The 101,005-nt window shown below is 41.7% G+C and overlaps 1 protein-coding gene across 5 annotated transcripts; it reads left to right on the top strand.

The window, feature by feature from the left end:
- Window positions 1-29,504: 29,504 nt before the first annotated feature.
- LOC116311338 (DNA-binding protein SATB1) lies at window positions 29,505-88,015 on the top strand. Of its 5 annotated transcripts, none has more exons than XM_031728427.2 (13): window positions 29,505-29,930; window positions 43,459-43,697; window positions 46,516-46,692; window positions 47,578-47,704; window positions 51,952-52,075; window positions 57,546-57,657; window positions 58,760-58,837; window positions 61,737-62,236; window positions 64,460-64,672; window positions 67,859-67,930; window positions 68,373-68,528; window positions 83,523-83,729; window positions 85,556-88,015. In XM_031728427.2, exons 2-13 carry the CDS (start codon window positions 43,484-43,486, stop codon window positions 86,171-86,173), a joined length of 2,598 nt encoding a protein of 865 aa, XP_031584287.1. In that variant the 5' UTR covers window positions 29,505-29,930; window positions 43,459-43,483; the 3' UTR covers window positions 86,174-88,015. The 5 variants fall into 5 exon arrangements, with proteins under 5 accessions (XP_031584287.1, XP_031584290.1, XP_031584289.1 ...); XM_031728430.2 differs by having other exon boundaries at window positions 51,952-52,000; XM_039619805.1 differs by lacking the exon at window positions 29,505-29,930 and adding an exon at window positions 37,924-37,966.
- Window positions 88,016-101,005: the final 12,990 nt, after the last annotated feature.

Raw genomic sequence — 101,005 nt, forward strand, 5'->3', positions numbered from 1 at the left:
TTTTGGGCTTTTCCTTCAGTTGGTGAGGATGACTTTTTCACCTCAAACACATTCATGAATAAACTAAATGAAAAACATTTGGCAGTTAATTTATAAAAGGCTGCATGATTTTATTTAAATTACAGAAGAATCAGCAGGGGTTTTTTTTTTTTAATTTAAAGTTTAAAAAAAATGTTCAAATTTTTTGGGGACCCACTTGTCTCGTCCGTCCTCTTTCTTTGTAACAGAAGTGCTTCGGAGTGATTTGTCCCATCATCGCCCTCCTTCTGAATCCTGTTAGTTACACTTTGAAGGAGCTTCCTCCTGATAATTAAAATCTCCAAGAGTCCCAATAATTACCACTGGTTCGCACTGCACTTTTCAATTGCACTTGTGGTGACATAATTCATTAGTGTTTGTCCAAAGAAGTGATTTAGAGTCTTTAAAGTGCTCCTCCATGCAGAATAACTATTAAAGCAGCTATATGCACATATGCTTGGAGCGTTAAACGGTTTGTTGAAGTCAGTCGGGGTACAAGGGATGATAAACATAAATTATGACTAATACACTGCACCAGTGGCTTTTTGGAAAATAAAAAATTACTGACACAGGGAAACCACTTTGGATTCACTACTGCAGCGCTGTGCCCCCTCCCCCCGTCATCTGTGTGTGCTGAAGCGAAGATGTAGGAAGTACAACACAAATGGCTCGGGCATCACCTTGAATATTCAGATGGGTAAGCTAATTGTTTATGCCTGGATAACCCATTGTCATTACCTGGCTTCACTTCAGAGCTCTCTCAAGGCGATGCAGAGTGCCTTTTGTTTTCATGCGCTTCCATTAAAAAGTTTCAGAGCGCAAAATGAGACTTTATTACTGAAGTTCACGGCATGAATTCAGACCAATAAATGATTTTCTTTCTTTTGCTTTAGCAACTCGTGATTACTGTGTGAACAAGTCTTCATTTTTGTTTTATTTCTTGATTTTTTTTTTTTTGTGGCAAACACCCTAAATGAGGGGTGTGCCTTAAAAGATTGATTTTACCACCTAACAGCTGGTGCAAATTAGCAAAATTTCCGAGACTTTTACACCAATTTTGTCACTTGGTTCTTGTTACTCATACATAGCTGTTTGATTTATGGAGGACTTTATTTAAAAAACACACACACATTACTTTTCATAAATATTTTTATCTGTGATTTTCAAATTTTATTTCATTAGCCACAGCTCTGCAGAGCTCTTTGTTTTGCCAATTTCTGGCTCAAATTAGCCAGTTAATGCATTAATTGATCAACAGAAAATGAGCAAGTGTTTGATGATGTTTTGCCAAATCTTCTTATTCAGTGTAAAAAGGATTTTGGAAGGAGTTAAATACAACCCATGCAAATCATTTAAAGTTTAACTGAATATATTAGTCTGAAAGCGAAATATAAAATAATGTTTAAATTCTGCTGCCTACTTTTTAAACACATCCTGTTTCTGACTTTAGATTTCTGAGTAAACCTTTCCAGAATAACTACAAGTTAATCACCAATACTGATTAAATCTGATGAACAACAGTTATTGTCGTGGCTTATTCCAGATGAGTGGGAAGTTCTGAGATTATGACTGCAGAGCTGGGGTGTCAGACTCATTTTAGTCTATCTCAAGTGCACTGGACCAGTAAAACAGTTGCATAATGAGCTACCTGTTTTACTGGAAAGTATTACAAACACACACACACACAACACACACACACACACACACACACACACACACACACACACACACACACACACACACACACACACACACACAAATTTAATGCACATTCCATTTATAGAATACTCTGAAATTCATTAAATAACATACAGTTTCAATGCTATATTGTTACAAATAGCGTATTTGTAAAAATATAGCGTATTGTTACAAATATGCAAAGTGGCTCTGTTGTTATACAGGTTAGCTGTGTTGGTTATCGTACCCAGTAGTTTTTACTAACCTTCATTTACTTGAGTAAAGTAGGCACACAAATGTTACCAGCACTGATTGTGCGCCTCACTTCTTGGCCAACATGTCTGCACGTTTCCTGTCGGTCTTTATTCTGTCTAATAAAGGCAAAATGGCCAAATAATAATAATATTAATACTAAAGAAGCTATATTGCTCTAACATAGCACAGAATATACACAAATAAACTAAGATTTTAACACAAATTTTTGAGTAGATTCAAAACTCTTTTCCCTTATGAATGAAATTTAACTGGACATTTTGGTGTTGTGGACTCTTGGCCAAACAAAGCAACTGCCATTTAAGGCTCTGGGGTGTGAGTTAGACACAACTGACTGCTGCTACAGTTTGTGACATATTAATTATAAAAATAATATTTAATTTCAAACTTTGGAGATTATGACACTTTTGCTTATGCAGAGTTGCTTTTTATCATTTGCAGCACTTGCTTCAAGTGCATCAAAGTGCTGCTTAATATCTTTTTCATCGCTGCTTTTGTTGACCCATGTTACTGGCCTTTCCTCCTACTCAAAGCTTCCAGCTCATTGAGAACACCTCCTGATATATTAAGCTACAGCCTGCATTCATCACTTTGTTTCCCCTTTGTGTTTCTTCTTTTTTTTTTAAGGGAACTGCAGGAATTATTAGGGGCTTAGCCGCAAGAGGCCTCTAAGTAGATCTCAGGGTGTAAGCCTCTCTCCCAAGTCAAGGCCAACAGCACTCTGAGCCCTCAGTCCCATTCAGTGATAATGTACATGTCAGCAGGGACATGCAATGATCCCTCACTTCTCCATGCTAAATAATCATTTTCCTTTCTTGCACTCTTTCTTTCATTCACATAAATCCACTCCCCTAAAAAAAATTCCCAGAAAATATTAACACGCTGTCAAACAATAGTCCCCAGAAAGCATGAATCAGCAGATGATTCCCAATTCCATGCACACAACAGGGGATTGTATTGAGTCAATGTGTGTGTATGCGTGTGTATTTGGGTGGGTGGAGGGGAGCCTCTGTTTGCAGACACTCCCATCCAGAAAAATTCCAAACCCCCAGCATCAGTACAGAGCTTATGATCTGTGGGAAAGCCAAGGCGAGTTGCAGAGCGGCAGAGCACCTCGCCCGAGTCTCCAGACGGCCTGATTTGGGAACGCCGTGAAATCCATGGCACCTCTCCTGGCTTCCTGGCTGAACGGTTGCCATATCTTGTGATGGACTGAGGCAGGAGAGAGCGAAGCAGCCAGGGATGAATACGGCTTAATCTTTACCCAGGCCACATGTGTGTGCATGATAACATGGTTGCTTTCTTCCTGTGCTGGGTTATTCTCCGCCAGCTGCCAGGTTAGCTGCCTCGCACAGCCGTGTTTCGCTGCGATATTTGCCCGCTGTAAAAAGAACTATTGCACCTAAGGTGGGGGCTAATGCATGTTTTTGGAATTGGTGGTAATTCCTGACACATTTCGAGAGACAGATAGGGTGTCTTATAGCAAATGACAATATATGTAAAGACACCTAGCTTTCTCCCCCCTTTTAGTTCCTAATATTTTATTTGTGAGGAGCCTCCTTGCACCAAGGATAGGGGTTATTTTTATAATTAAATGGAGGCATTGTGATCAAGAGCAACTAGACATGTAGCAAAACACCTAAGCGCACATTTTAAGTGTGACTCTCGGTCTGCAACCATACGGAAAATGCTATTTTAGCAACATAACATTCAAATGTCCCTCCAATGAAAGATTCTAATTTTACAATTTCATTTTGCTAAATTTACACACAATAAAACAGCTTAAAATAGCTTTATCCTTATTCTTTACCATTCAGGTCCTTGAGTGTACAGAAGATTTGTATGTGTGTGTGTGTCGTGAGATGCAAGCAGGCGCTCGTTACGCCATACATTTTCTTCATCATCCACAAAAGCTTACTGGAGTCAATTTCCCTCCTTTCTCTCCATCTTGTATAAACTTTCTCCTCTGACACTCATCTGCCCGGCTGCACACAGCCCATTTATTATGACTGCATTACCATAAATTATTTTATAACATCTGCTTGTCAATAATTATCGTACAAATTCCCGTGCCCTCTGACCTGTGCTCTGAATGAACCCCAGGTGTAAGGCACTGTCTGGCTAATGAGTAGCTCTCCGTTAGCACATTGTCCTCACATCAGCGCACACAGCCACTTCAATTAGAGCCTGGCGCACTCCTTAATATTAGCCGAAAATTGAGGAATCGTGCACTGATTGAAAATACTGTATTCAAAGAGAGAGTGGCTGTAAGCAAATGGTGAAGCATATTTGATCTAATATCCAGAAGGATACGATAATCACTTATTCTCATATTAATATGTGCTGTAGTCTTTTAATTCTCCTTGAAAACCTGCTTTTCTGTGTGGATATGAAGTGGCAGTAATGTAAACAAAGACAGTTTCAGATCCTCAAAATTAATTGGACCAGTTGAGGCCTTAATGTGTTTAACTTGTATTTTTACTGTAATTTTAAATACATGGCCCAAAGAGGTGGAAATGAGGGCCTATCACATCAGAGGGACAGTAAACACTGTAGGAGTGGCAAAATCAACAAATCAGCAATGAAAAGAAGGGATGCAATGACCAGCTCAGCAACACCCAAAGGGCCTGAAAAACCACAGAAGACAACAAACGTGCATGATGACAGAATTATTTCCATGGCAAAGAAAAACAGCCTCACAACATTTAACCAAGTCTTTAACGCTCTCGAGGGGGTAGGCGTATCATCGTCAAGGTCTAAACTCAACAGCCGCCTTTGTGAATGGAAACAACAAGGTGTAAACCGCTGGTTTCACTTAACAACAAGAAGGTCAGATTCAGAACTGTGCATAAGAACCTGCGCAGTTCTGAAAAAAAAGAAATATTTGGACAGATGAAACCAAGATGAACGTGCACCAAAATGACGGGGAGAGAAAACGATGATTCGAAGCAAACCACGTTATCTGTCAAACATGTTGGAGGCAGTATTATGGCTTTAGCATGTGTGGCTGCCATCCACCATGACCGAAAGCAATCCAAGAGTTTCGCAAGGCAAAGAAACGGGAAATGCTTCAATGGCAAAGTCAGTCACCTGATGTCAACCCAATACAACATGCTTTTCAGTTACTGAAGACAAAGCTGAAGGCAGAGAGACACAAAGCAAGCAGCAGCTGCAGTAAAGAGCTGGCAGAGAATCTCAAAGGAGGAAACACAGTATTTAGTGATGTCCATGGGCTCTAGACTTCAGGCAGTCATTGACTGCAATTTCATTTGAATAGCTCTGTATCACAACATGGGATGGAGCCCACAGGAGGTTTTAAGCCTAATCTTAAACTAAGTAAGTAAAGAGGTCAATTTGCCCCCTGAACCCAAACTGGGACACGAGGGGACTAACAAAAAACTTCTTTAATATATTTTTGTTAAACAGGTTGTTGTGCGTAATCATAATTTTAATAATTTAATCATAGTAATAAAATATTTTAAAAGATTATTTACAGAATTTCAAGCACGTTGCTAATATTTTCGTGCACTGGATAACACAGGAAAAATGGATAATAGATCATGAACAACTTAACTGCATCAAGAATAATTCACTTCAACACAAATATTGATGGAGTAAAATTGAACTGCATGATATTTGAGCTCACACCATCTAAATCTTCCTCAAACACAACGATAGCACCGATCTAACGACAAAATTAAAACAAATCCAGAGTACAATCTCTTCACTTGCTCACATTACAAACCATTATTCGATCGCTCAAACAGTGAAGTGCATCAATCTATTACATTACACAAGCCTGTTTCTCCCTGAACAGCAGTCTAGTTGTTCTATAGTGAACAAAACTTGATGTCAGATGCAGACTTAATTGAAAAGTTAATTAACTTTTTGAAGTCATCAGCTGTCATTCTTGCAAATCAGACTCAAGTCCACCCCCATGAGACCAACTACAGCAGTCTTAATGCCTGGGGACCTCCACCGGGCTACATGGGAACATTTGGTCATTGAAAGTACCATTTATAGAGTATTGTTTAATTAAAGTCAAATTAAGAGAACTCTATGCAGAATTTAATTTCTGGTATGAATTACTGCTGAAAACAGAGTGCAACTCAGATAATCAAACTTTTCATTATCCTGTCCTCCCTCCTGAGGTGCCTCTGCTGCTTCGCTCTACATCTTTGTTTCTCAACTCCCAAAACATAAATGAGAGGAAGCTACCCACAATGCATTGCTTATTGATGCCACTAGTTTCTGTTTTTCAGCAAACGCCACACCACTAATAACAACATCACTGTTGCTATCAGTGATATATGTTAATATAACCATTAGAGCAGCAGTCCCCAATCTTTTTTGCGCCACGGACCGGATTATTCCCGACAATGTTTTCACGGACCGGCCTTTAAGGTGTCGCAGATAAATACAACAAAATAAACCCAGTACCGGTACCAAAAAAAAGACGATTTATTCATAACACACAGGAGAAGACCCCGGGAAACCAAATTAACGATAAAAAATAACGATAAAAACCCTGAAAACTATAAATTTCATATCTGAGCCTCAATTCTCGCAACCCGGTACCAAACGACTCATGGACTGGTACCGGACCGCTGCATTAGAGCACATCCAAGTCAAATAACAAAATCTGTTCTTTAAACTTTAAATAGGAATTAATTTTGTGAAAGTGAGGGTATTTTTGACCGTATTTAGACATGCTTTGAAAGAAACATTTTTGAAATGTAAAAGCAAATTTATAAGCAGTAACACTTAGAAAATGCAAACATTTTTAAAAATTTGAGGACACAAATTTAAGGGCATAAATGAAATGTAGAAACAGCTTTACGTTTGTATATTGAGAACTTGTTAAATTGTTTCCAGTATCAGACTGGTTAGTATCGCAGTATTGGTACCAGTGTGTATGTAACATTGATTTAGCTCACAGTTTCAAATTTTGAACAAACTAAATTCCTAAAAGTGAAGCTATAAGCTTCTATTCAAATTATTGTAAGCAAATTATTCATGGTATGCCGCATTTCCAACCTCGAGACACTACAAAGCAGTTTACAGTATCAGTTCCAGTTTAAAAAATCTCACTTGAATAGTCCGTACCTTTGAAAGTCCTGTTTTGTATTTCTTACATCTGGGAAATACAACAACTATAGCTAGCAACACACTGTGTGACAAACTTTGCAAACATTTGTTTCTTTGGTGATATTTTGCTGAGCTTTTTGAAAAACTAAAAAATCTTCTATTTCACTAGGACCTTTAACGCATCACTGAGAGGAGAAGGAAGAAAAAAGATGTGCTGACATGTAACCAGGTTGTGGGATGTCATCATTTCCTGATTACTGAGCAAGTGTCTCCATGTTGCCACTGGAAGCAACGACAGGTGGATTAAAATGAACTCAACAGTAATATGCGTTAACCTGCCTATTAGATTTAATTGCTCACTAACTGAAGGTGTCACTTTAACTCCTGGCTATATGTGAAAGGTTGTTACACGTTAACCATGTAGCACCACCAACTGCACCACCAACCCATACAGATACAACATTCATTTAAATGGAAGTAATGCAGCATGTTTGACTGCTTTAACAATGCAGCTGATGTGTCATGTTAATGGGATCTGGCAAACTGAAAATGCATTTGTTTCGAGTCAAATTAACACTTACAAATGTATTTGTGGTTTGGACTTTGGCAACAGCATCTGTTTTAAGTGTTTGTTTAAATGCAACTAGTGCTTATGTGAGGAGTGGCAACAAATTTGTCAGTGGACAGCTCTCAAAAATGACGCAGGAAAAAGTGCCACGGGCTGATAGCTAGCTTCGTAAGTCATAGCTAGCATGGCAGCAACTGCTAACTGCTAAATAGCGAGTCGCTGTATCCCTATTTATACTGTCAGCTGTCCTGAATGCCTTCATAACTATTTCACTTACTGACCTAGGTCAAATATATAAAATTTATTTATTTTTGTTATGTTAGGTTAACGTGATTCTAAATTTACTGGCAGCCTGTCTAACCTGTTAGAGATAGGCTGGGATTGTGAGTCTGTTCAAGTCCAGTTAGCATACATTTTGTGTTCAAAAGATGAGCGAGAATCAGTTCAGGTTCTGCTTGAATATCGTGATCCTAAGGACCTCTCTTCAATGAATTTACATGACAGTGCACCAACTACACATGAGCCCCAGGTGGGTAAATGTCCACTGGGGCGCATGTGGAGTTCTGTTATACTTCTATGAAGCAGACTTCATAGAAGTATAACAGGTGATCTCCAGCTGTCCATGTCCACAACAGAATATCATCGAGGTCCTAGAAGGAAACTGAGGTTGGAGATGGGATAAGGATCAGGCCTTCTTTCACACACAAGCCGTTTTCTCGTGTTCATTTCATTGCACCGCCTGTCCTCCACAAATAGGCCAGAGTGGTCAAATTCATCTGCAAGAGGCTTAAATTCCCGCCATCATATTGCTGTCTCATTTTAAAGGTTGTGTGGAGACGGATTCTCCCATGATGTTTCCAGGGGTCAGCGCAGGTTTAATTGATTCTCCTCCTCCCTCCGTCTCTTATTAGGGCCACAGTGCCTCTCCATGGGAACTGCTAATTAGCCCTCCCCTGTGGCCACTTGGATAAGCAGGCAGACGTGGCCCGATAGACACTTCTGCGGGTCCACAGAGGTACTGGTGGAAAAGAGATTCACGCCAGCTACCGGCTCTGTATATCGCTTCTTTAGGGACGACAGTATGATGTTTCCCTCCTTCACCATCTGGACACCAGATTTACTGACAAACGGATCGGGACCAGAGAGACTCATGAACATGATGAAACATGATTTTAGACGATAACACCTCTGTTCAAACTGGTGCGTGCATGTGCTCTTGTCTTTCTGAGGTCCAAATTGAGTCATAGACTTTTTGGAGTCATTTATGCAATGGATACTTGTGGGCGTTTTTTGTAAACTTCAGGAAGACAAGAGCATGTCAAATACTGTTGTTTCGTTAAAGACACGCACAAGGTTTCCTTTAACAGAAGTGACAGTTGTGGCAATAGTGACATCCCTCTCACATTCCCAATTTGTCTAACCCTTTAGCACTTCATTTAAACCAGGGGTGTCAAACATAAGGCCCAGAGGCCAGAATCAGACCAGTAAAGACTCCAACTTTCATTTACTACAAGAGCATTTCTTTATAATGTTGAAAAACTGAGACCTACTGTTAAAGCACTTCTTTTTTAAAAATTTGGCTATCTCAGGGATTACATTTGTGGTTAAACTTCTACATACTGGCAGAAAGGAAACTAAAATGACATCAAAATGAGATGTATGTGGTCCACAATGGAAAATGAGTTAAAGTCCCTGATTTAAACACAATAGGTAAGCATATTTTTTCAGCTATAGGGTTAACCCAAATTATCATGTAGATTAAAGCAGTCTTTAAGTAACTACTCTACTATAGTAGAATAAGAAAGTTTTGGTGTCCTAAGCTAAACTTGTTTTTGAGTTAAAAACAAACACAAATGATAAAAATCAGCAGGAGAAAATAAGGAGAAACAAAGCCTTAAACATGGCATGAACCATAGTGCCGTCCCTTCAACCTCTTTAAAAAAGGGCGATTATTTCTTTGCTGCTAATATTCACCAAGGCTGTGATGCCAAAAGATATCTTTGTGATGCCAGAACATCAGAGCATTTCACTATTTCCCTTTTACGTCTTAAAAACCTGTTAAAACAACTTGAAATCTTCTCAGCACAAATTGTTTCTGATGGTTCTGAGCAAGGCCCCCACAGGACTTTTTGTGCTTATCAGTGAGAAAAATATTTGCAAAATTAGAATATTTTTATTCAGATACATTTTGGAAGAGTGATAATAGGTTCTGCGCAATAAGACGGGGATATTTAAAACAAAAAAAGTGAAGGTATTTTTTTAGCACTTTTCAAAAATCAACACATTTTTGGGAAGTCGGGAAGCAATTTGAACGTGCAAATATTTCAGAAAGGGAGAACCCGCTGAAGCAGTTTTAGTTTGCAGGGCTCTTTTTGGGGGTGAAGCTGTTTTTTAAAACAGTGCACAATGTTGGAATATGCAGATCTATATTTGGGGGAGTGTCTACAGTTTTAGTTTAAGCTGATGGGGGTTTTGGGGGGGTTGTGGTATAAGTAATATATTATTTCAGTCTTAGACCTCAGAATTCAAGAAGTACAAGTGTGTGTGTGTGTGTGTGTGTGTGTGTGTGTGTGTGTGTGTGTGTGTGTGTGAACGTGTTTGAGTGACACAACTGTGAAGACAAAGCGATACTGAGAGAAAGTGTAGGATGATTTAAAGGTTGTTTCTGTTGTGGGCATAGCGGGTGCCCATGCACTGTATGTCTGGTGATGTGTAAAGTTCATGTAGGTGTGTAACTGCACTGTAGTAAGATTTGTTGACTCCTTGCATGCGTGTGCATTTTTTGAAGGTATGTACACAACTGCTTCCTTTGGAGGTTGGAGGGTCTGTGTGTGCAACACATGTAGCAGATGGAAAATGCCCTAAATTCTGTTTTGGACACGTGTGTCTGTAAGTGTGCTTATCTGCCCGTGTCTGGTGTTTATGTGTGTTTTTGCAACTGACCTTGATGTTTGTTACCCAGAAGTGAGGATGAGCAGACAAGCGGCAGACTGTCACCTCAGTCGTTCTTTCCTCGCTTCACTTCAACCACAAAGACACAGAAGAAGGTGCTCTGTTTATTCCATGTCAAACTGAAGTCTTTGCATCCTGTCTGCGCTCGATATAAAACCAGCACGTTTCCTCGAATATGACATTTCAGTGCTTTGTAAGAGACCTTGGAGTAGGATTTTTTTTTCCTGCCTGTGGACAAACTGATTTTCTTTTCAGTTTTTTAAATAAACCTGAGAAACAAACTGCGACACTGAGAGAAGAAAGAAAGTTTCATATGACATATTCTCACGGTGCTGAAAGGCTGAGGACACATAATTTTTACAGTAACATGAATAATATCAAAACATTCACTCCATTATGACTCAACAAGTGCCCGCGGCTAAAAGTTTGTCTTTCAGAGTCTTTGTTGTGGCACACGTTTTAATGAAATGCCCCAAATTTACCTGAAGTGCATTTTTTTTCTGTTTCTCGGTTTCATTTTTTATACATCAAACGGAAATCAGAGAATAAAGGTTTTCCACTGCCTGCTTTTACATCTTAAAAACATATTCATTAAAAGAAAATATATTTTTATGTCCACGTGAACACCTCTGGACCGAAAGAGTGCAAAAACATCTTCTCTGCACAAATTGTTTTAGAAGTTACTGAGCAAGTAATAAAAAAAATCATAACTAAACTGAGTAGTCATAATGGTTGTAAAACCACAGCGAAGTCACAACTGTGCAGGAAGATTGGAATTGAAAATGAATCAGGCGTGAAGTTTCTCAGCGTGAGTATAGAGAAATCACAGTGGATTCCAGAGAGAGCCTGCGAGTCAGGATTAGCGTCTGAAGGCTAAATGGTGTTATCGGTTCTGATTAAGGAGCATGTACGTGGCGCTCGCTCCACCTCTGAGACAGCCATGGATGTCAATAGGGCTAATTGGCTCATTAGACCAGGTATTTAACTGTGCTATAATCATTCTGTGTCATCACTTAAGCCCTGGTGGAGCATGAGGGGCTCTGGCGATTGAATACCCCCTTAACCTCTGTAATAATCTGTGGTACGTGACGGAGCGGCTCGTATGACAGGAGTGCTCAGCCGTGGCTCATGATATCGTCTGCTGTGGGGGTTTGAGTTTAGCTTTAATGCTTAAATTTTACTTTTCAGAAAACAAAAGATGAAAGAATTTACCTCCAAAATATTTTTTGAAAGCATTTTTTTCAACATTTGTTTGACATTGTAGATTTTTAAATATCTCAGATATTTCGCTCAACAACCCTGAATGATGTGGGTTGTTGATTGACTGTAATCAGAGAAATTTTATAGCCGAGGATGAAGCTACAAATAACTGAAACCCACAACCCATAGAAACCACTCATATAAAAATGGATTTCCCCAAAAACTCAAATGTTGTAATCATTAGACTCATTCATTTAGAAAAAAAAATCCAAAAACCAGCTCAGTGATTGCAGCTGATCTCAAACTTTGTATGGCTTATAAGGAGTTTGCACCAAACACTTTTAACACTGTTAACTGCAATCATCTCTAAATATATTCATTCAACATTTTAATGACTTTGTCTTTGGACTCAATCAGTCCCATCGAGATATCTTATAATCAGAAGGAATCTGCACATGAAACTTCACATGCAATGTCCAATTCAATGCCAATGCAAAATGCATTATCTGTGAGAGACAGAAAGGTTGCAGTGGATTTAATAGCTTTTCACGTGATTATAACTTGGACTGTATTAAAAAAATATGGGTGTAGCCACCATGATATTACCCCTTGGCCTGGGAAAACTTAAGCAAAAATTGGGACCTAGAAGTGACCATATTAGACGGAGAAAGTGGAAAAGTTATCAGCAAATCCTAAAAAACTTGACCAGCTGCTTCAACAAACTGCATGGCTGCACTGTTCAAAGACATATACCTGCTAATGAGTCCTCTGTAACATTTTAATAAAGAATTTTAATCAGTAATCAAATCAACTGCATCCAGATATATTGTTAGTCTGATAACTGGCACCAACCATAAAAACCTGGATAAAATGTCCAGTTTTTGCTGCTACACCTGTGGCCCAACCTACTTCTTACTCCAAGCGGCTGTATCCCTTATAAAGCAGTTACTCCCTGCACTATTGCCATGAAGGTGGAAATTAGCTATAGAGCCCAAAACTGTGTATAATTTTGTTGTTGCTGTTTTTTTGTTTGTTTGTTTTTTGTCTAGCTGTAAACATGTTTTATTTCTTTTATTTTCATATTCCATTTTAACATGAGAATCTCTGAGTTCTGATTTGCTTTAGACCGACCCAGGAAGTGCAGTTATTGGCACTTTCCCCCTGTTTGGTTTGCAGTGATGGCATAAATATTTATGGTAGGTATTACAGTTACAAAAGAATTAAATGTAAAAAAAAGCAAAGAAAAAGAAAAAAGATACATTGTACATTATCAGGCTTAAGATGGATCCTTTCCAGCAAGATCATTCATAACATGATAATATGTATATATGTAATAAAATAACATGAAATATAAAGTACTATTTCATTTTTATGTATTTGGATTTGGACACAGTGATTGAGGCCAGTTTGTGAGCATACACCGCCTTTACACATGCAAACTGAACGTAACGATTGTACGTTCATCTGCCTGTTACACATACGTTTTAAAGGTTTTATTTCGTAGCTTTTACCATTCTACACACAAGTCACAACAATGTGAGGGTTAAAGTCTCTTGTCCTGGTAAAACGTTGAAAGTCTTAACTTTTCCTCTTTCAGTGACCATATAAACATGCAGTTATAATCAGAATCAGAATACTTTATTAATCCCTAAGGAAATTTTGCATATACGTATGTATGTATAAACACTGCTCAAAATCATATTTAGTAGTATTTTAGTTTTTAGTGGGAGGATCAACTTTTACAATTAACAAAAAGTATACGTATAACAAACAACATAAACAATAATACATGCACCGCATTCAGGATGGAGCTGTTGCCACTCCGTCCTGTAGTTTGAGGTAGACTTTACAAAAAAGGTTTTGTTTCTGCTAGTACAGTGAAAACAAGAAGCCAGCAAATGTGCAACAAATATCTGGAAAGTTGAAGTGTCCTAATTAGTTTTGTCAAAAACTAAAGTTCACAAACGGATGCAAACGGATGCAATAAGATTCCTGAAACTCTAAGAGCGGACACTTTTTTTAATTGTATTTTTTTTTTTTTTTTTATCAAACATTCTTTTTAATCTTTGGTCCGCATGCCGTAAAATGTGTTTGACCAAAAGTGAATCAAAGTAAAACTGCAGCACAACAACAACAACAAAAAAAGGGAAGTTGAAACCAAGCACATCTTTTTAGTTTGTTTTCCCCTTTGCACGGTTCCACACATTCGTTGGAAGTTCATGCCATCACTGCCATGGTCTTTGCTTAAAGAAGAGGAGAGGGGAGGGGAGGGGCTGTCCTGAGGGCCCCTGGAAGCTGGCATGGTGCTGACCGCACTGCTGTTTCTTCTGAAAGGAATGTCTGGTGTGGCATCAGTCACTGCTGGCATTCAGGAGATGGTCTGCCAGTCCCTCATCATTGTGCCACTACTGCACACACACAAACACACATACACTGTCTAACACACAAAAACATAAACGCATCACACCCTGTGCAGGGTAGTGATAGGCAGAGGACGAAGAGCGCACATCCTTATCGACGCCAATCCAGATGAACCTACAGACATGCTTCCCCAACACCCCAGACCCTCTCGCTGCACAGTTGGCCACCATTAGCCTTCTTTTAGCTTTGACAGTCCTAAGGCTAAGGGGAAAGAAGGAGGGGGGGGTGTAGTATTGCCAAGGTGCACCCATGATTTGCTACGTTTCCCAGGGCTACGGGGCCTCTAGGCTTACTGGCCCATGGAGACATAAGCCCCGGCCTCCCTGGAGGCTCTCGGCCAACCCAGATGCTTGGCATGGGCCGAACCGCCCAATGGGAGCCATCCAAGAGCTGTGGATGGCTATGATATGTTTCCACCGAGGGCAATTTCAATCATGTGGAATTTCGATGGATGAAAAGAATGTGTCTCGCTGGGGGTGGACTGAACTGGAGAGAATCAGACTGCTGCCTTCACACATTACCTCATCTCATAGTCGAAAAAACAAGGCGTTCTTCGTCTTTAATGTACCTATAAAGAATACAAGGGTCATTCATAGAAATTATATTAAAACATTCTACTCCTTTGTAGAAAGTTCTGGGTTGTGCAAAAGTTCTTGGAAGAGTTAAAAACTTTTTCACTGTTTATTGTAAACCACCTAAGGTTTGTTTGTGGTGTTACTACCACAAGCTCTTTTCATTTTTGCTAAAATATTATTCGAGGTAGATATTTTCTCATTGGACATTCACTACACAAAACATCAGTGATATTCACAAAACTTCAGAATATTATAAATGATCCATTTTTGACTACATCCAGGCAGAAATGGTTTTAAGAATTATAAATGAAATAGTAATTATCCCATGAAGTTCACATGGTGGGAATGTGTTCTCCGAGAGTCAAGAAGGCTCCATACCTTTACTTTGAGACTTAACTTTGAGGAATTCTTGAGAGCTCATTACTATCTTCAAAAGAGTTAAAAGGCCTATTTCTCCAGAATCTTGGTCACTTGTACTTAGTTACCTGTAAAAACAAAAGACAAAAAAGCACACATTCTTTTTCTGTTTATTCAATTGCAACTAAGCAAAAAACTTTTCAAATATAAAAAGAAACAAAAAGTTTATGAGTCAAAACACTGGTTAAACTAGGCAAGCTAACTCTAGCTCACATTTAAGGATCCACAGTTTACAAATGCAGATACATTTGCAGACTAAAAAAGGTGACCAAAAACTAAATGGTAAATGGCCTGTATTTATATAGTGCCTTTCTAGTCCCTAAGGACCCCAAAGCGCTTTACATATCCAGTCATTCACCCATTCACACACACATTCACACACTGGTGATGGCAAGCTACGTTGTAGCCACAGCCACCCTGGGGCGCCCAAGGACACAACGACCGAGACTGTCCGAGCCGGGGCTCGAACCTGCAACCTTCCGATTACAAGGCGAACTCCCAACTCTTAAGCCACGATCTTGAAACAACAGCCAATCATTATCAAATATGTTTACGATGATGCAATATCTCATTTGCTATCAGACACACATGTTGGTCTTAAACTTAACTTGCAAGCTTACATTGCATCTCAGTAAACTATACAGACTGTGATGCAATGGAAGACCTCATTGTAGGCTTGTGTGCCCACATCATGAGTGAAACTAAACTGATCACGTGGAGTTGTTGCTAAAAGATCTTGATAAACAGTTACTTTTTCTGAAACACAAGAAGGAGAAACGATCTATACATCCACTGTCTGAGCTGGGAGGAAGTCTGCACATGTGTCTGTCTGCTATTTATTAGCAAAGTGAGCAAACTAAATACAATTGTAGCCAGTTACAGAGTATATTACTACCAGGAAGGAAGGTAGGTACACATTAGTCTACAGTGTAGGCTATGGTATAGAGCTATGAATTATTATGAATCAAGCCTTACATCACTGGCAATGGATGCAAGCTGGGCAGTGTAATTTAAAATGAACAGATATCAGAGATATATGGCTGCAAAAAGACACCAAAATTATGGCTGTATTACTCCTTCTACTCTTCAAGTGTCATCAGCCTCAAACATTGTCAACAATGCGAGTTTTACAATTCATAAAAACTGTCATGATGTCAAAGGCATTCATTATAGATGGCACACACCACAACACACCTCAAATCAGAGGGTTAAAAGCTTGCTGATGAAGGATTACGGTAATTTTTAATGTAGACATGTTGTTTTTTTAATTCGCTCTGACTACACTGCCTTGATGGTTTTGATTAATATGGCGAGGAAATGTTTGTGAGCAAGACATGTACAGCGATTCATCTGCAAAATAATCCAATCATTACCAACTAATGACGGGGGGGTGAAAAATGATGTGCGCCCGCCGCGGCTCCCCAACATGCATCAGGGCCCCACAGACGCAGAGGATTGGAGGCCCCACCTGTCACTGCGATGCAGTAATTGCATTGTGGGCTCTCTCCTCTCCTCAGCTCAGTTTCCTCTCTTCCCCATCCACCGCCGTTCAGCTGCGCAGACAATGCTTGTCTTAATGAAGCCGTCTGACGAGGTGGCAATTACAGACTTCTGTCACTGTCACCGGGGGCAACAGGGAAGGAGGTGGAGGGGGCGAGGGGGTGGCGTAGGATATCTCCCCCCTGAGGGCTTTTCCACACCCGCTGTGTTACGCTGGATGGCAGGGTGGCTAAGCTGCTGTCAAAGGCAACTGGAGAGCACAAGCTGGATTAGAGGTTTACTGTATGAGTGATTGTTAGGAGTGAAGTGATGCATTACAGCGTATGGAGATGTCTGTGGATTGATGGATGATCTGCTGACACTTTCATGTACACTTAAAAATGGAGAAGTGCTTCCATGTGCAGAGATTTTCTGGGTGATTCAAGTATTTTTTGCCCAAACGCACGTTGAATTTGCACAAATTTTACATATTAAAAATCTGTTTGCTTGGCATCATCAGGACTTCCCACCCTCATCTAATGACTTATGTCTTCTGAGGCTGTGGAAGAGCTTGTTAAAGAGATTAGCCAAGAAGTTAGCTAATGCTATTAAAAACTATCACAAGCAAACCGACACGAGTAACCTTAATTTGGCTAACGATAGACCTCATGTGATAATACTTTAATTTGTTACATTAAATAAATTAATAACGAAAAGGCCTTTTTTTCCCTCCAGCTGCGGCATCAAAACAACATGATCAATAAGTTGGAATGTTGATTCTGAACTAACATTTTTATGATAGCGCAGGAACAACACCAACACGATATCAGATGCACTGTTCATTTTGCCATCTCACTATGTACAATGATATAATAAACATAAAAACTATAACATGATAACTTTACATATATGTCTGTGTACAGATTGAGCTGGTAAAAACCATCCGTAGGATCCGTAGGATGGGTTTTTGCTGGGGGTTTTTAACAGTCAGGACAATAAGCAGGCCTACCGTATGACTCACTACTTCATGAGTGTGCAGTGTCCTTTGGTTTAGAGGTTAAAGCCAGCCCAAACTTCTAAAATTAACAACCACATTGTGGTTGAGGCTTCAAAAACTGATTCGTAGACTAGGCCCTTCTTTTGTATGCAGGCTAAACATTTACCGGGTATAAACAGCCTAATGAAAGTCACTATGTAGTATAAAAAAAGGACCAAGCTTGCTTTCCATGCTTTCATCTCATCACACTTTAAGTCTGCTGTGAACTTCTCTCCTTGAACCTCAGCCAGAAGTCCCTATCGGCCTTCATCTCATTTAAAAATCAGCTGTCAGACTTAACAAGTTGTCTCCACACTGGCTACCTCAAATTGATTTTAAACTTTTATTAATTACCTTTCAGGCTTTACGTGGCCTTACTCCCTACTTACTAACTACATTATAGATTTAGTCACTCTTTATGAACCGAGATGCAACCTGGGTCAGATTCTCCAAACTGCTCCCGGCACCATCTCATTACTGAAGGAAATTGGGCATTTTCTGTTAGCGGTTTAGCAGAGGAACTGAGGTTAGCAAACTCAGCATCCACCTTTAAATCACTACTCAAAAAGTAATATAAAGAAGTCAAGTCAGCTTTATTTATATAGCACATTTAAAAGACATCAAGTGTCGGCCAAAGTGCACTTTCTTAAGATTACTATTACTATTATTACAAGTATTATTTTTATGTTTAAAGCTGCAGCTAAATAATGGACTTAGAGGTGCAGTTTACGCCCAAACTTTCCCAGATTCAGCTCAGCATTTTCTTGAATTCAGCAAAACTTGGTGACCGTCAAATGCACGAAGAACACATTTGAAAAACTCAGCAACAATGTCCTGAAACCATAACTTCATTACTTCAAAAAGAAGAAAGAAAAAAAGCTCAAACCCAGTTAAGAGTAGTTTCATGTGAGTTTCATGTGAGTTTCATGCGAGATGTAGGTTTGTGGATTCCTTTTTGAGTAACAGCTTCATGATTTCTAGAAATGCTGCAGCTTTCTTTTTTTTCTGATGCTTTGAACATGAGACTTTCATAGAATTCATTTCAATTTGATTTGTCTAGTCTAATATCACATGTAAAGGTTCAAAGGGCTTCACTGGCATGAAAACATACCATTTACCTCGCTGTTATGGGGTGACATCAGTAGACACATTTGTGAAATTTGGGTCAATCGATCCTGCAGCTCAGTGCTCGTTTTGAACTGCTCTTTTGCATTAACTTTTATTGTAGGCTTTAAGCTTGTAAGCGGTTACATTTTTAGCATTTGTTCCACTGCATCCCGTCACATTCAGTGTAACAGTGCTGTAGGTTTGTTCACGGCCTTGCTAACAGAAATGAAGCGATTTCAACAGTGGGTATTAAATTGGACTTGAATTCCTGCACAGGTGCCATTACAACTCAGTCACAAAACAATAACTTACCATAAATTCTTAACCTCGCACAGCTGGCTGTGTCTTTACTTGAACAGCTCCAGACATTAAGAACACAATTAGGTTAGCCAAGCATTGCTGAAAAATTATGCAGAATTAGAGATTCCTCTGGTTGCAGTGGTATCAAAAAAGCCATGGTGGCTAAAATGGAAATGTGCATAAGAGGCTTAAAGGCATTCCAATTCTTAATGGTGATGTGATGGATGTAGTACAAAATGGCGTTGCAGGCCTGGATAAATGGTTGAGTACAGATATAGCCCCCTTAAAAGATAAACCTGCCTCTGTGTTCCATTTTAATGAAGACAACCGGAGAAAGTTTTGCCAGAGCTCATTCAAATCCTTTGAGGTCACCGAAACTTTGTTGAATCTCTTTATCTTTCTCTTAAAATCACTATATATAAATACCATCACATCATAAAGAAATCATGTATTGCTAATTTATTATTAGCGGCAGACCACCTTTCCTGTGCCCATATTTATGTGGTTGGTCAGAATAGATTTGTTTGGATAATTAATACATACAGTCCAGCTAACACATTCGCCGCACTGCAGTTTAACATCGCTGTGGCTTTAAAGTAACGCTCACTTGGACAAAAAGTTAATTGAATCATTCTTGCTACTTCATTGTTTTCATGTCTCCAGTGAAGCTTAAACTAACGCTGTGTTTGTAATGTTCTTTAAATCACACTCTCAAACGCACGCACACACACACACAAACACACACACACACACACACACACAAATGCTCCCTTTCACATCATTACAGGTGTTCCCTGGTGTCGACAAACTGTACATGTTGCCATGGATTCATCATGCCTACCTGCCCTATGTAATTATGTAGAGTACCATGACATTGTTCTTGAACAAAACAAAGTAGAGTAAATACTTCCTCCATCCCTCCTGTTTGCTTCTTTGTCGATATAGAAGGGAGCGTCTTCTCTTAATCTTTGTAAGAAAATGACTGTAGGCAGGAGAGTAACCAAACAAAATGTAATATTTATATAGTGTCACACAAACCATATCAGCTTAGAAAAATGTGTCTATAGTTTTACCTTTTAAAAAATAAAATTGCCTTAAATGAGCACAACATTTTAATAGAAGATGATGATCTTATAATAATAATAACTTTATTTATACAGCACTTTTCAAAGCACAGAGTTACAAAATGTGTTACAGTTTAAAAAAACAGCCACACACTGAAGATAAGTGTACATGTTAAAACATACAGACACATAAACACACACATATTCAGCCATACTGATGGACATTCACTCCAACATACACACATACCTGCATGTGTGGTTCCAAACTATGGCAACAAATGAAGGGCAACAGTTTAAGGAAAGGCTAACCTATAAAACTGAGTTTTCAGCATTGGCTTAAAAAAATAACAGAGTCAGCCAACCTGATTGACAGAGGAAGGCTGTTCCACAGTTTGGGCATTACAACCTCAAAAGCACAATAACCTCTGGTATTAAAATCAGAGTAAGGGGCAGTTCAAGATGACTGACTGACAGAGAAGGTTTGAGTTTTGCAGTATGTCTCAGATTAAAGAAACTAGACTGGGTAACCTTTGAGATATAAGTTCCAAAATTCAGATGCTGCTCAAAAGTGATACCAAGGTTTTTAGCAGATGATTCGAGGTTATTGCCGAGGGGGCTGATGTGCTGACTAACTTCCTTAGAGAAACTGGGCTGAGCACTAGAACCTCAGTTTTACTAGAATTAAGATAGAGGAAATTAGGATACATCCTATTAGTAATATCAGAGAAACACTTATTGAAGCAGGAGAGGCTGTTGGGCTTCACAGAAAAAATATAACTGTGTATCATCTGCATAGCAGTGGTAGGAGATTCCATTAAAACCATTAATTAGTTGGCCCAGAGGCAACATGTCTAAAGAAAACAGAACTGGTCCAAGGATTGAGCCCTGGGGCACTCCACATATGAGCGGTACAAGTGAGGACATTCATAGATTAATATGAATTCTGAAGTGTCTGTTTGATAAGTATGAAGAAAACCATTTGAGAGCAGTACCAGTGATGACAAAGCAGTTTTGTAGTCTGCTAATAGCAGCAGCATGATCAACAGTATCAAAGGCTGCAGATCAGTCGAGCAGGACTAAAGTGGAATGTTCACCCTTATCCAAGCTCATAAGGATATCATTAGTAATGTTCAATAACGCTGTTTCAGTGCTGTGGTTGTAACTGGGTTGGATGTTTCCTTCAACAAGAGCATCTCTGAGAATTCAAGAACTTTTCACTTGATGAGAAAGTTCTATGAGGGGACAACAGCTGCCAAGTTTGAGCCAGGTCTCGAATGTCGAACTTTTGAGAGGTGACAAAATTGTTAAGGCTGAATGATTTATTGGATAAGGATCTACTGTTAAAAAGGGCAACAACTGCAGGAGAGGGGCAAATAATTGAGGAACACATTGTATCTCTCCCTGTTGTGATATGATTGATGATTATCAATGGGTCCTCTCTCTTTAGTCCAGAGGGTGCAGCACCCATGTTTCCCATGTTGACGTCAGAACAGTTTCCCACTTTGCCTCATTCCCTTTTAAATGAGCTTTGGCTCAGCTGCAGCTCTAACCTGCATTTGTGGACGGCACAGTGAACACAGTGTTCACAGACAGTGATTTCTGGGAGGTTTCCTGAGTTCATGCAGTGCATGATTTCCATCACAGAATCATTCCTGTTTTTAATGCAGTGCTGCCTGAGGGCCCAAAGATCAGAGGGATCCAATACTGATTTTCAGTCTTGTCTCTTGCGCACAGAGATTTCTTCAGATTCTCCAAATGTTTAAATTATTAGATATTAAAAGACTTTGTAATTTTAAATTGAGGAAAATTATTCTGAAACTCTTCCACCATTTGTGGAGTAGTTGCAGCTCTATTTGTGTAACTTTGTTACAGATTAGTGAACCTCTGCCCGTTTTCTCCAGGTTTTCTTTGTACACCCCAATCGTTTTACAGACCTGTTGCCAGTTACCCTGATCAGTTGTAATATGCTCCTCCACCTTTGCTGCATCAAATTCAAAATGTGCTAATATTTTTCTTAAAATGGTACATTTGCTCAATTCAGACATTTGATGTTTTCTGTGTGTTATTGTGAATAACATTCTGCACAGCATCTCAACTTTTTCACAATTGGGTTTGTGAATATTAGTTCACACACATACCAACTGACACCACAATGGAGTGACAAAAAATAGAACTCCCACTTTTGTGTATTTATTTGTTGTTGTCCTTGTTTTTCTTCAGATAAAGAAATATAATGATGTCCAATATTTTTACTGCAGCAGGTAAACCAGGCTGACAGGTTGTTACAGTATAAGCCCCCATGCTCTTTTTGTTTAGGTTTGACCAGTATGGTTTCTGCAACCTGCAACATGAGGCTGCCAAAATTCCACCCAGACATCAGATTTACTTTTGTCATGATGCAAATAATTCCTCATCAGCTTTTACCCCCTCGGCTGATACTAAACTCTCCACATCGAGCTCTTGGCGTTTCGTGTTTTCCACTGGTGTTGTGTGTTCTGCAGGGTGCCACTGCGGAGGCTACCGTACCTGTAACATATGCTAAATTGCTACTATCCACCTACTCTGATTTTATTGCATATTGAAGAAGCTGAGATAGAGGAAAGCAGTATGTTGTTTTTGATATAAAGACCATTTCATATCTACAGTTAGCAAGTTTTAAAAACTAACCAAGTCATGAAGATACTGAGGTTAAACTTTGGTAAGTAACCTTACCAAAGGCCACTTCTGCCAGAAAGCATTTTATATTATAATAATTATAAATCTGAGTTTAGCAAGATACAAAAATATTGGTACTGAGTCACCAATCCAGCCCAAACACAGTTCCTCTGGGTGTCAAATATTCCTCCAAGAACACCACTTCAGGTCAGAGAAACACTATTCAGGAGGAGGAGGAGTTTAGCACCTTGATGCTTCCTGAATGTACCGAATTGGTTGTTCTCAGATGCTTTGAGTGACAAAATGTAGTGCACGACACAAATAATAAATGATAGGAAATATATGACACAGTTGTTGTTTTAAGGACGGTGTGTAGATGAATTTATACCATTTTGAAACTGCCTGACCCGAGAAGCCTGTGGAAAAAACTCGACTACGGGAACTCGGCTATTTTTGAAAGACGAGGGTTTTAAAGGAGTCATTTAATTGAACTAAACTTGGTGAACTTTTTAAGAAACTACCGGCCTCATTATTTGAACTGGCATCCACCCAGTTAGATATCAGAGCCATATTACCTGCAGTGGCTCATTAGAAGCCCTCAGTTCACTCAGACATAGACAGACCATTGTTTTAAGCAGCGCTGCCCTGCATGTCTAGGTTGTCTGTGATTGACTAATGAGTGCACAATCAAATTGAGGAGATGCAAGGGCAGAGAGAGTTCAAACTTTAACTGAGTTTCTGCAACTCTGCATCTTTCTGCTACTTCTTTCCTCAACTAAAAACCTACTGAGTAGCAAATAATATTTCTTGACAGAAACAGCTTACGCTTGACGGTGAATTGAAATGACTCACAGTTAAAATCCCCCTAAAATATTAGCACATGGAGTTACCTTGGTTTCTCTCTCATCTCTCTGTCTCTGTCAATGATTCATCTTTTTCAAGTTAGTGAAAATTTCCCTGTTGCTTTCCACCCAGTTACAGCAGACAGCCGTGGCTAAATCCCTCCCACGTATTTTGCACTAAATTACCAGTAATCAATCTCTTATTAGTTATCGCCTTATCCTGATACTCCGACTTTCGTTTTCTCTTTGTACGTCAGCACTAAACTCTGATTGACAAACTTCAGAAGTGGACCCGAAAAAGTCGCTGCCCGCACACATTATTCACACGTTAACTCTGCAGCTTGCAGGGCTGTGCGTTAGTGTGTAATAGGCGCTATTAATAAAGCCAAGCCATGCGTGACTTGACTTTCTCTCTGCAGCCTCCTCTCATGGTTGACTTCTTACCGGGGATTCAGTTGTGTGAGTTTGGATCAGTCTAATCACATTTGTTTAATTAAGCACAGCTAATAGACTCTCCAGGAGATAGGGTGTCTCACTGTGACGGCAGCGCTGCTCTGAGATGCATGTCAAACACAGAGGCCTAGACGCTGTAGTTCCCCTAGCTCTGTGCTGGTTGACATGCCCGACATCCAGCCGTGTTTGCAGACTTGACACGACCAAGCTACGGGTTAAATGTTGCGTGGATGGATGCCAGAGGAATGTGTAACTTTTTAACAACATACATGCTCTTTAGCCTCCTTTCTATGTAAGAAAATTCAGCTGTTTGCGGGTGGTATCATCCTAAATAATGTGTAATATTAAGATATATAAATACACGACTGCTTTTTTGCAACATATAGACACTTTAACGGACCCTTTACCAGATGTTCTTAACACCTGGTGTTTCTTCGTTCCTTTGACAGAGACAATATGGTCATTTTATATATTCCAGCTGCATTAAAAACATCTTTTATAAAACTGTGAATTCACATGAAAGGCATGATGTCGTCTACACACAAGTGATAATAAACCAGATCTCAGAGCAACAATACTACACTGTAGAAATATTCCATTCAAAGTGCTCATTTCACTTTTACATTGTTTTCTACATATATGAACACACACAAATATTTGAATGATTCATACTTACGGTCCCAGGTGAACTGCATGACACTGATAACACTGTGTTGTGTCATTGTGTTGACTCTAATTTGTTAGTTGTCACTCATTTAAACATTGCACACTGCAGACACACATGCCTCGTGGTAATGGCACTTCCCAACGACGTTAGCCTCCCTCAGTGGGTCAACTGCTCATAAAATCCAATCTGATCAACATCTGCAGCCCCACCCAAAGGCTCTGATGTTCTAGAGACAAATGCTACAGGACACTCCAGAGGTCCTGTGTTCATACCTGGGGAGGGTTACACACTATTAGGTAAGTGAGTTTAATGTTTAGTCCTTTTTAAACAGTTAGTTCAGAGCAGTGATATGTATCAGAGTGAAAGACTGATATCTGATTTTCTACTTTCCTTTAATCTTTGATTCTTTTTTCAGCTGTTGAACAATTCAGAGATTACCAAAGTGAAACTGTGTGACAGGTTTAGAGGAGAAATGCCTCTGAAAGAGCTACAAACAACCCAACGACATCCAAAATATGACAAAGAGCTACAACTACATCGTAATTTCATATGCACACTGCCACCAACCAAGAGCAACTCTTTAATGCTGCGTTGGATTTTCGTAAATAGATTTCTTGGACTCTTCTGAATTAAGTTTTCCTCCAACAAGAAAGGCAACAAAGTGTTTAAAAACAATGTCGCTTGAAATAAAGAGACACAACCCTCCAGGAAAAGGAGAAAGTCAGTAAGCACCCAGAGTAACTTAGGTAGGAGGGTGGGATGGATGGATGAGCCCATCAAACATCAGACTGAGGAGACAGGAGTTTCCCACTGACAATAAACATACTTTTCCCTGACACTAATCAGGTAGTAGTTTCTCAACTTTAAGAAGCTGATGCGTCACCATTATCAGTACAAGGACTGTGGATAAGAGAAAAAAAGAAATAAGGGACAAAGAACACAGTCTTTTTTGACAACCACTGAAGTCACAACTGTTCCCGACGATCCAAACTACTTCACATTCTCACACCTTCTAACTGGGGCTCAACAGACACAATGTGATATAAATTTAAAACTCAAAACGTTTTGCTCAATTAAGCTTTAAAAAAATCCTCCTTATGATCCCCCCTGATCCTAGGATCAGTTTGAGGTCAAGAGTTTAACACTGCAGGGCTGGAGATTGCTGGTTTCATGATGTTCTCATTACCAGGATGCTCAAGGAAAAGGAATCCCACTGTGCCCCTCACTGCATAACTGACACAAGATCTTAATGTGTTACACAAAAAAACGAGCACATCAGTATACCTGAAGAAAATTTGTGATCACAGAATCCTCTAACATCTGGGCAGCTGCCACCAATGTTCAACTAACGCTCTCCACGTGCAGTAATGTACTAAGTGACATTAAGCTGCCACATCTGACGGGAGAGTTCACACCGGAAAGTAATTACTCTTCTGGGCTGTTTTCTTTTGCCCAGCTGACTGACATCCCATTAACAGCTGTAGGCGTGTGCGCTTTGGAGTTGCCGCTGCGGGTCAGCTTTTGTTGTTCTGATTGGTTCTCATCTCCACTGTCCTCGTTGGCAGCACGCAAATGAGGATTAATAGTGTTTCATTTGAGAGGTGAGCTTGTGAAGTATACTCCTCTCTCAAAATTTGAAGAGATGCTGTAAAGAAAAGCAAGGAGAAATCTGCACTTCCATTTCGATTCCTGCCGAGGAGATCAGAGGAGGAGAAAATGTGGGAAGCCAGTGTTTACCCTTGGATGAAGCCAGGTAGACAAGTCATAGGTAGACAGGAATCCTTGTTAATCTTTAAAAGGTGAAAGATTATAAAAGATCTATTGAGGAAAGTTACAAAGGCTAACCACAAAACCAGAGCTTAAAAAAGAAAACACACCCGCACACAAAGTGGCTGAGCATTCCTGATTTAGACGAGACGTCTGTCTTATAGCTCTTGGGCATCTTTCTGAGACAAATTACTTTGAGTAGTCAATAGCCTGTAATTAAAATATACCCACTTGATGGAGACGCAACAGTGTCTCTCTATTTAGTTATGGGTTGGAAAGATTAATTCTGGGGTGTATAACCCTTGTAATTTTGCAAGTGCTGTTTATTGTTTTCAGAGAAAAAAAAATTCAGTGCAGACGATTGAAATGTCTCAGCTCAAGGTCTGCTTTGATTTGTTTGCGCTTCACACACACTTGGTCCCCTCTTTGTGCTTTATATGTGCCCTTCTCATGCTTCAGCAACATAGATGCACATTAACAATTTGCATTAATGTTTTGGAACACATCCACAGCTCTCGCACATCGCTGCTGCACTAATGTTCTTTGTGTTTGAATCCAGAGGTCAGGGTTTGCTGTTTTTTTACTCTCAGAAATACTGGCACAAGCTGCTGGATGCCAGCATATTAAACCCAAAGAATGAAAAGAGTCTTGTGAAGAGGGGCCATCATTTGCTGACCTCCTCTCCTCTTACTCTACCCTGTTTAACATGAAACTCACTGGTCCCCCTTGTGGTTAAAGTAACAACTGCAGCACATGTGGGCTCAGGGAGGCAGCAACATGAATTGTTGAATAAAACAGAGGCTGCATTGAAATCACCAGCTGTTGTCCGTAATGATGAAAACATCCCCAACTTAGCATGAATTTATAATTATGCAAAAAGCAAATTTGAATCTCTTTACTGGAACTTTTCAATTCCCATTCAATCTCCCGGGAGAGATGTTGTGAATCATATGCAGAGATTGTGTGTATCTGTGAGAGAGTGTGTGTGTGTGATTTTTTTTTCCTCCCTGTTTTTTTTTTTTTTTTTTTAAATGCAGATCTCAGATACTTCATAATGAAACTTTTGTGGAGTCCCAAAACCACAACAAATGAACTTTTCTGAGAAGTATTTTCATATAAGAGCTTACAATAATGACTCCAGTCCTTTATGTTCACTGATAAATCGCTCAGTGTGGACAACAAGAGAAACTTTCTGAATTTTTTTAAGACACTAACACTGTCTTCATCTCACCTTCTGTTGCCTTGTGTCAGTTTCTTTTAGCTCTTTTCCCTCCCCTTACTAATTCTATTTTCACAGGGGGTTGTAAATTAAGTGTAAATGTAAATGGATCAGTGTGTTATTATGCTAAATCCAGCAAAGAAACACGTTCGTATTGTAAGTAAACAGCTGCATTACCTGTGGGCTCCTGCACACCTGCTAGTGCATAGCAGTTAGCCTGTGCAGATGCAAACTGTCAATCATTTCACACACACGCAGGCAAACAAACAAAGGCGTGCATGTGACAAATGTGTATAAATGTGCAAGGTGCAAGAAAGTTCAAACACATGACACAAATTAAAAAAAAAAAATTCTTGCAAACCACAATCTGTGATGCACACACACACACACACACACAGTCTAAAACACACTTACATTATAGTGTCACATCCACATGATCAGCAGCAGCTCATGCACACACACGATGGGCACAAATAAAGTCAAATATAATAAATTATTTTTGCATTAAACTCTTTCATCTTTTTTCTGATTTGGAAGGATATTGTTGGGAACGTTCAAGCACAACATGTAGACGTATAAAAATGATTTCCTTTACTAAGTGTAATATGTTCTTCATTAAGACTATTAAATTGAATTTACCACATTTACAGATATTTCCCATCTATTTTCAGACTTCAGCAGGAAAAGCGACCTATATCTCTCTATATTTTATTTTATTTTTCACTTAAATACAGCACTCAGTAGATGAAAATCAATTAAAATATCACAAATATATTTAGACGCTATCAGGGCGGAAAATAAAAGCTTTTTTCTCTCTTCTTCTTTCTCTGTCAGCATCCTCAGTGTCTCGGCTGATTCAGCTTCTTACTGTGTTCTTAAAAAATATCCAAGACAACAAATAAAATGAAATGATCCTCTCTCTATGCTGATTTTACAAATTTGCAGTCATTTAGTATATTTTTATTTTTATTTTCTATTTAAACAGGCCTGTATTGACTTCGGTTGGTGGATCTGTGTCTGCGTGATGTCCGGAGTTAAGTTATAAGCGCAAAAATACACACAGCAACAGCTTGCGTTGATAAAATAAAAGTGAGTGTGGTTCAGTAATGATGCATTAAAAATGTTCACCGCCGAATAGTCGGAATAATAATTATTTCCCACTAAAAGCCTTGTTTAAATTGGCGAAATTAATTGGAAAAATAGCTTTCGGCAAACACAGCAGAAGAACAGACTGCAGCATTAACACGCCTTTCAACCAGCATTGTTCAAACTTAATTATTCTTGAAAACTTTTTTTCCCCCTTCCTTGTTTCCTATATTTTGGCGGCTTTCAGACAAATCAACCCATCTGCTTTAATAAACAGCTCTTTATGTCGATACGAGCATGTGATGTATACCAGACTGTACCGGGCTGTACGGTTTCATGCTCGGCTCAGGTGTGCGGGGAGGGAAAGCTGGCAGGTTGCCCTCCGCTATTAAAACAACAGGCTTTGAGTCGCTTCGGAGCAAAACGCACGCCGCTGCGCGCACTTTTACTATTTACCAGACTTTTTTTCCCTCCCTTCTTCTTCTTGACATGCAAACATGTGGCGTGTAAATATGAAAATGAATGAGTGTGAGAGCTCTCCTGGCAGTGACTTCTCTCTCTCTCTCTCGCTCTCTCTCTCGCTCTCTCTCTGTCCCCGGAGAGCGGCGCGTCGGAGAGGAGCGGCTGTAAAAACCAAAGTGGGGCAATGAGACAAGCTGCGCCACAGCTGGCAAATCATCGATTTGAGCATCAGAAACGGGGAGGGGCGGTTCATTTACCTGCCACCCTCTCAAAGCAGCCCTCCTCACATGCCGCTACTCTACTCTCCTCTTCTTCACCCCCGCTGCCCGCAGCGCACGGTTGCTCGCGTTTCTGCGCTCCATCAGCCGTGTGCGCTCCCCAACTTCACTCCAACCTCCGCAAGTGCGGTTTCTACTTGACGACCCCCTCCTCCTCCTCCTCCTCATCCGTAGGACTTTTGACTTTTTTTCCTTTTTTTAAAAAAAGCAGTTCTTCCTCCCACAGAGCAGTCGCCTATTTTTGGATCTCTCGCCGTGGAGCAGTGACAAGAGATTGTTCAACTTTTGATGGAAAACAAGAGGTCGGGCGACTGCTGACTTTAAAGGTACGGTCTCTTACTCTAAACTGTTCCTGTTCAAGTGATCGCTGTCCGCTGTCATTCTGTCACATGCCTCTTTATTAGAGCATCTGCACGGCTTTGAAATCACATTTTTTATTGCGTGTCTCATTAAAAAAGGGGGTCTCCTTGGAATTAGAAGGGTGAGATACTCTAAATGAATTAAAAGCAGTTTTGCAGACCTTCATCTTCCAAATCACTTAAAACCCGCAGACCAAAAGTGTTTGTAAGAATTTAATATTTCAGAGAGATTTTTTAAAAATAAAATAAATAAAATAAAAATCGAGATTATGAACGGTGATGCCGAACCTAAACGCACTCATTCAGAACTTTCTAAATTTAAACGGGCCCGTGTCGTTTCTGCACAAATAAGCAAAGCACTCGTGATATTCGCGGGGTTAAGTGCACCCATCTCCTCTAATTCATTTAACAACTTACTCTGCGGCGCAGTAGAGGAGGAGGAGAAGTGATGCAGCCATCGCCACCGCTGGCCTGACCGTGTCACAGAAAGTTGCTTAGTTTTCCGTCGAGTAGTGAATCTTGTAGAAAATACTAGACTTCAAAACCAGGCCTTCCTCTCTTACTTATAATGAAGTGCGTGCTATCAAACAGCTGACACGTCTATTAGAAATGAATCTACTGCAGCCCAACTGCCCATCTACTTTTACTACTTTTTATTAGGCCATTAGAGCCACTTCATTTATTCCCTCCACATACTTACCATTTAATTACGTGTCAACTTGCTTCAACATTTTTACTGCTGTGACATGAAACATTTTGTGTAACTCTTAAAAAAACACACTGACTGAGCCCAACAAGGTATAAAAAAAAAAGGTGTGAGAGACTCAGAAGGAAACAAACATTAAATGACTTTATTGCTTTCTTTCTGCTTGACTTGGCGTGAGGCAGTCAGAAGGATGTGATGACAGAGTCGGCGTGGTAGTGCTGTTTTGGTCTGCCTTATGGCTTTTGTCACAGTGCTGATAAAGTAATTTCAGGTACAACCAGACCTGTGTGTGTGTTTATGTGTGTGTGTTAGATAAAGAGATAGAGAATAGGGAGCAGTTATGAGAAGATGTATTAGTGTGTTCAAAATGCGTGGGCACCGATCTTCTGTGGTTTACAGGTTTTTAAAGGTTTCACTCTCTGTCTGTTCCTTTTGAAAAATAGCTGACATTTCACACAGCAGCAAGGCCAGTGGCTTTCACTCAGATATTCGAGATTATTTATATATAGATATCAGCATAAATACACACATGTAAGACAGAGTAGAGTTTGCATTTAAGGCACAAGCAAGATGTGGCACAGAGGGGTGATCATTTGTGACAACTGTGCAGAGAAATTAATTTTATACAAAATAATAATAATAATCTAGTGGCGTTTTGCATTTCAGAGACTTGATCTGATAGCTTTCTGAAAAATAATAATTACTTCACGGTGTCACCGGTTGTTTACCATGTTGCTGCTGTAGTCAGGTCGTGTGCGTTGCTCACGCACGTGCAAATTACAAGGTCAAGTGTGGCACTACTGCATGGGAAAAAGCAGGTTATGGCACAACACCGGTGATTTTTCTCCCTTTTATCTTTGCAGATCTGTGGCAGTTCAAGGTTCTGTGGCTTATCTGGTCAGTGCCTTAGACAGCAATGACAAACAGCCTTTTTCCTGTCTCGGGCTGCCATGTGTCACTTCTTGTAAAAGTCCTCAGACAACCAGAAGAAAGCCTCAACGGCAGTTTGTGAGCGTTGAAGCAAAACTTCTCGGTATTACTCCTCGCCTTCATTATAACCACTCCTTATCAGCTTGCGGTTGTGAAAGTGGCACAAAAAAATGTTTGTGTACATACGATACTTTGTCAATATGTTTGGCAAAATTTCTCCACTCGTTCTAGTTTAGCAGGAATGATAAGAATCAGAGTGTGAAGATGTCAGCGTTGCTTCATACTGCCGGGTCACACAGATCCAGCAGTAAAGCTTAAACATCTGTTACAGCTTATTAGTGCCTAATGAAATCCTCTGAATGTGTTCCCAGTTCTTACAATAACCCTACCGTGATTTACAATAAACCTACGATCTGAGAAGACATTTAAATATACTCACCCTTCTTCTTTTAAGTTACAGGTTTAACCTTGTTATACTCAGATTTTTCCCCTCAGAGCTTAGTTTTGTTTTCATTACGACTAATCGAAACTAGTGCACGCGGCATTTACTGTACTGTAGTAGTGTTGTAATAGCAGGAAATCAGCGTGTAGTGTGCACAAACACTCAGGGTTTTCTCACCGTCTTTTACTTTTAAATCCCAGTGACGCTTCTGCATCACATCTCTTTTAATCGTCACTTTCAGGTCGTCAGGTCAAAGGGTTTCTTAGGACTGGCAGGATGACAAATTAAATCTTATCTCTCAGGTGGAGGTGGTGTTAGTTAAGCGTAAATCGGCGTCTGCACATTGGCGTGCCGTGCTCTCGCTCAGTGTCAGGTTCACAGACTCCGAAGGGCAGGTTGTCAGAAGAGAGCGGGAGCAGAAAGTTTGTCCTGTGACCCCGAGACACCAATTAGCATGCACATCGGAGAGCACAGGTTGTGATTTTTGTTGTTGTTTTTGCTGTGCAGTCTGCACTCAAATTATATTAGGAATGCTTCATCACTTTGCTTTAAAATTGAATTACGCTCTCAATCATCATTGCTTTCAGTAAAATTAGAAAAAAAGTTCAGGGAAAGTAGCTGTCCCCAAACACACAACAGACACTTCTATACGTCTCCATAAGCTTTGCTGTGTCGGCTGTGTGTCGTGGTTGTTCTTTGAATTCCTCCAGCAAAAGATGCTGTTTATTAAACCCCACCACCAGCACCAACACCACCACCTCACTCGCTGAGTATTTGCTGGGAGTTTAGAGCTGGGCTGTGCCTCACTTTGCTGAGGCTGATATCTCAGGCTAAAACCATTAATCGTCTTTCTTTACCACCTCGATAATTATCGCTGTAGCAAAATAACAGCTCAGCAAACAGTGAAATTATACCTGTGGTAGGGAGCAGAGTAAATACCTGTTTAGCTGCCAGCAAATGTATTTATTAGACTGTCGCCAGTAAATAAGAGGCCTGTCTCGTTTTTTAATGTGTGGCTCTTTGGGGATTCCATCCCTCCACACTCCCCGCCATGCCTCCTCTGTATGAAATAGCTCTGTTATGATTGCTAATAGAGGAGAAAGATAACAATGATTCCCTCTTTTTTTTCCTTTTTTCTTTTTGGTGGCGTGTTACAACTAGTTTGGAATAAGAAAACGCTGGTGAGTTAATAATGACTGCTGCATTCCAGGGCTCAAAAATGTAAGAAAGCCCCCCCCCCTGTCAGTTACAGACATACCACCCTGGGTGCACGCTTTTAGTGTGTGTGATTCAGGAGTTACAGCTCATTTTGTCATTATCTGGAAAGTTCCCTATAAGAAAGAAAGGGGGGGGGGGGTATGTTGTCCCAGCATGTTGGACTGCATTTATTTTGGCATATGCTTTGCATACTGTTGATCCAGATTCCTTGGCTTAGTGATAAAAGCATCATATTGTTTTTGGGTCCCCACAATCAGCCCCGTTCGCTGAATGGCTTGGCGTGTCCTCCCTGGGACATGAAAAAAAATATCCAAAGTCCGTCACATTGGTTTTGTCACGCTTTTATGAAATGACATCCCTCTTATGTTAGATTTTTTTTTGAGTTGGGGGGGGTTGTTCTTGTTATTTATTGTGCTTCATGCTCCTGTATCAAATATAAATTACAGACGCAAACACATTCGAGTTTTCATGATTCAAATCATATTATTACCGGTCTCATCGTATGTTTTTTTTTCTTAAGAGGGAAAAAAAACTCATTGTCTTTCATTCCGATGCTTGTCTTCATCCGATCTGTGTAGGTTTTTCTGAATCCTTTGTTCAGAGGGAGGAGAAAAAAAACAGCGATTTAGAGGAAAGCGCATCCCGCTAAGATCAGGTTGTTAATACCCACCCACATACCCCAATGAAACAATTTCAACAGATACTGTACTCTCTCTGTCTTACACACACACACACACACACAACACACACACACACACACACACACACACACACACACATTTGCCTTATCAACTGTTTTGTTCGTTAGTGGATGGATGATGCATCCTTTGACAAGGGATTAAATATGCAAAGAAAAATATGTAGATAAAGAAACATCTTTAAGTCTGTGCTTCTTATTCAATACTTCTGCCTAAGCCTGAATATTAAGAGCAGTTTCCTTACACGCTTGTGTGCCATTTTTTTTCCCTTCAACTCACTGCAGCCTCACTTCTTGCACACTGAGGCGAGTAACACCATCCCGTCACCTGCCCTCATTTCCTTAACACTCCCCACAAGGCCAGGGGAACTGTGCCCTTCACCGCCTCTCACCCACTTCAGGAAAAACCCAGCGGGTCATGACAACCTTTCTCACCCCTTCAGCATGCCCTCTCTCACAAAGCCGTCTTCAGTATGTCTTTCTGCGTCTCACACACTAACACCCGTGTCTCTCTAACTCTATTAATTGTTTATTTTTTGCCGTCCACGAGGCAGAAATTAGAGTTTAATTATTTGATCATGTGACGACCGGCGTCCAGCGCGCAGTGACAGAAAAGTAATTTCTCCAAACAGGGCTCTGCCTCTGATGCCTGTTGATTGTTCTATGACTAATTGGTTTTATAATTCGATAAAGGCGCAGAGACACAAGAGAGGGAGGGGGGTGATAAACAAGGCGGTGAAGGGTCCTCTGGGCGCGCCTGGGCGGGGATGTTGGCTTTGAATCGTTAGCGCAGATTCCCGTGAGGAGGCCTGACACGGGCTTGAACCGACACTGCGCTGCTCGGCGGTCATTACAGCCGATGTTATCCTGATGGCGGGGGTCACGGGTTCGGGCAAAAGGCACGAACTTCCAGGGCAGAGGGGCCTTGTTATAAATGGCGCGGAAACACGCTCGCCACCACTGAGCGGATGTACATGTGTCTGTCTGTGTGGCGTGCATCTGTGTGGGAGCTGCACAGTATACAGTGTACACCACACGCCATTGGGGTGGCTGCTGGGTGTGGAGAGTTTTAACCTGAAAACAAGAGATGGGAGTATAGCGGTCGATCTGTCTGTGTATCAGAAATGGGGAGGGAGGAAATCCTCGTGGCGTCTGCCGTCTGCAGCGACGTCGAGACCCTCTGAGGGGAACTGGCGTTAGGCCTTCCTGTCAGCAGGCCTGAGGTGGAGACCACTTGCTCTGCTTCTATTTCTGTCGACTTCATGTGATTATAAAACAATTAAGTACTTAGGAGCCGACTCTCAGTTCATTACATCCCCCTTGTTCTTTCTTTCTCTCTTTTCTGCCTCCTCCCACACCAAAGCGCGGACATATGAGAAATGTAGAAATCACCTTCTCCTGCCGCTAATTGAAAGCCACACTCCTTGTATGAGAAGCTAATTTAAAACACGGAACTAATTCGAGCTGAAGGATATCTTCACGGCGGAGTAGTTTGTCTTTTTGTGGTCACCTCGTAGCAACCGTGTAAGCAGCTCTTTACGTCTTGCATGTAAATATTAATAAACCACCTCAAAGCTGAGCTCTGTACAGAGCTGAATGCGAGCAGTTTGTGCGCAACAGGAAAACGCAAGCAGTACCTGTGACAGCGAACACACACACACACACACACACCAAGGGTGAAACCGGTCACTCTTAAAAAAACATTTCTGAGAAAACAATGAGCACCTCTGAGACAGCATCGAACCAAATGATGACACATTGCGCTTGTATTGTTGAGAAAGTGTAATATTCTGGGTTGGGTTAGTGGAGTCTGTAGCGCCTTTTGAAACTTATTTGCCCACACACTGTCAAAGAAATGTCAGTGGCACTAAACAAGTCAAACGCCTCCCTTTTTCCTGAATTCATTCATGATAGAAAAATCAATTCTGCACCAAGTGCTGTGCTCTTGTTTAGAAAAGAGGTTCGCTTTATTTTTGTGGCTTCGTTTTTTTTTTTGCTACTCATTTAACTGCTTCTTGGTTTTGCACGGCATCTACTGTACAACACCCTTGTTTTCATTTTTTCTCTGCACATGACATATTTTTGAGGTTCGTCTGCGCACCCACACTGATGCAGGCGTGTTTTGACACGTTTCCTCGACAGATTATTAAATCCTCTTCAGCCTCTAATAATACTATTATGTTTATGTGTGTGTGTTTTTTTTGTTGCGCGAGACACTTGCAGAAAGAGCTCAAAGTCGAACCAGTGACAGCACTAACCCCCATGCTGCGTCTGTGTGTTTGCTCAGACTGGATCCGCAGACTAATTTGTATTAGTAACCAAATAATCGCATTAATTCCCATTAGAAGCATCACAAGTGGTGAGCATGAAGACATCACAACACCTACGTAGAGTAAGTGATGGCGGCGCCGCTTCGCTTGATACACTAAATAAAGACGCCTCTCGATGCTGAGCCAACAATAATATATTTTCTTATTCATTTTCAGCCTTTTCTCCCCCTTTTGTGTGCCGATTATTAGTGTCCTTTTAAATAAAAGACACGTAATACTTCATTTCTTCAGGGACGTGTGGTTTAAAAAGCAGCGGGCCAGATATGATACCACTGATAAGTGTGTTATGGGAAAAAAACACTCAGTACCTGTGATAATGCACACACTGAGGGTGAAATATATTTAAATATTATTTAAATATGAGGTGTCTCTTTAGCATCCAGTCTGTCATGTCATTTTTCATGATTTCTTTACAAATGTAGCCATCAGGCACAAAATCCTGCCTGAACAATTACACTTGTGTACATGCATCTCCCCAACACAAAGCCACACAAGGCTTGTAAAAACCCACCTTGAACAGAGCTAAATCTGCATTCAGCACATGATTATAACACCGCACAGCTAGTATTTTTAAAACGGCTTTCTGTGTTTCAAAACCCATTTTTCCCTCTTTTCTGTGTGATACAAAACGGTATATGTTAATTGATAATCAGCAGTGTTGATTCAGTGGTGCATTCAGTGCAAATCTGTGCCCTTCTGGATGTCAGAGGGTTTTCACAGCCACGTCGGTGCCAACCTAGCTGGCAGTGCCGGCACCTGTTGGCGGTGCCAAGGCCTGGCAGGGGTTATCGATGCTCTCTGATGGTGCCCGACAATCACAGTGGAAATGACTGCGGCTGCTTGCGTCATGCCAGATAGAAAAGAGCATTTGCCGACAATGGCTCGCTTTCACCATCGCTCCTGTTTTCCGGATGCTGCTAACGACGGCCAAGGAAGAAAAAAACTGGTTAAAAAAAAAGAAAGAGAGAGGAACGGGAGCCGCTGCCGTGAACATCATGTAAAACATGTCAAACGTGGAAAACATGTCAACGTGCAGAACGTTGAGTAGCAATGCTGTGCAAGCTGAGGTGATGCAAAGCAATCTGCTGAAGAGAAGGTGTGGGTGTAGGGGGGCTCCAGCCTGTCAGATTCATGTTAGTACATATCACAGAGAACCTGAAAAGGAGGTGCATGCATGCACACACACGATATTCATGATTATTATTATTATTTCTATTCATGAAAAATAAAGTAAAATGTCCTTTACTTTCATGTATCTATGATGTGGTAAACTTACAAATAATACATTTGTGACTTTTATGTCTTAAAGGGCTTGGTGGAAGTCTTGTTGCTGAATAATATGAATCTCTGAAGATGTATAAATAGTATTTACTCCACAATTTGGGTCCTTTAACCACACTGTACACCACAGCTGGTTTTAGTGCAAGTGTTGGCAGCTCACTGAAAACCAGAGAATGGTTGAGATAAGAATTGATTGCTGAATCTTTGAGTGACAGCCTCTGCACGTGAATTCAAACATGCTGGGGTCGCATATCAGCGTTTTCAACAACTCTTCTACTTCCTGTTAAAAAAACCACACAAGACGTGGGACCCTTTTAAAATGCAACCGCCTCCTCAAAACTTACACCTCACACTAACTAGGTGTCAATATTGCAAGACGTTCCATCTCAGGTCCGAAAGGTGAGTTTCATGTTGCATTTTTTTTTTTTTTTTCGTTAAAAGCCTCTTTGATGGCCTCCTGCTATGAATTTCTAATGCAGTCTTTTTGGACACAAATGTATTTTAAAATGAACAAACTTTTGACCCCATGGTGGTGGGTGGAACAATGATTTAGTTTCACAACTAGGGGGGTGAATGAGAGGTGTAACTGTGATGCATCACTTCTTCCGTGATTGGTTTATTTGATCGGTTCCAGGGTTGGCTTTATTTTAAAGACCTCCAGTTCTTTCCCCGCCTAAAAGAAGCACTTTATGTAAATTTAGAACGATTTTCTTTGTCGAGCTTCTCCGACTGCCGTCACTGGCTAAGCTGAGATGCTTACAACTGCCGGGATGCATTGTTTATGAAACAGCAGCTTTGTGTGAGACGGTTTGCCGTCTTTTTTTTTTTTTTTTGCGCGGATGAGCTTTATCAACTCTGCAAAGACATAAGTCAGCATGTAGTGTTATGTAGCACTTCATGCACACCTGACCTCTACGATCGGCAAGATTCAGGTTCTGTCGATGTGATAGGTACACACACTTCCTGTTTTCTGTTGGTTTCCTGTTTTTGTTCTTGCACAGCCTGGACAGACGTGTTTCTTCGTTTCTCTTTGATGTACACACTGGCCTGATGACAAAGCCACACCTTATGTTAAGTGTGAAGAAGAGCACGCTTTTTATGAAACAAGTGTCCCCATATTTTCACTTAATGTGTAAAATCTATTTCCCCATGTACTCTCAACGCTGAACTTTGCCTCACACACTCCCCCATCTGGCTCTTTCTAGGATCTAAAGATGGAGAGTCAGATACAGCCTCACACCATGTGTGGGTGTGTCCATCATTAAAATGACCTTTTTCTCATGAAGTCAGAGTGAAGATCTTATTATTGGGTCACCTTAATGGTTCGGTAAAAACACCAGATCAGGCCTTTATTGACAATACCAACAGATTAACTTGTGTGATGTTTTGGCAGTTCGGCCAGCAGGGACTGGTTTAAGAAATAATTACAAAATAATGACAATAGCTTAACATCAGCCTGTTCAGGGTTTCTGTTGACAATATCAACAGAGATTAGCTCATCTAATATTTTGGTCTAACTTGCAGTGGAGGTAAAGTTTTAGCACATATGGGAAGACTGCTGAAAGCTAAATGTTGAGAGAGGGAAATGAGAGATGTGGCAATGAAGACTGATTTTAAAAAAAAGTGTATTACTTGTACTATTTCAATAATAGCCCTGAGAAATCGCTAAAGCTTAATATTCAAGTTGATAAACAACCAACATACATATTTATACAAAAATATGAGTCTAAATTGTATATTATTGCTGTAAGGGTGGAAAATGTAAATAAATATATTAATATGTAGTCACTTTTTCATTTGAAATAAAGCTATTATCTGCTTTTTAGACTTATATGTGTAATTTCTTATATTACTTTGTAGCGTATGTAATTTTATATTTTTATTTAGTCTTTATTTAACTAGGAAAATATGACTCTTGAGATTAAAAATATCCTTTGGAAATGTGTGTTTGCCAAGATAAACATCAGCACCATCAACTGTGATCAGTAATCCACACATGGAATAGGAAAATGCACAAAATAGGTACTTATGTGTATGAGACAAAGCAAAATGGTTAATGTTAAAGCTCAGACCTAAAGCAGGGTCAGTAATGCTCAGCTATCACATTTGCATCCTGAGGTCATTTATAGTGGCCTTAAATATATTTAGTGTATGGTTTGGATCAAACTCCAAACAATATTTCTACTCTGCAAAAAATGTATTTTTATTCCTAGTTATGAGATTATTTTGGAGTTTTAAATAAACGGTTTTTGTTTTTTGCAAACACAGCATTTTTTAAATTTTTTCTTACTTTTACTTTTTGATTTCAGTTTGTCTCAAAGGGGCAGCCACCTTACTTATTTTGCTATTCTGACTACATCTGAATGTAGATTGTTTTGTCAAACAAAAACTGTACATTTGGCCCAAAGTAAAGTCTTGAAATAAATAAATAAACAAATAAATAAAACACATCATAAATTAAGGTATCGCGCGCGCGCGTGTGTGTGTGTGAGCATCTGTGTGTTACTCGGTAATAAATGCAGGACCGCCTCACTCTAATCAAGCTGATTAAAAATTCCTGCGCGCACAGCCGGAAATCGCACCACCGTTCCTCCCCGTTGTGTGTGTATTAGTGAGTGTGTGTGAATGCATGTGTGTTTATGTGTGTGTGTGTGTGTGTGTGTGTGGTTTCGCTCCCGGTCCACTTTCTCCACTTTGTCTCCGCCAGGACTTTTCCTGCCTGAGATGCGGAGGAATCATCTGTTTTTATTCTAATAGGGAAAGCTGCTGGTGTTGGTGGTGTGTGTGGGGATTATTCCTCTTATTTTCTCTTATTCTCACACACTTTACACCCCATCTCCTGCTCTCTCTCTCTCGCACACACACACATCCCCATCCTTTCTTCTATTTTTTTACCCTATTTTTTTTTACCCCCTCTTACCACGCCATTTGAAATGAGGAGGAGAGAAGGAAAGCAGAGGCAGCGGCAGCACCAGCAGCGAGGAGAGGAGAGGGGGGAGTGATGAGTCAATACAACTAATAATTTAATGGGGACAGAGAGGGAGAGACGGAGTGAGAGGGGGAGAGACAGAGAGGGAGATAGAGAGAAAGAGGAGCTCCGTCCGGACGCCAATCCCCAGCCAACAGGACACCTCCTACTATTACTATCAAGGCAGCTCTCTTATGCATCCACAGCGAGCCTTATTCATCCTCGGCATCGGAAAGTAAACCGCACTTTTTGACCCCCCTCTCCTTGTTTTATTTTGCGAACCTGTTTCGACTGTCCGCATATCGTCTCCACATCGCCTCCATGGCAAGCTCACACAGTCGCTTCTTAGTATTTTTGCTCTCTCTCAGTCTGCCGGCAGTCAAATCTAGCTAAGCCGACGCTGAGCTATTTTTTCCCGTAGTCCCTCCGTGAACACACACAGCGAGGGTTTGTTAGGTCTCGGCGGCGGTTGTTGTTGTTACAACTGTGTCCGAGGTGCTTGTGGTTCGTGCTGGCCGTACTGTGCGGCTGCCTGCTCGCCGTTTTGGATGTTGTGCTGCGAACTAAAGCCGAAGTCGCCTTCACTTGTAAGCGTTGCTAAATGTCGCCGGTTTTAACGCTTTCCGTTGCCGTCTTTTTTCCTCCACTTGGACGGAATTGGCTGTAACGTCAGGGCTGCACACTCCTGTCTCTCTCCGCTCCTGCCGCACACGCACAACCGCTTACCAATGTTCGCCTATCACGGTCCATCTCGACCTCGTCCTCCCTTGCACAGACCCGGGTTGTTGTTGTTTTTTCGCACCGCCTGCCAGTCCTCCGCCAAGAAGAGCAGGAGAAAGCATCTTTTTAAACACTGATTTTGGGAACCCCTCGCTGTCATGCACACGTAGAGATATAACAAGAGAGGAACCGGGAGTTGTTTTTGGGGAGGGGGGGTTTCTTTCTTTTTCTTTTTTTTTCTTCTATCTTTTCTACCCTGGCCAAACTTGAAGAAGAAGCGTTTTCCAGCCGGTGTTATATGCTCTCCAGTGCTGAAGTGCTGCGGTTCAGGTTGGTTTGAAGTTTTTTTTCTTTTCTATTTCTTTTCTTTCTTTCTTTCTTTTTTAACTCAACTTGTCCTCTCTTAACTCCCACCCCCCTTTGAGCAGGGGCGTCCAGGATTTTTGTAAATGGGGTGGCCCAGAACAAAGCAGGTGGGGGGGGGGCTGTAGAAAGCAGTGTTTGATGAATTGATTGTGACTTGTTTTGTATTAAGTAACTCTTTTATAAAGTGGTTAAACTCTTTATTTAAGTGAAAGTCTACAAGTACAAAAACTTTAGCAGCACTTTTAGGTACCTACAGTTAAAGTATTGATGATGCAGAAACATATACATCATGTTATCATTATATTTGCTGATTCAATAATGTATATAGCACTTTATTTTGCATCAAAAGACTAATTTAATTATTTTCTATATTGCTGGGTAGCTTTATTTATAATATTACAATTTTTTTATTGGATTAAAAAAAACTGAACAATAATAAGTGGCAAAAACTTCAAAGATATCCTTAAAACTGCTTTAGTAAAGTAACTGAATAAATGCACTTGGTTACATCCCACAACTCACCCTGTCCATATTTCATCCAGTCTTGCTGGGCATTGTGAGATCAAAGATGCTCGAGTCCAGCTGTATTTGGTGTGAGGGGCTGTCTCTCTGGAGACACCTCTGCCCTTTAGGGGTGATGTGCCCATTTGAACTATCGCTCTGGTTTTTGTGTTTTAAGGTCATATAAAAATCCTGACCTGGATCCAGACTGTATCCGGGTCTGGATTCCTTTGGCTCCCCCTCTGTGGGGAATTAGTTGCTTCATTGGATGTTATGAATCGAGGAGTTCATGATCTTTTGAGTGGGGGTGGATGATTTTGCCCTTTTCAGTCTTTGACAACAGCATTCCAGTTCAGTCCACCGGCACCCACTAACCACCACGAATAATTATTTTTCTGTCGTGTCCTAATATTATTCATATTATTATTATTGTTATCATTGATCAGATTTTCGAAGTTTGCCCGAGCACTTCAAATGATGTAGGAAGCTGTGTGTGTGTTTGTGTGTGTAAGCACACCTGTGGGTAAAGCAGCCATCCTCCATCTTTCCTTTTTGTCTCTTCCTCCCTTTTCTTTCCCACTTTAGATGACTACCCTCATGAGTCAGCTACTGCCTGTTTTGGAGTTTCCTCAAGCTGCTTTCTCCCCCCCACATCCTAAAGTTGTAAACTCATTGCTCGCCACGGGTGTTTTGCTGCACTTGCAGAATCTAAAAATAAAGTTCACACCTGTAAAAGCTTGTAACTGATTTTGTTTGTCTGCCACAACAAAATGACGGTGCGGCCTTTCGCCTTCTTTCTTTTTTTCTCCAAGCTGCGTCACGAATGGTAAGCCACACAAAGTGACTCACAAACTGAATTACGTTAGTTTCCCTTCCGTGCGTGCTCCGCAGCACAACCTTGTTCCTTGAACTGTACTGTATTTATTCAAGTGGAATCTCCCAGCAAATTAATGTATTTGCTCTAAAACCTCGGCCTGTTTGCCTCCGCTCGCATGGGAATTTCTAGCGGGACACCCATACATAATACATGCGTTAAAAAATGGGAACATTACAGCAGCAAGATGACATCACCGTGGCCCGAGTCATCATAACCGAGGCGAATTGACAGTTACTGCCGTAATGGGTCCGTTTTCAGAGGTCTCAATTACTTAAAGGACTTTTTTTTGCTCTATAAAAATGTCCCTTCACATCTTCACATGTCAGTGATATCAACACAAAAGATTTCGCGTTCATTGCTTCTTCGTATCACATGGCAGCTCCTCATTCTTCTGCTTCTTTTATGCCACACGCATATCTCCCCTGGCAGCTGATTATATGCTGTTTCTGCCTCCCCCAGGTGATAGTGAGCTGAGGTGCTGAGAATGATGGAACATCTCAGCGAGACGTGTTTGGGCAAGGAGAACTCAGAGCTGGTCAACAGCATGGCAGAGGCCAAGGCCCCGCCGGCCAAGCTGCCCCGGCTGGAGCAGAACGGCAGCCCCCTGGGCCGGGCCAGGCTGGGCAGCACCGGGACCAAACTCGGAGGCGTCCCGTACAAACCCACCAGCCACCTGCTGAAGACCTGCCATAAGAAAGGTAAGAAAGACAGAAACGGATCAAAAGGAATCTATTGGGAATAATTGTAAACATTTATAGTTCCTAGTATCTCAGATTGGTTTATTCTTTTTTTTTGGAGTATTTATTGGAAAAATAATCAATATGAAGACTTCCCTCTGGGTTCTGGGAAATGGTGTGCTGCTTTGTGGGTTAATCACACAGGTGAAAATTAATTACAAATCAAATGATCAAGCACATATCCCAAATATGTGCGTCTAAAATTAGAATAGTTTCTGCTTTTATTTGTTTTATATGATAGAAAACTGAATATTTCAGGGGGTTTAAGTGTTGGTAGAAAAAACAAATGATCTGAAAATGTTTTTACTGCTTTTTTCTTTTAAGGAAAAAAACTTTTTGTTATTTTACAGACAAAATTATTCTAAATTCAAAATAACCATTTACTTTCAGGCCTTATTTTTTGACATCTTGTATAGTTGTCATTTATACACAACAAGATAATCTATGAAGGTGTTAACGGTTAGTCGCAGTGCCAGCCTGTATCAACCGCATGCGATACAAATAAAGTATACGCAGCTCTGTGTGTATTTGTAATGACTGAGAGGAAACATAACCAATGTAAAAAGAGGAAAGTAATTTAAATGCAGTTTAAATAGGCCCCCTCCCACACACACACACACAGCACCTTCCACCCACCACCACCCCTGCATGCTCTCCAAAACTCTTAAACCTTTTTACAATGCTTCTTTAGTCATCTCAGCACGCACACACACACACACACACACACACTCCCACTTATTTGCCCAGACAATAGCTAATAGAAGAGCACTGTGAGAATTATTCCTGTGCCGTGCTGCATAGCGCTGTGTCACTGCTGCTCTCTCCAACCCCGGCACTCCTGCTCTGACATTTGTTTATTAAGGGAAAGTTTCAGTCCTTTAAGAGCCATTGCTGCTTAAAGGGAGCCTTTACTTTGAGATTATGACATAGCTTTTTAATATAACCGGTGTCATCTTGTGAAAAACACGCCGGGCAAAGCCATCCAATATGTGAACCTTCATTTTATGATTATGTTTCTTTATTTTTTTTTTTGAGTTTGAAATCCTGCAGGTTTGGAGTTGTAATAGCACTTGGCTGCGAGAGCTCAAATGTTTGTTTGTTTGGCTGGTTTGGTTTTCTTTGGCCAAGAGGGACTAAGGAAGTCTTGGAATGTAGCTGCGCGAGTGTCCTCGGATGGGCCATTTCTCTTATTCGCTGCTTTTTATCTACGTGTTGCACGCCAGCTGAGAGAGCCTAATTTCTCACCTTCATCATCTCTGCTTCTCTTGGCCTCCTACAACGTTTGCTCCTCCAAGCATCCTCTTTGCCCTCCCCTCCTCTTCCTTTTCCTCTCATCCTTTTTTTTCGTCAAATTTTAGAAAAGAGCGAAACAGCCGAGAGAGGCGGCTGGTCAGCCACGGAGGCTTCGCAGAGGGCCCACAGTGGGCATTGTGTCCGAGCCCGAAACACTATTTACCACAGCCCTCTCTGGGCTCCCTGGAAACAAAGCCAGTATTGATCCCCCAAATGAACCTGCACAGCAGTCTTTATTGTTAGATCTTTATCTATTAAAATCAGGGGAGGAGAAAAGCAGCTCTTTCAGCACATTCTTTTGCATCTGTTGGCTTATTGATTGTTTTGCCAGAGCTGTGTGCATCTTCTGGAATGCTTGGGATTGGAAAATATGGGAATGTATATCATATCTATCTGCACTTACAGCGTATGTAAAGAAACGTACCCAGGTGGCAGCAGGTAGAGCAGAGACCTACTGAAAAAGTGGGGAAACAGGGCAACATTTACAAAGTACAGTAAGCGAAAGATTACCTCCAATCAGCACTTTGACATAATTTTGACTTTCTGTTTTTATTCAGACTAAAACTTCAAAAGGCCAAGCCGCCCCTGTGCCCTCAAAGTCTAAATTTCACGGCTGTTATTTTAGCCAAAATGGCATATTGGATGATATTTGCACAGTTGGTCCCTTGAACATTTGACAGTCTTTGGACAAGGATTGTTCATTCCACCTAACAGCAGAGCCACTGTTGACACAGACTCGTAAACCTCAGGGCGCAGAGGTGGCTCGGGATTTGAAGCGCTGCATCATGGGAAGATGATTTTGGGTTGGCAGTCAGGGGGAAAAAGGCTAATGTGATCCCAGCACCTTGACAGTGAATAAACAGTGTATTGTGCCAAAAAGAGAGACGAGACTTTCTGTTTTTTGCAGCATGTTTGTTCACACGCGCTTAAGGTTATCATTCTGTCTAATATACAGTATATTTTTGCTTGTCACAAGCAATACCAATCAGTGCAGGCCATAGTGCAACACCTCTGCAATATTATGTCATCATCTTAAAGCTTTAGGCAACATGAAGGAATGCTACAACATTTAAAAATGAATCTTAAAATGGGAATTTGGAGCAAAAAGCATCAGGGGGGAGATGATGGAAATGGAGAAAAAAAGAAAGAAAAAAGAGGGCAATTTCTTAAAAGACGAAACAAATTCTGTGTCTAAAATTATGCACCCAAGTAATATTTGATCCCTCAAGTTGATCATAGAGTTTGGCAATGGGACAAAAAGGTGAAGGTGTTGAAGGAAATTGCCCTATAAAAAATGAAATATGCCTTTGTGGTCCAAACTTGTGTTCAGAGCTTAAACCTGGATGTTCACTTCTAATCCCTCGACAGTCAACCTCAGTGTAACTTAATCATCTGCCCTAAATTTTAATCCCATTCCTCTGCAAACAGCGGACTGAAGGTCAGAGTTTTACATGTGAAGAAATGGCTTGTGTCTCTTTGTCTGCAGGCAACATGCTGCCTGTGTTCTGTGTGGTCGAGCACTACGAGAATCCCATGGATTTTGACAGCAAGGAGGAGCACGCTGAATTTGTCCTGGTGCGCAAGGACATGCTCTTCAACCAGCTCATCGAGATGGCCCTGCTGTCACTGGGCTACTCCCACAGCTCAGCAGCCCAGGCCAAAGGTAACCCCTCACCCACTCCCATCATTGTCATCTCTTTCTTCTCTGATCTGACGCTCTTCTTTTATGCTTATCAGCGTCTTTTCTACAGCATTTTCTGACATGCTGGTGCTTGTGCACACACACTCACTCAAACCTACACACACACATACACTCTGTGACCATAATAGCCTACCGCCAGCAGATCTGAAGCCACAGTAACACAACCTGACACTGATCCCAGAAAGGAGATGCTCAAGTCTCCCAGGGGTCATACGCTACATATTCCCACACAGAGGTATCCTCGCACTCTCACACAGGCTAGCTGCACAGGTTTACCCACTAAAATGTTTACATGCACATTCACTTGAGCGCTCATATTGTATATATTTATATGCATATACCCTCGGTGACAGTGGGTGGGAGGGGCAGGTGGAGGAAAGGGTCTGCTAATTGCACTTGAGCACACGTAGGCTGAGTGCGGCTGTTTCAAGGTGCCTCGATGCATGCTTTTTTATTATAGGCTGTCCATCACGCTGCACATACATACACATCCTAGGCCACCTTTCTCATGAGCAGTCTTCCATCTCTCTTTCTGCTGTGCGGGCTGCCACTGTTTTAAAAGCACTCTCAGGAAAAATCCTGCGTGGTTGTTGCGATTTCAGTGAAAATTAAGGAAATAAAGAGCATTTATGGCACTGGAATGCTTCTGGGGGTATCTACGCGTGGCTTCGTTCCTACCGTGCATGTTTACGGCTTTAAAATAAACAGCGAAAGCGGGCTTCGTGCTGATTTATTTGCTTCTGTGTCCATTGTTGTGCTTTTGTTTCCAAATCTGTGATTTTTTTTCATGCGTTTCCACATTTTGCCCATATTTATGTGTGCCTGCATGTGTTTTGCATCATCCAGGTATGATTCAGGTGGGGAAGTGGAACCCCGTCCCACTGTCATATGTGACAGACGCACCAGACGCCACAGTGGCAGACATGCTGCAGGACGTCTACCACGTGGTCACACTTAAGATCCAGCTGCACAGGTAAGCAACCAATCCACAAGTTCGGGCACATGTGTACTGGAATATTTACAGTTGCACCAGCCCAGAATGTGTGCACATGTTCATACATATTCTTACCTGAGTGCTAACCACAAAACTGTGTTTGAAGAGAACAGTTAGTCATGATCACATTAGCATTTTCCCCCCTCTGATCTGTTGCGCTCTTTATCCATCTAGATAATTTCGATGTGAGTTTCAGCGTTTTGAAGATATATTGGTTGTAGAAATGTCTGCCTTCTCATCGCTATAATGGAAATAAATGACACATATCTTGTGGTGCAAAAATGCCAAGAGAATACATAATTAAACAAAACTCAGCAGCAATATGTATTTCCAGAAACCATAACCTGGTTGCTCAAAACAGTCCACCAACCTAGCTGCGAGTAGTTTCGTGTAGGAACTATTTTGTTTTTGCTGTCTCCATCCGCCATGCAAAAGATTGGTGCAGCTAGCAAACAGTACAGCTCAGGCACAGGAGACACCGTCAGTGTTTATCACACTGTTTATTACACGTGCTAGTGGTGTTTTTGTCACTAGCATAAGCCTCTTGTGTCCCTTTTAAAGAGTGACACAGTGAACGGCTGTAGTTAAAAGTTTTTTGGGGGGGTTTCTGGAAAGAGAGATGGTCAGCTTTTCAAATGTGTCACAAGTCCTTCAAGTAAGCAACTTGGCAGCCATCTTGAAACACATGCAGGCACTTCTTTGGGTGGTTATTTTGAAGCATTTTTGTAAATAAGCGTGATTTTCAATGCCCACCAAGACTTGTTTAAAATCACTGGTTTTTTTTAAAGTTTCCTGACTTTGCCTTAAATAAGGCTTTGAAAAAGCTTTGTCTTTACCTTAAAAGCTCTCCTACTACCAGCTTCTTGGCTGTTGTGGACATCAGCTGACATCTCCCAAACTGGACAGTTCACACCAAAATCAGTTAGATAAATACCACAGCAGGCCAAATTAAAAATACATAAATTAGACTTTTTTTTAATGAACTCTCTCTTGAAAGTTTGTAGAGATAAACCACCTAATCTCTGCTTCTAGCAATAACACATATAGCATGTGCCAGTTTATGTGTTTAATACCGAGAATAACCTTATTACTCAGACTGGCCGTTCCCAGGAAGTGGGAAAAACCCATTCAAAACCCCAAAAAAACCACTGATTAATTGATCAGAACATGGATTACGGAGAATTGTAACTCTTCCTAACAATCTAGCTTATCCATATCTGAGAAGTGATTCTCTGAAATTAACCGCTGAGTGATTTTTAACATTTTGCAGTGGAAACATAAAATATGATAAGTAAATAACCGTTTTTAAACCAAGCTCTGCTTCAGCTCCAAAAAAACAAATAAACGAATGTGGTCGGTGACTGCGTGGCTAAAAATGACTCACCTGAAATAGTTCCATAAATAAACCTGGCTGCAGCGGATATTTTAGGCAAAATATATTTCTTTTGAGTCTACATTGCGAATGATGAAGATGAAACCTTTCCTATACTGAATACTGCTAGCTTTCTCCTGTCATTGCTCACCATATTGTATGCTAAATTATTCTCTGTAGGTGTGAGGCTTTGTCATATTTATACACACGGCAAGAGCATACAAGCATTTATAGACATGGACACAAACAGGCTCATATGCACTCATGGACACACACACACATGCGCGCGCACACAAACAGCCGACTGGCTCTGGTGTGGAGGCTTGTGCCAGCTGCACGCTAACCCAGTGTTCTGCAACCCTCTGGAGAGCTGTTTCTACTCTTTTTCTACCTCGCTCTGCCTCTTCCTTTTCTCTTCCCTCTCCTTCTGTTTCCCCCGCCACCAACACCATCACCACCCACCTCCACCAATGAAGCACTCACACACACACACACACACACACACACACACACAGGCACGCCGACTGATGTGAACACGTCCACCAGCCAGACTACAGAAGGTTGTGTTTATTTCCGGCTTGCTAGCCCCTGAATGCATGGATAGCTGTCTTTCTCCGCTGCCCCTCTCTCTCTCTCTCTGTGTCTCTGCCTGTCTCTCTCTCCCACTCTCCCTCCTCTTGTTCACTTCCGTCTCCCCAGAGGCTTTCTAGCTGCTGGAGCAGTTTAAGGTGTTCTGGAAAATCCATTGTTTGTGTGTTAGAGTGTGCATGTGTATGTTTTCTTAGTAGCAGATGTGGTGTGCATCCCTTTTCTGTTCCATTCTCCTGCTATCTCCTCGCTCATAACATTTCCAACACACCGGTTGACAGATTTATGGACAGGCACACACACACAGCATCTCATGCACCCTCATCGCTCTCTTACTCACGTCTCAAGCCAGGTTTAACGTAAAGTAATTCAGCAGTAAGTGTAATGCGAAACACACACAAAGTCACGGGAGCCCAGTTGAGTTATTCTCTGCTCCCACCCACCACGTAAATATATTTTACGTTTTCAAAACCCAGAATTCAGTCGGTGTCTCTGCAGCTCGCGATTCCAGCACAGGCGAACAGCAAAGACGGTCTGTTTGATATACAGCTCCATTTTGATTACGCCGTATATACGCAATTGTCAATATTGTTATTGGTTTGTATTTGTTTTTCCCCTTTTTCTTACCCACGCCGCCAAACTCTTAAAGCCCCCCCGCCCCGACTGCAGCAGAAATCTCGCCAGTAACACCTTAAATTGTTTCGCCGAGCACAACAAGCCAGGAAGGTAGAAGTAACACGAAATAATAGTCGCCACATGCAGCTGATGTATAATTCATGCATCAATCCAGCAGATGTGTTGTATAAAGTAATTAACTAATCAGAACAATCAGGAGAGAGAGAAAAAGAGAGAGAGAGAGAGAATATGAAAGAGGGAGAGAGATCGAGGCAGGCAGATACAGAGAGAGAGAGAGAGAGACAGAGCAATCTCCAGATGCATCTGCTTGATGCGCCAAATGAAATCTGTCTGTCTTGGAGGGGCGCTTGCAGCAGGAAAAACGAGCAGGGACCCGTGTGCGTTCAGCTCGCTTTCTCTCTGGTTTCCTCGCTGTCTTTGCTGCTCTGCCTATCTGATGTGAGCCAACCAATTTATCCACGTATGCATGTATATGTTCCTCAACCAGGGTCAGGCGAAATGCTGCAACTGTGTTTGACACCTTTGTTTTTGGGGGAAAGTGATTTGCTTCCAGAATTTTCAGCTCAGCACTTGATTAGTGGAGAAATGATCAGTCGAGTTGACTGACAGAAAATTAATCAGCAGTAATGATGATAATCGAAAAAGGTTCAAGCGTCTCCTGGCTGGCTGAGGATTTGGTGCGTTTCTCTTGTTTTTAGAAAATAGAGCACAACAATTTTAACATGCGATTTGAGACATTTTGTTATGTTTTCTGACTTGTGTAGGCTAAATCGAATAGCAAAAGTAGTGAAATTATGCTACAATAAAATATCCACTCAGTTGATAATGTCCACATTTTTTTCAAATATTAGGCAGACGTTTTACTATTTTAGGAGTAGACTGAAGAAAAACCTGTCTCGACTCTTAATTTTTTCTTATGCTTTTATGTTGTACACGCTGAATACTGTGCACTTATCATTTTCAGCGGGGTAGCATTGTATACTCACTAGATATGTCATTTACAACATTTCACTACAATTGTCTGCGTTCTGTATTTAATTTCTTCTAATGAAAATTTCACACAAAACAATGCCGACACGTTCAGTGTGTGGTTTTATTTTTCAGAGTAGGAAAAAAAACCTTCTGCTCTTAGCTAGCTAGCCAGTATTAACATCACGACACCTGCTGACCCTTTCCCAAAGCTGCAAATTGTTTGGTTTTCCCTCCGTCTGGCAACCTCTAAGAGTAAGATGTGGACAGTGTTTCACACCCAGCTTTTTTGAAATATCAAATGTAAATGTGAAAATATGTGATTTAAGATGCAGCAATAATATATTAAGGTCTATAATGTTGGATTGAAGTTGCACAAAAATGCCTCTATAGTTCATGTGTAATACACATGTGTAATGTTTATACTCAGTTGCAAGATTGTGAATTTTAGCATTTCATTGAAGATCCCATCAAAGCTGCTGCCTTCCTGTCTCAGTCTCTGTTCCATCTGAATTTGTTTTCATGCTCTACTCTTTCCCCCTTTCTCCTTTCTATCCCTGTCTGTCCTTTCCTCACACTCATCCCTTTCTCCTTCTCCCCATCCTTATCCTCCCTGTCACCCTCCACCCCAAATCCCTGTGTGTCTCCTCTCTCTTCACAGTTGTCCTAAGCTGGAGGACCTGCCGCCCGAGCAATGGAGCCACTCTACAGTAAGAAACGCCCTCAAGGAGTTACTCAAAGACATGAATCAGAGCTCTCTGGCTAAAGAATGTCCTTTATCACAGGTGCTGAAGACCAAACTGCTTATTTAAAAAAAAAAGACAAAAAACAAAACAAAAAGCCCAACCCTACACCCTTCTACCATACCGCACAACTAAACAAACACCACTGTCTCCATCACCTCCGTGTTTTATCTTTAACTTATCAAATGCCGTGAGTTTGATCACATGGGAAAGAGAATCAGCATAGAAAATCCAAATCAATGGCTATTGTCATTTGTTTGCCTCTTGATTTTTTTTTTTTTTGTTTCTTTTACCACCCACGACACACACACACAGACACACACACACACACAGGCTCGTATGTACCAGCAGCCAAAAAGCAGAGGTGTTGTTGAACGTATGGTTATTGTGAGATAAACACTGGCCCGGACCCAGAATGATCTGGATGCTTTTTGTTCTTTTTCTCATTTGATTCACTCTCAACATTTCAGGCTGGAGGTATGTTTAGGTTTTATATTCTGTGTCTTTCTTTTCCTCTTTTTTTTTTTTGTCGGCTGGGAGGTTGGATAGAAAGCACTAGTGCAGATATTGTATTAACAGGCGGTGTAGTCAGTATATCACAGAGGCAGCTCTGGAGTGAATGGAATGAAATGGCAGTATATCTCTCACAGGGGCCAATAATGTGCGTGTGTGAGGGAGTTACAGCGCAAGGAGATATGTGTGCACCTGTGTGTATTTGCTTGTATATCAATGTGCAGAGCGCATATGCGAAACTGCTATTTGCGTTTTGCATGCGTGTGTGTATTCACATCGGAGCGTGTGCGTAGGTGCCTTCGGTACGAAGCCAGCTCTCCTCCTAGGCCACCGTATGGTCACCTGGAGACCCTCATTTGCGCTGTGTGCGAACGCGTGCGAGCGAGCTGCTGCTCTCGGTGTGTGTTCGTGTGTGTGTGTGTCTGTTTAGCCGGGCATGAGCAGTGCGCTGATGATGTAAAGAGTCCCTGGGTGGCGTTCAGGCGGAGCCCAGCCCGGTCTGGTAATCACCCTGTTTACGGTCCATATGTGAAGACGGCTCAGAAGAGAGCACACGCTAGCTCAGAGGATTTACCACACAAGCACACACACTCCTGCTCAGACACATTTTTGCTATATTGACATACACACCAGTCTCAAATTAAACTGAAGATTGTTTTTGGTTTGCGGAGAAGACGAGCTGCAGACCTGAAATTATCTGATCTTTTTTTCTTTGTGAATATCTTATGTATTTTAACAGCCAGTCTGGATTTCAGTGGCAACATTTAAATGGCAGCGTCCTTTGTAGATTTATGGCAGCTACAGTCAAAACGTAAGGCAGCGAGCTTAAAAAGAATAATCCAGTTTTTAAGTTTTCGTGTAACTTGGCAGCTTTGCCGTGTTGCTGCTTGATAATCTGATGATCTCCTCGCATGTATCTCTATCTGCCTCGCTGAAACATGGCTGCCACGATGGTGTTTGACATCTGTTACTCTGTGGGGTTGCATGTGGCCAGTTACACCCATGGAGCGGCAGTTTGCTCCTCCTAAACCCGATTGGTTTACGACCGTGGTCGTCCGCACGTTGCTTCGATACACGGACTCCCTGCCTTGCGAGCGGTGATGTCACCGCCTGTGTGCAGTCTCATGAGAAGGTGAGAAGCCAGGAAGCATTTGGCCCACCCGCTGAGATTTCTGAGTTGACAGAAAAAAAAAGGGAGAGAGAAATGAGTGGGAGGGGAAAGGGGCGTTGCAGGAGGGAGCAGAAGATTGGCACCTTTTTAGGATTAGTGTTTCCTTGATATTCTTCTGCGTAATCCCAGACCGAAAAGGGAGGTTAACAGATGAGAGAATCGCAGCGAGTGAGTGAAAGAGAATTAGCCCACCTCGGAACAGGGCTCTGAAGAGAGACAGGGGTGGGGGGGAGAGGAGGAGGGGGAGCAGAGCAGCGAGGGGAGGGCGGCGGGGCGTTATTTTGTGAAATGCTTCTTTTGTCCGGGGCCTTGTCAAACATTTAGTTTCATTCTTTTGTAGCGGAGAGTCATGCTTTGTGTGTTCGGCCTACAAATGGCTCGAGGAAACTCAGAGAGAATGTAGTGTTCACTAATGCCCGTTGTCATTCTGCTACAGGAACTGTTTCTGACCCGTGCGAAATACGAAGCACGCTTCAGGATTCACAGTTCATAGCTGGGAGAGGCATCTGCAAAATACAACTTCTCCCTCAATCAGGCTGATTTTGTTTTCTGAGGTTGCTACCAAGCTTAGCATCCCCCTTGCCCATATTCTCAGAAACTATGGCAACAAACGAGATTCCCCCCCACGCCCCCCACCATCGCCACCACCTCACCCCACTCTTTCCCATTGCCACCACTACCTCTTCTTGCCCACCCCCTGCTCACTCTCGCTGGGCGGCCCCTGATGCACCAGCTGCTGCGTTGTGTAGCAGCAAATAGTCATCAAAATGCCATCTTTTGCAGGCCTTCACCACCTCGGCTGCCACAGGCATAACCTGGCTGCCAGTGTGTGTGCGTGTGTGTGTGTGTGTTAGAATGAAGGAAGGGGAGGGGTCATCCCAGTTGAGGTGGATATGTGCCATAATTGAGCTCTGTTAGATGTTGGCGAGAGACGAGGCGCAGTGTTGCAAATGGGATGCGCTTTTTTCCCCAGCTGATTCAAGACATCAGGCTAAGTTGGAATGCGTGTTGGTGTTTAATTGTGTATGTGCTTGTGTGAGTTTGTGTAACGGCACCATGTGTGTTTGTCTGCAGGGGTTGTACTCTGTATGTGTGTGTGTTTGCCAGTGTGTATATACCACACTCTAACACTGGCAGCTGGGTGCCTACAGTACCTGCCTGCTGCACTGCTATTTTCTTACACACACACACACACACACACACACACACACACACACACACACACACACACACACACACACACTCTCTTTCCTCGCTCTTCCTGTCTCCCATGTTGGGGAGTGGAATAGATGTTGGGGACCGATAGTAGCCCAGTGCCACTTCCTGGTCTTGCTGATAAGCTCTCTGTGCTGCAGATGGCTATCACTTAAAGGGTCCACACACATGCTCATGCACACAGACACACCCACAAACTCTCACACACACACACACACGCACACACAAACGCAGTCATGCTACCTGTTGACAAGCCCTAGCACAGCCCTCCCGCTGGCACCGCAGTGGCAGCAGAGGCTCTGGTTATCTGCTTGATTTCACTTAGTGCGTATGCATGTGTGTGTGACAGAGCGGTGGGGAGAGGGAGAGAATAGGTGTGTGTGTGTTGTTTCGTTCTCACATACACGCAGGGCCCCCTGTGAGAGGTAGAGTGATGTATTGAGGGAGAGGGCTGATTAATGAGGAGCGTTTATTAGAACATCTGTGTCAAAGATGGCGGAGAAAGAGGGAGCGAGAGAGATAGGGGAGAAAGACGGGAAGTGAGGGAGAAAAAAAGCACACCGTCTTTTGCAGGCCTCCTGTTTGTTGCCTGGAGCCGCCTAAGCCCAGATATACTGTAAATAAAAGATGCCAGGCTGGAGGACAGGAGTTCATTATCCCCCTGACTTAAAGGCGAATTCTTCTTACGTTAAATATGTGGTTTGCAGACGGATCTTTGGGTGGGGACGTGGAGTTGGAGAGAGACTGTCAATGTAGGACCAGAGAATTTTGAACTTGCAGCTACTATTTCCTAATACCAGTATTGTATAAATATAAAAATGAGTCAGTTCATGCATAAAAGTGTGACCCGTTAAAAGGATGAGTCTGACTTGCTAACCCTAACCTGAACTCTGTCAGGGCTTCCGCTGAATGAAGGCTTTTCAATATATTGATAAAAGACTGCTTTGTTGTAGCGTACAAGTCCAAATGCAGACCTTTTCACCCTCCTGTTTTTCATCATGCTGGGATGATGCACCGCAGCATGGTTGGCACAAGTTCTCACCCAGCTGCAGTCATGAATGTGACTCGCCTCAGCTGCCTGAATTTGCCTTTAAAGAAAAATAAATAAAGAAATAACAATAATAATAATAATAATAATAATAACAATGAGCAGCTGAATGTTGAACTTGACTCCACCTGGTACAAGCAGGTATAGTAGTAATTGTGTGTGTGATAGTTGGTGTCTTTTGTCATTTCCATGACACAAAACTCGATGTCTTCCTAAACATGTAATTGCTTCTTTTCCAACCTCGGCTGGGTTTTAATATTACTGAACCAAGACTTGGCTAGCACAGCGCTCTAGCTTTTATAACGTCTCATGTGTGGCATTCTCTGCCTCAAACAGCCAATGGAAAATATTCCTCATGTAAATCTTTTAGGAGGAAGCTGGTTAAAATTGTGCCTAACCTGCTGCTTTTTTTTTTAACAAAAGGAACTTGTGTCTGTCTTGTTTCTTTTGGGTGGCTCGTTCCTGCCACGTTTAAAGTTTTCGGTGCGTCACACTTAGCTGCAGCGCTGCTGTATAAGGTGCGGCGTACGGCTTTAATACGGAGGTCAGGAGTTCAGAGTTTGATCGACCTTTTTGATGGCACAGCTGTCACCCTTTAACCTCCTTTTGTGGTGAAAAGCTGGAGCCAGAGAACCAGAATCATCCTGTGGCTGTTCATTTCTGCTCACACTGCTATGCTTCTCTGCCAGAAGGTTCCCCCCACCATCCTCCAAGCGCATATATTATAGAAAATGATAAAGATGGCATACCTATAATTTGAAAACAGATGGTTTGGTTCTTTTGAATATTTATAACAATCAAAAACAATTTCTCCTGCGCCAACCTCGCTATTCACCCGGAGGCCGGCAAGGTGTTAAAACATTCATTTTAATGAAACTGGATGGGAAAGAGGAAAAAAAAACAGCTCTTTGTTTTTCCCAGGTGAAGGAGAGCAGTTGAAGTAAATGTTGAGAGGGCAAAGAGGCGACTGTATAGGGGGGAGATGGGAGCACGTACGCGTCGGAGAACGACATGCTCGGTGCGGCCCCCAATCTGCTCGAAGTCGTTGTCTTTAACAGATTGTATAAATAAAGAGCTGCAAAATAAAAGAGGTTTATCTGTTTACATCGCCGAGCTCCCCAGGTGCTGATATTCAATAAGCCACTATCTTCTTTTCCTTTCAAAGGTAAATATCTTTCCCACCGCATGCTTGTGGAGTGAGCAGATGTAGAGCTCAGGTGACCCCACAAGTGACCCAAAAAGTTCAGACAAACTCACCGGCATTTGATAAAAAAATAAAAGTAATTGATTAATTAATAACAGATAAATCCCCTTCTTTGGTTTAATTTGTTTTACCTGTAGAAGAAAACAATCTCAGATTTCTGCATGTCTGATACTTTTCAGTTAGCTTTTTTTCCCCTGGTGCTGGGTTTTACTCGATCCCTATATTTTATTTGTTTTGACAAGCTACAGTGTTACTGCATGTTTCACAAGCTTTACTATTATGTCTGCATTTTCCACAATGAGAATCTAAAGTCTCTCTCTCGTTCTCTCTCCCTCTCCCTCAATCAATCTCTCTCTTTCAGAGTATGATTTCCTCCATTGTGAACAGCACTTACTATGCAAATGTGTCGGCGGCGAAGTGTCAGGAATTTGGGCGCTGGTATAAACATTTCAAGAAGACAAAAGATATGATGGGTAAGCAAAACGGAGGGGCGCAAAGTATGGCGCTCACACTTTTGTCTCTTTGCACACACATTCACACACACACACATTCACACACACACACACACCAGTCACCATTGCAATATGTTCCCTAACCAACCGTCTCTTTGTCTTCCTGCTGTTGCATGAAGCAGAAATACATTTTTATTTTGTTGTCTAATAATTTAAGCTCACTCCAGGCAGTGTTACAGTTACACACAGTGTTAACTTTGCTTTATCCATTATTGCTTTAACTAACACTAATGCAAGAGCCAAAGTGACCCAAGATGTTTTGTTTTTTGTTTGTGTGTGTGTGTGTGTGAGTGAACAAAAGGCAAGCATGACTTCAGCCGGCCTAGTCTAAAATTCAATTAGATTTTCTTATCAAACTTCTACCAACACATGCTTTATATAATCTCAGAAAAATCCCCTTTGACCTGCCAGGAAATGAGGTTATATAATAGCAGTAGCACCCAAGCTGCAGATAGCATGCCGATATATTTTTATGTCTTTTGATTTAGCAGAACAGCGCTCTGTTGTGAGCTGGTTTAATGCTGAGATATTAGCTTTACCAATCTGTTGAACATTATCTTTTTTCTTTACCAGTGTGCTGCTGCTGCTGCTGCTGCTGCTCGCAGTGATGATAGACACAGATATTATATCAAAATGTTTTCACAGCCTTCCATGCAAATAGTGTGTTGTGATCATATCTTATCTGATGTTTTTTTTTTCCTCCATCAGTTAAAGTGGCAACATACACTGGGAACTTTATTTACTCGAGACCTGCTGTACTTTAGTACTCTCTTGCATACACCTACACATTTTCTGTCACAATTGTTTTCTTTTTGGTTTTATGTTCCTTAAAAGTGGAAGCGCTGCAGCTGCCAGTCTGGCCTCAGTTTTAAATGCTGATGTTTTAAATGTCATATTTCTGCTTAGCTGGAGCGGGAGAGACAAATTGTAGAGAGCCTTAACCCTGTCTTTCTTTCCTCACAACTCTGCAATGTATGCTGTGTGTGTGTGTGTGTGTGTGTGTGTGTGTGTGTGTGTGTGTGTGTGTGTGTGTGTGTGCGTGCCCCGCTATTTGACTCTTCAGGCATGCGTCAACCCTCCCAGCTGGAGGGGTACCTGGGGACGTGTGTCCTCCGTGAGAGTCCGCGTGCCAATGCACTAGGTATGTTGCAACATGGGCGCACACACAAATACACACACAGACACACACTGTAGAGGACTTTACTTTGGCATTAATTAATTTTGTGGAAACTCAGTATAACATTACTTACGGTAACGTCAAACCCGATCCTCACAGCCATTCTCCTTGTTTGTACCTGTTTCTTGTAATGAGATTATACAAATTAATACACAAAGATAAACACAGTCACTTTTTGAGAAACTTTCCTTTATACTCAGACTGTGACCTTAACTGCCGTTAACGACCAGACTTCCCAAAAACTGAATCACAATTATAATCTTAATCTTGATCCAAAAACCAAAAACAGTCATTTTAAAGTCACAATTAAAACAAAAAAAAAATCACTCTGTTAACTTTAACCCACAAGCTACACGTGGAAATCTCCATCTCGGTCACAACTAAGCTTAGAGTTCGTTGACAATTTGAGAATCAATCTAAATGATTTATGCTTGTCTTTTAAAAAAAGCAATAATTACTACACAGTTGTGTTATTTCTTTGTATGATACTCTCTGAGGACATCGAATCCTGATAAGAACCTAACCACAGATGTGTACACACACAGAAAAGCAGCGATGGCATCTCAGGATGTACTCATACACACTCAGATAAACTCACACGTGCGCACGCCATGTTAGCCAAACCTCAGACGCAAAACTTTGGCACATGAGCCTCAGGTGCCCACCACATGCCCGTGGCAAAACCTCCTGCCCCACTCCAACCTCAGTATTTATGATGGGCTGTTGTATGTGGCCACAAATGGCAGCAAGAGAAAAAACACTGGTGAACTGCCAAGCATGAAGGCTGCGAGAGAGAGAGGGGCGGGGGGCTCAGCAACCCTTTGTGTTTTGGAAGCAGTGTCTTATGTGACTCTAAATTCACTTCAGCACATCACGTTCAGTGAGTAGCTTTAGCCTGAAGTCAAGGGGAACAAGTACCTGGTCACAGGTACTCTGTCAACTGAAGTGGGTGCCAGCGAGTGAGCGCAGGGAAGGAAACATAGGAGCAGGAGTTGGGTCAGTGTCTCTCTCTCTTTCTCGTTCCCTCTTTCTCTCGCTCTCTCTCTCACTCCCAGTCACAAACACACACTCCCTCCCTCCCTCAGCCCACATCCCATTCCCATTGTGTGTTTAATCCGGGGCTCTTTTGTGGCAGGATTCCACACGAGGACTCCCGCTTCTGTGGCAGCCTTTTTCTCCCAGGGCCTGCCATGCTCTTCTGTCACCCCTTCTCTTTTCAATTTGCATGGAAATGCCTCCATGTGCCTGTGTGTTTGTGTGTTGCGAGTATGCCCCCCAGCAGTCTGTGTGAGCGAGCATATGCACACACACGCACATACACACATTCACATATGAGTGAAAAGGCACGCCATACCATCAGAGCCAGGGAATGCCAGGGATTATGGGAAGAGATGTGATTATTACCAAGATTTTTATTTTTTGTTGCCCCCCCCTCCACATCATTTGTTTTCGACAAACACTCAATAGACCCGTCTTGGCCGGGTGTTTTGTGCTTGCTGACAGTTAAGAAACAGGCAGCTCAAACACACGATTATTGTGGGTATTTTTGGAAAACATCCATGCACTTAATCTTTCATCTGCTGAAAAATTCAGCTTGTTGAAGACCCCCCCCACCCCAAACCACCCCTTCCCTTAACAGCAATTTATGCTTTTCACATTCTCATACGATGCTTTTCTGTGGGATGTGGAGGCCGCAGCACACTTCTGAGGTGTTAATGTTGCCATCCGTATGAATTCTTAAATACTGCCCCCTCACTCACTCGGCATAGTACATGCAAAGAGCCTCAGCATATGTGAATTCCTTAAAGAGAGGCGGTAACCTGAAAACATTCAGCTGCTCCAAATGCTCATTCACTTCGTTGTGGGTAGCACTTTAAATGTTAAATCATTGTTTTCATCCTCTAAGCACATAATTTAAACCTGTCTTAAAATATTCCCCAGCAGCCATTATGGACTTAAAGATTCCCAAAGCAAGAGATGCTGCAAAAATCTCCAAAATGCCATTAAATGACGGCACATAGATTTTTTTTTCTCACAGACAGTTCGAGTCAAAACCGTTTTAGTATTTCAAACAGGGCAGTTTCTCAGGTTACTCGCTCTGTCCTCCGATGTACCCCTCCTTTCTCTCTTCGCTGTTCCCAACATTTTATATTTAAACCATCCTCCCCTAAATATGTCATATTGGCTAGCTTGTGTTCCTTATTTTAGAATTAAGGATGCAAAGAGAGAATCAGATTTAGCTGTACTGCTTCTGCCTCTGTGCATGCACGTACACACAAACACACACATATCATTTCTGTACCTACACACACACACACTCACACACACACAAGAATTTTTTTTTTTTTCACATGATGAGGCCACAGACATTCTGTACTTAATTTCGAAGGCATGGTTAGTGGAAGACACAGGTCAAACACAATGAGGCTCTTTTATCTGCGTTTCCATCTTTTTCTTTTTTCTCTTTTTTTTACCCGGTCATTGGCAGGGAGGAAGAGGCCAGTGGAGAGTTCTGGTTAGGGGAAAGATTCTAACCTCACGTTGCTTTTCGTTGGTTTCTTAGATATGTGCAAGCTTCCCAAATGAATTCCCTTCTCATATAATGTAAACAGGAATGTAAGCTGACAGGCTTAGATTGACTCGAGGCAAACATTTGATCTGATGCAGACCGGGTCTGTTTCATTTCTTCTGATTAGAGAGTATGACTATGGTGCCATTAAACTGATGTTCATGATTGTTAGATGGCTATCTGCTAGTTTTTCTTTTTACGTCATTCTCCGCTCCTATTTTTTCCTCCTCTGTTTTCTTTGTGGAATTTAAGCCAATCATTTGTTCGTGTCTATTTTTCTTTGTCTTTCTCCAGCGGAAATGGACAGCCTGTCCGACCTCTCCCCACCTGGCTCTAACCACAACCACAACCACCTGAGTTTCTCCCAGCAGCAGCAGCCGATCCCCGGCAGCACAGCAGAGCAGACTCCATCGTCGCCGGTGCCGCCGCTGCCTCATGCTCCGCCGCCGCACGGTGGTCAAACGGGAGGCCGACAGCCCCAGCTCCCCGGTCTGCATCACCCGGGCTTGGTGTCCACACCCATCAGTCCCCAGCTGGTCAACCAGCAGCTTGTGATGGCACAGATCCTCAACCAGCAGTATGCAGTGAACCGGCTGCTGGCGCAGCAATCCCTGTCACAGCAGTACCTCAACCACCCACCTGTCAACCGCAGCTCCCACACCAAGCCTCTGGAGCCACAGGTGGCATCGAACACAGAGGTTTCCTCTGAGATTTACCAGTGGGTGAGGGACGAGCTAAAACGGGCCGGCATCTCACAGGCTGTCTTCGCCCGTGTGGCCTTCAACAGAACACAGGTGAGGAGATCGAATTGTAACAGAACTGACCTTTATCAGTGAGTTATATTTGGTTTATTGCAATTATTTAAACTGGAAGAAAATTATTAAAAAAACATACTGCATCTGCCTACATCATACAGTCTTCATTCATTTTTTATCAATACTGTGTATATTCAGATGTTAATAAAGTATTTAAAATATGGAAAAGGTGCCTTTATATTCCCTTAAAGTTCTTTAGTTGTAAAATCAAGTGGCACCGGTGAAATTCAGCCAAAAACTTTCAACCAAAATCAAACCAAAAACATCAGCTTTTATCTCCCGTAGTAACACATCAAGTGTATATCTTACAACAACATCCTGTTTGAAAAGGAAGCATATCACGTTATCATTTCTACAATTTCACGAGATCTCTCTCGCTATGAAATGTTAGGAAAGGCTTCCGTATGAATCCACAGCTTATTCATAATTCTCACACACTCCAGTAATCTAGCACCTCTGCTTCACTCGAAGACAGCTGGCAGGCTGCCATGTGAAAGACCCAGGTTCGGTCATGGCATCCGTTCTCTCTCTGCCAAAAATATGTGGTTTCACTGCAGAGTCAGAGGCCTAACAGACATACCCACAGACACACAGATGGCAGGGTTAGAGCCTTAAGACGTACTATCTGTGTTGGGGGGTTGACAACAAACCTCATTACTGCTCCATTTTCTTTGAAGTTCTATATGTGAAAAAGAAAGGGGGGAAAAAAGAGCGATAAGGATCTATTGGAGTTGGAACGTACAGCAACAAAAATTATGTGAGTGTGTGTGTTACTTACTCAGACAGTGGTGGTTTTGTGCAGCATGGCAGGCTCCCACACAAATAGAGCCTTATCGGTGGCTGATGTTAGGAATTAGCCCAACGTGCCTTTGGAGGATTATTTATTAGGCTTGTGTTTCTTCACAAAGTCTACGTTAATAAAAGGACAGGGGAGGGAGGTGTTGATTAGCAGCATGAAGAGGCCTCTGTCAGTGCAGGAGGTGGATCAAAGGAGCAGAGGTCGCTTTTTTTATGGGGTGGAAACTGCTCAACTAAAGAGACAGACAGAAATGGTTGATGGTGAAAACTGATAACCATGTTCACACTGAAGAATGCAAACAGACACACACAGAGTTCAAGCATAAAAAGGATATACTGCTAATCTGTCCTCTGAAAATGTGTATCCATCAAGTACACAGTCACACCAATAAAAATGTGTGGTTTGTTCACACATGTCTGCATACCACAGACCTGCATATTTTAAACGTGACACATATGGCTGCATATATTTTAATAGTCACAGAAGAAACACCGCCAGTCGCATATTGCAGTTCTGATCATTAGCCCGAGAGGACTCGAATGCTTTAAAAATAAATAAATAAAAGCACGAATATGTTTTTCCCATCACTTTGTTTTATTACCAAATCACACGTATTGATGGTGAGAGAAGCGGAGCGATGGTTTGCACAGTGTGTGGCCAAGAGCTGATGAAAAGGCCCAATCACACGTCTCTGATAATGGAGTCATCGCCGTCTCATAATGATGGAATTGAGCACTATTGAAAAGTAAACAGAGGATACACTGATTGCCCGCTGAAGAAGACAAGATGTTTCAGGCAAGTAGCTCCGCTCTTATCCAAAGCAGTACACGACTCAAAGAATATGTCCAAGATGTGCTAAATACCACCCATGTGCGATGGGTTCAGAGGCCACACAGAAGTTTCAGTGAAGTGGGTTTTTTTCCCGTCATCTCCACAAATGATCATGGATGAAGTGCTTTAGACTGACAGAACAGTATTGTTGTACTTCCAGACAAAAGCCCTGCAGAGAGTCATGAGGATATGATGGGATGATTTTATAACATTAATAATGGACTGCTCTCTGTAGACAAAGCTCCTGCAAGTCTGTGAGAGGTGGAGACTCTCATATAATCAGTTGACTCAGAAAAGAAAGCGTGTGTGAGAGCGTCACAGCTCCATTGTCATTAGAGTCTCCATTTACACTTTACTGTCTTACTTAAGAACCCTCTAATGTGATTATTCTCCTTATTGGTTACCACCGTGACCCCTGCTTCACATCTATTTCCCGCTCCGGGAGCCTCTTACTCTCTCTTCCTCTTTCACTCTTCTTTGATGCTGCTCTCCATCCGCTGCTCTTTTGCCACCTTCTTATTTCTTTTTGGTTTTTTAAAAATATATATACTAAATGTGGTTTCTTCATGTAGGGCTTACTGTCTGAGATCCTGCGTAAAGAGGAAGATCCCAAGACGGCGTCCCAGTCGCTGCTGGTCAACCTGCGTGCTATGCAGAACTTCCTGCAGCTGCCGGAGGCCGAACGTGACCGCATCTATCAGGAGGAGAGGGAGCGCAGCCTCACTGCGGCCTCCGCAATGGGCTCCGCTCCGCTCATCAGCACCCCATCCAGCCGACCTGTACAGGTAAATTATTGTTTCTGTGGATGCTCTTCTGTGGTTATACGACACGTTGTAATAACCTGAAAAGACCTTAACTGAAAATAATATGAAGCGCTTCATCTTATAAAACGCGCGTGTGAGAATGGGAACGAAAAAGTCAGCGATTGAAGATAGTTTTATGTTTATCCATTAAACTGTGGCATGCACCAAAAGTAATATTTTTACTCATTTGCATGCTTTCTAAAAGAAAAAAATCCCGATAAGAAGAAATGAAAATGTTAAGTAGAACAGGCCCCTGCTGCTTATAGTGGATGCTGGGGTGGTGGATGGGTTCAACCAGCAGACAGAGATGCAAAGTTATGGAGCTTAAATACACCACCAAATTAGGACGGTGTACTTGACATATGATGTGAGGTGAGGCTGTGCTCCATTGGTAGCAGAAGTGTGATGGATAAAACACAAAGCATCAGCAGTTGTAGTAAATACTACTCTGGGACCCAAAAATCACGTAATATTGCCAACCGAACCCAGATGTTTATTGCCATTACCCTGCTTATTAAACTCCACAACTATTCTGTTGTGTGGCCAACTCAAAGAAAACACTTTCTGCTCCGAATCAGAATAATCTGAAATGAAGTGACAGTTCATTAAAGTCCTGTGGCTGACGAAAAACAAAAAAAATCTAATTTCTACACGGTTATAGTTTTCAGTGTGCACACAAAACTCAGGGGTGATAAATCTACATTTCTACCCCATAAAACAACATATGTGAAGGGATCTGTTCCTTTGAACTGTTGAGCCAGCTCTGTCGAGATGTTGTTGGTATTTCATGAATGTGTTTACACGCAGTGAGCGACGGGTAAAGGTATGCACGCGTGAGAGCAGGTTGGATTGAGCTGAGAATGTCTGTCCTTCCGTCTTTGTGTTGGAACCACAGACAACAGATAGACAGGTGAAACAAACCTCGTGACGCGGGCGCTGTTTTAGAGGTGCTGCAAACCACACAAGGTGAAACAAAATGCTATTTCCTTTTTCTTTCTTCTTCAGAAGATGCAGTCAGTTGGTATAAAACATTTGCACGATGTTAAATATTTATACTGTACAAACACAGGCACCTCATGCACTCATTAGCACACTGTGTTTTCTGGGACAACAACAAGCGTGTATACAAGAACAACCCCAACACATTGTTTTGTTGCATACTTCACATTCCCCTCTATTGCTTCAGCCTCTCTAGAAACACGTGGAACAAATAAAAGTCTGTCAGTGGTAAAGAGAACATACTTTACATTCTTCCTGCATGTAAATGAGTTGTGCATCATCCCCGCCCTCACCACACAGGTGAGAATGGTGCACAAATGATGGATAATTTTTTGTGCTAATTTTGACCTTTTACCATGCATTAGGCAGCATTAACAGCCCTCCCATTTCAAAAAAATAAAGCTCACTCAGTGATGACAAGCTCTGTGAAAGATCAAACATCGTTTAGTCAGTGCCTCTTTCAAAATCGCTTTGTACCACAGCACAACTTTGTACCCTCGCCGCAAATCAGTGTCCCTCATTTGAAAGGTATGTGGCAACTTTCTACCACTTAAGCCCATTTGAAGTGCGGTCAGCTGCATTTGGGAGGTGAGAGGGCCAGACAAAGGCTTCTTCTGTCCTGTCTCCAGTGAAAATTTGGCTTTTATTTAGGTGCGGAGGAGAGTGAGATAGAAGCCCCAGCCCACCCATCTTAAAAATCAATCTTCCCTCTGAAACGGCTCAGCGTGGTGGCAGTGGCCGGCTGAAAAGAAAGAGTCGTACTGTGAAGCAGCGGCGCTGAACTTAAAGCAGGACCATTTTGCAGTTCACGGCTCATCTTTACAATCTCAGGCTGTGCCGGCACAGGACAGGAGCTCAAAGCAGGAATTTATTGATGTAAAAAAAGGAAAAGAAAAGAAAGTTTTGGCAAAATAATCTGCTTCTAGTGTTCGTGTTAGTGTCCTTAAAGCCAAGGCAGGAACGTGGAACTACAAAGTGCCTGTTAAGTTCATGTCAGGCTTATCTTAGCATATCTGCAGTGAGCTCACAGAGCTGCAGAGGCACATAACGAAACAAAATAAAACAGAAATAAATCTCCAAGGCGGAGAATAAAGGCAATGGCTACAGCATGGTGTAGAAAATTCAAATCCTGCTTTCTGATTTTTATTTTCACATCACTCAAAATACTGTTGGCACATCAGTACAATATCTCAAGGCCTAATATGCTTCACCTGTATGACTTAAACCAATTGACATTTATCATATAGACCTGTTTTCTGTCCTTCCCTCTCTCACGCGCACACACAGATTTGCACACTCATACACCTGGCCATCTGCCAGCCTCTCCTATGGAGCAATGCGGTGTGAATTTAAGCACATAAATCAGACAGGGTGGCAATTGAGCCTGAGACAGAGGAGGGTTTTTATTGGCCTCATAAAAACAGATGCAGAGGTATGTTTCTCTCACATGTACCGATGGCTCGGCTCGACTCTCCCAAAGCCAGTTAGTGCATGTCTCTGCCTTAACAATTTGCTTGACACGGTATCCTCCTGCTCCCACTGACAAGCCCGTGTCGAGCTGTCATAAAACAGGATAAAAGGCCCAGAAATTCTCAGACATTCCACTTTCACCACAAATTTCAGAGATTGTTTTTTAACACATAAAGGGGCTCATATTAGGTGTCTAGACAAATACTTGAATATATATGTTTTTTGATCACCAGTTCCATCGTGAGATGGTAGCTGTTGGTGTTATTATGGTTTATTTGAATGCCATTTACTTGTACCCACACCCAACCCTGTCGATGGTTCCTTTCAAAAAGACTCGTATGGAATGATTCATATGCTAATGGTTCTTGGGTAATGCTTTTATTAGGATACTTGTTACCTTGTCAAAGGATTTTCGTCAAGATGCAACAAGCCGCTGAATGAAGATGATTTGATTTCACTTGACTTACATTTATTTTTTAATCACCGGCTTGACATAAGAATAATAACGTTTCACACAACACATCTAAGTGTTTTTGAGCAAAGTAAGGCTGGCGCTGTGTGTGGGTGTAATCTACACTCGAGTGCGCGGGTGTGTGTGTAAGAGGTGGCTGCATGCATGATCATGTGTTCAGACAGATTCCCTTTATTATTATTTTTTCTTATGTGAGCCTGAACAAATATGGTTGTGTTGTGTTCTAGCCCCGAAGGGAAGACTGTAACAGCGTAAGGCCGGAGGATTGGAATCCCCGAATCCCTGTGGGCATTTCACCTGTGAGCAAACAACTTCACCCCTTCACTTCCCCAAACCCAGCACTGCCAATGAGCAGATACATTCTCATTGAAAATACAAGTCACTCTCATTGACAACAATATCCCTATGCCAGTGCAATTTTAGTGTTTTCTATGTTTATGAAGCTGGAAAGTTATTTTTCAAGCGCGAGGCAAATATTAATTTCTGTCTTTCAGCGCAAAGTGTTATCAGAAAGTCTGGAACAATAAAGTTAAATTACATTATTCTGTTGCAGTATTTAGTAAACCAACTGTCACACGACACTAATAAAAAAAGAAAAAAATCTTCAGAGTAGAGATTCCAGGTCCACGCATGCAATCTAAACCTGTCAAATACAAATAAAATCCTATATCTAACAACATATTAGAGTTTAATAAAACCGTGAAAGCCTTTAAATCAAATGTTTGTTCTTTTTATTACCAGGTTAAACCGTCACCGCTGCCCAGCGAGTGGAACGGCAAGGCAGACAGCTGCATCCTCAACATCAACTCCACCATCTACGATGAGATCCAGCAGGAGATGAAGAGGGCCAAAGTGTCCCAGGCCTTGTTCGCAAAGGTGGCGGCCTCCAAGAGCCAGGTACTGAAATACACACTAAAGAGCTGTCGCAAATTGTCCTCTGTGTTTAGGTAGCATAATTTGTTAATTGAACCGTCCTTTGTAAAGTAGAGCTGTACTGATATGCCATAAATCCAAGCCTGAAATTCCAGACCGGCATACGTATTTGTCCAATGTCCCCACACATGCAGACACAGCCTTTGTGTTTAAAGTGAGAGATTGAGGACCTTTTATCTCTGATTGGTGAACTCTGGTGAATTTCCTTCAATGCGTGTGTGCAGGAAAACTGTACATCTCTATCAAAGGTTGGAGACGGCGCATAAGGAAACTTAGCTCAGTGTATCAGTGGAGCGATTTATCGTCATAATGACACATGTCTTCTTTATTGTGGGTTTGGAGTTTAGCAGTCGACACTGTTTCAACACCAAACAAACCTGTTTATATTAGCTCCACTCAGTTAGATGATGATGGGAGCCCCTGTCATCTTCTCACAAAGAGCGCAGAGCTCACACAACACAAGCTTGTGTGTGTTGGAAACAGAGGGTGAAAACATAGCGCCAGTTTAACTCTTTATTAAAAGCAATTAAAAATGTAGCACTGAGGACTTATTATTAAAGGTTTTCGTGTGTCTGTCGCAGGCAGAGTTGGGAAGATTTCCACAATTGTGCTTGATGAAGAAGATGGTGGGGGGGAGAAATAGATCACCAAGGGCGGAATAATCTTGAAATATCTGCAAAGGCTTTATTTTTTTCTTGCTGATTAGGATGATTATAGCCCCAGATAGCTTTGTTTTACCAAATTGCAGTTTGATGCACAAACCACTGTTTTTGTTAAGGAGTTCAAAGACTCCTTGGAAGGATGGAGAAAGAGAAAGGGGGAGAGTGAGGCGGTCGCAGTATTAACTCGCTCATGTCTCTCTCTTCTCAAATGACGGTTTGTCTGGGAACAGGTTTCCATCATGCTGTCTCCACCTCCCTCCCATCTCTCTGTCTTGCCCCTCTACCTCTCTCGTTCCCCCGATTTCTGCCTCTCTTTCACGTTCCATTCATGGCAGGCGGGTGTGAATGTGAATTGAGCAGCAGATAAGAAGTGTGCTAATTATGCCTCTGAAAAGGGGCCTGGGAGAGCACTTATCTCTGGCTCTATCTCGTAATGGGCGCTCCCCGGGCAGCTGGTCCTCCCCCCTTACTACCCAGCCGGCATTGCCACATCTACCAGCACCGCCAGGCCAGCGGCTGCTCCTCCCCAGCAGCACCCACGTACTCTGAAAATCAGATGCTGGGACCCAGCTTTCAGCTGCAGTTTCCTCAAAAATATTCTAAAAAGAATTTGTCAAAATATTTTTTTTAATTTAAAGCAGGACAGTGAGATCATTGTTTTAGTTTCATGCTCTGAGCAGACACTTCAGGTATTTTTATCTTACTATCCTCAATGTCAGCATCGCAGTCTGGATGAAAAAGGGTTTCCTTTCCTTCAGTGCTGTGTATATTATCACTGTCATACACAAAAGTAAATAAGTATGGCGCTTTTTGTAGGCAACCGCAGGGCTGCAATGATATGTTAAATGATAGATTAGCTAGTTTGCTCGTCAAGCAATGAGTCAATCATTTTTGTCACGTCTTGTTGTAAAGATTTGCGGGAAGAGTTATTCACCACAACTGAAATTTACAGACGTCCCTAAACACCTCGCAAACAGGCAAACGGCTGTGAAAGGTGATACACAGATATAGCGTTACTGTATTGAACAGAAGATGCCTATAAGGATACAATTACTTAACACAAACCATATGGAGCAAGTCTGAGCAGCAGAGCGAATGCTCACTGAGCCAGTTGGTAACTAATCAAATGTAATCTCGCCCTGTATTAATCACTTCCTCTGACATGCAGATAAGGAACAAAGTTGTATTTAGTGAGAACCTTTATTACCATCTTTGTACTCAATTTTACTGCAGTGTTTCATACAGACTGAGAGTATTCTTGTGGCTGTGAGTGATGAAGCTGCAGTTTACCAATATTCTCTAAATGCCTCACAGACAGGCGATCGGTAGTTGTGAAAGTGTAATAGAAGGCAGCTCTTAGTCAAAATACAAAGACTTGACACTGTACTAAATCAGGTCTCTAGCAATACACCCGAAGCAGGTGAACAGTTGTCAAGAAATGAGAACAAACCCTCCCGCTTACCACACACACACACACACACACACACACACACACACACACACACACACACAGAGATTCCTAAATAGATAAGAAACAAGCAGACGTCCTGTTCTCTTCCTCAGTGCGTCACCTTGGTTCCTGGGAAATCATGACGGCCATTTTTTCAAAAGATTGTTGCCGATTTAACAAAACCAAGTGATTAGTCAATATAGTTATCGATTAACGACGAAAATATTAGTAGATTTTGAGCTATTAAACATGAAATATCTTATCCAGTAAAAGTGTGCTGCCTTTATGCTAACTGATAAAAGATGGCAGTAGTTTAATTTTAACCAGAAAAAAACATTTTACAATGTGGTGGTTTGCTGTAGAACACATACCCACAGTATGCTAGTTGTGATTAGCAGTGATTTGTGGTCCCTTTAGTCATACTACATATTATTGGCTACATTGGTTACTCATTTTTAAGAGGTGTTGGTTTAAAAACATTTTGTAGGTTTTTAAAATGCTACTATTGTCTAAATCAGTGAGAGGAACAGCTAAATGTATCCATTTACAATGTTCAAAATCATCACTTAAGCTTAGGTCAAGAGAGGTTTGCAGCCTTGCAGGGAAAAAAAAAACCCATCCGAGCCGTGGGTAGAGCACGATGCCAGCAGAGACTGCTGGTACTGTGGTTGGTGATGAGGATGGAGGATGGGCTAGACTGGCAGGATGCCCATATGGGGTCCAGGGAAATAATCATGGGGGGAGGGGAAGGAAGAGGCCTCATCACTGAAACTGGCACTGTCCTGTCTGCTTGGTTTGCATTTCAAACTCTGCCTGTTCAGCTCAGCTTAGGGTTTCCCAGTATGTTTACATAAGCACGGGACCGGGTGACTGGGACACATGCGGGTAGGTGCGCACCACTTAGTGTATTTAGCGTATCTGAGACAGCCGAGAAGACGAGAACAGATCTGACAATCTTTAAGGAGAGAACGATGGGAGATGGTGACCTGACGGAGGCCACGGGCAGCAGTGCTTTGAGTAGAAAAGTTAACCCGAGTCTGCTCATTGGTTCACGCTCAACTGAGCATGCGGTTAGGTGTGGAGCATGTACTGTGTGCTTTTCTGAGGAGGCACATTGAATGCGTGGACCAGTGCATGTGTACTCCAGTGTGCATATTTATGTCGGCTGGTGTTCGGGGAGTTTTTGGAACGCAGCCATTCTGTCCTCTCTTAGGGCTCGTAACCACAGAGGGCCTCTGCCAGTCCTCACCCTCCACATGCACATATTCAATGTTGCGTTTCAATCACTCTTTTACTGCCACATATTCAGAGTAGTAACTATAGAGCAGTGACTCTAACCCGAGCCATAATACTTTATCAGATTAATGTTTGCTATTTACTTGAAGTCAGAGCATTCATTTTTTAAGCAATCCACAAAGCCATTCTGATTTATTAGGATACATATTGTGTTTACTCTTTGATAAAATCGGAATCATTATTCATGATCCGTTCCTCAATGATTCAGACTGATCGAACGCTCCAAGAATGCTCTATCTCCATTTAGCTTCAGGAGATGTCAGACTTGGAGAAAACAACTGCGCGCTGCTGGTTCAAATCCAGCGTTGACACTGCCAGAAGTTGTGCTATTTGCCAAACGGCCCATTTCATTTTAGCCTGCAGAGGTGCAAGCTATGATCTGGATAGCCTGGAGTTGATGTCAACATTATTAACTGGCTCAGTAGGGCTAGAGCACTATCTAGCAAGCTGCAGTGCTTTGTTTTCATTCATGTTAACAGGGGAGGCTTGCTGTGTTGGCTAGCCTGACGGAGAGGGCAGCTAATATTCAGCTGAGCGATGGGAGGTCGGCTGAGGGTGGGGTGGAGCGGATCGGGGGCATTCCTTTGACACGACTTTTATGTCTAAACATTCCCAACACTTCCTGAGAGGAACTGTGCAGTGGATGGAATCAGAGTCCCTGCTGTCATAAAACAAGCACCCTGGGAGCCCTGCGCACTGCGGGGCTCAAAGCCCTCCGACTCCTCAATGGCCAGTGGAGTACAGAACGCAGTCACCGCCACAAACGGCGCCCTCCCTCCCCATCTCTCTTTCTCTTTCTGTCTCCCTCTCTCACTCGCTCATTCTCCCCTGGAAGAGGCTACGCTAATTAGCCAGGCTCTAATGAGACAGAATGGCACTGATCTGGTCCGCCGCTGCGCCACCGGGGGGGCCGAGCAGGGGGGCTGGTGCAGTAGGGGAAAGGGAGGGGGGGAGGTTGGTGTATGCCATCTGTCACCCTGCACCCGCCTGGCACGGCAGTCCCTGGAGTGGAGGAGGGGGGTGGGGGCGGTGATGGCGGGGAGTGAGTGCCTCGTTGGTCTAAGGATGTGGACTATTGGGTGAAGGTGGGCGGCGGCGGCGGGTGGGGATACTGATAGGAGGAAGGGAGGGTGACCACATAACTGTGACTGCTTCATGTTTCCAAAGTTGCTAATTTCCTGTTACGGGTAGAATCCGCTTAGTGGTTTTACATGTTTTCTATGGACATGAAAGCTTTTCTTAGCTTTAATCTCAGCCAACTATACCAAACCAGACACACACATGCAGCCTGTAACGCTCTGCTCCATCCAGTGGCTGCTTTACAAGAGGGGCAGATGGCTGACCTTTTCGGTGTCTGTGTCTAGATTGTGACCGTTCAGAGGTTTGTCTGTTGTGAGGAGCCGCTCGGGGTTGTGTGTGTGTGTGTTATTAAAAGTCGCGCTTTGCATGAAAATCGGTGACATCCATAGATCGTCAGAATCGACAGTGAAGATGTTACACTGGTACTTGTTACAGTTTTGCATCACTTCCCACAAGTTTGACTTTTCCTGTTACAGCAGTGCTGGCATCAAGTCTTAATTTTTGTTTGTGTGCTTCTCCACACCTCTCTCTCTCAAATTAGGCAGATCACAGTGAGCATATCACAGCCCCTGGGGATCTAAAAGGGCCGTGACTGTTTATTAATTGATTTATTTATTTATCTCCCGTGCCTGCTTGGTTATTAGGTTGCCATGGGAAACAGGCTAGGCCAGATCCCCTCCATTATTAAAGACACAATTTCTTGAACTGGAGACCCAGCTGTCTGAATAATTAATTTAGTGAACGAATTATCTTGCAAACGGTAAGTCTTCCCCTCCCTCTGAAATGAGCCTTTCTCTTATTGTTTAATGGACAGTGGAATTCCCACCAGCCTGTTTTCTGAGCCCTCCTCCTCTTAGTGGGAGCACGGGGTCTTACTGAGCATGCTCAGAGCACTTTGTGTCTCTCCTGCCATCTCTCTCACTTACGCCTTACGTGCCACCTCTCACCCCATCTGTCTCCAACCGCACAACTCCCTCCCCCCTCGTCGCCCACCTCCTTCCCTGCAGTCCAAACTAGGAATCTGCCCCGACTGTCAAGACTCCAAATTGTCTCATCCTCATCACCTCTAGTACATTACTGTATGACAAATGTTTCGTGGAGCACAGCAGCTGTTAGCCAGTTCGCTACATAACTGAAGTAGCACTAGAGCTCTCTCGATAAACAAGCCTAACCGATGCTTACTCTATCACACAGCTCACCTCACTAGTTCTTACTGTTTTCTGGCATGTTAGAAAAAGTTACTCCTATTCCACTGACAGGCACAGGGTTTTGCTAGCTTTTTCTTTCCTGCAAATGTTAGCAAGCTAACCCACTCCCACTGTCTCCACTTCTCCTGACAGACCACACAGGGCTTGTTCTGAGGCCCATTCTCGCTAATCTGATCAGGCAGGCAAATACGCCGGGAAAAGCGCTTTAATGATCCCCCTAATTACCTCAAGTCAATACCAACTGTATTATTAGACTCGGGGAAAATATTCCATTAGGGTGCCCCCCGTGGGAGTCCCCCCTGTGCGCGCTGATGTCACGCGCTGCGCGCCCCCTACGCTTGTAATTAATTTTATTTACACACGCAGGAATGCACAAGGTCGCACCTGCAGCCTGGAGCCGCCCGACTCGGCCCGCCTAATCAGATCTGTCATAATTACCATTCTGCATGCTTCTGACACACGCCGGGAAATATTTCAATTTAACTACAGCCACTAGCTCCGGCAGATGCAGCGTGAGAGAGAGAGAGAGTGTGTATCTGTGCTAGTGTGCGTGCATACAGAGTGTGAGAGAGGGGGAATTGCATGGGGAGATATTAGGACCTATCCAAGTCCTCATCCTGCTTATGTGCACTTGGTTTTGCTAGCATTATTTGTTCTCCCTCTGTCTTTCAAAATCTCCTCTCTGTCTCTTTGCTTCCTCTAAGGATGACTGCCTCTCACTACTAATCACTTTATCCACATTGAATTCTATTAGTAGGTAAATTTACAATATACTGCATGAACTGAGCCTGACGAAGGGCTTTCAGCCATCTTTCACAGAGACATTTGAGGTTTTTCAGCTATTTTCTCAACACTTGAAAATTGTGATTTTATTTTAAGACAAGTCCCTTCAAATTGAACAGGAAACAAAAAAAAAACATATATCTTTTGTCTGACTTTAAATATTTGCTCAGTTTCATTGAAATCTGCAAACTTGTCGACAATTAAGAACACTTATTTAGCTGACATAGACAATTTGCAGGTTCTCTGCTATTTCAATCCCTAATTCAATAAGATCAGTCATGATTTATCAGCTTAATTATGCTTTGATATTAGCAATTAAACCCCAGCTTTGAATTAAATCTCAATCAAGCTCTTATAATTGATGGAATCAGACTCCATGTAGGTGCTTTCTGCGTTTGTAATGTTGCTGCAGTTGTTGATTATCTGCAGTTCATCTTCGATGTGTTTGTTGTCTTGTGTGCATTCATCCTCCATCTGCCTCAGCAGTATTGAATAGAAAAGATTATAAACAAGAGGTAAATTTGTGGATGGAGAACAGTGTTTGAACATTCAGTGTGGCTGTGCAGACAGTGCGGATATACAAATATCAGCCCACCACCAGGCTAAACTAGATTATGGTGCAATTTCAACAATACTAATATTTGATACAGAGAGACACGTGTACTGTAGCATCATCAGTGACTCCATTTTCAGCCATTTTGTACACATGAAAAATCTGTGGTGCTTTCCTGGACAAAGAGTCCACTAAAATGTGAAGTTTACCTTCTTAGGAGAGAAAATATATTTCCTGCAAGTGTTTGGTCAGGACTGAGCAAAATATTACAACATTTTAATTTGTGGATATGCAAATTATAGCCATTTTTTTTTCCTCGGGCTCGGGCAGCGCAGTCATCCTGCAGAGAATCAGGATTCTCTGCAGGAGGATGACTGTGGGAAAGTCCCTGGTCGTACAATTGTTACTGTGTTATGTGCAGTTGTGTGTGAAGAACTTTGCTGGAAAAGAATAAAATGTGTGGTTAAAAAAAAAGAAACTGTAACCACACAGATGTTTAATGTGCTCCATTTTTGATGGACTGGTCATTTGCCTTTGGTTATTCTTTATGCTCCATCTGCCTCTATTTGGTTGCTCGAAAATACCCTCAATGCTTTATTGGTTCGGCAGCCATGACGTAAACTGCCACACAGAGCTAGTCGGTATTGTTTCTGGGAAGGAGTGCTGACACAGAGAGAGGGCCATTTCCTGCATAGTCATGCCTCGCCCTCACAATGTGTGTCGCGTTAGCTGTCAGTCTGTTATTGTTGTCAACTTGCTTATTGTATCTGGAGAGGTCGCGACCCCTCTTCAGAAAACGCTTGCTGTTTGGCTAAGACTTCTCCGTGTCACAGCTCGAATAGAGATTAAATGTTTGGCATGTATGATTCAGACTGGCGAATCTCTCTCCTAAAGCTCAGCCACTGACATCCTCACAAAAGAAGATAGTAACACAATCTGGCAACCACAATCTGGAAAGCATCCTCTCTGACAAGACATCAGAGTCATATCAACGAGATTTAATAACTAAAAAAAATAGAGTTTTAAAGGCAAGTTTCTAAAGATTTAGATGACTCAGTTTTTAATCCTTAAAAGCTTTCCTTAAGAAAGAAGCGTCCGTACTAGAAATTTCATCATTAATTTCTGCAGTCGCAAATCCAGCCATCCTTGGGGCCTGTCTGTCATTTTACAAAGATGGTCGTTTGATCCGTTTGTTTTGTAGTCTGCCTCCTTCATGAGGGCCTAGGACCTGCGTGTGAATTAGAATCAGATGGTGAGGTTATGAAAAATTATGCAGAGGTAAATAAAAATGTGGCTTAACAATAAATTCAACTCTTTGATCACCATCTGGTGAACAGCCTTAGATACGATACAAAGAAGGTGGTATATTATTAGAAAGTAATAAATGCACTGAACGTTTTTTCTCTCGATCCATTGGAAATGCCTTTCAGTGCCGTGTTGTCTTCTGTAGTTAATATCCACTCATGAGTTGTCAGAGAAAAAGCTTAGAGAGGCAAACTGGTGATCTGGCGGGTCCCTAGTTTCTCCAGAATTGATCAGATTTAGTATTGGCTCTTTAGTATTGGCGTGGTCTTTCTCAAAAACTATGCATCAAGACATAAAGTCTAGCCAGAAGCAGCATTATAAATGCAACATAAAGCGGCCTGAAACAGAGCTCAGTAATCTCCTTTTCAGCAACATTGGATACATTAGTATTTTGTGATCTAGCAAAGCCATTTCCAGCGCAAACCTTCTCTTAAGTAAAAGAAATAATGCAAACACGATTACTTTGCATTACTTTGGATATATGATGAATGCACAGTTCAGTAATCTTTTCCATTCCAGTAGCGAGACAAATTTGTATGTTCAAATCTTGCTAGCAGACATTTTTAGTGCAAATCTTGCCCTTGTCCTGATCATCTGCCTATCACATGGAGAATGAAAGAAAATAAACACGATTACTTTGGCTACATAATAAATTCCCCGCATAACCCAACATATTCATCTAGCTGCAGCGGTGCAACGATAATCAATGTGGTAAATCCTTAGCTGAACTGCAAATTAATTCCTTCCCTTTAAGCATTGATCACTGGATCACCCCCACAGAGGAACATATATTTGGATTAAGGCCTGTCCTTTTGTTAAAGGGCTAGATGGAGTTTGTGGGAGTTTGTACGTTTGCTCCGAGAAGGCAAACTACACAAACACAATTAAAGTTGAACTTGAAGAAGATTTTTGTCACAGAGTTCATCTGTTACAAGAGATGGGAACAATGTGCTCTTAGTATATTTTTTGGCCATCTTTCCAATTGCCACTGCAGTTCAATTAAGGCTACTGACCCCGTTTCCACTGCCCTTTCATCCTCACTGTATGCCAGAAACAGTTCGTACAGTCAAAGCTTTTTCTGTTTGCATATAAAGACCCACACGCCGCAAAGGAATCTGGCCCAGAAATGTGCAGTCAATTATTGCTTATTGTTGCGGGAGATTCGCATATGCTGAAGCATCGGGAACATCTCAAGACTCCACCGTCGTCAGCAGATGGGCGTCCACCGTGCCGTAATGTATTTACAACACGGTGCGCGTTACCTTGCAGGGTTGAACCTGCGTGCGCAGACGCTGGTGTGCTCGGGGAGGAGAAACAGGTTTGAACATACCGTGTTATCGGCTGCGTTTATCTGCATAGTGTTGCCTGCCAGTGCTGGGCTCCTGCCAGGTTCAAGGAGGAGGAAAGACAGTGATGCATTGTCTTCCCCTTTCTTTTAGCTCGCTCCCTTATTCAGACACAGGAGGTTTGTCTGGCTGTCTCAGAAACCGTCTTCTCCTCCAACCAGCCAGCCACAACAATAGCCACAATCATTTCTTCATCACCGAATTTCCCTTTTCATTTTTTTGTGTCATCTTGGCCTTTTTTGTCCAGATGGTTAAAATCCAAATGGTGCTCAAAGTACTTTTTGTTGGGTTGAAACTGAGGCATTATTTTTGGTCACGCAGTAATCTGAGAAAGGAGGGCGGAAAAAAACCTCAAATGGCAAATTGATGGACATCTGTTGGCTTATTTTAGTTATTTATTTTTGCGGTGGCCGAGGTCAGCTTGATGGGGCTGATAACAAGCAAATGAGATTAGGGGGAAGGTGTTGGTCCAGGCCATGTGACAGACCTCTCCCTGTCTGTCTGCCTGTCTGTCCGCTCGGCCTGTCTCACAGCAGAGCCAGATTTTTTTTTAGCGTTCCTTCGAGCTTCCATGTTGGGGGTGTTTGCAGCAGTAGTTTGGTGGCGAATGGGTGGGTGGGTGGGTTGGGCGGTGAATACCATGCTGTTCTCTGACAGAGCAGGCCTATGCTCTCATTGGCAGCTTGTGACTGCAGCACACATACACGGTGTACTGCATTGCATAGCTGGGTGAATCTTGCGCATGAATTCAACTATTGTGTTGCAAGGAAACCGTTTCTCTCAGGACACCCGGTTACTATTTATATCAATATTATACAATGGTCTGCTGAAGCTCATGGGGCGGTGCTCAGATCTGACCCCTAGGGCCCCGAGGTGCTCTTTTAATTTGGCACCCCATGACCCCCGTAGCCCCATGAGCCACCGGTCATGTCTGTTTCAAAACAAGAAAAAGAATCCTTGATTGTCAGTCCAGTTGTTTGAAAGTAATTAATAATTAAGCAACAATGACCCAGAGGCAGCGGATTACAGCGCAATATTGTTGCAGGTGTGTGCCAACATAGCAAGATAATCCTATGCCTTTCAGTACTTATTGCTTCAATGAACCTGTTTGCAGCATCTGTGAGTTCAACTGAGAGATGTGCTTTGTATCCAAATAAACTGCCTTTCCAGTTCACTACTTAATCTGTGATTTCTGAGGTTATCTAGGTTGGAAAAAATGTGTTTGGATGGATGGGTATTTGTATAGTGCTTTTCTAGTCTCGCTGACCGCTCAAAGCGCTTTTTATACTACAAGCCACATTCACCCATTTATGAAACATTTTTTTCACTTTAAACACTCGCATGCTAATAGATACACGTGGGGGCAATTTGGAGTCCAGTATTCAGAGTATCCTAAGGACAAGCAGCCTGAGACCTGACCTCTGATCTCCTGAGCCATAGCTTTCTTTATTAGGTCAGCTGAAAAGCTGTTTGTCCTTAAATGCATAGTAAATATGATTTATTAACCCTTAAACTGAAGGTTAATTGTCAGTAAAAAGTCAGAATGTCATGAAGAATTGCAATTTTTTGGGTCCAAGGTGTGACTTTGAGGTCAAACTGATGATTCAAATGAAAACAAACAACAGTTTTCACCCGAGAGAAAATTTAGTGGAAAACCGTAAAAGGCCTACTTTGTGGCGTTTTCCAAAAGTGCAAGTGATTTCCCACCATGGACAAATTACAGGTGCAGCAGACGCAGAGGAGACTGAGGAAAATGAACATTTACACCAGTTTTAGGTCGCCGTTCGCTTCCAACACAGACATTTGTTACGTTTGGTCGTCGTTTTTCTGCCGGGTGTTGAGTCCTAGCTTGGCTGACATTGTTTTCTGTGGTTGCAAACTGTGAGGGGGGATGAGAGGTGCGAAGATTAGAACTGTAGAGTCCACCTAATAAAAATAAATCTGTTACTTCTGTTTCTGATATGAATGTAGGTTTGCTGTAACTGATCATTATCAAAGTTATCAGCCAGAGACAGTGTAGCAAGTATCAGTAGACTTTTGGTTCCTGTTGCTGCAGCATTTTGCAGTCATGCGATATGAGAAAATGCCTTTACAACAATGCTGTTGTGAAACACTTTGAGAGAGCGCCGTATTCTCTGTTGGTCGTCAAACAGGCCTGTTCTGAACTACCTGTTCTGTTTATTTATAGAGAGCCCTTAATGATCTTCAACAAAACACTGAGTACACTGCATTGAAGAGCCCTAGATTTTTGTTTTCTGGACCGTATTGGAACACTTTAGTGGCAGGGGCAGCAAGTTCCATGATCCAATCAAGAGCAGTTGGTGCTTGTCAGCTGCGGTGGAGAGGCTCAACAAATTACATTAAACAATAAAGGGGAAAACAGATTTGAAACAGTATGGTAATATCAGTGGAGTGCGGGAATGTTGAACATAAAGTCTCGTTGATGGGGTAATTTTCGTGAAAAATAGTCATATTTAAGTAGGTTTTATATCAAATAAATTTCATAGTACGCTGTATTTTACAATACATTTGTTCCTTTACTTTATCCCAACTTTATTTCTTCCAAAGTTCAAGAGGGAACTGCTTGCTTCTTTCTCTCTCTCGCTCTCGTTGTCCCTCTCCATCTCTCTGTCCTCTCTGCCGTCCCCCTGACTCTGCCTGGACTGTGGAAGCAATGCAATTAGACAAACACAAACAGAGCTCTTGAAGCTGGAAAGTGCTGACTGTCCACTGTCCGCAGTGTTGGACAGGGGCGGCGTTTAAAAACATTATTTTCTTCGTGGCACATGATTCTTCCTTCAGCTCCGTCTACGGCAGCCCAGAAACAGTTGAAAGCAAAAAAGAGAGGGAAAAAAAGCCACACAAACGAACATTCACACTTGTGAACTAATAAACTCTGTACTTTATTTCATCAAATGGACTTCCTGGCATTGGAATGGAGTTCACGTCGCGCCTTTGTTTGATTGGCTCTGCTACTTTGGGTTTAATCCTGCTGGTTTGGGGAGTGTTTGAGTTGGATTACTCCATCGTTGGGCTGGGGTACTGTTTCTCTGGCTTTGACAAGATGGTGTGTGGTGGTTTGTGTGCGTCTGTTTGTGTTTTTTTGGGGGGGGTGTCTGTGTGTGTGTGTGTGTGTGTGTGTGTGTGTGTGTTCTTCCTCACTACCGAATCAGCTGAAACCACAGACAGCCCAACTGGAGCGCCGTCCAAATCCCTCTGCATGCAAATTAAAAACGCAACAATAAACGTGGCAAAGGAACAAGGTGGGCACGCAGGCATTATGGCCCCCTCTCCCCCACCTTTCTCTCTCTCCTTCCCTCCCTTTATGTCTCTCTCTCCCTCTCTTTCTCCCCCTCTCGCCTTCCTCCAAAACCCCTCCTGGGTTTGATGTGGCTTATGGGAGGAGTTGGAACAGGGGACAACCAAACTGCTGAGTTATCTCTTGCATGCAGTGTGGCGGCGTGGCTCTGCCCTCTGTGTGTGTGTGCATGTGTGTCTGCGTGCAGACCAGCAGCACAGTGTAATCCTGTGGAAATGAAAGGTGCTGCCGCGCACTGGCCGGGAGATTACAGCGCCGCTCTGTCGCGCTGCCAGGACAGACTACCCGGCTGAGAGAGCGGCCCTCTGTAACACACACACTCACACACCTCGCTGCTTGTCTTTGACGCCGCGTTTCCTCCTCGCTGCTTTTTGCTCCCCGGCCATCCCTCCTTCTTCATCCACTCTTGTTCCTTTACAGCTCTCTTCTAGCTTCACTACAATTTCATGCCCACATCACTGCAGGCCCCCCCACTTCGTTACCCTTCTCTCTCCCACGCAGCTCTTCAGTGCGTTATTTCCTTTCACTCTTACTCACACACTCACACACTGGCCTGCTGAGGTTTAGGTCATCACGTCTGACCACGTCACTCAGCCCCTGTAGAGCCCTTCTGTCTGTGCAGTCCTCAGTCTTTCACTCGGCTCCATGAGCAAACATAAACACACATTTAGCAACTGTGACCGTGAGGCGTTTCTATTTGTAAAGAAATGAAAGGGAAGTGAGATTAGTAGTTAGAATCGAAGTAACACCAATGTTACCAACGCTTTAAATAATAGTTTGACCAAACAACAGTTCTGATCATTTTTATGATCTAGCTACTTTATTTTATTTTTATTTTTATTGTGTTCTCCCTTTATACTGGGGAAGCAAACATTTTAAATTTGTCTTATTTTGACAGCAAAACATTGACTGACTTTGCTAAGTCTTCATGTTTTTTGCTTATTATGTGGATATCAGTCAACAACAGCAAAATCTGATGGTACCAATAATAAGCTGACACATTGGTGCATCGCTACCTGCAGCTGTTTTTATGAGCAACAATCCTGCCCACTGATTTCTTGGTCATTTCAATTTATCATTAGATTCGTATGTGTATTGTATCTTGATCTTCAAACATCCAATGAACATATGAACTCAAACATCTTGATTATTTTAGCAACTGATTAGTTCCCTATTTAAACAACAAAAATTTAATATAACAAAGACAATAAAATATCAGAGCAGTATGACCAAATGATGTGATGCCGCTAAAAGGAGACCAACTTTTATCATGCATGTTTAAGTCACGTTTTCAAATACATGAACAACTACGAGTGAAATACATGTGAGGGGGTTTCTGCCTTCCCCGCTGCACTTTGAGTGTCAACGTTTCCTGTGTCGGGCTCTCGCTGAATCTTTTAATCACCAAGGTCAGACCTCTTTGTGCATTGTATTAATCAAATAAAGCCTTTTCTTAGTGCACTTGTCTTATACTGTTCCTCAGCTCTGTCTTTCATGGCCCTCTGCTGGAGCATTTTAAACATGGGAGTCACTCACTTCCTCCCAAGGGTGCTACTCAATATGCCAGTATGTCTTTCTTGTCATATTAAAATGTTCCCTCCTGCTGTGCTGCTTGACCTTGGCTACCTTACGTCTTCATCTTCAGCTGTGTAACAAAAAAAAACCGAGGGTGCATTTTATGAGTGTGGTTTTAGTTTTATTTTGTTCATTTTAGTGCAAAAATGTGTTAATTATTTTGAAATGGTGTCAGAGTGGCTTTTTCTTCCTCACAGTACTTTGATGCTTCCGATGGAAGCAGCTCTGTTTTAAGGTTTAGTAGTGTGGTTGATTGTTTGGCCTTATTAGGGCTGCAACTGTGCTTAAACATTTTGGAGATCACGGTCCAAACTGCAGTACATTCCATTCATACTGATTTGTATCCTTTTTCTCCTTCCTTCCTTTCAAATGTTTTTCCAGGGTTGGCTCTGTGAGCTGCTGCGCTGGAAGGAGGATCCGTCTCCAGAGAACCGAACACTCTGGGAGAACCTGTCCATGATCCGACGCTTCCTGAGCCTCTCTCAGGCCGAACGTGACGCCATCTACGAGCAGGAGAGCAGCGCCGGCCAGCAGCACCACAACGAGCGGCCGTCGCACTTGATGCACATTTCCAGTGACCAGCTACAGGTGAGCGTGATATTTATCACAAGATTATGACCTGTGCCCCTGGGCAAGGCACCGAGCTAAAACTACAGCAGATGTGTTCCAGAACATGAATATTGAATCACAGCAAGATGTTTCTGGGGTTGAATCCACTGGTTGGCTGTGGCTGATCACATGTTGGGTTAACTGCTTATTCTAAACTGCCCTTAGGTGTGGATGTTAAAGTAAAATAAAAGGTGCTCCCCTCCCCCAGCTCTTAAAAATGGATAGATGGATCACTAATTGCTAAATCAAAGCAATTTGATTATGTGTGCTTGTGATTTGGATCTTTTTTTGGTACAATTTCTTATGAAAAGTAGTTTAAAGATATTATGTAACAGTGGAGAGAATCATTTTTAAAAATCCTAATGGAAGTCTGATTATTGTATCTGTGCATATCCTGTTTTCCAAAGGTCTGTGTCAAAAATAATTTAGTAAAAAAGAAAAAGAGAAACCTTAATTTTCCCCATTTGACTTATTCTTTCAGTAATTCTCCAGGAATTCGAATAAACAGCACTCAGGAGTTTCTGCGAACACATAAATTAACAACACTGCAACACTTAAAAGTTGCTACTTTTTAAGCAAAAACCGTTTTCAAAGATATCATTAGGCTGAACTTGCTTAACAGAGCTGCTTTATAAGAGACATCTGGCAGATGAATAGAAAATAACACACAGGCTCGGTTAACGGTCGAAACATCTTAATGAAGTACAATAATACTTCTATTAAAAGTCTGAGCCACAGCAGAGTGGTTGATTAGTTATTTGGTTACTTGGATACAATGGCAGCGTTTCACAAAGACTGTCATTTACTGGATATAAATAAGGTAATAGGATTTCTTTGACAAATCAGTTTGAGCAGCAGATATGGAATGAGGGAATTTTGTGCATACTTTGCATGCAAACGTAAAATGGTTGCAGATTGATAAAATAGGATTATTTCTGATTTAATGGTGCAGTTTCACAGTGTCCATAAGAGGCTGGTGTTTAACTATTTTGTGCCGCTCTTTCACTAACGTGATACATTAGCCAAATTAGCTCACATTTGCTCAACAAGAACTATCCCGGCTCAGTATATGGGTACAGTAAAAATCACATCTTTGGGTGCATTTATGCAGCTGGCAAGCAGAGTCCCTGCAAAGTGCTGTTTTGCAAACTTCATTATGAAACACCTATCTACAGTGTCTGACTCAGAAATGAAAATAAAAGAGCGCCCATTTTGCGGGGTCAATAGAGACCACGAGTTGCCCACTCACTCGCTCTCCAACCACACAATGAGACATTTTACGAGTAATGTGTCATGTGTTTACACTAATGGGACTCTGACGGCAGAGCGAAAGCCATCGATAGCATTCTCACACGGCGGCAAATCAGCCAGACCATCGCGATGTGAATTGTGCACAGGGAGTTTGTTTATCACTGCCGGGCAATAGAGGCCGATAAGCAGCACAGGATATAATAGAGAGGCCAGTTTGCCTGTGAATTCCCAGTGTGCGTGGAGCCGATCGTGTCACTCATGTGTACGAGTATCTCTGCTGGTGTGTGGCTGTTGCCTCCTCTACCCCCACAATGAGACTCAATCTCCCACTACCAAAAAAGGAAAAACATCATATCTGCAGAACTGATTGCATTCAATGAGATATTACATGGAAAATTCCTTCAACCAAGTGCCTGTTCTATACACAGCAGGCCCATTTTTCCTCACAACTCAATTGATTTTAATGAAAGGCCTTATTAAGGCGCCGATAAGTGTTCACTGATAACATCCCCATCTCCTTTCTCTTCCCTCTTTCCTTTTTTTCCTCACTGCAGGCTCAGCCGCCTCAGACACAGCAGCAGCACCAGCCCTCCTTGTCCCTCCACCCCTCCCAACAGCCCTTGCAGCAACAGCAGCCCACCACCGGTCCCCGGTTGCCACCTCGCCAACCCTCCACCGCCTCTCCGGCCGAAACGGAGGACGAAGGCAGCCGCGGAGGGAGCATCAAATCCCGCACGGGTGGAGGCAAGATCTCCCTGGAAGCTCTGGGTATCCTGCAGAGCTTCATCCAGGACGTGGGCCTGTACCCCGACGAGGAGGCCATCCACACCCTGTCAGCCCAGCTGGACCTGCCCAAGCTCACCATCATCAAGTTCTTCCAGAACCAGCGCTTTTATGTCAATCACCCAGCAAAGGCACCCAAGGAGCCCATTAACAACAACAACACCACCACCACTGCAGCCATCACCAACAACACCACCAGCAGCAGTAGCAGCAGCAGCAGCCCGGCCTTTGAGGAAGAGCTGACGGACTTCAGGGAGAGCGGAGAGCTGCTGAAGGAGCTGGATGAGAGCACGCAGACCAACAGCACCATCTTCTCCATCAAGATCGAAGAGCAGCTGGCCCGAGGCGCCGAAGCCCAGTCTGAGTCGGAGCACGAGGCCAAGGAGTAGGACTCTCCCTCTGAAACATGTACTTAGAGTTTTCCTGTGCACACAGACTGGTGACTGTGCTAAATGTAACGCTCTGGCCGCCACAGAAACACCACACTGCAAACAAAGAAAAGTAGTGTTTTCAATCAGTACAGCATCTGGACTGTATGAGGAGTGTTCATATCTATATATATATATACATATACATATATATATATGTATATGTATATGAACTCACAGTGCGAAATGAGTGTTCACACACTGGAAAGCCCATTTCAGACTCAGTAATACAAAAAGTACTACTTTTTCGATTTTGTAAAACTTGTATTATTCACTGTAAAGACTGATGCATCATTTAAATAATCTGCACAAAAAAATTATTAAGTATGTTGCCGTGGATATTTGCTGACTGCACTCTATGTCTGTTGTTTTACACTGACTTACTTTATCTTTTTGAGCTACTGATAATATTGAAAAAGGAAAAAAAAAGTTCCCCTGGAGTTTGCTAGGACTTCGATAGGTGTTTACGTATGTGATGTTTAACTGGATTTTTTTTTTTTTTTTTTTAAGAAAATAGCAAATGAAATCAAGGACCATGTGGATGACAAGGCCTTAATTATGAGGTATCAAGTCTAGAGCCTGCTGGCAGATTAGTTATTCTTTTTAAAAAGCGCATAATGTGATTATGGATCACTCCAAACTCTGGAACGCGATCACCCAGCCCAGGTGCATCTACGAGAATAGCTCAGTCTCTTTACATATTATTTGTTAGGGAAGAAATATAAATATATATATATATATAGACATTATATTGTAACTGTAAAAAAATACAGTCTTAAAAAACTATGCCAACAAATGCCTTGTACTATACGGCACTGCCGATGTTAGATTATTTTGCAAAACCTTGGTCACTGTAACTTTCTGAATCGCCACACAGTTGGAAATGTGAATTTCACAATGTTTATGTTGTCTGACATTATTTATTTGCAGTTCATGCAGTGTTTCTGATGTAATTACTTTTTCTAAAAAAAAAAAACTAAAAAAACAGTTTATGTTTCCTTGTGCGCGCTCTCTCTCTTTTTTTTATTCCACCAATCTTGTTTCTATTTATAAATGTAATTTCAGTGGGCAGTAAAAACAAGAAGTGTCTTAAACGTTTTAAATGGAGAAATGTGCTTTAAAGGTTGCCTATAAAAAGTGCTGTATGTCAAGCAACTCATGCTACAAGCTTCACAATTAATGTTGTATGCAATTTTTACTATCATGCAAATAAGCTTAGGTAAAATGACTAACCTATAGAACACCTTAGAAAGAAAAACATATGCAATCTGTGTGAAAATCGATGTCTGCGATGTGTCTTCCTTTGGTTAAGAATCCAATTCAAAAAGCTACTCCTGTATAAATATTCTGTAAAAAAGTGTTTCTTTTTTATGAGTTCATTTCAATGAGAACACCAGTTATTTTGTTACGACTGACTGTTTTATAAGTGTTTCTCGGTTCCTTTCGGCAGAAATGTTCTAACTAGAAGTGGTTATTGATTGTTAATTACACAATTAAACTGTTTGTATTGTACCACAGATTTCTTGGCATTAACTTGACCAGGCTCTTTTGACACCAGAGGCGTGTTTGTCTCCTCTGGAAACAGAAGAGGAAACAATGTGAAATGTGTTTTGTTTTTGTTTTTCTTGGTTTTCTTTTTGCTTTTTTCTTTCAAGTTCTGCTAAGAAAGATCAACTCCAGTTACTGACTCATTCCGCTGCGATCACTGAACCCATGTCACTTGTAATATCTGTAAATATCACATCTTATGAATCATTGATTGTTTAATATTGTAAATATATTTGAAGTTTGTGCAAAAGCTCACCGTACAAAGCTGAATCGCCATTCTGTCATGCCTCTTCCTCCCAAACCGACTGTACCGGGGCTCTTCTGCTGCATCTCCACTTCTACATGCTGAGTGTTTGTGAACCACCTTTGAAATCTGAAATAAATAAATGTTAGGTGTGAACACCTGTAATAGCAAAGCCCTCCGCACGAAGTTCAGCTATAAAACAGCGCAGGTGTCCTGACCTTGCCGTAAACCCCAGGCGAGGCCAGGTGTCTACACCTTTAGGAAATTACCCCCACCCGTTCACACCCTGAGATATGTGCCAGCCTGTGTGGGCCAGTGTTCCCTTTGTGCTGTGCTGTTTTTATCCCATAACTATAGAAAGAAAACCACAGTGCAACCTTGTGTGTGTTCACGAGAAAAGAACAATCAAACAAAACAGACATATAGAAGTGTCAGATGCTCTCGAGAGGACATCCTTTTGTCAGAGGTGATCAGAGGGTACACGATAAGTGTTAAGAGGTGATAAAAAAAAACATTACCACATGTCACAGAGCAAAGAGGCGCCATTATGCTTCATTATTTCTCCATTTTGACATTACAAATGGCTTACTCACTGACAAACAGAGGTGAAGGCACCAACAAACAGGAACTCTAGCGTAATACTCCTCCTCATTATCACTGTTTTCATAAGGATCAGCTATATTTGCCGCACGCTTACAAAAGGTTTTTCTACACAGATGGCTAATACTTTGCTCTAACAGTGGTTCAAGACTTGATTTCTGATGTTTTCTGGAAAAGTTCAGCTATAAAGTGAAATATCCTACAGAGGGGTTATCCGGTGTTCTCCAGCAGCTGTAAAAAAGTCTTCGGCAAACATGGCGTTATTTCAGGGGATCGTGAGCTGAGGAGGTTTACCATGACAAGAAAGAGCCAGTTCTGTGCTAGATGCTGGAGTTTCACCACGGGTGGGTATCATGGGTGATTGCTCAGAGAAGACTGGCAAGCACCGAACAGGTTTGATACTCCATCTCCATTAGGCTGTTCGCTGGCTCTCCACGGCACCAAACGCACTTCAAAGACTTTCCCAGATGTCAAAATAGAAATCATAATTACGACAAGAATGGTGACTGATGAATCACTGACTCCGTTACCCCCGGGCGCCTCATGCTGTTGCTTATTTGGAAAAAAATTAGCAGGCTACACAAATTTACCAGAAAGCATCTATAGATGATGCCACATCATACTGTGGTATGCCACCGGTGGAAAAAGAAGCCCAGCAGATACAGTGTCTTCTTGTGATATTTGTGGAAATCCTCAGCGTCAGAGCAAATAAACAGCTTCCACATAAAGACGTGGCTGGCAGACGGTGGGCTGGAGAGGCTGAGGTCAAAATGCCAGACAAAGTTTAATTTTAACTAAATTCACAGGTATGTATATTTGGATGTCACAGGAGGTATCCAACTGTAAGCCGAGATATCCTGTCACATATAAAGTGATATTTTACCTGCAGGTCATAGCAGCTTAAAGGATTTGGTGTAGAGCTTTACCTTACATTTCCACAAACCAGGCGTGGAAGTTCAGCAATAATGCAACATACACAAAAAAGTCTGTTTTTTAATTACATGTCAGTTTTACATTCACAAATATATAATATATATTTTTATTACATATTTTTTGACTGACAGCTATTTATCTCAATTAGGTTTAGTACTTTATGTTAAAATTATGTTATCCAAATGAATGGAAGATGCACATACATTTTTAATATTTGGTCCACATATTTTTTAATATATACAAAAGCCTGTGATGTAAAAAAAAAAAAAAAAAAGAGGACATTATCAAAGTGGATAAAGATTTTTAAAAACCTGCACTTAATATTCTTCACAAATGTGTCATCTTAATGTAGCATCTTATTTTTAGCATGTTTTCAGAGTTAACTTATTTTCTGTCTGATAACTAAATATGTCAGTGCTGTGCTGTAAAAGTACCTTCTGTGCTCCGTCAAAGAGAAGCTCCTGAGTGAGGCCTTTAATTCCAACTGCCAACATGTCAGATTGTGGTGCTGGACGGCTTCCAGGTTTGTGGTGAAAAGTGTTTAAGTACAGTATTTTAAAAAATTGTACATAGCTACACTCCACCAGCGGTACAAATAAAAAAAAAAGAACTGAAGTGACAATTTAAAATCAAACATCCCTGATGAAAAACCTACAGTAGGAGTACGTTATCCCACTAATGTGTATTTTATATTTCTGGGCTGCACAGCTGCACGATGGACACATTCAAAGAACGTATACATGCTCCACTGAACACAACCCCCCAGGGTACATGCAAAGATGTCAATCAACAATGAACATTAACACTTCACAGGCGATTTGAAGGAAACAGGAGTTTGAGCTTTATGAATGCAGATTTGAGGGAATGCGTCATATTGTGTGTGTGTGTGTGTGTGTGTGTGTGTGTGTGTGTGTGTGTGTGTGTGTGTGTGTGTGTGTGTGTGGGGTTTTTTTTTTCACTTTGTGTTATCATAACAGAGACTTAGCAACTCTGAAAAAAGAAAAAAAGAGCTCTGAAAGTGTCTCAGTGTTGGGTAAACCAGGAGAAGGGCTCACGGCTTGGCCCGGTCCCTCACAGGCTCTCTGTTTCGTAATCGTTCACGTGATATTTGATCCAGTGTTTGCACTCATCAGACTAATAGTTAACGTTCAGCACTTAGAGAGAAATTCTGAGAATTTTACAGCATCATGAGGTGGTATAATTTTATTTCATAGTGCTGGGGAGAAATAGGACATCTTACTAGGAAAACAGAGGTTAACATAAGTTTTGTGCAAAGTGGTTGTGACATAGAGCGTGACCTTAAAACTTCCATCCAAAGGAAGCATTTGAAACTTAAAACACGGAAGGAAGATGGACTGTGTACACAATGATATATGACTGTTCAAAGATGTGCAGTTTTGCATTGCTTCAGACCGTGTGTAGCTTTTTATTATTTATTATTGTCAGATCAATTGCCAAGGACTTTCCAAGTTGCAGCAGAATCCAATTCAATTCAAGTTTTCAATTCAGGTTCATCTATATAACACCAAATCTCAACAGCAGTCTCCTGAGGGTGCTTTGTATGATAAGGAATAACACAGAGAAAACCCCAACAAGTAACCCCTTCTGAGCATGCAACAGTGGGAACTAAAAACCCCCTTTAAACAGGAAGAAGCCTCCAACAGAGGGAGGGACAGTCATCCGCTGTGACTGGTTAGGGGTGATGGGAGGAAGACAGAACAAAAAATACACTGTGGAAGAGAGCCAGAGATTATTAATAACTAATGATTACATGCAGAATGGTGTATATACACATGGAGAATGAAAAAGGTGATTGAAGAAGAAAGATGTGCCCAGGAGCCTAGGCAGCATAACGAAAGGAATAATAATGCAGAAGTGCCAAAAACTGCATTTCCCTTAGTAAGCTTGTTTCAATGGTGAGTGAATCCTCGCACACAGCCTTCATAACAACTCCAAATGGGGTGATGAACAAAAAATGTTATTAACTCTTTCATTTAAAAACTGGATCTCAGACATGGCCACTTTGACACCTGATTGATCAGACAGGCCTCATCTCTGCTATTTGAAGTCGCTAAACTGGACCTCTTTGTGTTTGTGCCTCTTTGTGTTTGTGCCTTTTTGTGTTTGTGCCTCTTTGTGTTTGTGCCTCTTTGTGTTTGTGCCTTTTTGAGAATTTTTTTTAATGTAATTATTTTACAGTTGATATAGCTCACTTTGTGATACCAACCAAGGTCTGGCTTCAGTTTTGGTGAGTGTCTGTTACTTAGCACTACTACTTAGCAAATATCTATGACAGTGCATTACACTCATATAGTTTATATGTAGACCTCGCTAACCAAGATTAACAGCATTAGCTTGCAACCTCAGCTTTTAATCCAAATATGGTCACTTCTAATAAAAAACAAGATGGTGGTGGCCAATACAAACCAGTCCCTCTTTTGCACATTCTTTATTAGTTACTCGTTTGTTACATGCACTCTGAAAGGGTAGTGTTGTCTGAAATAGAAGCGCTGTGCTGTGCACCATATATAGCGTGCAATATGTGACTGCAATTGCTGTGAACAGTTTACTACACATGTAACACATGTAATGTTTGCTCTCACCTACAATGATGAAAAAATCTGCTGCAGTTAGCTAGCTGCCACCGATTTCATCATCATTATCAATAATAACTGAAATCTTTGCTTGCCTCGATCTTTCAGCTATACAGCCAGGATATTGACTGTTGAAGATGTACAGTGCTCCACACTCAACTTTTTGATATTTGAGTACACCGTACAGATACTCACTAACACTTAATTCTGATGTTGATAATGCATTTCATTGTCAATTATGGAGGTTGTTCCGCCTCTATCCTCAAAATGAGTAGCAACAGTTAAACAGGGAAAGAGATGAGCTAACAGTATCTTTACACTGACTTTCACACAGCTTCACAAGAGTTTCAAGTGTGTGGTGGTAGGTATATCTACTTGTTATCATTCCAGCCTGTGGTCACTGTAAGACATAAGTTAGAATAGTTATTGGTTTGGGAATTAGCATCAATTAGCATGTTCAGTGCTCTGGTAGGGTTAGCTTGAGTCGGTACTATGGGGTTAACATAAACTGTACATAAAAGATGGAAGTAGGCTCTGTGACTGATTTTGGACTCCCCACTTTGAAGTCTCAACGTTAGCATTGGCCAGGTGCTTAGACAATGGGGTGAAGTGCTATCATTAAGCTATAAGCTAAGGCTTGCAAGCAAGGCAAGCCTAGCCACCTAGCTCACACAGCCCCAGTTCATGGTTGTTATAGTGTTTGTGTTTTATTTTTAGTCTTGGGATTTTAGATTCCTGCTTTGATTTCTTTATTCCAGTATTGTGTGAGTCTTGGTGTTATTACTTTGTTCATTTTAGTGATGAGTTTCCATTTTGTGTTTTTGTTTAGGTCTGTTATCATTGTTATCTGTAGCAGTAGTGGTAGTAGTAGCAGTTGTTTATTCCTTAGTCCCTCTGTGTTCTCTTGTTTAGTGTTAACATTCATGGTTATTAGTGTCTTTGTGTTTTTCCTGTTTTACTTTGAAGGTTAGTTTTCTTTTGTGTTCTGTGGTAGTTTTGTTTCCTGTCTGTCTTTGCCTGATTCCCTGATTGTTTTCATCTGTTGTTGACAGTGTGGCCCTGTGTCTCATTCCCCTCCTGTGTCTAATCCCTAATCAGCCATCTGTGTGTGTATAAATAACCCAATCCTCCCGATGTACTTTGTCAAGATGTCTCCTGCAGCCCAGTTACTTTGTTTCCGTGGCTGTTCTTAGATTTCACTTCTTCCTTGTGTTTTTGGATACTTGTTTACGTTATGAAATTTCTTTTTTAATGTCCTTGTTTTACGTCCACTTCACATCTTATTGCACTGGAGTCCAAAACTGTTTTGTATAAGGTTGAAAACATGCTTTTAGTGCTGTAAAGTTGGGCACTTTAACATGGGAGTCTTTGGGAGCCAGCCCCTAGCGCCCATTAGAGTTTTTGGCAATTTCATATTGGTTTCATTTTTCAGTCCTGGACATGGCTATGAAGCTGCGTGCATTATTAAGCTTTGTTTTGGGGCAAATATTGCGTTCATAATGTCCATTGCTTATATACAGTCTATGTCCTTAATTGGCCAAAGGGAACATGACAAAATAGTTTAATTCTTTTACACACAGTTAAAGCACAAAGCAAAGTTCACCTCTGTTTATTTTCTGCTGCAGTCCTTGAATAATTCCTTGGTTTACACAAGATTATAGGGAAAAGTCACACAATCAACTGGAGAAAGTTGTAGGTTGTTTATTTACACTGTTTGCAAAGTAGGAAATCTTTGCTCGTTAGCAAACACAACAACAAGGGACAGTGATGTAGACTGTTTGCTTCTGATTGTTCATTGTTGTGTTTGAATAGATTCTGTTTAATCACATACGTTTTTACGCATTTAGTGAAACACTCTTTTCACTCATGCCATGTATTGATAAAACACATGAGCTACTTTTAATGCATTTATTTACAATCATACACTTTTATATGAATATACACAATATATCTAATTGCACTTCAAGGACTAAACTTTGCAGTACCAAAGCTGCAAATGGTCGTTAGCTTTCTGCTAACACAAACACTGACGTACCAATGCATACACATGCTGATGTAAAAGGTCTGCAGCAGATTTATTGGGCAGTGTCTTTGTTATGTTTCTGCTACGTTTAGCTCCAGATTAATCGGGACGTTACACTCAGGTTCCTGCGCCACAACATCGGCAGGTCTGGCTCGCATAGCGGAGTCCTCTGTGCCTACCCGCGAGCCCTCGGGACTGCGCAGTAAATCAAACAGGAAATGCAGCAGAAAGCCTAATAAAGTTATTCTAATGATAGCAATCTCTGCGGGATCACCACAACGTAAATTGGGAACTTGTCTCTCCCTCGCTCCTATGCCAAGCTGCTTGGTAAGAGCAAAATGACACACTTCTCAACAAATGTAAAGATGCAGAAACAGGTTAGAGGTGTGGAAATTAATGACATTCATCACAGAGTTGATTTGTGCCCTGCTCTCTCGCTCGTTGTTTTACGGTGATAAAATTAAACACGGACTGACTCAAGGTGTCCTTCTGGTCACATTCACATAGAAACATTACACTCCCATGCATATATTGTCTGATTTATGTCACAAGTGGCACATGCCTGTGCTTTATCCTATTATGTCATCGCAAGATGAAGGGCTCATCTCACAAAAGGTTTGCAGATATCATCTTTAGCTCGTTTCAAAGGGTCTAACCTGGCGCACTTTTAGAAGTAGGAGTACAATAATAGTCCATTTCTGGCCTTAAAGGTACAATCTACACAACCCCCCCCACCCACAGTCCATAGGTTAACCGTTAACTGATGATTGTAAATGTATCTACAGACATAGGAGAGAGAAACTGACACCTGCTGTTTGAATAGAAATTCATTAATATTATTAGAATATAAAGCAATATAAGGCAATTTTTACCGCTACGCTAAGGTACAGAATTGTCACCAGACATGCACGACTGATATCTATAATGTCCAACTCACCTGGTTACAAATAAGGGTACAACAGCAGTATTTATATAACATATGAGGCGTATATCACACAAAATTAATGCACACAAACAAGAACATGTGAAGCAGGGCTGCTGAGGATTCTGGAGCATGCGTTGGTGATGCATGTCCATAACGACAAATTAAAGCCTAAAATGATTTTTTTGTGATGATCTAGTGTCTTTGCCTCTTCTCAGTTAACGGCCTGCTGCCCAAGTAAACTGGTAATACAGATTTTTTTGTGTTTGTATTGAGGACGCTGCCCTCATCTAACAGATGTTCCTTTTTTACAGATGCCTCATCCCCACACATCACCCTCGTACCTGAAATAAGTTCCCACGGCTATGACATCAAACATTGGTGTAATATGTCAGTCATGGCTGTGCACAGACATTTTAGGAGGCATTTGTTCAAACCGAAAAAGGAGCAAATACATAAGTATAATAAAAAAATGTAAAAATGAAGTTGCACAAAGTAACACAGCTTTTGGTTACAAACTTACTGAGTTATATTTCATTCAGCACTCCTGCAGATATCTGTCAGATCAAAAATTAGTATATTAGTAATTTATAGATTGTTAAAAATGATCACTTTACACATAGACGATGGTCTTTTATGTTCAATATTTCCATATTTATCAAGAATATGCAAAAACCTGCCCTTTGGTTTTTCTCCAATTAAAAACTGCTAAACAAAAAAGTGCTTTGAATGTTTAAGTAGAGCAGGAGAGTGTCATATAAGACTGAGTCCATTTAACAATACTGTTTTTGATAATATCTGTATTAAAATAATGTGTAAAATTTAAGAGAAAGCAAAATGAGTATAGACTGAGTGACACTTAAAGTGGACTTTAAGTCCACTCTAAGGTTCTGGACTTTCATATTTGCACTTGTAAGGTCTCTGTGACTCTGCTGTCAATATTCCAGGCAAAAGGTGCAAGTGTTGAACGACCTCCTGGGCTCGTGCACGTGCCTGGTGTCACTTCAGAGTAACTGGCTTTTTAATGCTAGATTACAGGTTTTTTAACCAATACTGAGGTTGCTGTTACATTTGTTGTCTGGCAGTTGTATTGTGTTATGAAGGTTTAGTCAGCCATGATGGCTGAAACAGAAGAGCTGGAACTGAACAGAAGTACTCCATGAGCCGTTATAGCAATATGAACTCTGGGTGAATTAAATGCACAGCGCTGCATTCTTTCCTTGTTGCCCTTGTGGGCACTTTGAGAACCCTAGGAGCGTACCACTAAATGTACAATAGGGTACTTTATTTTCTGAGAGTGTAAGTACCACATTCCACTGCTTGTATTTATGTTTGGGGCCGACACCTATGGCTGCCCTTTTATTCGCCTCCACTGTTTCAGACATAACAGCTTTTGTTTGAAGTCTGGAGGCAGACACAACAGCACAGCGGTGGCTCCATGGCGCTCAGACCCTTCCACCTCTGTTTACAGTTCAAGCGTCTCAAGCATAACGTTGTGAAACGGGCAGATGAATCTAATAAGCCTCCAAGAATGTTGGCATCTGCAAACTTAGGGATGTACGTATGAGTCCATTCACTCGCCTTGTTGTCTGAAGAAATGGATATGAGTATTTTTCAATGTATTTTTAAAGAATTGAGCAATTACCTTTGCTTTTTAGGAAAAAGCAACGTAAATTTGGGGATAGAAGTGAGCTGATATATTAACGAATGTTGGTTTTTCTGTCTTTTTGCTAATGAATTATACCTGACTGAGCAGCCACTGTAGCAGGCTGCTTTAAAATTACAGCGAAAATCAACTACTCTCTATTTATCGAGTCTGCGGCCTGTTGTTCATTTTCTAGGAATTTAGTTGAAGTGGCCACTTGTTATTTGAAGTACTAATTGAACCCATTTTCCTTTTCTAAACCTGTCTTACCACTTTCATTTTAAAGCAATAACTCATCGATGAACAACACCACTCACCAGGCTCCACTTGTCACAATAGTTCCACTTATGCATTGACCAAAACAGACTCAACAGTGAAAGTTGTATTGCAGATTTTTAGGCCGCTGGCACGTCAAAGTGCCTTGCCACTTATCGGTGTGAATTATGTTTAATGTATTCAGTGCGAGGCTGTTTTTAAAAGTAGAGAGCTGAAAGCATCTCTGTAGGTAAACTTAAGGTATGAGCACTCACCCAAAATCAGGCAGTTTAGGAGGTCTCTTCACAAGCCTGTCCTTGGAGGTTTCCACACTCCGGCCTTATTAAATTCAAAAACAAAAAGGAGAAAAATCCTATTCAGTCTTTGTCTTTGATATTCCTAAATGTCTTTAAACCGTGTAGAACCTTTGCAATATTTGAACCTTATTGAAGTTAATTCAGTGGATTTAGGTAAAGCATGCTTGCATCTGCGTCAGTGTTTGTAGATGTGAGTTGTGATCTTCCAATCATGGGGATGCTTATCCAGGAGAAGTTGACACGTCCTGGTCGGCAATCTGCAGAGGAGCCGAGGTGCAGATACTACATTCGAGCATTTCTTTCCCCTGATCATAATTGCACAGTGACAGATGGGCAATGGTGGAGCGCACAAGTATACAGCATGCATAGAAATGTGCTCATAGCTCCAAACAGGAACAGCTTTAAAGCAGTCAGGTGGGGTTTTTTTAGACTTTGCTTGCCTACCCAACACCTACGTCTTCACAGCTGAGACGGAGTTGCATTAACAACTGTCAAAAGTTCCAGGAAAGCTGCAACTTTGAGATATGAATAGTTGTAAATCTTTGCTGTTACAGGTGAATGGTGGAAATTGTGACCCTTTTTGAATCAGACAGTGTCTCTTGTAAGATAATGGAGCAGTTCTGAGGCTTCTTGCCACCTTTCCCTCCTCGACAAGTAAGCATCAAGTGAAAGCAGGGAGAACAGAGAAGAAGCAGTTAAATTGCCTTAACAGCTGTGCAGGGTATGAATAACTCGTTAGCTGTGTGCATTTTAAGTCATCAAATCCCGAACCCCCTCACCTAACCCTCATTTGCAAAGGGGACAGGAGGGAGGTGCTAATTAAAGTGATAAAGAGAACAAATCTTATCAAATCTGCTGCTGGATTTTTGTTAGAAGGTGGGGTGGAGGTGTTGGTGTGTGTGTGTGTGTGTGTGTGTGTGTGTGCGTGCAGGTGTGTGCATGTGTGTGTGTGTGTGTGTGTGTAGAAAAAAAATCTATGGTTACATCTGTATTCTCAAACACTCAGGAAAGGTGCTATTTCATGTTTAATTAATTAAGCAGTCTCTTTAACTGTATCTTGACAAATGTGATGCCAATTAGATAGTGAGGAGAAATTGTTTATTGCTAATTAATGGTTGATTTCAGGGGAAAAGAAGTTAAATCCTTTGGTATCATACCTTTTCCTAACTGTTACATTGTAAATGAGCATCTACATCTTGCTCTAGAGTGAAAATATCAACTTCACGCTGGAGGGTCAGAGGAAAGTTTTTAGTGACTCGTTGATGGTTTACATGCAAATTTGTAGCTGCTCGAAACTCCTGTTGTGAAGCCAATCTTCCTTCAGACATTTGTTTGAAATTTCAGTTAAAATCCTTAAATTTCATTGTGAATCGCTAAATATCTAAATATCTTCCCCAGAATAGGTTTAATAGTAGTTAATGTGGCAAACACTGGTTTAAGTCAATTTTGGGGAACGGCTGTTGCATTTATGACATCTGTACAGTAACAAAACCATGATCTGTACAAGACAAAGTCCAAAAAGTTGAGAATATTTGAAAAATAAAAACACAATGCAAAAAAGTTGTCCCAGTCCCAATAATAGACTGGAAAAGTGCAGTGCATTTCATATGTGTAACACCTGATGATAGCATAGCACATCCCACAGCCAATTAGGTTAAATGGCAACAGGTCTGATGGAACTTGACTGAATATTTAAAAATAAAAAAGCTTTCCAGAGAGGCTGAGTCTGTCCAAGATCATAAGGTTTTGAAAGAATGTGGGAAATAGGGTGGAAATACAGTTTCTTCACAAAAAAATAACAGGACAGAAGATGAATGTGTACAATTTAAAGAAAACACAGATGATTAATAAGTTTCTTTGTGTAAATTGTTACATGGACTCACACAAATGTTAATAAGTTTAAAAAATATATAGAACAACATCCAGACATTAATTTACTGATTTAAGTTCATCCATCCAAGTCCTCATCCACTTCACATCTGTGAAGGCACCATCAGTGCTGGATGATATGCATCCAGATTTTACAACAACATGTTCTGCTGATCATATCACAGTAGCATGGCACTGTATTAAGTGTTAAAATGGGCTGCCAGCAACAAAGGAAGGACACAAATGCTGCAATACTATTTTAAAAAAATACAAAACATCTTGCTTCAAAATTTTGATAAAAGATTAAAATCTGGTCTTGTTGCATCATTAGCCTGGCATCAGCTGAGCTGTCCAGGGTGTACCCCACCTCTTACCCTATGTAAGCTGGGCTGGGCTTTCCCCCTGACCCTAAATTGGATAAGCTTAACAATAGATGTGTCATGGTTCTGGGTCCTTTTGACCCAGCATTTTGAGTTTCTTGTGTTTTTGTGATATTTAGTATTTTGGTTTTAGGTTCATTAGTAGTCTCAGTCTGAGTTTTTTCATGTTCCCTGTTCAGTTCCTCGATTATTGGATTCCCCCCTGTGTCTTTGTCCTGTGTGTCTGTGTTTTATTCCCTTTGCCTGTTCCCTTGTCCCTCTTCTTGTGTTCCACCCTGTCTCCCCAGTCGGTCGTGTGTTTCATATCTGCATGTTCGATGTCCGGTTGTCACAGTCTGCATCTCACCATGTTTCCTGTTTTACTTTGACAGTACATGTCCTGGGTTAGTGTTTCATTTTTGCTTTCCTCCCCGTCCCATCAGTTCTAATGTGTGTCAGCTGTGTTCCCCGTGGGTTTCCACCTCCCTCGTTACGCATCTCCCTCTGTCCGGTGTCGCAGTCTCCCTTATTGCTGTGTGTTTCCCTGTGTGCCACTTCATGTCTTTAGTTCCTGTTATTTCCCAGTATAGTTTTGTATGTGTTTCCCTTTCAGCAAATAAAGCTTTGTTTTGAGTTTAAGTCCCGTCTCCGTGAGTCTGCATTTTGGGTCCTTTCCTGCCTGCATTACACAGCCGATTCATGACGAGATGGATGCATGCCGCAGCATTTAAACAGCATTTGAGCTGTTTGTGTCGTACTTTTTCTTTGGGTTTTTATGATATTATGCAGCAGGCTGGTTCAGCATATTCTCATCCCGAGGTGTGATGAGCCATTTTCTCAAATGCCACCTGCATCTTACCACACAAAGTGTCCTTGATGCACTGGCCGTGGCAATAATGGCCACGGAGAGTTAAAGGTCCCATTTTTAGAAGGCGACAAAATCTACATTAAAAGGGTCGAAGAATCATGGTGGCACAGGTTTATCAACCAGGAGACGGTAGTGCTTGATTTTTTTCATTTTCACTCACTTTTCTTTCAGTTTCACTCACTGATTGGATTTGACACTAAAAACTAGTTGGTTAGTTGTAAGCACTAAAACCTTTTTCCTGAGGTTAAGAGAAAGATCATTGTTGGGGTTAAACTACTCCACAGCAGTAAACCTGCACACTGAAAAAATGTTTAATTCAGAGCAACAGACCCATCTGACTAGTGCTGTAGCCTGGTGTCAGGGCACAGATGAAGTCAGGGTAAGAGGTCAGTGTCTTCTGGTTCAGAAAAAGATCGCTCCCTCTCTGACTCATGAACGTGTGCAGCGAGTTTCACCTTTCCCGTGTCCATCCCTGGAAGGTTAAAGATTTTACATCTGGACTTCTTCTTTTACATTACAATTCTGAAGCGAGAAACACTTCTTAACCTCAGGTGGCTTCAGTTTAACTCCTGCAGCTAAACAAACTAAATCCGCATCACCAGCGAGTCATGTGCCA

The sequence above is a fragment of the Oreochromis aureus genome, linkage group 11 (genome assembly GCF_013358895.1).
Source record: "Oreochromis aureus strain Israel breed Guangdong linkage group 11, ZZ_aureus, whole genome shotgun sequence".
NCBI lineage: Eukaryota > Metazoa > Chordata > Actinopteri > Cichliformes > Cichlidae > Oreochromis > Oreochromis aureus.

What these genes read in the sequence shown, in the direction of transcription:
- LOC116311338 (XM_031728427.2), top strand. Translation starts at nt 43,484, where the DNA reads ATGATGGAACATCTCAGCGAGACGTGTTTGGGCAAGGAGAACTCAGAG. An exon ending in TCCGCGTGCCAATGCACTAG is followed by an intron (nt 58,838 to 61,736) that starts GTATGTTGCAAC and finishes GTCTTTCTCCAG; the next exon opens with CGGAAATGGACAGCCTGTCC. An exon ending in TTTCCAGTGACCAGCTACAG is followed by an intron (nt 83,730 to 85,555) that starts GTGAGCGTGATA and finishes TCCTCACTGCAG; the next exon opens with GCTCAGCCGCCTCAGACACA.